The sequence below is a fragment of the Gymnoscopelus braueri genome (genome assembly GCF_963280865.1).
Source record: "Gymnoscopelus braueri genome assembly, chromosome: 19".
Taxonomy (NCBI): domain Eukaryota; kingdom Metazoa; phylum Chordata; class Actinopteri; order Myctophiformes; family Myctophidae; genus Gymnoscopelus; species Gymnoscopelus braueri.
In genome coordinates, this window is record NC_137621.1 from 16,539,538 (window position 1) to 16,683,716 (window position 144,179).

Sequence of the window (144,179 nt, forward strand, 5' to 3'; positions counted from 1 at the left end):
GTGTGAGAAATAAGCAACCTGGTTTATGAAAACAAGCCCAAAAGAAGCGACTACTGTAGGCCAAGAGTACTTTAAACCTAAATACATCGGCTGTTAGAAAATAGCAGATCTGCAAGCTCACAACGCGCCACGTTGTGAGCTTGTAGATGTGCTATTTTATTTTTTTTATGTTGAGGGGAAAAAAAGGAGCAAAATGTGGATTTTTTAAAAAAATACATTTTAACACAAATCTGGTACGGGGGTCCCTGGCACAAATTATAATTTCAGACGGGGTGTCTGTGGACAAATACACATTAATTTATTTGGGGGTCCTTGAAATGAAAATGTTTGAGAATCACTTGAAAAAACAACAATAATCCAGAAAATTGGAAGCAAGCCCAAATAATCAACTACACTTTTAAAAACACTTTTAAAAACAAGCCCAAAAAAACGCAACCCACAACTACCAATATTTAGAAGCAACTTTACAGAAAAACAAGTCCAAACTCGCTTATAATAAGCAGACATGGCGACACTGGTTGTCTTCCTGCAATTGGGACACTACCACAAACTGCTGTGGTGTCCTCTGCCATGATATCAGCTTCCTCCCCCTGTCACTGAGAGTTGCGAATACAGATTTTCACCACGAACGATATAAACATGTTTTAAAAACTCTTAAACTCTTATGTGGATGGCGGCGTTCACACCACAATTACAACGACAGTGGTGGTGAACGATATCATTGGTATCCCTTTGAGAGCGTTTTGGTGACCAATAAAAACACAATGTCAGAAAAATGCATGAAATCTGTCCAAATTTACAAGTGCAACACATCAACAACAACGTCACTCACGTTCAAAATGTTTATGGAATATAAATTAAAGGGATATTTCTCTTTCAAACATGTTTGGGGTGATTTTAACGTCTAATTGGGCTTTTGTGGGCACCCCAGACAGTTTTTAAGTTGATTCAGTATTTAGCCATGGTTCACATGACGCTTGTATACAAGCGTCATGGTGCCGTGTCCCCCTGGTCTAAAGTTGTGTTCGATTTTTTCACATTGCCATCTCTCACATAAACATAAACGTTCAGATTTCAAATATAAAGTGCTTACCACCGAGCCACGGATGTTACAAGGCGATGCGGACCGCGATGAGTACCCGTATCTCCCGTATTGTTCAATAAAAAGCATTTTAATCCCATCGCCGGCCATTTTCTCCAAATTGTCTCCGATACTTTCAACCATGCGACACTAATGGTTGGGAGGTGTATTGCACTCTGATACATTACAAAACAAAAAAAGAAAATGGCCGGCGATGGGATTAAAATGCTTTTTATTGAACAATACGGGAGATACGGGTACTCATCGCGGTCCGCATCGCCTTGTAACATCCGTGGCTCGGTGGTAAGCACTTTATATTTGAAATCTGAACGTTTATGTTTATGTGAGAGATGGCAATGTGAAAAAATCGAACACAACTTTAGACCAGGGGGACTCGGCACCATGACTGTCATGGTATGACAGTCATGTTTCAGGGCTAATTCAGTATTTAGACATTTGATATTCATTTTAACAGACACGCCCCCTTCCTATACAAACCCATTGTAACTTCAAACTCCATTTTAATGTTAGATTTAAAAACACCCGTCCATGGTTCTGGTGACTGATATTGTCTTTCTAATGTGTGAGGAGACCGTGTTTTTTCAATTACTTTTTTCATTTATTTGATTAGATTTTTTTTTAAATCCCCCAAAAATATAAAAATCACACCCAGTGTGAAGTGGGCGGTGTGGTCATCACAGTGATGGAAGAAGTGATGGAAGAAAAGTAATATTGTGGACCAACCATTGTACACCCCTAACTTAAAAAAAACCATCATAGTCCTATTTATAGGGCTATGCACATGTGTCACATGTGTCACATGTGTCACATGTGTCCTGAATAGACTGTGATTGGCCAATCACGGTGCAGGGTTAGGGGGGTACAATGGTGGCCAATCACAGCGCAGGGTTGGGGGGGTGGAATGGGACCCCCTGTCCAAACCTCACATATAGGGGCGGTTTCACCGCCCAAAAAATAAATAAAAAATGTATTGAAAAATTACTCCTCATGCATTAGAAGGACACTATCAGTCACCAGAAGCAAGGATGGGTGTTTTCAATTAATCTAACATGGTTAAAATTGAGTTTTAAGTTACAATGGGTTTGTATACAGTAGGAAGAGTTCAAATGAATATCAAATATCTAAATACTGAATCAAGCAACTTATAAACTGTCTGGGGTGCTAAGAAAAGCCTGAGTAGACGTTAAAAATGACCCCACACATGTTTGAAAGTAAAATATCCCTTAAAGTCTGGGTCAACCCCTCGCTTGTGTTGAGATGCCCATTAACAGTTGCCGATAATGAAAATGTTGTCGAACACAGCTGTGTCCTTGCAAATAATGTATACTAATAAATGTGCCCTCTATAATACACCAAGTCTCTTCGCAGAAAATAACCAATCTACAAGCCCCACAATGTGTTGCAACGCGACACATTGTGAGTTTCTAAATCAGCTATTTTCGCGGAATCTTTGCCCCCCGCCCCCATAACAGGGACGCTATAGGGTTCATGAGGTTTAGGGGACTTTTCTGGTTCTTGTGGGATAGAGACTTGGGGCGCCTCCCTGGCTCACCCGTTCTGCTCTGTAGTGCTTGGCTCCCGGGCCTGAATGACACCATGCCTTATTCGCACATACTGGCGAGACTGACTTTTCCCTCTCATTTAAATTCAGTGACTGGTTTTATTATAGTTTTATACCCTACCTGCTTCGGTGGCGGTGGGCACGGGGGCGAATAAATACGCGAGGAAATGAGTTCAAGGCTCATGAGGAAACTATAGGAAAAGCCTTTCTATAGCATCCTCTGGAGACGGAACCATATATAACCCATGAAAAACCGGGGAGGCATCTCTGTCATTTTTTAATTTAGCGATGGCTATTCAAAAACAGTAGATATACAAGCTCACAGCGCGGCACAAAGTGACGCACTGTGAGCTTGTACATCTGCTATTCCTTTTGAAAAATCTTGAAAGTGTTGAATAATTTTGAATTACGAAAAAGTTTGAAAACTACTGATTTAGAAGGAATTTGTATAATCGGCCTCAGGTCTTAATGGGTTAATGGAAGTTCGGGGAGCGGCCGTTTGCTCTCATTATACTCTGAGGCCATTTCATATCAACCGTGCACGGACCGAGGATTTGTCGTATCCAGGGAATGGACTCACACCCTATTTTATATACTGTGTGCTGAGCTGACAAGGCCCGTGAGATGAGATTAGCGAGGGAAAGAGCCTGACGAAAGCGATGTTGAGGCGGAGCCATGCCTTGCGTCATCTGAATCCATGTCAGTTAGTTTGCGTTGGATCTGGATCCAGATGAACGCATGTGAGACCTCAGAGCGGAGGAGCGAGCCTAAACATCTGCAGCTCTGAAATCATCTTCCCGCCATTTGTGCCGCAATGGGAAACCCCCCCCCATGACAACCTCCCCATCATCTGGTCCTCCCTAACACCCATGCACTGAACCCATGCACCTTTTTGGGTCGGGACCTATACAGTATGTGATATTTCCTCTGAACGTGGCAGTACTTCAACGAGGGACCATCTCACAGGATGGTTGTCTGAATGCAGTGGTGTTAAGTAACGAAGTACATTTACTTAAGTACTGTACTTAAGTACTGTACTTAAGTACGATTTTGAGGTATTTGTACTTTACTTGAGTATTTCCAATTTCCAATACTTTTACTTCTACTCCACTACATCTCAGAGGTAAATATTGTACTTTTACTCCACTACATTTATTTGAAAACTTTAGTTACTAGTTACTCTTCAGATATAAATTATGATATAATGAAACATACATTAACCACTTTAGCCCTATTTTATACATCGGCTATTTGAAAATAGCAGATCTACAAGCTCACAACGTGTCGCATCGCGACGCGTTGTGAGCTTGTAGATCGGCTATTTTCAAATATTTAGTACTTTTACTTTTGGTACTTTAAGTACATTTTGATGCCAATACTTTTGTACTTTTACTCGAGTACATTTTTAATTCTGGACTTTTACTTGTAACAGAGTATTTTTATATTGCAGTATTGCTACTTTTACTTAAGTAAAGAATTGTAGTACTTTTTCTACCACCGGGACCTATACAGTATGTGATATTTCCTCTGAACGTGGCAGTACTTCAACGTGGGACCATCTCACAGGATGGTTGTCTGAATGCCACCTCATGAAAGAGTCGATTTTCTGGACTTCCAAAAAAAAGCAATAATTTGCATTTGTAGATCTGCAGAACTCAGTAGTGTGGCTTGATTGCACAACCACACCATTTAAGAGAATATGCAGTCTAATGGACAATTTGATGGTGCAACGATTATTTTTGATAAACAAATGCAGCCCATTACAAGCAACCGCTAATCACCATTATATCGGGTGGGGATTTTCTTTTGTGTGTATGCGTGCATTTATCATGTCTTAAGAGCATGTCCATTGTCCACACATACCGTTGTGATGTGGACACTCACCAGTATGATCCCACAGCTGATGGCTGGGAGGACTCTTCATGCTGGCCGGGGCTCAGATGGCAATCACAACTCCTTAGAGAAGACAGCAGGAGGGAGAGGAGGACAACATAAGAGAGGAGGCAAGGAAACGAGGTTTGAGTCATGCAGCACAAAGGGGTGAATCACAGGGCTGGGTGACTGACTGACTGCTGTTTGGATCTGTCACAAGCTAACCAAATGGACGGAATTCTAAAGCCCACGGCTTAGTCGTACAACTGTGTTGGGCACCAAAAATAGCAGTCCTACAAGTTTAAGCTGAGCTTATAGGTTTGACTTATTAAGATCTGGGGCCCCCAGGGGTCATTAAGGGAGTTCCAGGTGGTCCCCAGCCAAAAAAAAATGATAGTGAGGAACCAAATGGACCCTTGTGGGTCTGTATCTCCGAGAGTGTTCAAAGTGGAATCAAATTTGGTTAGACGGAGCATAAATTCAGCATACAGTAAGTCACGACCACAGAGCCGCCCACATCATGTGTGTATACTTGACAAGAGTGTGTGCTGATGAGCCCAAAATGATCACCGCATCATGTCATGTATAGTACAAATATGCACATGGTCCATATAGCTTTAGGAGTTCTCAACGACGACCAGAGCTACTTTAACAAGTCCATTCACATCTTCTTGTCATGGTTGCATAATGCTTGAAGTTCACTCGTATTTTCCTTAATCTGAACATATTTATGGGATTCTGGCTTTAATTTGTGGGCTGAATGTTACAAACGCAATATGCAGAGAGGGGATAATTATCCCTAGTGGATACATTTGTTTTGTCTATCCTTGGTTAGGCAATATTTCATTTGATATTTGTGTGATCTTTTGCAGAGAGCAAGTCCCCCCGACAGGCTTTAATTGTCAGCATTAATGGACTAATATAATAATATTGATCAAACTCAGTTCAAGGAAGAGGCATTCATTTTGTCTTCTGGTTATATTCCACTCCACCAGAGTAATGGGTTTTGTGGCCTAATATTTCGGTCCCCCATCTTTTAAAATAGTGCATCCTCTCTCAACCTTTCCCAGGGTACAAGTAGGAGCGTGGTGTTTCCAAAGGGGGGGGGTATAAGATATCGGATAGGGAAAAAATAACAAAAGCCAGTTCAGTCAATGACAGTTTACAGAGTATGTGGACACTTGGATCACAGACAGGAAGCACTAAACCAAACACGACAGAAATTATCTCACTGTCATGCTGAACCCATACAGCTGATCCTGACCCTATAGCTGAAGCAGACAAATCAAAGACTATAGACCACTGAAGGGATTTGAGGGGAACATGTGAAATGAAAAGGCACCACCACGTACTGCACATCAGTGGTGGAAAAAAGTACTCAAATGTTTTACTTAAGTAAAAGTATCAATACTGCAACGTATAAATACTGTTACAAGCAAAAGTACGGAATTCCAAATGTACTTGAGTAAAAGTACAAAAGTATTGGTATCAAAATGTACTTGAAGTACCAAAAATAAAAATACTAAAATGTTTGAAAATAGCAGATCTACAAGCTTGTAGATCGGCTATTTTCAAATAGCCGAGGTTTAAAATAGTTATATAATGTAATAATTTACATCTGCAAGGTAACTAGTTACTAAAGTTTTCAAATAATTGTAGTGGAAGTACTATATTTGCCTCTGAGATGTAGTGGAGTAGAAGTAAAAGTACTGAAAACTGGAAATACTCAAGTAAAGTAAAAAAAAATACCTCAAAATTGTACTTAAGTAGCCTACAGTACTTGAGTATGTACTTAGTTACTTTACACCGCAGAGATCCACAAGGTTGCATCTGTCTGTCCATCTCTGAACAGCTCATCTCAGACACCACTGGACTGATCGGCGTGAAACCTTGCACATGTTTACCCTCCCAGTAGGCTCAGGAACAACCTCTGTCCCAATATATTTTTTTCTTCAATTGGGCCTCATGGTGACGCTATTAACTGGCCTCTTCACCTTTTGGTCGACTCTACACTCACGAAATCCTGGATGTTTTGGATCATGCCAAAAACGAATGTTCGTTCAGATAACTCACAAATAGATTGAATGAACCAATATTATTGACCGAATATATATTGAACAAATATATAGAATGAGAATACAAGTGTGGATGTAATATTTTATCTTGGCGTTCAGGCTCTGCTATATTTTTCTCCCTGCTCAGCACAATTTAGACAACCATCATTAACCATTAAGAGCAGGGAGATAGATATATAATAACAAACCCCCCGTGGGGAACAGAACCAATAGCAGAGCCATTATATATATATAATAGGTGGTGCTGGGGTGGTGGTGGGAGCAAACGCCGCATGACAACAACCATGACACACAAGCGGAATGAACGCAGATTTAGGTGAGCTTAAGTCAGTGTATGACGTAAGAGTCTGCATGACGCTGTATGCAGCCACATAGAAATGAGCATGCACGTAACCTCTCGAGTGTATACTGCCTGAACTAACTTGCAGGCTACGCACATTTTTTAAATTTCCTTCAAAATAAACAATTTTTTTTGCATGCACTGTATGTCATACAAACTATATTTCCACCTGTAGCTTCCTTGTGTCCTGATGGCTGCACTCCACGACTGACACAGCCCTGGGTAGACAACCCGGCCTGGCAGAGATCTGCGCTCCTCAGAGGAGCTCACTTGTCTAGTATCTGGTCCTGTGTTACTTAAAACATTGGAAAACCATTTTCTTCTCATTCACATAATTAGGGCTACTTCATTCACTCACACAAACAAAACAGCACCAGATCTACAAGCTGACAAGGTGTAGTGATGTGAGTATAATTGGGCTTGTTGTAAACAACCCGTTGACCCTTCCATTGTCTTAAGGTTATTTTTTTACCCGTTTTCCAGTTTAAATAGGTAAAAAGTACCCTTTACATTTCTTTATTGGAACAAGGCTATATGATATCCTCAGAAACAGCTATTTTAACGCAACAACATTAATTACCACCATTTTAGTTAATTCTGATGGTCTCTATATAAAAAAGTGACTTCTGTGGTGTTAAGGGTCAAATATGACCCGGCAGAGAAGTGTGGCTCAATTCCCCCCAAATTGTCAATATTCAATGTTTACATAATGTTTGAGAGTGAGAGAAACTTGTCCTCAATTTGCATTTGCTATTAGGAGTGGGTTTTATAAAATATTGAACCAATGAAAAGAATTAAAGAGAGCTTGTGACCAAATAATTACATTGGATCCACATTCTTTGTTTTCCATTTCCTGAAAAGTAACAGTTTTGACATTTCTGACAAGGTTTCCACCGGCACAGCGGCGATAATATGCACCAAATGTAGCCGTCACGTGCGTTTCCACGTGACATCATTTCCTGCCACTAAAAAGGTGGCCGGCCGCGTGTGTCTGCGCTCCACCCACAATACACAGACGTTCAGAACGTCCCAAAAAAAAAACGTGAAGACAAGACGTCATGTTATTGCATTTTTCATAGCTTTTGGAGGACATTGTTATTATCATAGAGGGGCCATGGTATTGCACTCTGCTGGGGCTGAGAGGATGAATGCTGCTAGCTAGCTGTGACCTCTGGGGATAAAGTGAAACAGATTTCGCCACAGTTTCATCATAATAAACTTTTGACTTTTTCACAGCAGGAAGGACAGCCAGCATCCTTTCTTCCAAAAGCATTTAATCTTAACCCTCGTATAGCCTGGGATCTGGAGTAGCCATTGGCTGTGCAGACTGTGGAGTCTGCACAGCCAGTGGTAGGATCTGCAGATCTCTTTTCATACTTAACCCATTGAGACCCTGAGATTCCATTCCATTCTAAATCCTAACTGAAACACTTTATGTTGTTATAATATCAGCGGTGCTCAAGTTTTTGTCATGTCAAGGACCCCCAAAAGGATATGTATTTGACCACGGACCCCCATCTAAAAACATTTTTGTTCCAGGGACCCCCAGAAGCAAAAATTTGAGTAAGAAATATTGCTTTAGAAATTATATATTATTCAAAGATTTGCACACATTTTCGAGATTTTTCAAATATAGCAGATCTACAAGCTCATAGCGTGGCACTCGGTTCCTGTGTTAATTTCCTTCTAATCTCAGATTGCCATTGAAAAGTGTTTTCCTTTCTCTTTGTTTAACCTCATTAGAATTAGACTACTGTATCATTAATGTAACTCTTGACCAAAAAAAGATAACCAATTACTTGTTTCTCATTGTTTATACTATAATCTCAAAAGTCAAAGTTTCATGTTAAGTCATTTTTAACTATTTAAAAGGCACCCACGCTATGAGCTTGTAGATCTGCTATTTTCCTGCGAAAGCTTTCCCCCACAATACGGATGCTCCGTAAAAGCACTGTATTTAAACTTTTGCTTGAGTAAAAGTACAAAAGTATTGGCATCAACATAATACTTAAAGTACCAAAGTGAAAGTGCTAACATCTTTCAAATGTTTTCAAACTTTTTGGAAAATGGCAGATCTACGTCGCAACTGCAACGCGTTGTGATCTTGTAATGTACATCTGCAACATAACGTGCTACAAAAGATTTCAAACAACTGTAGTGGAGTAAAAAGTACAATACAGTATTTGACTGTGAGATGTACTGCAGTAGAAGTATAAAGTGTCAAAAATGGGAATACTCAACTAAAGTAAAAGTACCTTAAAATTGTACTTAAGTGCAGTTCTTCAGTACATGTACTTATTTACTTTCCACCACTGTGAACAGCGATGGCTTTGAAGTACGTTCCTCTTGCGTTAATTCTTCATACTTTTGCATGATTAATCTGTCAAGCATGCGCAGAGCGCATCATCATGTGCAGCGACAGTTTTAGTCACTACCTGCAGCGTCCTCATGTCTGCAGTGATCACTTCAAGATTTGCACTAGCTATTGTTTTTGCAACTGTTTCAAGCTTGGCCTGCAGTTTCCTTTGGAAGTGCTCTGTAAAATTCCAAATTTATAATGGATTCTTCCTATGATCAGTGCCACCGACGCTAAGAGGTGATAAGTCGATTGAAAGCACATTACTACTGTCAGCAGTGGTGGAAGAAGTACTCAGATATTTTACTTAAGAAGAAGTAGCAATACCACAATATAGAAATACTCTGTCACAAGTAAAAGGCCTGTGTTCAAAATGTTACTTGAGTAAAAGTACAAAAGTATTGGTATCAAAATATACTTAAAGTACCAAAAGTAAAAGTGCTAAAATGTTTGAAAATAGCAGATCTACAAGCTCACAGCGCGTCGCGATGTGACACGCTGTGAGCTTGTAGATCGGCTATTGTATAAAATATGGCTTAAGTGGTTAATGTATGTTTTATAATATAATAATTTATATCTGCAAAGTAAAAGTACAATATTTGCCTCTGAGTAAAAGTATTGAACATTTTTGAAAATTGTAAATGTTCCAGTAAAGTAAAAAATACCTCAAAATTGTACTTCAGTACAGTACTTGAGTAAATGTGCTTAGTTACTTTACACCACTGTATATCAGTGCAAAATGAATCCAAACTCCCCATTTCAACATTGGCAAATAATGTAGCCCTTTGTCAGAAGTCTGGTCAGCAGTGCAGTTGGCATTTGACGTTGTGATGGTTTTTGCATAATCACGATGACAGCGGATTGTTCCGACATCACCAGAAAGGCTGAAGTTTGACGTGGAAAGGGAAAGGTTCATTGTGAGATTCAACAGAGGTGGCCCGGGCACAAAATATGTCATCGGCGATGAAGAGATTTATAATCAATTTCGTCGACGACCCCCAAAAGAAACAACCGTTATTTATTGATGGAAAATAGGAAGGCAATAAAGGCCTGAATGGTTTATTAGCTTAGTTTAATGTTCTGCTTTCCAAACATGGAACCAAATCCAGAAGAATGTCCACATAAATCACCAACACAAACAAATGAAATTGTCATTATTTGAAGTATTGCTGTTGCTTATCCCATTAAGACCGGGAATGCATCTGTGTCATTTTTTTGATTTCTTTGGCTATTCAAAAAATAGCAGGTATACAAGCTCATAGCGAGGCACTCGATGCCATGCTATGAGCTTGAAGATCTGCAATTTTTTTGAAAAAATCGTGAAAAAAATTGAATATATATATTTTTCAAAGCGAACTTTTCTAACTAAAATCTTTGCTTCTGGGGGATTCTATAAATGTCTTCTAAATCGTTAACTGTTTTTTTTTTTTTTACGCATGTTGCCTGAATCAGTGGTTCTCAAACATTTTTCATTTCAAGGACCCCCAAAATGATATGTATTTGTCCTTGGACCCCCTCATCTCAAAATATTTTGTTCCAGGGACCCCCAAGAAGCAAAGGTTTGAGTTAAAAATGTATATATATCTTCAAAGATTTGCACAAAGTTTCAAGATTTTTTTCAAAAATAGCAGATCTACAAGCTCATAGCGTGGCACCATGAGCTTGTATATCTGCTATTTTTGAATAGCCAAAGAGATCTTAAAATGACACAGATGCGTTTCCCGGATCGAATGGGTTATTTGAAGACACTTCTGACTTCTGACCGGCGAGCGGCATCTCTGTATGAGGACAAATTTCCATTGTGCTCCAAAAGGGGCACCTTTTTCCTGGTATAGTGTTTCTAACACATCAAGCACGGGGATATTACAGATCTCAAAGGAATAACAGCCAAGTTCTCTTTTATTTCTGTGGAAAGATCTCTGTTATCCATGAAAATATAAGCAAAGGAGTCATTCTATCATACGTTGCCAGGTACATTCTTCTTGCATAAGAAGAATGTTTGGTTTCTGAATGTACAATGAGGTGGAATCATGGCAGCTATAGGGCTGGCCTAGAGTTCAGAGGAAGTCGATTACAGTTTGAAGATTCACAAGGTTTTTCTATTTTTCACTCACACACATAGCCCTACAAGTATGTGCAGTTGTGATTGAGTCATTTTTACTGTAAAACAGTGGTTCTCAACCAGTGGTCCCTGAGGGGGTTTCCAGGTGGTCCCCAGCTATATGATAGAGAGTTGGTAACCAAATGGACCCTTATTAGGTAGATCTTTAACTCTTGAGAGCGTAAAATGAAACCAAATGGACCCGTAAGTGTGTGTGTGTGTGTGTGTGTGTGTGTGTGTGTGTGTGTGTGTGTGTGTTGACCTGGCATCCTAAAGTTTGTACAGTTTCAATGTAGAGATTATTAATTTTTTGATATACTGTATAGACTGATGATAGGTTCTTGGTTTACCTATGATCCTAGATTACTATTTCTATGCGTTTGATGTAATTACCTCGGGTTTACCTTGCTTACTGTAAATCGCTCTGGATTAAGAGCGTCTGCTAACCCATGAAAACAATTTGAGCGAGAGAGTGCGATCACACGAGACCAGATCTCGTGTGATCGCACCGTCCCAGGGAGCAAACCGATACCCACCGTCTCACACAGATGATTCACAGCCTGATATGTGTGGCTTTGCTTCTGGGGGTCCCTGGAACAAAATATTTTGAGATGGGGGTCTGCGGCCAAATACATGTAATTTTTGGGGTCCTTGACATGAAAAAGTTTGAGAACCAATGACATTGAAACATAAGTTTTTCAGATTTTGAAGACATTTGTGGAATCGGCCACAGGTCTTAATGGGTTAAATTGTGTGTGTGCCTCTGGGTGGTGGGGTGGGGTTCAGTCTGGGAGCCAGCATGGAGAAGAGTCTAGGTCGACCGTGGGGCCAGGTTGTCGTATAGGGAAGGGGAGGGAGAGACATCTTTGTGTTGGCTGTGTGTGTGCGGAGGATGTGAAATGCATTTGATATCCGGACCCTCTGCTCTGCCTTGGCCTGGTCCGACTTACGGGGATCAGAACTTTGCACCAGACCCAGTCGTCTCCATCAGATAAAGAGTCCCGAAGGGCATTCCAAGTGGCTCTGATCGCCATGTGGCCTTTCTGAACCCTCTGCAGTATGGAAGCCTGAGGAATGCAGTAGCTCTGTGATTAGTTGTATCCATACACGGGGTCACGGTTGGAAGCACAGGTCATAGCTGGACGGAAATGAGATTATCGAGCTATTTCATGCGTCCCTACCGGATTCCATTCATGTTTTCAGATACTTTGTCTGGAAAATGCATCGTTTCGGTTCCTCCTTGTAATCATTCTTGGCTGGGTTACAGAGAATGCTTGACGGTAAAAAAAAAAAAAAGTTACGTTCTTGATATGATTTGAACAAAATGTCTTGACTCTGCCTCTGTGTAACTGCACTCGGGATCCCACCCCGGCCGCCCGCCGGGCCGATGTTTTTTATCGGCACGTGCTCCGAAATCCTAAACCTCTGCTGGTCAGCACGTGTCACAGCATGTGTAAACAGTTCAAGGGTGGGACGGAAATCAATCAAACTACTAAATTATATTCCACAAGGCATAAGCATGGTGAGACTTAGGACAGATTCCAAACTCAACCGTTCAAATCCAGTGTTCATTTAGCTCATTTAGCTCTGCAGGTGCTGCAGGGAAAAAAATTGTTAAATGTTAAAAAGTTAAAGTTCTATATTCTGATATAGAACTTAAATATATGAATATATTAGCTATAGAGTGTTTGTTCAGTCACAGCGGGTCTCCCTGTCTCTCCAGCTCTTTAGTAAATACATTTTCATCCAATCTGGAGAAAGAACACATTTATCAGCTTCAATTGTATAGTGTTCCAGTTCCAATTCTGTCTGCTCATTTTTTGTTTGTTTTCATCACTTTCAATTGCACTTGTTTATCCCCTATCCTGTATGATTAAAAATCTCTCCCGATTGAATGAAATTCGTATCCCGACATTTAAAAAAATATTTTCTGTTTACCAAAGAGCTGGAGAGACGGGAGACCTAGCCTGTTGCCGAACAAAATGCTTTCGATGATTTCCGTCAGAATATATAGCGCTATTTAACATCGTTTAAACAAAGAAATTATCACTTGCGCGGGACACTGTCGAGCATAAACGAGGCCTTTTACAAAAACACGAGCGCCACTTATAGGTCCAGCTTCGTGCTGAGAACTAATTCACAGACATGCAGGTTTAATTTGCGGTGACATCGGAGCGACTAGCGGCGCAGGTTTGAGGTGGTAAGAAAAACAGCTGGGGGGTTGCAGCCTCAGCACTGTTACAACCCTGTGTGTGTGTGTGTGCCGTGTGGGGTCAAGGTTCTCTCAGAGAACAAACAGTGCCATCGGCTGTTAGACAGGAATACCCCATAGGCATTGCCTTTCCCCTGGAGCTTACATAAGAGGAGGGGGAACACACACACACACAGCCCCCCCCCCCCCCCCCCCCCCCTGTTTTTTCCCTCGGCGCGCTCTCTCTCCCTTCTCGACCACAGCAGCAGCATCAGCCTCAGTAGACTTCACATCTTGTATGCCGGCTGTCAGCGTGGTCATTAAGTCTTTCAGTCTGGGGCTGTTTAAACAAGCTCCTCCAGTGGCGGCCAGTGGCCACACAAAGCCAGCTCCACTATAGCCGCCACGGGGATGATTTGTGCCGATCTGCCCAGATCCACGTCTAGGTTTAATGGCTACAGTCAAACACGCTTATTGTAAAGGTAGAAAAACACAGCCGACCGTGTTTTCGTTAGCTCTCTCTCGCTTATGGCTTTGTGGTGAAATCGGTCCAGAAAACTTGAAACATCTGGAGAAGGGCGGGGGCATAATGACAGTTGTTGGTGGTCTTCGGTTTTGTTGTTGTGTTGTTGTGTATCGTCTTAATTTGTCAAGTGAATTTTCCATCATCATCTCTGGTCGGCGATTGCAATGTTATATTGTAACATATACAGTATATATAAGTAAGCCGAGCCTCTTGTACCGTAGGCCTGCTTTTTCTGATTCAGAAGTGTTATTTTGTGCCATGGTCATGTCTCAACTCACCCGCGGAGAAACGTTCTTACATCTGGAGAGCTTCTGTCCAAGAGGAGAGAGGCGATGAGAAGAATAAAGAGTTTAGTTGAAATTCTAACCAAAATTATCCGATGCGTCCAGATGGCCCGGGCATGTACGGGATGGGAAGTAGCCACTTGGGTCTAGACAGGGGGACATAGCTGTCTGTCTGGGTCCAAGCGCTGCCTGGTGTGTCACAGGGCCAAGGACACCAAGGTGTTTCTAACGACAAAACAGCCCGTTGTTGTTGGACGGAATTCTCCGAATTCATTTGTATTCTAGTGAACTGAGAGACATCTGTGTTTCGGTGGTCAGTCAATGAGTCAGTCAGTCAGTCATTCATTGTCAGACAGGCTGGTTAAGGGGAGGAGGAGGAGGGTTTCAAGGTACACTAGAAGCCCCACGTTTTTGCCCCATTCCTCTGGATCCCCGAGCCTCTCCGTAAACATTCCCCAAACCATCTCGCTGTCAGCGAGAGACCAGATCTCGTGTGATCGCGCCGTCCCAGGGAGCAAGCCGATACCCACCGTCTCACACAGATGATTACCTTCACAGCCTGATATGTGTGGCTTTGAGGACGGAGATGCATTTTAAGCCATTAAGACCGGGAACGCATCTGTGTAACCACTTTAACCATGCATTATTTTATACTTTGGCTATTCAAAAATAGCAGATCTACAAGCTCATAGCGCGGCACCGAGTGCCACGCTACGAGCGTGTAGATCTACTATTTTATTTCTTTAAATCGTGAAAATGTGTTGAAATCTTTGAGTACATATATTTTTTTAAGCGAACATTTTAACTCAAATCTTTGCTGATTCTACAAAATCCTAACAGTTAAAAAAATATATATATATGTTGCTATATATATATATCAGTGGTTCTCACATTTTCATTTCAAGGACCCCCAAAATGATAAACTTAGCCACGGACCCCCATCTCAAAATATTTTGTTCCAGGGACCCCCAGACGCAATGATTTGAGTTAAAAGTATAAATATGTATTCAAAGATTTGCACACATTTTCACGATTCCCCCCCCCAAAAATAGCAGATCTACAAGCTTGTAGATCTGCTATTTTTGAATAGCCCAAAGAAATCAAAAAAATTACAGAGATGCGTTCCCGGTTTGAATGGGTTAATACCGGCCCTCCCTCGCTCTCACTTCCAGACGCTCTCCCTCACAGACACCCAACACCGTTACAGCAAACGTGCACGCACACACACACACACACGCACACGCGCACACACACACACACACACACACGCACACACTCTTTCCTGACCTGCTGGCCAGGACCAGGGCCCGTAGAGTGTACTCTCTTGAATGTTTTGAGTCTGTCTTAGTGCTCATCGTCACTGCCCTCCCACCAGCCGGGCCGAGAGCTCTTCTGTTGACATATGAACTTGTCAGTGGACGTGAGATAGCAGTCTGATGTGCCAAACATTCCACTGGGGATAAAGCGAAAGGCCGCGGTAATATTATAGGAGAGAAGCTTTTATTGACATTTCTTTTCAGAGTGCTGAAAGATCCATCTCAATGGCCATTGCTCTCTCTCTCTGTGTCTCTCTCTCTCTCTCTCGTCTGAACGGTGGATATAGCGGCCATATAGCTGCTGAAGAAGCAGAGCGATCCCGTGTCAATTCCCTACGGGAAATAAGGTGTTGAAATATCGCCTAATGTCTGTAGGTTATGCCCTTGTCATAACAGTCTTAAAGACCTAAATGGTTTCCTTTGGGCACTGCTGGGCTCGCCTATAGCAGTAGGTGAAAGTCCTGTCAAATACAGGCTGAAAGCTGTTTAACCACTTAAGGCCTATATTCATAATTGTAAAAAAAATAATTTGTGGGAAAGTTTCCCAGATCTTTGGATTTATTTTTGAGAGAGAATTTCTGAAAAATTTCCGCTTTACAATAACATGCCCTAAAATAGGGACGCCAGGGTTAAAGTGGTCAGAATGCTCAAAAGGCTTGCGGTTTCCTCCACTCGATTTGTCTCCCAGTATGAGGAGAATGGAGCGTGGTCTCTGCACGTGTCTGGGGCCGCGCGGACGCTCCCAGAGAACTTGCACTAACTTGGCAATATATTAAAGAAGGGACTGTAGCTGGTTTATAGAAGTCAGCCCTAACACAGAACATTATGAGCGTTTATCGCCTCATTCCTATCTAAATGGCTTTAAAATGGGAGACTTTTTTACAAGGCGTCTTGTGTTACCACTCCTGTAGCTCCTCGGGACACGTAAACCACCCACTGACCTTTGCTTTGCCATGGGAGTCAGATACTGTAGACGAGGTGGCTCTGTGACGGACCATTAAGCTCCTCATGTATCTGTACTGTCTGTGTCCCAATGGTGGCTCTGTGGTGGACCATTAAAGGGGAATTTAGCCCGACGGTTTTCTTACCTTTTCTATGATGCTATGATAATCCTAGGACGAGTGGTAGCCTACAAAAAAAATCATAATTCCATAACATCAGAGAAAACAGCCGGACGAAAATCCCCTTTAAGCTCCTCATGTGTCTTGTACTGTGTCCTAACGCGGACCAGGACAACGCACATGGATCAGCAAGTGCATTATGTTGTTTGCAAGGGTTTAAAGTATCCCCCCCCCCCCCCCCCCCCCCTCTCGGCCTACGTGGCGGGAATGGCGCACTTTTCTAGTTCAGGCTGCAGGCAAATCCGTTTTTTTCCTCAAGTGGACTTACTGTGTCCACACAGTAAGATTGTGAGTGATCAGATCAGATTAGTGTATTCAGATTGATTCAAACAATGTAACAATGTAATTGGTAGTCTTAAAAAAAAAGGCTACTTTTGTACTTCCAATTTGGCGGTTTTCCCCCACAAGTAATCTTACCTTTACTCTAGTAATATTTAAGTCAAGCAACAGTACTTATACTTATACTAATTTCCAACCCTGCCTGTTTACTGTAGCAACGGGTCGACCAATGAGAAGTCTCCCCCGTGTTTGGAGACACGTGTGAGAACACATAACAGTAACCATGGTTTGGGAAGGGGCCGAGAGACTGCCTGGCATGATGGGTGACATCGGGGGACAGAGGAGACATATAAAGCCTGGCATTGTTCTGTGGCGTTGCTGCATTCTGTGAAGGGCCTGGGCAACGGTGCCAACCTGTGACGGCTGATTTATACTCTGTTGACAATGGCAGATATGTGGTGCTTGTAGATCGGCTATTTTTCGGCGCAAGACACGATGATGCACGATCATGTATAAAGATCAGACTTGAAGAAGTGGCAGCCCTGCCATGCCATCTCTTTTCATGCTGCTGGCACGACACAATACGCACTGGTGTAAAGTAACTAAGTATATTTACTTAAGTACAATTTTGAGGTATTTATACTTTACTTGAGTATTTCCAATTTCCAATACTTTTACTTCTACTCCACTACATCTCAGAAGCAAATATTGTACTTTTACTCCACTACAATGATTTGAAAACTTTAGTTACTTTGTAGATTTTGATTATTATTACAAAACATACATTAACCACTTCAGCCCTATATACATTTAGGCCAATTGAAAATAGCCGATCTACAAGCTCACAATGCGTCACAATGCGACGCATTGTGAGCTTGTAGATCTGCTATTTTCAAAAGATTTTTATACATTTGGTAATGGGACATTCTGCATAATGAGTACTTTTACTTTTGGTACTTTAAGTAGATTTTGATGCCAATACTTTTGTACCTTTTACTCAAGTACATTTTGAATTCTGTACTTGTAACAAAGTATTTCTATATTGCAGTATTGACACTTTTACTTAAGTTAAAAAAATTGAGTACCTTTTCCACCACAATACGTAGCCAGAATGAATTAATAGGATCTTAATATGTGGTGTGCATTTATTTAGGGATGAGAGTAAAGTAGAGACTAGTAGTGATTGTTGTCTTTGTCTGTGCAGTGTAGCATAATATGCGGCACAATCAGACGTGTAATAACATAATTGTATCAACATGTGGCAACAAGCACTTTACGGCACCACAGGCACCGTGTGTCGTCAAAGAGGCAGACATTTTGCCAAGCAAACCATTGATTTGACCACACGGCAAACACTCTCAGAGTCAAATTAGCCGTGATATTGTCAAATTCAACCCGACGTCCCTGTTTGGGGCATGTCATTAGAGGTGAGCATTTTCAAAGAAATGTTCCAAACGTGCCCACAACGCGTAGATCAGCTATTTTGCACGATGGAGTATAAACTACAGTATGGCTTAAGTGGCTAATTTGGATTTTACTCTGCACATGTGCCTCTACAACAGTGGTTCTCAAAGAGGGGTCCGGGGACCCCCAGGGGTCCTTGGGGGGGGGGGGGGTTCCAGCCTTCCAGAGGGTCCCCAGCCAATTTGGCCGGCGGCCACGTACATATAACTTTGGGGGTCCGTGACATTAAGAGCACCAGGTGATATACTGTAGCAACATATGTTTTTCAGAAAACTGTAAGGATTTAGAAGACATTTGTAGAATCGGCCTCTCAGGTCTTAATGGGTTAATTTGAGAGTGTAATGGAGAGTGCAATGGTTTACAGACCGGTAAGGTTCCATTTGGACCCCCATGGCGGTCCCCGAACTTGACATTGAGAACCAATGACTTAGGTATCTAAGTCACCCTCAAACAACTTTATTAATCCCACTATAGGGGCAATTAGTTTCGAGCGGCTTGTAACAGAGGGACACAGTTAACATACAAACAACACATACAAACAACACATACAAACAAATACACAGAGGAGATAAATATGGAATAGAATTAAATTAAATCTTCCCCACAGTAACAAGGAGAAAAATAAGGTAATAAATACAAAAATATATTTAAAAAAATAGGAATAAATGAATAAAACAACTCAAACTAAAATTGGTATTACTAAGGGGATGAACGATTTATAAAGGCGGTTAGTTTTACAAGCGGGTAAAACGTAACGATGCCCTGATGGCAAAACTCAGTTCAGCCATTCAGTTGCTTGCAGCCTTTCAGAGGATTTGTTGAGTTACAAGAAAGAACTGAAGGCCTCTTTGTTTCCCTCAGATAATCTCAGAACAGATCTCCACAGTGTTGTTCATGTTTGTATGTTTTACTGCGCAGGCAGGCCGTGAAACCAGCCAGATATAGACACACTGGGAATGACAGACAGCTGAGTGAGGTTTGGCTTCTTAATTGGAGGCAGTGATGGAAGAAGTACTTCACTAAAGTAAAAGTATCAATACTGCAATGTACTGTAGAAATGCTCTCTTACAAGTAAAAGTCCGGATTTCAAAATGTACTTGAGTAAAAAGTACAAAAGTATCGGCATCAAAATATACTTGAAGTACCAAAAGTTAAAGTAACTCATTTTGCAGAATGTCCCATTTCACAAGTTCAAAATGTATACCAAATCTTTTGAAAATAGCAGATCTACAAGCACAATCTCACAATGCGTCGCATGCACATTGTGAGCTTGTGGATCAGCTATTTTCAAATGGATATAGGGCTGAAGTGGTTAATGTATGTTTTGTGCTAATAATCTGCAAAGTAACTAGTAACTAAAGCTGTCCAATAATTGTAGTGGAGTGGAAAAGTACAGTATTTGCCTCTAATATGTAGTGGAGTAGAAGTAAAAGTATTGAAAATACTGAAGAAATCTGGCAACACGAGTTGCCAGGTTCTGGAAAGAAACAAGCATCCAGTGTTAAATCGTTCGCCATTAACGGCAGGCTCGCAGGAATTTTCAGCGCATGTTTGACTATCATGAGACTCTACAATGAATCGTAGTAGAGAAAAAAATTACATTGCGTCGGTTATAATAGACGAACTTCACTAACCCACTTGCTCCCATTATAACAACGGAGGGTGTTTAAAAAATGACGACAGGGGAATATATGGAAAAAAAGAACGCCACTTTTTACGTCGCTAGGTGAGTAACGAGACATGAAAGATAACACTTAATTTGTCCGGAATTCTCCTTTAATTAAGTACAGTACTTGAGTAAATGTACCTAGTTACTTTACCCCACTGTTTGGAGGTAACGGACCCAAACATGGACCCCTATTAGCTGCCGATAGAGACAAACACCCCACTGCTGTACGTCTGCTAACGGCCTGACCACATCATCGTTCAGCTCCCGATGCCCCTCAAGTGTGGAGAATCAGCGGTAATGAGTTGAAACTGTGCCCCCCTTGGCACAGCACACCGCTTCCTGCAGACTGTGACTAAGTCTCGTTGTAAATGTTTGACTAACACACTACAGCCACACAGCAAAGTCCAGCCGACACAGTAAAACTCCACCGTGTTCATTTAACTGTGCACCAATGCCGGTCCATTTGGTTACATTTTTATACTCTTGAGTTAACACATTGGGTGCCAGAGGTTTATTAAAATATTATACGTTGAGTGCCTGCATTTCTTCCATCCACTTGCGTTATACGTTTCGTGCTGTGAGAAGCCCCGACGCGGAAGTGCATGTAAACAAAGCGTGCGTGCGAGACGGCGGAGGGTCCCGACTAACGCCTGGAACAATAATATTTCCAACGCGACCCTCCATTGCAGCGTGATCGCCGATCGAAAACGGCTCGTTTCCACCACGTTAAAAAGAAATGGAGATATTAAGCTTTTAGTCAAGGAGATAACATTGAAAACGCCGACCGGAAGGATTTTTGACATGGAGCCAGATCCAGCCTCTTCTTCTCAGAAACTCCTTGGGTGATGTCAAAGTTTCGTTTTAGCGCCCCACGTGGGCCACTCGTATAAAAATAGAATTGGGTCAAAAACGGTCCGGACCGTTTTCGGCACTTCTCGTTTGGACCCTCAAAAACGGTCTGGACCGTTTTTGGCATTCAATGTGTTAAATGAACCCTTAAGATTTTACTGTTTACTTACGGTAGTCACACACCAGTACAGGGCCGGATTAGCACTATGTGGTGCCCCAGGGCGACCTCAAGTTGAAGTGCCCCTCGCGCGAATTTGTGGATTTTGTTAGTTTCTTTTCGGTTTTTGGTTACTTTATTTCGGTTTTAGGGTTATGTTAAGGCTATGTTATTTAATTCTTATTAAAAAAAAATAAGGCCGTTGGGGGGCACTCGCCCCCAACGGCCTATGGGTAATCCGGCCCTGCACCAGTAGCGGTATTTCACTGCCGCGTTCTGAGAAAGCGGCGACGTTCAAATGTATCGTCTATGGTAGGGGGTGATGCAACTTTGATGATGGAGAGGGCCACTATATTTCCACACTCACTCCAGAGGGCCACATTGCATATTGTCGGGCAGACACGTACCTCTTATCTCCGTATTTTGACTTTCTTCGTAAACGAATGCCGTACTTCGTCATTCTATGTCACACAAAAGTAGCAAAAGTAGCCGATCTACAAGCTCAAAAAAATCTACAAAACTAAAAGATTTCCATGACTTCAATGCTCCATGGGGTGTGTAATTGATTGGGTGAACTACTCCTTTAACACTCAAGATGATATTGAGCACATAATTGTCCTCTTCAAGTTAAAACTCTTGACCAAATGTGTCCTACAATGTAGATACATACTGTACATATAGATTGCATACAGTATAAATGAGAGCACAGAAATAGGTGGATACAGAATTAGAGAGGCATATAACGTTAACTGTTAAATTGTGTGGCACAGATGATAATGAGCTCCTGTACTGATGATGTAGTTCCTGTTGTATAGCTAGAGTGTGATTGTCCCACTGATTAACCTACTGTAATGTCTCCTCACTCATTGCTGCATCACTGACCAGGGCACTGATTGCATTAAAACAGAGGTCTTCAACAGGGGATCTACAAGCTCACAACTGTGAGCATTGTAGATCTGCTATTTTCAATTTTAGTACTTTTACTTTTGGTACTTAAAGTACATTTTTTATGCCAATACTTTTGTACTTTTACTCAAGTAACATTTTGAACACAGGCCTTTTACTTGTAACAGAGTGTTTCTACATTGCAGTATTGATACTTTTACTTAAGAAGAACATGCAAGTACTTTTTTTTTGGGGGGTGGTACCAGATCATGGTCGCTATACCTCTATTGCTGTGGCTGCAGGGTGTCACTCACTTTGGAGAAGTATAGTTGGACATGTATGTGTGTGTTGGACCTATACGTACGTTTCCTTGTGCATGCGGTCAGAAGAACCGCATGGAAACTTACAGCACGTGTAAATAATCATACCGTGGTAAAGGTCAGTGTTGGTGTAGGCTCCGTGATGGTAATAACTCTTGTGACAGTGCTACTACACTAGATCTCCATATAGCTGTCTCTGGGTCCATGCTAATGGTTTGCTGGAGGGAATAGTACATCATACAGTATGAGAGGCTTATGTTAATGGTAACGACTTCAATATGTTTTTCAGAACAATATATGACTCCCAAGCTGGTCACCATGTGAATCTGGACATGCTTTCCTTGTTACACTGATATGTGACTGACTTAACCCACTCAAACTGGGAAAGCATCTGTGTCATATTAGATTTGAACTAAAAAAACTAAATTCATTTTATAATTTGGCTATTCAGAAATAGCAGATATGCAAGCTCACAGCGCGGCATGAAGTGATGCGCTATGAGCTGGTAGATCTGCTATTTTAGAAAAAACTTGAAAATTCATGCAAATCTTTGAATATATATATATTTTTAAAGCAGACATTTTTTACTCAAATCTTTGCTTCTGAAGAAACAAAAACAACAAAAATATTTTGAGATGGAGGGGTCGAAGGCCAAATACATATAATTGTGTCCTAGACATGAAAAAGTTTGAGCACCACTGATATAGAAACATGCGTTTTTCAGAGAACTGTTGCGATGTGTGTTGGACACATGCTGGTTGACCCCCCCACCCCCCCAGTCTTTAGACGGCGCGTCCGACTCCCAGCTATGTTATTCTGACCCGGACAGGCCTGCTTTGCCTCCCACATGTCCAGAAATAATATACTGCTTTCATCACACTTCAGTTAAAACATTTTCTTACAGGGATAGAAATGTGTTTTTGAACAGAAAATGCCCACAAGCTTTGATGTACATGGCTTCAGATTGACTGTGGTGCTTTAGCATTAGCATGCTGCATGCTATAAGCTCTGACCAGCTGATGCCACATCCTCACTATCCCCCCCTGAAGCCTGATCTATACTTCGTCGTACGACAGTGTCACTCACCGGAAATAGCCGACCTACAGTCTCACAACGTGTCGCGTCCGCAACACGCTGTGAGCTTGCAGGTCGGGTATTTTTTTACGCGTCCGACACCGTCTTACAACGGAGCATAGATTGGGATTAAGTCCATTTAGTGAAGAATGTGGAGAGAGATCTGTTGGCTGTTGGGTTCTACTGGGCCGCGAGTTTTATTTGGCCGATGAAATCTCCCCGAGGAACAACATGTGAGACCTTGAATTCATTACACGTGTCCCCCCTGTCTGCACGCTTTATACCCCTGTGATCAAGGCAGTACTGCCTCTTGATCTCCTGTTGGGGCTGACATACCACACAGAAGCCCTCTCCTCCTGCCTCCTCCTGAGGGAAGCTTGCCTCTGAGCGCAAGAATTCAAGAGTCTTTCGAAAATACATAAACAAAGTGGGGTAAGCCGCAGTGTATCACTGAAGAGGCTTCTAAGTGGTTTATGTCGACTCGTCTGGGCAGTTTTTGTTTAATAGAGAAAGAGACATCCACTTATGTGGTCTTATGAACATCTGGACCGTCCACTCGGCCTGGGACGAGGAAATGTTTGTCTATAGAAATGTCATTACAAATGATTATGTCCTAACCACGTCCAGGAAGACAATGCGGTCGTGCCAATAAGGTCCAAAGGAAGGTCAGCAGTCAGACAAGACGGCAATAAGCACACCTCTGTGGAAGATCATCGTCCACTTTGAGCCCCAGCTCTTCTAATGATTTCCCGTGCGGTGCCGGATGACGAGAACTAACAAGGCAAATTCCAGTCCGAACATTTGAGACAAGGCAAACAGCGAATCTTCTCCACTTCCTTGGACTGGGACGAGCATTAAGCCTATATCCAACAAGGCACTGGATCTCCTTGAAGCACACACCACACACACACACACACACACACACACACACACACACACACACACACACACAGACCACAGGTCACAGAACACCAAGTGACCCACACTATGAGGTTGAGGCCCGGGAAAGCAGAGGATTTTCAACGAGCCCTTGTGAACCCGTGTTGGTCTTGACTATTTAGCCGCTGTGAAGGTCATTCTTGGATGTAGGTTTAATTGTAAGAAGCAAACACATCTGACCTGTTAGTGAGTGGACACTTTCTGCTCTAGGGAATAGAAAGGGACATTCTAAAAAAGATAAGGCTGGTCTGTTTGAGACGAGGCAATGTACAATTATACATTGGGTTCATTTAACTTTTACAGTATAACAACAAGACACGTGGCTAAAAGCCCCGCTAGCAACCCCTAGAGTTTGTGCTGTTCCTATGCTCCTAAGTGGCAAATTCACATGCATACGACAGTCGGCAGACAACAGTGGGGGTCCTATTCGGCACACATCGTTATAGTGATCCTTTCAAAAAGTTCCAATTCTACGGAGTTGACGGGTCAACTCCTCGTTCACATGAATTTGCAGTCTGCACAGATGTGCATGAGATTAAACATCCAGCCCATGGCCTCAGTGAGGGAAACTGGAATTGCGCTGGATAGGGTGTATACTAAACAAATACAGTTAACTTAACAATAACAGCATTGAATTGACTAAGGTAACAAAACGCTGTGTGTGTGTGTGTGTGTGTGTGTGTGTGTGTGTGTGTGTGTGTGTGTGTGTGTGTGTGTGTGTGTGTGTGTGTGTGTGTGTGTGTGTGTGTGTGTGTGTGTGTGTGTGTGTGTGTGTGTGTGTGTGTGTGTGTGTGTGTGTGTGTGTGCACCTCAGTGACAAGAAGATGGAGTAATGTGAAGTGAATAGAGAAGTTTTTTGTTGAAGGAAATAATTGTAAATGTGCGTTCTGCCATTACAGTAGTGTGTGTGTATAGTCAGTACTTTGGGATAAACAGCAGTGTTTATTTATTTATTTTTACGATTATGCTACTACCTGTGTAGAGTGCATAATACCCGCCATGACAGCTATTGTTTGTTTTGACTTTTTGTATTGTTTTGCTGTAATTCTCATAGTTGAAACTAGGTCTCTGTAATAGTGTGTGAATTGACATTACAGTGCATGCATGAGGAATCAAATTCAAAAATATGACGCTGTAGTATATGATAAAGTAGGGGCGTTAATTTAGGAAAACATACAAAAAATAAGGAGATATTTTCTGCCCGGTTTCTGCCCGACAGTAACGATATGGTATTTGGTCGTCTGAGGCTGAGGAGAAAAAAGTTTTTTCTGGGGGATTTTCTTGCTAGTCTATAGGCAAAAAAATAGCCTGCAGGCCAAACTTAAGGGAAAACCAATGACTACAGAATTTTAAACAGTACATGTTGTATGCAGTCTGTTATAAGCTGTACACCCGCGGACCGGTGCACCAGGGACCACCAGACAGACGGTAATGCAACACTGTGCTGTCAAGAGTCTGCAACTTTCCTACAATATCACTAGAGATTATATACATTTGTCACTGTGGTGGAGCACCCCTCCCATCTCCCTTTTGTTTGCTGTAACGCACTTGAACTCTTAACCCGTTAAGGCCGGGGACGCATCCGTCTCATTTTTAGATTTCTTTGGCTATTAGAAAAGAGCAGATCTACAAGGTCATAGCGCTATGAGCTTGTAGATCTGCTAGATTTTGAAAAATCGTGGAAAATGTGTGCAAATCTTGAATATATATGTATATGTGTATGTGTATGTATGTATGTATGTATATATATATATATATATGTATGTTTTAAAGCGATTTTTTTTAACACTAATCTGCTCCTGGGGGTCCCTGCAACAACATATTTTGAGATGGGGGGGGGGGTCCGCGCCCTCATCTCCGCGACCGTCGGAGCACCACTGATATAGCAACATACTGTTAGGATTTAGAAATTTGTATTCGGCCACGGACCCCCATCTCAAAATGTTTCGTTCCAGGGGACCCCCCCAGAAAAAGATTTGAGTTACAAATGTTGGCTTTAAAAAAATATATATTCAAAGATTTGCACACATTTTCTAGATTTTTCAAAAATAGCAGATCTACAAGCTCGTTGATCTATTTTTTTAATAGCCAAAGTATAAAATAATGGTTATAGCTCAAATCTAAAATGACACAGATGTGTTCCCGGATTGAATGGATTAAGTACAGATTATTCTCCTGGAAAGCTGTAATTCTATACAACAGTGACGTTTTCTTGCACATAGGCCATGTGTTTCCATTTTAATGTAGGCCTACACTATATATATATATATATATACAGTATGTATGCATGGGGTGACCGTATTTTCAACTGTACTTTAATTGTATAGCACATTTGTGCACGTGCACATGCATGAATGCATATACCACAGGCATGTTCATAAAGATGGACAGTTATTTCAGCGCTTAAGCACACCTATACCGAGCCAGCTACCTTTCAATGATTAATAATACTGCAGTAGAGGAAACTAAGGTGATAAAGTGCCTTTTTCACACTTGTATGGTGCATTACATAGGAAAAAAGCATCACATCAAAGTGTCAAAGCTTAGGGAGTCGTGGTGCTAGACATTCTCAGCAGACAAAACGTTTACAATAATAAGCCTGCGTGGGCTTGGCAGTTAAAGCTGCAATCCGTAAGTCCTATGTCCTCTCTCGACAGCAGAGGGGTAGGCCTAATTGCAACTCTAACAAGCCGGCATTCGAACCCGGATCTCCCACCTGAGAGACCAAAATATCTACCGCACCGCACAGCCAAGAGGCAATCGCCACTTGGCCATGTGGGAGATATTGGGTTTATGAGCTTCAGGCAGGCTACTTATCCGACACCAGGGTGTAAATGTCTCAAGAAAGAGTAAGGAGACAACCTCCAACCACTGCAGATGTGCTAGTTAGATTGTATTTTAACATACTGTGCCATACAGATTGGTTAAGATGACATTTTATTCATAAAAACTAGTCATACCTGAGGACGCCGGCATTGCCGGGTCACGACTGGTCGTGATGTCATCCTGACATCCAACCGACAACCAATAAAACCAAGGCGGTATGGGGCTGCGACCTCGACCATAGATCCCATAGCCTGCGGGGGCCGCAACTACACATCCCATACACTGTGGCAAAAACGCAAATAAGCAGCTTTAAATTGGGGGGAAGGGAGAATCGGCTTCCTTATTCCCTGCATTATGCCAATAGTCAATGCCCACGTGCAAGTTATGATTGATTGGTCAACCCACAATGAGAATACAATGGTTCTCAACATGGGGTCCAGGGACCCCCAGGGGTCACTTGGAAGTTAAGGGTCTGTAACTCTGAGAGCGTACAAATGGACCCAAATGGAAATGGACCCAAATTGACCCGTACCTTTTGGTTCCATTTGTACACTATCAGAGTCAAAATAACGCTTGGGATCCCAGAGATAAGAAGTGGTATCAAGCTGGTGGTCCTTGGCATTAATATTAGGAGTACAGCGATAGTAGGATGACTTCCGGATTGCAGCTTTACCAGTAGGAAGGCGAGCCAAAGGCACATGAGTGTGATATGCGTCCATATCCCCTCTCCAGATAACACCACACTACAGAGTAGACATCGGAGTGACTATTCTGATTCCGTACTTTTTTTTTTATTCATCCACTTGGCAGAGGATTCGATGTAGCGACCGCATCGTAATCCCATAAATCTCAGCTGTTTTTCCAGTTGTCTTGTATTGCTCAATGGACAGAGCATGGTGCTAACTCTGCCAGGGTGAATGGCAGTGGTGTAAAGTACATTTACTTGAGTACTGTACAATACTTAAGTACAATTTTGAGGTACTTTTACTTTACGGGAGCATTTCCAATTGTCTATACTTTTACTTCTACTCCACCACATCTCAGAGGCAAATATTGTACTCCACTACAATTATTTGAAAACTTTAGTTACTGCAGATTGCAGATATAAATTATTACATTATAAAACATACATTAACCACTATTAAGCCCTATTTTATACCTAGGCTATTTGAAAATAGCAAATCTACAAGCTTGTAGATTTGCTATTTTCAAACATTTTAGTAATTTTACTTTTGGTACTTTAAGTACATTTTGATACCAATATTTTTTTACTTGTAACAGAGTACGTCTACATTAAGTAAAACATGTGGGTACTTTTCCACCACTGGTGCTAACTCTGCCAGGGTGAGTGGTTCCATTTCCCCCCGGGGCCGCCCGCCCTCACAATGCCTGCACTCATGCTACTTTACACGGCTTTGGATAAAAAAAAAGGTGTAGATCAAGCTGTATATCTTAACTCATGAATGTATTGTTATGAAGTTGCTGATTTTGTATATACTGCACTAAGACAACAGGATTAGGCGCAATGGTGATTAGAGTTTGGCGTTTAGCTGTACAACTGAGAAGGCAGACGCTGCTGCTGTCTGCCAAAATTCATCAGCGCTTCCATGGCCGCTATATACTGCTATTAAGAATTAATATCACCATAGCGGCGTTGAGTCAGAGTCACGGAGTGAGCAACTCTCCCCTGGGAACAGTGCGTTCTTAACCCATTAAGACCTGAGGCCGCTTCTAAACATTTTCTAAATCCTAACAGTTTTTCGGAAAAAAATGTAAAAAAAAAAGTTTAACGATTTTTCAAAAATAGCAGATCTACAAGCTCGTAGCGCGGCACTCGGTGCCGCGCTATGAGCTTGTATATCTGCTATTTTTGAATAGCCTAAAGAAATCTAAAAGTGACACAGATGCGTTCCAGGTATTAATGGGTTAATACCTCAGCATCTGTCCAAGTAAAGCCACAATCCTCTCCCCTGAGTTTCATAAAGCGAGGCCTCAGTCTGTGGGTTTGTCACGCGCCCCATGACAATGGAGATCAGGGGTGGAATAAGTACTCTGATTTAATTTAAGTAGCAATACCACAATGTAGATATACTCTGTTACAAGTAAAAGTCCTGTATTAAAAAAAAGGAAAAGTACAAAAGTGTTGGCATCAAAATATACTCAGTACCAGGCCTAGTCCACACCATTGCAACTAGTCACAACTTGCAACCAGTTGCAAGAAATTGCAGCGACCAGTTACAGACTGGTGCCATTTGGGGATGATGGTTGCAAGGAGTTGCATTGATGTGGACTGGCCTTTAAAAGTACTAATGTCAAACCTTTTCGAAAATATCAGACCTACAAGCTCACAACGCATTGCGATTCGTTGTTGGCTGTGAAGTTGGACAAGTCAACTGAGGTTACAGCGACCCGAAGGGATTTGCCAGGGAAGGGTGTGTCATCTGGATTGAGTGTGATATGAGGGCGACACCTGATGTTTGAGTATTTCCAAGGTTTGGCTTTGGAAATGTGTTTTGGATGATGTTGCCCTCGTGCAGGCGTGTGGACCCACATCTCTGCTCTGAGGTCCCACCTGTAACAACGCTGCTTCTCAAAGAAACCACTCAATAGATGGATTTGTAGAAAAAGCATGATTTATTTACTTTGGTAGCCTGTGCAGTGTTTTCAACAGGATGACAATCAAGAAGTTCTCTGTGTTCATATTTCCATAAGAGAGAATTGAAAGCACAGTGAATAAAGATGTGTTCTGAAGATTAAAAAAAAAAGACGACTTGAATATTTAAGACAAAATGTAAAGCCTCATCGTTGCCAGTTCCCATGTCGACTGTGAGGTCTCTGTGGGTGCCAACCGCCCCACCGTTAGCCTGAGGAGGGTGTAGAGCAGTAGACAACCACGTCTCACATACACATGATGAACTCACCACCAGTGCTTCTTTTCACCTGACATTGAGGAGTTTTACCAGCAGAGCGTAACGCACGTTTGCACACAGAGGTTCACATTATCTCCCCCAGACCCCCTCCCTGCTGAATGACCAACCATGTTAACAAAATGTAAATAATTCATACCCTTAGAACCCACGGGCGTGTAGTAAAATATATCAACTTGATAGTGAGCGATGATAAGTTAACGGTGTCATGTCTAGTGCAGTGGCAGGGACATGATCTCTCGCCAGCGTACCACCTACTTAAGGTAGCTGCATACTCCACCAGAACAGTTTGGTTCGGGAGGGCTTCCCAAACCCAACTGACAGGCGTCTGACAGGCAAATGGCAATTCATACCTCCACAGAACACTTCTGTTTTCTGAAAGCCAGACCCCGGGCCAGCCGCGGCTCGCGCTGTTATGGCTCGAGCCAAGCAGTGTGTACAATACAGCCACTACTGCTGGAATGCATGGTTTTCATTCCTGGATATCGCGACGTCGCGCTATGGGGATTTCTTGACGGTGGTACGGAGGTTTCGCCCCTTTCTAGCGATAGTTGGTGTTTATGAATGGTCAATTAGAGCAGTGGTTCTCAACCAGTGGTCCGGGGACCACCACTTGGTCCTAGAGGGGGTTACAGGTGGTTCCCAGTTAAATGATGGAGAGTTCAAATTATTGTTATTGTATCTGCATTACTTAATTAAAGAATTGTTTTGATCAACGTTTGCCTGTTATCTCTCCTATGGTATCACATCAATACAGCATGGAATTGTGAACAAAATCTTATCCAACGATAACAAAATATTCTAAGTCTTGGGTCTGAGAGGCTAAATCTCATCAAACGGTGGACCGTGGCTCAAACGGTGGTCCATGGCTCAAATGGTCCGTGGCTCAAATGCTGAATAAATAGTGGACCTTTGATATGAAAAGGGTTGAAAACCACTGAATTAGAGAGATATTTCAGAGGTGTTTTTGTACCCCCTGGAAGTTGGCTCGTGTCTCTTTTCCGAACTGTCGCTGCTTTTCACTCGCTTCGCCGCTGACGGACTGAACTTGAAGCTGAGGCTGGGCTGAACACGTTGTAGCAGACACGGTGGCCAAACTGTAGTTCGGGTATAGTCACAACATCTCGCAGGCACCGAACGACTGAAGCCGGTTCTGAGACCACCCAACCGAAGCTCTGAACGATGTCATATTGTAGTTTTGGGACGGTCGAACTGAAACAAAATGTCGCCTGTTCTGGTGTAGCATGCATTTGGGCTTAACCCATTAAGACCGGGAACGCATCTGTGTCATTTTAGATTTCTTTGGCTATTCGAAAATAGCAGATATACAAGCTCATAGCGCGGCACAGAGTGCCGCACTATGAGCTTGTAGATCTGCTTGTAGATCTGCTATTTTTGAACAGCCAAAGCTCTATATGCCACCTCTATATGCCACCTCTACACTATGCCACCTAGGTGCCCCCGGGTAGAAGGAGAACTGTAAATAGAATTCACAGTCTGCTTCCAATTCATGAGGCTGTCATTTCATGAGCCAAATATCCTGGAGGAAATTTAGCAGCATGAATCAGAATAGACAGGCTCTGAACTGTCTGAAATGTGTTGTAAATGTGGGTGGCCTAATCATGTCCATTACTGGAGGAAATTGGTCTCTTATGATTGGTCTGAGTATAGCAGCAAAAACATACAGCAGAATTAGGTTTTAAAGTGCATATTGTACTTGGATTTGTTGAGTGGATCCTATAACTATACTTATCTCGGTTTTACTTGGTAAATTGATTGATCTCAGTTTTACTTGGTAAACTTAGTCATTTAAAATCCAATGTTCCTGAACATCAGTCTTCAGATCCATGCAGAGATGCCATGCTTTTCTTTCACCACCCATATGCTGTCGATCACCTTGCCATGCTGGGTAGGAAAAAAGAGAGAAAATGCGGAACGATGTATCAGTGGTTTTCAAACAAAGAGCTAGTCAAAATCTCAAGGCACACCTGTATTCATATGCATGCAAAATAGCCTCTATATCACTCTTATCACAGTGCACACATTTATTTTTTATTTACTAATCCTAATAAAAAGTTTAACCAATTAAAGCCCTCTTTCATACTTTCACAAATATTTTTTGGGTGGAAAATATTTTAAATTACGAATTTTCACCCACATCACTGATATAGTAAATTCAAAATAATGAATAACTTTTGGTATAGTTGTACAGTACATATTGCAATAATAATGTGTGATTGCCACAATATCCCAAGGCACACCTGGACCGCACAGTCACACCATGTGTCTTGTTGGCACACATTTTGAGAACAGTGGTTCCCATTTTTTTTTAGCTCGAGATGTCGAGGAACGCATCTGTGTCATTTTAAGATTTCTTTGGCTATTCAAAAATAGCAGATATACAAGCTCATAGCGCAGCACCGAGTGCCGCGCTCTGAGCTTGTTTTTGAAAAAATATTGAACATGAAGTGCAAATATTTGAATTTTTTTTTTTTAAAGGGAACATTTGTAACTCAAATCTTTGCTTCATGGGGGTCCCTGGAATAACATATAATTTTGGGGGTCCTTGACATGAAAAGTTTGAGAACCACTGATAATAGCAACATGTAGAAGACATTTGTAGAATCCCCAGAAGCAAAGATTTGAGTCAAAAATGATTGCTTTAAATAATATATACATATTCAAAGATTTGCACAAACTTTCACGACTTTTCAGAAATGGCAGATCTACAAGCTCATAGCTTCTAAAAATGACACAGCTTATTTCCCCGTCTAAATGGGGTGAAAAATTTTGAGTACTTTTCCATGCACCACTGCTGGGGGCTCACCTGGTCATCAGAGACCTGCTCCAGATACAGGTGGGTGGAATTGACCACGTTCATGCGGGTGTAGCCGTAGTCCGTGCTCCGGAAGGCGCTCCAGTCCTTGGGGTTGGGGTTGAACTGGTCAGTCCTCTCTCTGCAGCCCTGGAGCAGAAACCACACCAGTGTTGGACGATAACAGAAGTATATTTACTTGAGTACTAATACTTTTTTTCTTACTTTACTTGAGTATTTTTTTTTTAATTTTTTTTACTTTTGACTCCACTACATTTCTAGGGAGGGCAAAAGTACATTATGAATTAACCACTTAAGCCATATTTTAAATGTAGGGAAAATAGCAGATCTACAAGCTCACGACGTGTCACGATGCGACGCGTTATGAGCTTGTAGATCTACTATTTTCACTAGTTTTCTTTTGTGTGTGTGTAAAATATTTGCATTTTGGGTTAGGGTTACACCAATGGTTTTGATAATGTGAATTGTGGAAGTTAAATGGTGGACTTGTGGATAGGACTCTATATGAACAATAACGCTATATATCAACATAACGCATCGCATTCTGTTTGTGTGACATGCTGCATGCATGATGTAAAGGTTTTGAAAGTGAAACTGGTCAGTCACTGGCCACCTACTGTATGAAATGTATACTTTTGAATACATTGAAAAGCATGTACTTTTGAATACACAAGCATTTAAAAACAAATCAAGTACTCCAGAACTTTAACTCAAGTGCAACATTTTACTGAGAAACTTTCACTTGTAAGTTGAGTAATATTTGGCCAGGAGGAGTATCTACACTTTGACTCAAGTGTACTTTTGTTCCGCCACCACTGGACACAACAACACAGACATTCATTGGCAAGCGTCTCTAGCGGGGTCTGCTGTTAGCTGTTAGCGGTCAGCCACATGCTTCTCATGAGCCCCGTCCGCAGGGCCTCGTGTGACATTTACAGCTGTGTGGCTGTGAGCCTCCGTGTGGGCCCCGGCCGACGAGCGCTTTGATACGCCGACACCGACTAACGCACACATGTGTGCCTGATTGAGGACGCATGCTCCGCATTGTTGACGGTCGCGTCAAGGAAATGCAACGGGGAAGGTGGTGCTCTTTGCTCGTGAGGCAGTTACTTTAAGTGTTTTGATTCTTATTTAACCTTTATTGAATCAGGTTTGTCGCCCCTGGAGAACAAAGATCTCTTTTAAGTCCTGGCCAAGAGCATTGCAGCGACGCAAAAGTTTCAGCGATAAAAGAAAAGCCAACAACTTAAGAAACATAGGTTTGAGTATCATTAAAAGGATCCGATGTAACATTTGCAAACAGGCAACACAGGATTTAATAGATTTCACCATAGTTCATTCAGAGTTACAATCAGAGCTGCCTCTTCACACGCCACACTTGCCATTTCACATGCTTTTTCCCCCTCTCACAGCAAAAAAAAAAAAAAAAAAACAGCACCCGGGTGTAAAACGCAACGCTCGTCCTAAAACACACTGCCCCATTTTTTTCGGGGACCGTGGCCGCCGGATTACACCCGGGGCGAGGGTGTTTTAGGAGGACGGTTCCATTTGGAGAGGTGCGCTGGGCGATGGGATGGACTGGAGAGAAGGACCCGCCGATTTTTCCTTTTTGCTTGATATTGTTTAATGGCAAAACAATCACGACTGATACACATGAAAGAAGACCCTTCACAGCTAATAGAAAAGGGGGGAAAAAAAACGCGAAACAATATATTTTTTGGGTTAACCCTTTAAGACCTGAAGCCGATTCTACATGTCTCCTAAATCCCAACAGTTTTCTGAAAAACGTATGTTTCTATATCAGTGGTGCTCAAACTTTTTCATGTCGAGGACCCCCAAAATTGTATGTATTTGGCCACGGACCCCCATCAAAATATTTTGTTCCAGGGACCCCCCAGAAGCAAAGATTTGAGTTAAAAATATTCGCTTTAAAAATATATATATTCAAAGATTTGCACACATTTTCACGATTTTTCAAAAATAGCAGATCTACAAGCTCGTAGCGCGGCACTCGGTGCCGCGCTACGAGCTTGTATATCTGCTATTTTTGAATAGCCAAAGTGTAAAATAAAGCTTTTTAGCTCAAATCTAAAAATGACACAGTTCCAGGTCTGAGCACGCAGCGCGCGTGCAGGTGATGACACTAAAGTCTCACTCCTAGATTTCCCTGAAACTTGCCAGCCCTGGTTACAATGTTTGAGGATTACGTTCCGTCTGTACTGTGTTCCATGTGGCAGGTGCAGCTTCCTGTCCAGTGTAACTGCTGCAAAGAGGCGGTCCTGGACCGTTCTGCATAACAAGCACTGACTATGCATTCGACGGTGTCAATGTTTGTTACTGCTTCGTTGTGAAAGCCTTGTGGAGACTAATTGATGTGAGAGTACTTACAGCAGAGCCTGTGATGATGTGTACCGGGGCTTTGGGGTTCACATAGGGCTGCTCGGTGCTCCCGTTGTACACCTAGAGAGACAAAAATGGAAAGTCTCCGACTGATCCAACGCTGACAACAGATGAATATAATAAGCAGTCATATCGACAAGAGGAACTGACCTTGTCACCGTAGACGGGCCACAGTCTCTCGTACGTGTGTTCATGTGCCCACAGCTCCACGTCCACCCCTGTGAAAGACAATTTGATCACTAGTTTGGTTCTGTATGGCATTGGTTCTCAAAGTGGGATCCGGGGGACCCCCAGGGGTCCTTGGGGCGTTCCAGGGGGTCGACAGCAAAATGTGTTAATACAGCATCACAATCATTTTAACCACTTTAACCTTTTATACTTTGGCTATTCAAAAATAGCAGGTCTACAAGCTCGACCTACAAGCTTGTAGACCTGCTATTTTTTTTTTAATCGTGAACATTTGTGACTCAAATCTTTGCTTCTGGGGGGTCCCTGGAACAAAACATTTTGAGATGGCTGTATTGAACATATCCACACAGCATCCATTTTTCCATGGCTTCATACTGGGGTGATATGATAATTTTTTTTCTTAAAAAGCCACTTTTTATAACCACTTTGCACGCCAGCATCCATATTCTGGGGGGAACATTAGCTAAAAATTCTAGAAGATCTACGAGCTTGTAGATTGGCTATTTTTTTTGTTGTTGGTGTAGACGGGGGAAAAAGTACAGAGCCAACTCAGGATAAATTTAAATCTTTATTATTGAGAGCGGTTTCTTTATTTTTATTATTGTGATGAACGATAACGATTATCATCTCATCCCGACTCCAACAGCCCTTCGGCAAGCGAGTATGACGTAAGGGCAAAACGTGGCCCACTGTGCGAATACCATCGCCAAGAAAGAATCAAACAAATGACTGACACTGTGGTTAACCCTTCTACAAATGTCTTCTAAATCCTAACAGTTTTCTGAAAAAATAAATGCATGTTGCTATATCAGTGGTGCTCAAACCTTTTCATGTCAAGGACCCCCAAAATTATATGTATTTGGCCGCGGACCCCCATCTCAAAATATGATGTTCCAGGGACACCCCAGAAGCAAAGATTTGAGATGAAAATGTTCGCTTTAAAAAAATATATTTTTTCAAAGTTCTGCACAAATGTTCACGATTTTTCTAAAATAGCAGATCTGCAAGTTCATAGCGCGTCACTTCATGCCGTGCTATGAACTTGCAGATCTGATATTTTTGAATAGCCAAAGAAATCTAAAATTACACGGATGCTTTGAGTCAACAATGCTTTTTATATCTTCTAACCCGCTTGCATTAGATTTTTCCAGCAATCAATGAGTGCATGCTTTTAGGTGAGAGATCCCCCCCCCCCCCCACACCAAAAAAAAAACATGACACCAACTGGCAAAACTATTCAGAGCAACAAACAAAGGTCTGGAGAAATGTAATACAGGAAAAACATTTGGATAAGGGCTGTTGGGACGACGGCCAGACCGAGGGCCTGCTTTTGTAATAAATGATGTGTGTTTGGATTGCTCCTTCTTCGCTCTGCGAGTCGCTGGAACCCTCGTCTGTCTGAGCATGCAAATTTACACCTATTAGGAGCTCACAGCTGGACGGGGGTGTGAGTTCACCGTGCAGCAGAGAGGTGGACAAAGTGTATGCGGTCGCTATGTCGGGCAGAAACCAGTGTTCATTTCGTCGGCTAAAACTATGACGAAAAATGTTCGTCGACTACCTTTTTTCAGTGACGAAAATGAAGAAAAAATAAAAGAAATAAAAGCTAAGGTATGATGACAAAAACTATGACTAAATATATTGACAATTTCGTCAACAAATAAAAACTGGACTAAGATGTTAGGGAGGGACTAGTTGGAGAAGAGATCCAGTAGAACGAACTAAAACACATGTCATTTTATCCTTGGCTGCGTGCAGGTGTCGAGCTCCGAAAATAGCCGATCTACAAACTCACAGGTTTGTGAGTTTGTAGATCTGCAATTTTTGTGGACTAAATCAACTGTAGATTTAGTTGACTAAAATCTTATATTTAGTCGACTAAAACTAAAACATTCCAGATGGCTAGAATATAACTAAAACTAATGGGATTTTATTCAAAAGACAATGACTAAAACTTAATAAATATTTGCTGTCAAAATCATCAATGGCAGAAACCTCCTATCTCCATATTCTAACTTTTTGTGTTTTTTCGTAAATCAACGTCCTACTTGATCACACTACAGACATCACACACACAAAACCATCAAAAGTAGCAGATCCGCAAGCTCGAAATGTTGGCGCGAAGAGACAATTCTGCTATTTCCACTATATTTGAAATCAGCCTCATTCATAATGTAAGTTTGGGTCGCAAGAGTCCCCTTCCTAGAAATGTAGTTACACTACTACAAGTATTTCTATTTGAAATGTAGCGTAGTGAAAGTCACAAGCTTGCAAAAAAAATAATTAAAAAGGACCACTTCACCCATTTTCAATCTATCTTCATGTAATTTGTTCTCACTTATGTTCATTATAAGATTTCTCTCTATTTGGTCTATTTGTGTCTCAGAGGAGGGCAGTTCAGAAACCTGCCTACCAGTGATATCATTGGTAGGCAGGTTTGGTAATGGCAACCAAGATTACAAGCTTTTTTTTATTTGCTTGCATTATATTAGATTCGATTTCTTTGGCTATTCAGATCTAGCTTGTAGATCTGCTATTTTTTTTTTAAATCTTGAAAATGGGTGCAAATCTTATATATATAAGTTTTAAAGCAAACATTTTTAACTCTGATCTGTGCTTCTGGGGGGGGGGGGTCCCTGGAACAACATATTATGAGATGGGGGTCCACAGCCAAATACATTTGGCTGTGGTCATCATTTTGGGGGTCCTTGACATAAAAAACTGTTTATAGAATATATATTCAAAGATTTTGAATAGACAAAGAAATCTAAAAATGTCACAGATGCGTTCCCGGTCTTAATGGGTTAATAAACAGATACAATAAAATGCCAAATGACCAAACCTGCCGATGTTATTGCTATAGGCAGGTTTCTGAACTGTCCCCAGGGCTGTGGACAGTTCAGAAACCTTTGAGACACAGACCAAATGAGACAGAAATGGTGTCGTCTTACAATGAACATCAGTGAGGACCAATTACATGAAGGTATAGGTTGAAAACGGAGTGAAGCGGTCCTTTTTACGTACAGTACTCAAGTAAATGTACTTAGTTAACTGTCCACCAGCGTCAAGCATGCAGGGACCATCATTATTACCGTGTGTGTAGAATAGATCCTCCAGACCTGGAGCTGCCGGTTTGGTGTCGTTCCGACCCAGTCGAACCTGTGACACAGAACAGAGAGAGAGAGAGAGCGAGACAGTGTTGAGCTGGCGTTAACCCATTTAGACCAGGGAAAGAATCCGTGTCATCAGAGCTTGTAGATCTGTTATTTTTTGAAAAAAATGTGATAATAATAATTATGTGCAAATCTTTGAATATATGTATATATTTTTAAAGCAAACATTTGTTACTCTAAATCTTTGCTTCTGGGGGATTCTACAAATGTCTTCTAAATCCAAACAGTTTTCTGAAACACTTTATGTTGCCATGATGTCAGTGGTTGTCAAACTTTTTCATGTCAAGGTGCCCCAGAATATGTTGTTCCAGGGACCCCCAGAAGCAAAGATTTTAGTAAAGATTTGCACAAATGTTCACAAATAGCAGATGTACCGCGCTATGAGCTTGTATCTCTGCTATTTTTGAATAGCCAAAGTATAAAATAATTGGTTCAGATAAAAAAATGACACAGACGCGTTCCCCGGTCTTAACGGGTTAATATAGGAAACCCTCTCTTTGGTGAAGCTCCATGCTGCCCATATGTTATGCCAGCCTCACCCAGGCCGCGGTGCCAAGCTAAGCGCTTAGAGCAATAGGGTCCCGACTGGAAACTATTTGCTTCCAAATTGCAGTGATTACAGCAGCATGGCCCCGGGTCGACGTGACTTACTTAAGGGTTGTTGCAGCGCAGGACTGACTGGGCTGCGGGCCTGACGAGACCGTCTACCAAAAGTGCAATTAATGTGTCCCGCACCGCGTCCCAAAAACAAATCCCCACTAATGCCTTTATGTAACACAGTTAATACTTTGCCCAGGACAAAAAAAGAAAAAAACGGTTTTCTTCACTTTGTTCAAACAAAAAGGAACTTTGTCTTCGCCTTTGGGGAGTTACTTATGATTTACAATTAGGCCAGACGACGTGCCAATATAAAGCTAAACGTAGTGCATTCGGGCACAGTTTGGTGAAGGCGAATTGTAACATTAACTTAAGTACGACAGTAGGATAAAGACGAGAGTTATTCGATATCATTAAATATCTCTATCTCACGAGTTTGTTTCACACGGAATTTATGTTGAATTTGTACTATTTTTTTTTATCCCACGATTTTGCAACCCTTTTTCACCCAATGCCAATTGTCTAAGTGATCCTACACTCCCCCCGCCAACCTAGGGAGCCCAGAGCCGAGCTCATGCCTCCTTCAATGCATGAGAGCCAACTGAGCTTCTTATCACCTGACAGGGGGGAGTTTAACCCGGTAGGACGTAGCGCGTGGAAGGAACACGTTATTCCAACCAGTTCACTTCCCCTCCATCAGGCGCCCCGGCTGTCATGGGGGAGGCGGTATAGCGACCAGGATTACTACATGTTTTTGTGAGGGTATTAACTACCCTAAGGACACACGGGGAGAACATGCCAACTCCACACAGAAAAGCCCTTTCGCCAACCCCACCTAGGGTATGGGCACTGATAACGAATGATGAATTTGTACTACTTACTGTAGGTGTAAATCTGATCTACAAGCTCACAACGCGCCGCAATGTGACATGTTGTGAGATGGCTATTTTTGGTGCGTATAAATCAGCCGTATAAATCAGGCTTTACACTCTTCAGTTGTGTGAGTGGCGTCAGTTTCACTTGGACTTTGAGCCTCTCTCTGCCTCCTGGGTTGTTTCCATAGCTGTCAGATGCTGGTAACATACAGTAGTGTCACCGGTTCATGCTGTATTATTATGCCGTGTCTGGTGGACTTGAACATGCCACACACGTGGTTGCTATGCTAGAGCATATTTAAATTGATTATTATACACTGCACATAAAACAGCACGGCGCTTTGCAATAATAATAACACACCTCCTACAGTAGATGTTGTAACTAGTACACAGTGCTGGCCTGGAACCGACCCCATCTGCGGTCTATTATTGCTGTTAATTATCTCTGGTGAGAGCGATCTGAAAGTGAAGAAGCGTGGCAAAAATTATAGGGCAAATTTGGGGCTTAACTCTTTGACTGCCTGAAATAAAACATTGTTTGCTAAGCCGCTTCCAGCAATTTTCTAGTGTTTTCACTAGCCTTCAAAATCATAGAATATTTATCTCCAGTATCCCCCGATCACTTTAAAAGACTGTATCCGAGTCTCGTAGAATCGGGGGGGGAAAAGCGTGCCGTCACGATCATCCATTCCATAGTTATTGGCAGTTGAATGTAGGTTGTTTTCGCCAAAAAGCAACAGAAAGCGGAGAAAAGGCAATTTTTCCAAATCCATGTGAAGTGAATGTGACTAGCGCCATCTAGCGCAAAACCACTGAAAACAAAAAAATGTCATTCTCGTCATTGGCAGAATATGATGAATATGAGAAATCTCGTCATTGGCAAGCAGTCAAAGACTTAATGTTTCAAAGTGCAAGAGGTCCTTGGAGGGGTTCCAGGGGGTCCCCAGCTAAATTGGCTACCGTGGCTATTCAAAAATAGCACCCTATATACTTAGTTGAGCCCCCCAGGGCCCTATAATACCCCCCCCCCCTCCTGTTTGTGAGTTTGTTAATCAGCTATTTTAACCAATTATTTTGTCCCAGAATAGGCATGCTATCTAGGGTTCAAGTAGTTACAAAAAAAGACTAACTTAAGACTAATTTACTGGTGTCAACAGCTAAATAAAAACAAGCCATTCAGAATATTGTGATGTCCTGGGGTTTGCATTGGACAGGGGAGGGAGTTCCCAGCATGCTTTGGGCGTACATGCCGTGCACACACACACACACACTTTTTGTATCATTATTTTTATTGTGGGGTTTATTTAGCTGTTATTTGTTTATTGTGAAGAATGTTATTGGGTTATGTTCAGTTTATCGTGTATTTTATGTGTTGTGTTTCGGGAAGCCGACTGATGACTGATGGAGCACTTCTGTGCCCAGTAGTAACTTTGGAGACACAGTTGGCTTATTGCATTCCATATTGTCCTGACTTCTGCTTTGGATCGGGCTACCAGGATAGGTCAAACTGGTTATTGATTGAAAACATTTTTCCAGCAATTTCGTTTTTGCCAGTGTATCACCATCCTTAGATCAGTAGTTCTCAAACGTTTTCCAAAGACCCCCAAATTGATATGTATTTGGGGACCGTGGAGCCCCTGTCTGACAAGGTTTTGTGCCAAGGACCCCCAGAAGAGAAGAGTTATGTTAAAAGAAATATAAATGTTATTAAAAAATTTCCAAACACTTTCAAGGTTTTTCAAACATGTAAAAAAAATAGCAGATGTACAAGCTCGCAGCGCGGCACTGTGAGCTTGTATATCTGCTATTTTTTAATAGCCAACATACAAAATATGGATAAAGGGGTTAAAATGATTGTGATGCTGTATTAACTCATTTTAATGGGGACCCCCTGGAACCCCCTCAACTTTGAGAACCACTGCGCTTTATATCATTAATTCTGTCTGAGGAAGCACTATGACAAATGTGTATGTTTAGCTATTGTGTGTTGTGTGAAAGAAGAAATACAGTATATAAAACATACGTGAAAGAAAATGTGTGGAGGCACTATTGTACGTTGGCCTACTGGCAGTGCGCACAAGAAATGCGGTGCTGATCGTTTTGCAAGATTGCTCAGCGGTTTGCAAGATTGCGTTGCATCGCGACACATTGTGAGCTTGTACCGGTAGATAAGCTATTTTCAAACGGCAGAAATGTACAGTATATGGGGCTGAAGTGGTCAATGTATGCGTTTTGTAATAATCCAAATCCTCAAAGTAACTAGTAACTAATGTTTTCAAATAATTGTAGTGGAGTAAAAGTATGATATTTGCCTCTGAGATGTAGTGGAGTAGAAGTAAAAGTACTGAAAGTGTACTTAGTTACTTTACACTACTGACTGTGACACACAGAGGGGTTTGAGAAGCACTGTGACAGACAGAGGACATACGTAGGAGTCAAACTTGGTGCAGTCGTCCTGGTCGTCATCAGAGCAGTACATGGGTCTGTGTCCCATGGTGATGATCCATGGACGCTCTGCACGCTGCTCTGGCCTGTTGGCTTCCTGGGGGAGAAGAGAAGCGGAAGGACAGACAGCAGTCAACAACAACGTTATCAGCTTCTCAGTAAAATGCTCTATTGACACTTTAGGAATTTAGGAGGGGGAAAAAGAAAGACAGGGGTAAGAAGAGGTAAGATGGAGGGAGCGCACTGAGAGAAAGAATGCGATGAGCGTCTTGTTGCTTTGAGGAACAATAATACACTGGTTAATTACAATACAGGAAAATAGAAAGTATAAAGTGTGTGTATGAGTTTTAACAGAGCACTGAAGTCTGACGTAAATTACTCATCCTACCTGGGTCACGTTTTTTTCCCCCTCCATTCTGAATTCCCATAGACGTGTTTAATATCACGTCAAATAAGAACTGTGTTCCAAAAATGAACAAATGATCCATATGGATATGAAGCATCAACTGACGGCGAGAAAACGCTAATGTTACCGTCGCCGAAATTAATTACATTTTCGACAGAAACAGACTGTATCAAATATGAGTGACTGACTATCGTAAACGATACAGAGCCGCCTCCCCGACAATATCGCCGGGACAGTTTGTTTACTTATTGCAGTGGTTCTCAACCAGTGGTCCGGGGACCACCAATGGTCCTTGGGGGGGGTACCAGGGGGTCCCCAGCTAAATAAAATAGCGTCACGATAATTTTAACCACTTAGCTTTGGCTATTCAAAAATAGCAGATATACAAGCTCATAGCGTGGCACCGAGGGCCGCGCTATGAGCTTGTAGATCTGCTATTTTTGAAAAATCTTGAAAATGTGTGCATATCTTTGAATATTTATATTTTCATTTTTTTACTAAAATCTTTGCTTGTGGGTGTCCCTGGCACAAAACATTTTCAAATGGGGTTCCGGGCCAAATGTATATCAATTTAGGAGTCCTTGGCATGAAAAAGGTTGATTTATTGGACCACAGTTCTTTTACGAGACGATTCTAAGACGACTCAATGTTGTTTTCCATAGAGAAAATACTTCTGTGACCCCAGGTGGACCAGCGAGTGACGTCAGGACTTCGGTACTCTATTGGCTGTGGTGGGCATCGAACCTCCAGGTCTTTCTTCAGCCATTCGTACTGCCTGAAGAGGAGCTCCTGGCCGTACTCCAGGTAGAAGTAGACCTCGGTGGAGAGGGAGACGATGTGGGCAGGCCCGAGGTTCCAGCTGTGTGCAGGACACACATCATTAAAAAATAACACACAGACAGCAATGACCCGCGCGGAGCCTAACATACCCATAAGAACAGGCTGCATTTTCCCTTTCCTTGACACTGTGAAAAATACCCTCGTAAAAACCACTGCCTGTACGGCATCCAAACAACTTTACCAGCGTGCTTAATTAGATTTTGATTCGAGGCCAGATCAAGTGATTCACCGTGCTTTGTGTGTAACTCACAGTTGTGCCTGTAAATCATTGGTCGGTCAAGGTTTTCTGCATAATGTTGTGAGTTGCAGTGTTAATTTTGATTTAGTTTAGCCATATAGTCTTTTGAATAAAATTGTATTTAGTTTTAGTCGACTAAATATGAGATTTTAGTCGACTAATGTGTAGTTGATTTTGTCGACAAAAATGTATTTTTGGCGGGCCATGATGGCGTCGTAATGACTGATATTACACTTGGTTTCATACTGAAAATAGCCGATCTACAAGCTCACAACGCGTCGCACACTGCTATTTTCAGAGCGCAGAGCGGTGATTCAGAGGGCCCAGAGTTGGACAGGGTTTCCTGGATCACGCCAGAGATATCCGGCTAAAATACTCACATTATCTTTAATCCAGTTAATTAAAAAGACATTTCCGGGCTAGAAGTAGGAGCTTATCAAATAACTTATAATGTGATAATGGGGGAGTGTGAGCTCTCGAATGAAAGTTCCCGGATCCTTTGGCTGTTTGGTTGGTTGTTAACCACTTAAAGGCTATATACTTCGCTGTACGCCAAATAGGGAAAATAGCCAATCTGTTATTTTTGCCGAATGTTTGCCTATTTTTGACGACACTTTGACGAATGCTTGTCTATGGTGACATGCCTCGAATAGCAATGCCAAGTTTCACGTGGTTAAACTGCTAGATGATTGAGTAATGTAATGTTTTCGATTTATGCTATTTCAAGGGGGCAATTCTTGCTTATTATACATTTAAGATAAAATGCTAAACAATGTAGCAATTGCTGCGTTTTATGCTATAATAGAAAACACTCATACTCGTACTTGCTTGTTCATGGACATCAAACAGTGGTAGGCTGTACTCAAATGTTTTACTTAAGTAAAAGTATCAATACTGCAATGTAGAAGTACTCTGTTACAAGTAAAAGTCCAGAATAAAAATGTTGCTTGAGTAAACTAAAATGTTTGAAAATGGCAGATCTATAGCCTAGGTATAAAATAGGGCTAAAGTGGTTAGTGTATGTTTTGTAATTTAATAATGTATACCTGCAAAGTAACTAGTAACTAAAGTTTTCAAATAATTGCAGTGGAGTAAAAGTACAATATTTGTCTCTGAGATGTAGTGGAGTAAAAAATTAAAGTATAGACAATTGGAAATACTCCAGTAAAGTAAAAGTACCTCAAAATCATCTTAAGTACAGTACTTGAGTAAATGTGCTTAGTCACTTTACACCACTGCATGGGAGAGGAGAGGAGAGGAGAGGAGAGGAGAGGAGAGGAGAGGAGAGGAGAGGAGAGGAGGCCCTCAGCCAACAACAGGCCTGTCTGGGACTGGGCCCGTGGATTGAAGAGTGGGCAGCTGGCCTGTGGTCTAACCATGATATTATCTTACTCCCTGAGAGAGAACGGGAGGCCTGTAGTGAAGCTATGAGTCAACCTGGTTGGATGTATAGCTCCTTTGTACACCGTCTGCATCCCTGAGATAGAGGGACTAATGGAGAGGGGGGGGGGGGGCTACACTTATTCCTTGCTGCCAGTTCTCCTGGGCAGCCTCTTTCTTCCAGTTCAATAACCCATTAAGACCGGGAACGTGTCTGTGTCAAAATAGCAGATCTACAAGCTCATAGCGCGGCACCGAGTGCCGCGCTATGAGCTTGTAGATCTGCATTTTTTCAAAAATCGTGAACATTTGTGCAAATCTTTGAATATAATGTATTTTTTAAAGCGAACATTTATAACTCAAATCTTTACTTCTGGGGGATTCGACAAATGTCTTCTAAATCCGAACTGTTTTAAAACCTTTTTTCATGTCAAGGACCCCCAAAATGATATGTATTTGGCCGCGGACCCCATCTGAAAATATTGTGTTTCAGGGACCCCCCAGAAGCAAAGATTTGAGTTAAAGATGTTCGCTTGAAAAAATATATATATTCAAAGATTTGCCCAAAATTTTTTAAATAGCAGATCTACAAGCTCAGAGCGAGTCACTCGGTGCCGCGCTATGAGCTTGTAGATCTGCTATTTTTAATAGCCAAAGTATAAAATATGGATAAAGTGGTTACACAAGATGCGTTCCTGGTTTGAATGGGTTAATTGCTACTTAAATGCAGTGGGAGGTATGGTAAACTTTCACATGATACTGAAGAGGGGGGGGTGTGCGGATGGGTGAAATAACCGAGCTTTTACCTACAGTAGCTCGGTTTGAAGCTCACACAGTGACCGATGCCAGATCCCAGGTCCCGATTTTGGAGAGTCCTAGAAGACCACAGACTATACCGATGTTTTGACCCATATTTTGTCCAAAAATGCGAAACCAATCAATTTGAAAAACTAAGATTTGATTAAAGTTTTTCAAAAATAGAAACCTTATATTAAAATTGGCTTAAGGGAGGGCCGGCCGGCCGGCCACGCCGTCACACTCATGTCACGTGGCCCGAACCTCTAGCATTCAAAAATAGCCAATCTACAAGTTCACAATGGGTGGCAAGCGTAGATCTGCTATTTTTGAAACTTTTTGAATATTTTCCCCTATAATAACTTGCCCTGGCCTAAAAAAAAGGATGGCAGGTTTAAAATGGTTACAACATCGGTACACATCGGCTTTGGTTCATTGGCTCTACTTTTGATGCAGGGTATTCTTCCAATAACCACCTGATATCAGCTCAAATATCATTATCCTTGGAGAGGAGTAGTGTTTTTCTCTCCTTTCCTACCTGCAGTGGTGGAAAAAGTACTCAAATGTTTTACTTAAGTAAAAGTATCAATACTGCATTGTAGAACTACTCTGGTTACAAGTACAGGTCCGGAATTCAAAATGTACTTGAGTAAAAGTACAAAAGTATTGGTATCAAAATATAATCAAAGTACCAAAAGTAAAAGTACTAAAATCTGAAAATAGCAGATCTACAAGCTCACAATGCGTCGCAACGCAACGCATTGTGAGCCGATATACACGCATTGTGTAGATCGGCTATTTTCAAATGGTCGAAATGGTTAATGTATGTTTTGTAATATTAAATATTAAAACTACACTAAAGTTTTTAAGTAATTGTAGTGGAGTAAAATATTTGCCTGAGATTTTGCCTGAGACGTAGTGGAGTAGAAGTAAAAGTAGTGAAAATTGGAAAATACCTCAAAATTGTACTTAAAGTACAGTACTTGAGTAAATGTACTTAGTTACTTTACACCACTTGTACCACCTACCTGTACCATAGGCTCTCAGTCTGGCCTGGCATGCTGAACCGGCTTCTGTAGTTGGAGAAGTTGCTGTGGGGCAAACAAGATAAGCGAGAGACAGAGAGAGAGAGAGAGCTAATTAGATGCAGTGGCCATACAATCTGCGTGCCTTTGGATATCGAAACAACACCAATTAGCGCCACAAACCTCGGCTCTCACTATCATTTTGTGGTGCCTACGCCAGAGTTCATAAACAAGGCAGACTGTTCACACTATTCAAAAATACAGTCGACAGTCCTTCAACAAACCGGCTATTCTTAAAATTGCTGTCTAATTTGGGTGCCATTCTTTTGGTAAAGCTATCCCTCTTGGGTTTACGTTCAAGCTGCTGTGGAGTGAGTCCCCTGCTCTGGTGTTAAATACATCACTGGATAGTGAAGGCTATGGTGGCATCTGCTTCAAAACGGCATTAGATACAGGTGGGATTAGACCTGTAGAGAAGCCATACACTGGTGCCATGCAATTTGGCAGGCTATATTATGCGGTTGCTGTCCCCAGGTAGAACAGGAAGATTGTGGTGATCATTCCAATCTACTAGGGGTGCAAGAGATAATAAATTTAATTGATTATAAAGAATTAGCAATAATCGATTTAACACTTCTATATTAAAATATTCTTGACATTTTCACGTTGATTTGTTGATATATATACATATTTAAAAAAGACTAATTATCAAAGAAAACACGCTTCTCAACTATTCTATTAATCGGAAAAAGAAAATGATCCATAGTTGCAACCTTACAATCTAGCACTGCCCCCACCATCACTTCCTAATGAGTCAAACCAAACACATTGTACCAAGCTCATCAGATCAGGGCGGCAGTGGCTCAGGGGTAGAGAGTGGCCGCAAGGTTCCCAGTTCGATCCCGGGCTGCAGGCGCTCCCCCAGAGTTAGTGTCGAAGTGTCCTTGAGCAAGACACTGAACCCCTAATTGCTCCCGATGAGCAGGTTGGTGCCTTGCATGGTTTCCTCCGCCATCGGTGTATGAATGTGTGTGTGTGAATGGGTGAATGGCACAATCAATGTAAAGCGCTTTGGATAAAAGTGCTATATAAAAGCACCATTTACCATTTTACCATCAGGGATACACAGGCTCTATCTGGCCGTCGTAGGGGCAGAGCCGTATAGCTGCTGTGTAGAATTGCCCCTGAGCAAGGCACTATAAACCCCCATATGGTTGACAGGAGTCTCTCAGGGCTCTATACTAGTCCTTTCTGTTTTCTGTCGCAGCGTGGGGCGCGTTGTGAGCTTGTCGATCTGCTATGTTCTGCCAAAAGCTTTCCCCACACTACTGGGTGCTGGTATTTAAATGGTTAATCCCTGGGCGCGCCGTACTAGTGGCACTTCACCCACTGCTCCTAATAGTTAGCAGTGGTGTAAAGTGACTAAGTACATTTACTCAAGTACTGTACTTAAGTAACATTTTTTAGGTACTTTTACTTTACCGGAGTATTTCCAATCCAATATTTTTTTCAAATGAGGCAAATGTTGTACTTTTACTCCACTACAATTATTTGAAAACTTTAGTTACTAGTTACTTTGCGGGAACAAATTATTACATTATAAAACATACATTTACCACTTTAGCCCTATTTTATACCCGGACTATTTTAGTACTTTTACTTTTGGTACTTTGGTACTTTAAGTACATTTTGACACCAATACTTTTGTACTTTTACTCAAGTACATTTTTAATTCCGGACTTTTACTTCTAACAGAGTACCTCTACATTGCAGAATTGATACTTTTACTTAAGTAAAACATTTGAGTACTTTTTCCACCACTGCTAAATGCAGACGACAAATATCACGCATGTGCAAATGTACAGGAACAAATACCCCGAAAAACAATCAACAAACAAGTCAAGGAGATAATTCCTAACACAAATACCCCCCAGGCTATAGCTGCAGCTAAAAGTAAAGGGCATGACTATCCCCATCCACCCCCAACCAGTGGTGGAAAGTAACTAAGTACATTTACTTAAGTACAATTTTTTGGTATTTGTACTTTACTTGAGTATTTCCAATTTCCAATACTTTTACTTCTACTCCACTACATCTCAGAGGGAAAGATTGTACTTTTACTCCACTACAATTATTTGAAAATGTTAGTTACTAGTTACTTTCCAGATATAAATTATCATATCATGAAACATACATTAACCACTTTAGCCCTATTTTATACCTATTTTATACCTAGGCCGATCTACAAGCTCGCGTCGCGATGCGACGCGTTGTGAGCTTGTAGATCTGCTATTTTCAAATATTTTAGGACTTTTACTTTTGGTACTTTAAGTATATTTTGATGCCAATACTTTTGTACTTTTACTCAAGTAATTTTTTTATTCTGGACTTGTAACAGAGTATTTCTATTTTGCAGTATTGGTACTTTTACTTAAAGTAAAACATTTGAGTCATTTTTCCACCACTGCCCCCCAACCATGCGCCGATATCCAAATATTGCAATTGGCCAAACTCGTTGACATCCAGCTCAAAAAAGGGAAGTCTTTCTAGGAAAGCTCTCCCCACGGTGCCCGTCTATACTTAGTTATTTATTGTGTTTAATGTTCCCATTAAAGTAGGAGCCAGCTTTCTGTCTGGCCCATTAAAGTGATATTTCACTTTCAAACACGTTTGGGGTCATTCTAACGTCTACTCAGGCTTTTGTGAACACCCCCCCAGACAGTTTTTAAGTTGCTTGATTCAGTATTTAGATATTTGATATTGATTTTCACCCATTAAGACCTGGAACGCATCTGTGTCACTTTTTGATTTGAGCTAAAAAAAAACATTATTTTACACTTTGGCTATTCAAAAATAGCAGATCTACAAGCTCGTAGCGCGGCACGGAGTGCCGCGCTACGAGCTTGCAGATCTGCTATTTTTGAAAAATCGTGAAAATGTGTGCAAATCTTTGAATATATATTGTTTTAAAGCGAACATTTTTAACTCAAATCTTTGCTTCTGGGGGGTCCCTGGAACAACATATTTTGAGATGGGGGTCCGCGGCCAAATACATATAATTTTGGGGGTCCTTGAACATGAAAAAGTTTGAGAACCACTGATACAGAAACATAAGTTTTTTTTTTCAGAATACTGTTGGGATTTAGAAGACATTTTGTAGAATCGGCTTCAGGTCTTAATGGGTTAATAGACACGCCCCCTTCCTATACAAACCCATTGTACTGTGAAAGCGTCAAACTCCATTTTAACCATGTTATATTAATAACTGTGACAGGCCTATCAGAGACAGGGTTATCACTAGGCCCCCGCACCGGTAGTGGTAGTGGGAGGGGGGGGGGGGGGGGCGTAGAGGGTGGTGTATAGTAACTAAGTACATTTACTCAAGTACTGCACTTAAGTACACTTTTGAGTTTTTTTTTTACTTTACTGGAGTATTTCCCATTTTTAAGTATACTTTAAGTATATTTTGATGCCAATACTTTTGTACTTTTTACTCAAGTAACATTTTGAACACAAGCCTTGTACTTACTTCTACATTGAAGTATCGATACTTTTACTTAAGTAAAACATTGGAGTACCTTTTCCACCCCCTTGAGGGGGGGAGGAGGGGGGGGGGGTACAGGCTCTAAAGGTCAGGGTTAATGTAGTATTAGGGGTAACCCGAGAACCAAGGGGTCAGAGGTGAAAGGATCATATAGAGAGACCTTTTGGTAATGCTGAATAAGTGTAGCGCTAATGAGAGTGCTGATCTCTGTGCAGCGCGAGGTCAGTCATAAACGGCCAAGAAGACCACAGTGTTAATTACCTCAGCAGAGACTTGAGCTGACCTCATGCAAAGTTAAAGGGAACGGCGTTGAGCTCAGCATCTTTTATTATAACCTCTGATATCTTTACTATGCAATGTAGGCGTGTTTTCTATCTGTCAATATTGGCGGCTCTTCTTCTAACTCATTGGTTCTCAAAGTGGGGTCCGGGGACCCCCAGGGGTCCTTGAGGGAGTTCCAGGGGGTCCCCAGCTAAATGATAGATAGTTAGGAACCAAATTGACCCTTATGGGTCTGTAACTCAGAGAGTGTACAAATGGAACCAAATGGACCCTAACGGGTCCATTTGGTTCCATTTGTACACTCTCAGAGTTAAATTAACATTGATTTTACAATATAAATTGGGGTCCCAGAGATAGAAATGCCATTAAATGGGGGTCCGTAGCCTAATGCATGTCAAACTGGGGGTCCTTGAAATTAAAATGATTGAGAATCACTGCTAGAGCCGTAAAAAAATATTATCTTATGGGGGGGGTCCCTGGAATATCTTTTCAAATGGGGGTCCGCAGGCTAATAAGTGTCAATTTGGGGTTCCTTGACATGAAAAAGTTTGAGAACCACTGTTCTAACTTACTTTCGACTTCAAAAACATGGCAGTTCTCAACAGGATAAATAATCACAGACACATTTCCTAGCATGCACATATGGGTCTCTTGTTGTGGTTTTCTCATTATTTAGTGATTCACAAAAATGCATCACTTGGGAGTGCAATCATTGGTAATATACCACAAAAAAAAATATAATACAAAAATCTGCCTTTGTGTGATGTCCAGAATGGAAACAAGCTAGGTTCCTCTCAGACGTCAACCGCAGAGTCACTGAGCCCAGGAACGACTGTAACGTGTTCCTGGGTCCACACCCCCACCTTGTGGTTAGACATGAGACCAGTGTTGCCAGATTCTGTGAGAGAAACAAGCAACCAGGTCTAGGAAAACCAGCCCAAAAGAAGCGACTACTATGGGCCACATGAGCACTTTAACATATACATCAGCTATTTGAAAATAGCAGATCCACAAGTCGCGATGCGACGCGTTGTGAGCTTGTAGATCGGCTATATTCAAATACAATCTTGCGGGGAAATTGTAATAAGCAGATCTGGCAACACCTGCATGAGACCCAAGAGACTCCTGTCACTGGCCACATCAACCCATTAAGACCAGAGAGGACCATTCTACAAATGTCTTCTAAATCCTAACAGTTTTTTTTTTTAAACTTATGTTGCTATAATAATAGTGGTTCTCAAACTTTTTCATGTCAAGGACCCCCAAAATTATATTTATTTGGCCGCGGACCCCCATCTCAAACTATTTTGTTCCAGGGACCCCCAGAAGCAAAGATTTGAGTTAAAATCTTCGCTTGAATTTTTTTCATATATTCAAATATTTGCAAACATTTTCACGATTAAAAACAAAATTGCAGATCTACAAGCTCATAGCGCAGCACGATGAGTTTGTATATCTGCTATTTTTGAATAGCCAAAGTATAAAATATGGCTAAAATCTCAACTCTCACCCTGGCGTAACAGTGTAATCAAAAATGTTTTTGAAAACAGCTTTTCTGCAAGCTCCCAACATACGCACGGCACGACACGTTGAGAGCTTGTAGATCGGCTATTTTCGAAACAGGCAAAGTATTAAATAGGGCTCGATTAGCTAGACAGGCACACATATCACTCACATGCAATATCCATTTATAAGCCCCTGAGTAGGAGAAATAGACGTTTATGTTTTGATTTGGTACAATAATACGCAGGCTTTCTAGGTATTGAAACACTGTGATATAATCAGGCAGGCCCTTGGCACGATCATTAAAGTGTTGGGGGGGAAGAAATCACCAGCCGTCTATAAACACTTTTTTTCTTTTCTTCGCTCAGCGGTGGAAAATCTGATTAGCTGCAAATATGTTACGTTTTTTTTTTTTATCTGTTTCAATAATCTGCATTATGGAAGCATATCATCATGATTTGAGTCAGTCTCTGTAACCCCAAACATGCTTGTTTCCTGGCATATTGGCCTTTCTGTGAAAATGACCTTACATTACAACGCTGGCAGTGGTGTAACTAAGCATATTTACTCAAGTGCTGTACTTGAGTGCAGTTTTGAGGTACTTTTACTGTACTTGAATATTTCAAATTTTCAATACTTTACTTTATACGTTTTACTCCACTATAATTATATTATCAATTGGTATAATTATTTTATGTTAGTTACAAATTACTTTGTAGATTCTGATTATTATTATTACAAAACATACATTAACCAATTAAGCCATATTGTGTACTTAAACAGTTCCGATTGTGAGGTTGTAGATTGGCTATTTTCAAAAGATTTTGTCAAATTCTTTAAATTTTGGAAAAAACTTCTGAAATGGGATATTCTGCATAATGAGTCCTTTTAACTTTTGGTGCTTTAAGTATAATTTTGAGGCCAATACTTTTGTAATTTCACTCTAAGTAAAATTTTACATGTAGTAGACTACCGTAACTGAGTATTTCTACACTGTGGTATTGCTACTTAGACGTTTTAAAGTAAGAAATCGGAGTACTTGTTCTACCGCTGAACGCCGGTGTTACAATGCTCCGTGCTATGGGTACCGTATGTCAAATGCAATGTGGGCCCGACCTGACGGCTAAACCAACCCAACAGGACCGTTCCTCCCTCACCAGATCTGCCCTTTCATGTGACTGATGAGTCTGGAAGTCCACAAGATGGCCACTTAATCCACGCAGTTTGAGAAAATTAAAGGGAACCCACTGTATAGCCTCGCAGGGAAGCATGACAACCGCCAACTCACATCGCCGCAGCCCGATTGTTTCTAAATGTCAACGGTCACTTCCCATCGCCTCCGAGGGCCAGATGAGCTATATGTTTGTTGTCCCCTCGGGAACAAAAGATGGCTTTGATTGGGTGGCCTTAGCGTCCCGAGCCGGTCTCATCTCATCCTGCTGGTATGCTGACTGACTACTCTTGCGGTCGGGCCTGTTTCAGTTCCCTTTTTTACCCGTTAGGGTTTTTGAGGTTGGAAAGAAAGCAAGGGAGAAAGTGAGAGAGATAGAGAGAGCTAGAAAGAGAGACAGAGAGAGAGAGAGAGAGAAGCAAAAGCCAGCTGCAGGGTGATTTTAATTCTTAAGAGTACCCACAGAACAACAACACATAACATACTGTACATAGCGTTTACGTATAGAAGCCGTAGAGGAGAGCAGCTCTGGTTATGTAATGCAGCTAAAGCCAGGGTCTCCATATCAAGTTCTTGATGTCAGGTGACGGTGCCAAGAAAAACAGGCTACTGTTAGCGGAGCCTTAATTGAGGCCAGGCGGAGGCAGGCGGTGGGCAACATTACACAACGCGACGACGAACCGCCTCGGGCTGTACAAATACCACGTGGGTGTTGGGGATCAGTCGGTTTTATATCCTCCGTAATGTGCAGTGCACACAAACACACTTAAACCGACTCTAACTAATGGGGAGAGGGGAGTCTTCGATAACCCCCTGACGCTGATCCACAGGATATTACACGTCTGAGGGCCCTCCCGAGCGCGTTAAGAAAAAAGCTTTGTTTTCACTGGATTTGGAAACACCGACCGAGATTATCAGGGACCAAAGGCAGAGAATTGACTCTGGAACGGGTTCAAATATTATCTCACTAAAACGGGGGTGGGCAACTTTCATGATGGAGAGGGCCACTACTATTTCCACACTCACTCCAGTACATCGCATATACTGTCGGGCCATTCTATGTCACACACAAAAGTAGCAAAAATAGCCAATCTACAAGCTCAAAACGTGTCGCAGTGCTATTTTTGCTATTTTTTTATTGGAATCCTGATTTGAATTAATTGGAATCGTGAAAAGTAACATTTTTTATTTAATTTCAAATGCATTTAGTTATACTTATGTTAAATTTATGAACTTAAATACAAATACATTGGACATAAAAAAGACAATAGAATTTTAATACTAGTCATCACTAATATAGACTGAAGTAATTAAAGCGGGCCATGTTTGCAATTGTAACAGCTGAAATCAATATTATATCAGTATTCCGATATTAACCTGCGGGCCGCATTAAGTGAAGGTGGGGGCCGCATGTGGCACCCGAGCCGCCAGTTGCCCATGTATGCACTAAAAGAAGACAACGCATAACGCAACGGTATAACCCAGAGTTTGTTTCAAATGAAGGAGGAATGTAAGGCTATAGAGGCTGCAGGAGGCAGAGCGGCCTTCTGGGAATCAGCAGGTTCACTAGTTCGATGCCGTCCTCGAGCAAACGGACTGAACCTGCTCCCGATGAGCGGGCTGGTCAGGGTTGCCAGATCTGCTTATTATAATTTCCCCGCAAGATTTTATTTGAAAATAGCCGATCTACAAGCTCACAACGCGTCGCGATGCAAGCTTGTAGATCTGCTATTTTCAAATAGCTGATGTATATGTTACAGTGCTCATGTGGCCCATAGTCGCTTCTTTTGGGCTGGTTTTCCTAGACCTGGTTGCTTGTTTCTCTCACAGAATCTGGCAACACTGGGGCTGGTACCCCGCGTGACTGGTACCCCGCGTGACTGGTACCCCGCGTGACTGGTACCCCGCGTGACTGGTACCCCGCGTGACTGGTACCCCGCGTGACTGGTACCCCGCGTGACTGGTACCCCGCGTGACTGGTACCCTGCGTGGCTGGTACCCTGCGTGACTGGTACCCCGCGTGACTGGTACCCCGCGTGACTGGTACCCCGCGTGACTGGTACCCTGCGTGGCTGGTACCCTGCGTGGCTGCCTCCGCCCTCGGTGTGTGAATGGGTGAATGTGAGGCGTACACGTGTCAACCCATTAAAAACACATCAGTGTAATTTTTTGCTATTCAAAATTCAAAAATAGCATATATACTGTACAATAGCTTGTATATCTGCAATTTAAAAACAACATTTTAAAATGTGTGCAAAACTGTGAATATATTCTTTTAAAGCGAACATTTTTAACTCAAATCTTTGCTTCTGGGGGGTCCCTGGAACAAAATATTTTGAGATGGGGGGTCCACGACCAAATACATATCATTTTGGGGGGCCTTGACAATTATGAAAAAGTTTGAGAACCACTGATATAGCAACGTACGTTTTTTAGAATACTGTTCGTATAGAGTACAGAAGTCCTGACGTCACTCGTTCATCCACTGGTTCGTAAAGTAATTTCTCTATGGAGAATAACATTGGGTCATCTTAGAATCGTCTCATATAAGAATTGTGGTCCAAAAATAAACAAACTGTCTCGGCGATATTGTCAGGGAGGAGGTTCTGTATCGTTTATGATAGTCAGTCACTCATATTTGATACAGCCTGTTTCTGGCGAAAATTTTACTAATTCGGTGGAAGTAACATTATCGTTTTCTCACCGTCAGTTGATGCTTCTTAATGGGTTAAAAGGGCATGAAACTTTGAGAACCAGTGGTTCTCAAAGTGGGGTCCCTCAGGGTTCCTTGAGGGGTTCTCAATGGACCCTCACACAGGTCTGTAACTCTGTGAGTCTCTTGTTGAGTTATGGGGTTCCTTGAAATTAAAACATTTGAGAACCACTGCTGTACGGGTTAAAAACTGCATAAAATGGTCAAAACATGGCTGGCTGACCTCATAGGTTTGTAAACAAAACACAGCAGATTTCCAGGTGGATATGCAGCATCTGGTGAGCCTACTGTACCTGCAGGCCCACCTGCGGTGGTAAACAGGAAGTCATTTGAACAAAACATCGGAAATGATGCTGACGTCGGGTTGTTTTGGGGGCTGTAAAGCCAAATGCTCTGTACGGTACGTAATGAATTAGTGGCTAGGCTTTGTTTTCCCCGTTTTCATGCTTTGAAGTCTAAACACACATGCGCACACTAGGCATCCCACATACTACAGAAAGCATCGCCCATACCCTGGGTGGGGTTTGGCGAAAGGGCCTACTCTGTGTGGAGTCAGCACGTTCTCCCCGTGTCCTCTTAGGGTAGTTAATACCCTCACAAAAACATATAGTAATCCTGGTTGCTATACCGCCTCCCCCATGACAGCCGGGGCACCTGATGGAGGGGAAGGGAACTGGTTGGAATAACGTGTTCCTTCCACGCGCTACAGTCCTACCGGGGAAACTCCCCCCCCTGTCAGGTGACAAGAAGGTCAGTTGGCTCTCATGCATTGAAGGAGGCATGAGCTCGGGCCCTGGGCTCCCTAGGCTGTGGGGGGGAGTGTAGCGCCCAGGATCACTTAGATAATCGGCACCGGGTGAAAAAGGGTTACAAAATCGTGGGATTAAAAAAACAGAAAGCATAGCGCCGCTCTGTAAATGCATTCCATGTCATATGACGTGGGTTATATAACTATAAACATGGACCGTGTACTATAAGGTGAACCTGCCATGTTTTTAATCCTTTTGTAGTTTATAACCTGGACAGAAAAACAAACTACAAAATAGGCCTAGGGCTTCATGCGCCTTTAACCGCATTTTTTGATTTGAGCTAAAAAGCATTATTTTACACATTGGCTATTAAAAAATAGCAAATATACAAGCTCATAGCGCGGCACCGAGTGCCGCGCTATGAGCTTGTAGATCTGCTATTTTTTGGAAAAGTCGTGAAAATGTGTGCAAATCTTTGAATATATATATTTTTAAAGCGAACATTTTTAACTCAAATCTTTGCTTCTGAGGGGTCCCTGGAACAAAATATTTTCAGATGGGGGTCCACGGCCAAATACGTATAATTTTGGGGGTCCTTGACATGAAAAGGTTTGAGCACCACTGATATAGAAACATACGTTTTTCAGAAAACTGTTGGGATTTAGGAGACATTTGTAGAATCGACTTCAGGTCTTAATGGATTACGTGCTTTGAATGGCGGGGAGATTAGAAAAGTCCACTTACCCGAATCTTAACCACTTGACCCTATATACTGTACTTAGTTAACCGGTGTCCCCCAGGGGCCTATACTTGGTCTGCTACTTTCCCCCCCCTACACTCTACTACCTCGCGGCTTGCTACACCCAAGCCGCGGCGTGGTACTCATATGCTGAGATGGCGGTGCCCGGGATCGAACCCATGACCGTGTGGTCCAAAGGCGAGAGCTCTACCGACTGAGTTATTAGGGAGGATAGGATTATCATGGTTAATTCCAGTACAGTAGGAGGCCCACTTGTGGTTCAACCAGTGGGATGCATAGAACCGTGTCTACTGGCCATGCTACTGTTTATACAGTATATCCCTCCTCTCTTTACTTTCACACATTTTGTAACCATTGGTTCTCAAAGTGGGAACCTTGGGGAGGTTGGAGAGGTTCCATGGGGTCCCCAGCTAAATTATTGATAGTTTGAGACGTGCAAGTTTTCTACACTCTAGAAGTTATGGTGGTCCGCGGCATTAATGCGTACCAACGGTCCCTGTTTTATATGGCGGGAACGATCAAACAAAGTGCACACAACCAGCTACTGTCTGGAGCGGCGAGAGGCTGCATGGAGGATGACCTGACCGTTATTATATAGCGAGTCACTTTTATAAGTGTTTGTTTTTGGTTTGTTTTGGAGAGCGTGGCCTTGTTTAGATGTTGGCGGTCCCTGAGGCTGATCCAGCCCTTCTTCAGAGACCAAAAATAGCTCCCATCTGTTCCAACAGTACAGTGGATAGTGTGCGACAGACCAAAGTGTTTTCTACAGTGGAAAACGTTGTGGTTGACCCCAGGAGGGGTTGTTTTTCTGAGCTTTAAACCACCCCCACCCCCCCCGACACACACACACACTCTCTTCAGAGTTACAGTAGCTGGTTATGGAGGGGGGGGGGGGGGGGTTGTGTCTGGCCAAGTCTTTCACTAATATGAAATACTGTACTGGTGACTTTCACACAAAACATTGTTGTTGATCATATACGCAGTGGTGGAAGGTAACTAAGTACATTTACTTAAGTACTGTACTTAAGTACAATTTTGAGGTGTTTGTACTTCACTGTAGTATTTCCAATTGTCTATACTTTTACTTCAACTCCAATACATCTCAGAGGCAAATATTGTACTTTTACTCCACTACAATCTTTGGAAAACTTTAGTAACTAGTTACTTTTATACATTTCGGCCATTTGAAAATAGATCTACAAGCTCACAACGCGTCCCGATGCGACGCGTCGTGAGCTTGTAGATCTTTAGAGGTGGAAGAAGTTACTTAAGTAAAAGTAGCGATATCACAAATGTAGAAATACTAAAGTAAACTCATGTATTCAAAATACATGAGTAAAAGAACAAATGTATATTGGTATCAATAAAAATACAAACATCAAGTTTTCAAATGTTGTCAACATTTTTTTAAATACAAGTACAATACAATACTATTTTAGAATAGCCAAAACAAGTAATTGGTTGATGTGTGTTTTGTAATAATAATGTAAATCTGCAAAGTAACTGTTAACTAAAGCCTGTCAAATAATTGACAGGCTTTAGTAGTGGAGTACAAGTAATAAGTAATGATAATAATAATCAAATAAAGTAAAAGTACCTCAAAATTTTGCTTAAGTATAGTACTTGACAACTGGCATGTGGCGATGAATGTAGAGCAAAACGTTAGCTGACGGGGAGCAGAGGGGAGTCAGGAAGGCTTCCCTGTATAAACACTTTATCACAACGTTACCTTTAAGGCTTAAACATCCTAGCCCTGCATGTGTGCTCCATGTGTGTGTTGTTGATGCGTGTTTACCTTCACACATGCACGTCAATGTCAGCTCATTTTATACACACAAGATGGAAAACAGGATAAAAGTTAGAAACATACACAGAGAGAGAGAGAGAGATCAATGTGCCAAGCTCTGTTTATTTAGGTATATTTCAATTGAATATAAATGCCTTACTTTTGATTGTTTTTATTTTACTAAGCAATGGCAATTTTTTACGTATGTTTCCCCTGCAATTAAAGCACTTTCTAATTTAAATAATTGAATTGAGGAGAGAGAGACAGAGACACACAGAGAGAGACACAGAGAGAGAGAGAGAGAGAGAGACAGACAGACAGATACAGAGAGACCTACTATGTAGATTCGTGGTTCCCAGGACAGGTCATGTAGGGCACATATGCAGCTATGGACTGGATCTGCCTCATGAACTCATCTCCGATCCTGGCGTTGTCCTGGAACACATTCATCAGGCCATTCATCACCTTTTGTTTCTTTCATTTTTAATGCAAAAATGACATATATACAATAAATACATACATAAATACAAAGGACATGACATAGATGGCATAGTCAGAGATAAGCCTAGCGCTATTCAAACGGACTCAGATTTATCGCTGACTGGGATGAAAAGTACGTTTTTTTTTTTTTCTTCTTCTCTCTAGCCACTGATGTTCTGCCAAGTTTGTTGTAGGAATCCAGTAAGTCATTTTTCCAGAAGGCTTCAGGAATGTCCCATGTTGCATACCAAGCAAACCTCAATGAAACCAGAGGCCATTATTTCTCCCCCCAGATCCTAATGGTGGCTTCTGAGTTTTAAAAACACGGTGCGGTTCCATGGCCGTCCTGTCGGGTTTCACTGCCATGGCCATTAATGAGCTTTCAGACAGAATTCCTTTTTCTGTTTTTCTATTTATAATATCAATGAGGCCGAAGGACAGACTTAGACATTCCAGCTGAGAGCAAAGCATGAATTATGGTGATTAAATGTTGGACCCGGCTTCTCACTGTGTCATGTAATTCTTCTCTATATAAAAAAAAACATTAAAACAAATATGAATGGTGCAGCCACACAGCGATTTAAAACCTTGATTTCTGGGAAATAAAATATTTGTCATTTATGACTGGAATATGTTATTATGCATGTAATGTCACAGATGGCAGCTAATATGCCTTCAAAATGAGGAAATGCATGATTGGAACTTAAGACTTTATGTTTGAAATTTTCCTTTTTTTAATTTGTCAGCTACTTGGGTGACTTGCCCCTAAATCCCTGTCTTTCACCAAAAGGATTAGTGCCATTTTTCACTGTAATTTTAATCATAACCGGTGTGTTAAACCACAGCTGCGGGCCTTCATATGTTCTACTGATAAATAATGGGGAGCCTGGAGAAAGACTGTGGAGAGGTGAAGAGGCTTAATCTCATCTGTCATTGTGGAATTAGGTGAATGTCTCACTAGCTTTTAAAAGAATAAGCCCTTGGTGACAGAGTTCCCTTCCTGCTCCCATTCAGCAGTCAATTCAGCTGTTCAACAGTAGCTCATGATATTGGTTTAAAAAATAATTGAAAGTGAAATACCTCATGCATGTCATAGGCAAAGTCCCCTAAAAACACAAAATCATGTGGATTAGAACAGTGGTTCTCAACATGGGGTCGTTGTGTAACCACAAAGAGGTCAGAGAAGGGGTTCCACAGTTAAATGACTGATAGTTAACCTTCACCATTATTCCATGTACAAGTAAACACAACTACAGAACATACAAGAATGTCTACTTTGATCAGAGTTTCACTGTTATCTCTATATACCGTACAACACATGGATAGGCAGTAAAGGAATTCAGGACCAAATCATGTCAAATGATTTGGTCGTGTCGCTCCGGATAAGATAGCGTCTTCTAAACGCCTAAACATTATTAATTGTAAGTTCTTAGAATAGGGCCTCAAAAAGAAGAGAAAAAAGATTGAGAATAAGTGGATGAGAAAATTATTGGAACATTTAAAATAAAATTGTAATCATACATTAATGTTCTTAAAGGGATAGTACACCCAAAAAAATACTTTTTTTTCTATCGATTAGTCACCCCATGGAGACATGAATTCATGGATATTTTCTTTGTTTTTGTCGCATTCCTACTGTATGCCAATAATTTGATGACCAGCGGACCGGTAGGCAGTGGTTCCGGTAGGAGACACAAAGGAGACTCTGTGTCTCTTACACTACAGGAAGTGCTGCTAGTCATCAAGTTATTGGCTTAGGAATGCGACAAAAACTAAAAATATCCATGAATTCAAGTCTCCATGGGGTGACTAATCGATAGGAAAAAAAGTCATTTTGGGCGTGAACTATCCCTTTAAATGCTATCAAATCCTTGAAAATAAAACAATTGAGGATAACTGGATTAGAATATAAAAAAATGCAATAAACTGCATGCAACACACATACAGAAATGTGCTACCAGTGTGTCTCCATGCAGTACCTATGTGTAGGATGGCGTCGTACAGGCCCAGCTGGGTCTCTTTCTGCAGTCGGGCCAGAGACTGAGGGTTCTCGTTGCCCAGGTCGCCGTAGAGGGCGAACTTGGGGCTGAAGCTCGTGCTCTCATTCAGCGCGCTGAAGGCGAACACGTCACTCCAGCCAAGGTCACTGCCACAGTGGTACACTGCAAATCACACAGACAATACAAAGGAAGTTAGCTAGTTAGCAGTGGTGGAAAAAGTACTCGCATTTTTTACTTAAGTAAAAGTATCAATACTTCTCTGTCACAAGCAAAAGTCCGGATTTAAACATTTACTATAAGTACCAAAAGTACAAAGTACTCATTATGCAGAATGTCCCATTTCACAAGTTTTCTGATCTTTTGAAAATAGCAGATCTACAAGCTCACAACGTGTCGCATCGCGACACGTTGTGAGCTTGTAGATCTGCTATTTTCAAACATTTTTGTACTTTTACTTTTGGTACTTTAAGTATATTTTGCTGCCAATACTTTTGTACTTTTACTCAAGTAACATTTTGAACACAGGCCTTTTACTTGTATCAGAGTACTTCTACATTGTGGTATTGATACTTTTACTTAAGTAAAAAATATATATACTTTTTCCACCACTGGCATTAACCCTATATTCATCACTGCATTTGAAAACGTTATTTTTTTCTTCAATGTTCTAATATTTTTTTGAAACATTTGAACAACGCAAATCTTGCATGGGGGTTCCCTGGCACAAAATATTTTCAGATGGTGGTCTGACATGAAAATGTTTGAGAACCACTGATATATAACCCAACCGTACTGTAGGCGGCGCCAGGTTTGAGGCCAGTGAGCGTCACCCTGTGGATGTACATGGTCCTCTTTTCCGATCCCGAGTCGACAAACAGAGTAGCGTTGCCCTTGGCGGTCACGTCGAACAGACCACCTCCCCACAAACCAAACTCCACCGTGCTCTCTGCCTTATCGAAGGTAGTCCAGGTGACCTCCATAGCAGCTGGTATCCCTGGGGTGGGGTAAAACAAATACCCAATTATTCAGTGCGTGAGACAGACTGATCAAACGGCTCCACTGGATCCTCTTACGAATGCACTTATGTAAGCCGAGAGAAAGTTCACCAAAAAAGCAGCTGATGTTGCCTAAGAGAGGTGCCTTTGATCTGGCCTTTGGCAGGATGCAGCAATCCTTAGTTAAGCCGAGTATTGGCGAGATGCTCATTCTATCTAGATGCCAAGAGACAGTGTATTATTACCATATGTTTAACCTTTGTAAAGACAGAGAATCCACTTACTGTAGGTACTGTAACTTCTAATGTCTGATGGTGTAATAGCTGTGTGTGAGCAAATCTCGCCTCAGTAAGTTGCAGAGCCAGAGTCAGATTATTGCACTTTCTGAAACCATTAATTCACTCAGATAACTGACTGTATAATAACTTGTTTAAACTTTTAATTGTAACACAAGTGGCTGAAGAGCTCAGATCAACGTAGCTACAACTATCGATTATTTTCTTAGCGATTATTCTATTGTTTACTTTTTGAATACTTTTTTTCAATCGAATAATCAAGAAACATGATTAACATGTATTTTTTACACGTTTTATAAATCAACAAATCGATTAACGACTTAAGCATTATTTTTAATTTCATCACACAATGGTGTCATGCAAAAATAGTGAAAATAGCACATCTACAAGCTCACAACGTGTCACAATGCATGGTGTTGTGAGCTTGTAGATTGTACATCTACAATAATGTTGGCGTCGTAATGGCTGATTTTACACTTGGTTGCATGCTGAAGATAGCAGATCTACAATTTTCAAAGCGTAACACCCAAGCGCAACCAAACATAAAATGACTTGTCTTTTAGTTCTACTGGATCTCTTCTCCACTCGTCCCTCACTAACATTTTAGTCTAGTTTTTATTTGTTGATGACATTGTCAATATATTTAGTCTTAGTTTTAGTCATCATAGCTTAGTTTTTATTTTGTTTTTATTTAGTTTTCGTCAGTGAAAAAAGGTAGTCGACGAACATTTTTCGTCATAGTTTTAGTCGACGAAATTAACCCATTAAGACCGGGAATGCATCTGTGTCATTTTTAGATTTATTTGGCTATTCAAAAATAGCAGATATACAAGCTCATAGCTCGGCACAGAGTGCCGCGCTATGAGCTCGTAGATCTACAATCTTTTTTTAAATCTTTGAATATATATATATTTTTTTAAAGCGTTTTTTTTTTAAACTCAAATCTTTGATTCTGGGGATTCTACAAATGTCCTCTAAATCCAAAACGTATGTTGCTATATCAGTGGTTCTCAATTTCTTATCATGTCAAGGACCACCAAAATGATATGCATTTGGCCGCAGACCCCCATCTCAAAATATGATGTTCCAGGGACCCCCAGAAGCAAAGATTTGAGTAAAAAATGTATCGCTTAAAAGAAATATCTAAATACATATTCAAAGATTCTAACATTAAAAAAAAAAAAAAAAAAAATAGCAGATCTACAAGCTCATAGCGCGGCACTCGGTGCCGCGCTATGAGCTTGTAGATCTGCTATTTTTGAATAGCCAAAGCAATCTTAAAATGACACAGACGCGTTCTCGGTCTTAATGGATTAACACTGGATCAAAGACCTACCTGGATAGGACAGGTGGACCTGCTCTGGTTGTGTCCAGATGGGGGAGGCAGGGGTAGGGGCACCCAGTACAAACAGGGGTGCAAACAGGCTCAAAGCCACAGCATAAAGAGGCAGCATCTTAACACTGTGGACAACACAAGAACACAGTCCTGTGAAGAAGAAGCGTACGGTAGAACAACACACTCACATACACACAACAAACAACTCACTTCTGTTTTTAAGTCACATGATTTTTTAAAGCAATCTCATCTACTATCACATGATATCGACTTCATAAAAAGTGGATGAGTGAACTCTGTCCCTGTTTAGATGTTAAGCTTTCCCTGGGCAGGTGTATATCAATAAAACAGTCAGGACGACACTATATACAAGATACACTCAAACATAAAATTATATATTGCAATAGAGTTAGATGACATTACAATAGTAAAACACAGAGGACTTTATCCTCTCATGTAGACAGAAGATATAGTCTCTCAAGACAGAATAATTGTTGGCTCACACATTGTTTTTCACGCTTTTGCCTAACAGTCTGTAAATGGGAAGCATTTGAAAAGCAGCAGCAAATAAAGCAGATGTCCCACTCACTCCCCTTTGGGAAACACAAGTATCCCCACATCACATGGGAGCCACGCTGTTATTGGACCCCATCTTGTTAATGTCCAATAGAATGGAATTCCACAGAGAAATGGCTTTTACATGAAAAAGAAGATTGTCTGACTTTAGTCAGAATTTAGTCAGAATTTAGTCAGAGGATTGCCCCTTGAGATGCAGCATCTCATTTTAGAGGGGGTCCTATTCACATACGTACAACATTACATACAGTACAAGTACACAATACACAATACACAATACACACATGTACAGATACAGTTAGCTTGCTCACCCTGTACCACCCACGCAACCCATTCACCAACTCACTTTAAACAAAGAAGTCGAGAATACAGTACTATGACCTATATCAAAGTCAGAAATAAACTTATGTACAAGCAGTGTTAGAAGCATGAACAGGTAGTTTGGAGATGTGAATACAAGGAAGTCCTGAAGCGGCCAAGAGAGGTAACTGATCTGAGAGAAAGAGGAAGGTTGTTCCAGTCAGATGGGGCTTTGTAATGGAATGACCTGCGTCCAGTTACAGAGAATATTCTATTGGGAACAGTAAAATAGGGATGTTGTGAATGTCTAAGCGGGTATGGTGATGTATACGGTTCCAGAGACTGTTTCAAGTAAGAGGGACAGTTAAAGTGAATACATTTAAAAAGAAATAGGTACCAGTGAAGTTGCCTTCTTGCCTTAGGCTGTAGCCAATCAAGCGAACTATACAGAGAACAGTGGTGTGTTCTGTATGGACACCTCAACACAAATCTACATAGGGAGTTGTATAATATATTGAGAGGCTTGAGATTAGTATCTGTGGTGTTCTGATATACAATATCAGCATAATCTACAATGGGAAGTAGTACTTGGGAGATTATTATTTTCCTCACTTCAAATGAGAAACAGTTGATAGAGGGATAAAGTGAGCACAAGCTGCCATGTGTTTTTTTAATAGTAAGTTCAATGTGAGGTTTAAAGGAGAGTTCTGGATCGATCGTGATACCGAGATATTTAAAATAATCCACTTTTTCCAGGTAGGAACCGTCTTCAAAATTAATCAGTAGGTCAGAAGAACTTGCACTACTACGTGAGTGGCCAAGCAGCATGCTACAGGACTTCCTCTTATTCAATAAGAGTTTATTATTTTTAGACCAGATTGAAGTCAGACTGTAGAAAATGTTGAATTTGGTTAGTGTGTTTATCAGAAACATAAATAACGGTATAATAGAATGGAATTCCACAGAGAAATGGCTTTTACATGAAAAAGAAGATTGTCTGAATTTAGTGTGACGCCTATAGTGGCAACGACGCCATCACCTCTAGCTGAGAATCCAGTGACACTGGTGTCATGTTCTGCACAAAGCATGATGACATCTTATAAGTCACGTACAGTGGTGTAGAGTAACTAAGTACATTTACTCAAGTACTGTACTTTACCGGAGTATTTCCAATTGTCTATAGTTTTACTTCTACTCCACTACATCTCAGAGGCAAATATTGTACTTCTACTATTATTTGAAAACTTTAGTTACTTTGCAGATATACATATATAACATTATAAAACATACATTAACCACTTTAGCCCTATTTTATACCGAGGCTATTTGAAAATAGCCAATCTACAAGCTCACAACACATCGCGATGCGACGCGTTTTGAGCTTGTAGATCTGCTATTTTCAGACATTTTGAGTACATTTCACGTATGATTTTATACACAAGACAGACAAAGTTGTCCAGGTTATATTTATAGAGGACAGGGCAATGATGGTTAAGCGATGGCCTTTTGTCACACACACACACGCACACGCACACACGCACACACACACACGCACGTCTGTGTTTGTTCTCTGACTCAGGTCGGAGAAACCAAATCAGTCAGCCAGAATGATGAAACAGCAGAGACTAAACCAAACAGCACACTCAGCACAGGGCAGCATGCTGCAACCATGGGCTGTCAAAGTGTCAATACAAGCTGTTGATGTTTTCACTGCACAGGAAAGCACCGCTCTCTGATGGAGGTGTATGTTTAAAGTCAGTGAAGCTGACAAACGTTTTCATGACAAGAACCTCTAAATTGATATACATTTGGCCGCCCGCGGACCCCCCATCTCAAAATGTCTTGTGCCAGGGACCCCCCCCCTCCCCCCAGAAGCAAAGATTTTAGTTAAAAATGCTCACGTTAAAAAATATATTATGTTCAAAGATATGCACACATATTCAAGATTTTTAAATCTACAAGCTCATAGCGCGGCACCTATGAGCGTGTATACAGTATCTGCTATTTTTTAATAGCCGAAACTAAGTGGTTAAAAGTATTGTGACGCTATGTTAACTCATTTCTACATTGTGGTATTGATACTTTTTACTCAAGTTTTTAAAAAATGGAGTACTTCTTCTTTCTACCACTGAGCATGGGTTAACCAAACAGCTGATGATGGTAAAAAAGCACAGGAGAACACACACACACACACACACACACACACACACACACACACACACACACACACACACACACACACACACACACACACACACACACACACACACACACACACACACACACACACACACACACACACACACACACACACACACACAGGTCCATTAAACCACTGCCTTTGCCTTGATGATGAGGCTGTTGTGATTTGAATTTTGCACCAGCAGCATCTTTGGTCGCTAGAGGGCGCATGATGCACACAGGACAATAATAATAACTGTATTATTAACGTCATGAATGAATGAATAGCTGGCTTTATTATTATCATGGGTGTGTGGTGTGGGTGTGATCATCAGTAAATGGGTCGTTTCATCATCAGATCACCACAAGAAGTAGCCTAAGCAAGAGGGAAAACGGACAACTGTCACTGTACAACTGCACACCAGGACAGAACAGAAAAGGTCAGGATCATACCTCTCTTTAACTAAACATACATTACACTTGTCTTCGGCTATTTGAAAATAGCAGATCTACAAGCTCACAAACGCGCCACATCGCGAAGCGTTGTGAGCTTGTAGATCTGCTATTTTCACAAGATTTGTATACATGATTAGATGCTTAAACATTCGACAATTAAGGTCTAATATGTCTACAATTACAAAACCTGTACATCCAGTCATTGGGGCATAAACAATAAGTTGAAGGATAAAGTATATGTCTGATATCGATGTTCACATTTTTCAAATATTTTATCTTTTAACATTTTGGGCAAAATAGCCAATTTTACATCGAGGTGCCCAGATGTCCCTATAAGTGCCCACCTATCCATCTCTAAAGTTGTTTAATAATAATGCAACATTATATATATCATATATGCAAATCGTAATTCGCTAAACGCTAATTTATGCGCCACGTAGTAGGCGTGGCTTAGTGGCTTTGTTGTAGATCTGTTAGACAAGGGACTGGATGGAGTACATTTGTTTTGACAGCTGATTGAATTAGATTAGATCTCACAACCTTATGATCTTAAACAGCTCGCTGTTCGACGATCCGTGACAGAACGGCTCTGAGAACAACACGGGCGAGAGCTTTCTAACAACACGACCTGACAACAATGAGTAAAGTAGTGAAAATAGTAATAAAACCAACAAACCATAACAAACCGAGCTGGGTAAAGTACACTTCCTGATCTACGTCACCAGTGTTGCCATGTCCGCTTATTGTAAGCGACTTTGGGCTTGTGTTTCTGTTAAAGTTACTTATATATATATGCAGTTGTTTGGGATTGTTTCTAAAGAATAGTTGCTTATTTGGGCTTGTTTCCTAATGTTGTTTAAACAAGTGGTTCTCAAACATTTTCATGTCAAGGACCCCCAAATTAATATGTATTTGTCTGTGGAACAGTGGAAGACAAGTGGACCCCCATTTGAAAATATTTTCAAGCAGGGACAAGGGACAAGATTTGTGTTGTTCATAAAGATTTGTGTTGTTTCAAAAAATATATCACGTTTTTCAAATTTGTTCAAGATTTGTTTTGCTTGTAGATTGGCTATTTTCAAATAGCCAATGCCAGGTTTACTTTACATAGTCGCTTATTTTGGGCTTGTTTTCATAGACCTGGTTGCTTATTTATCTCTCAAGATCTGGCAACACTGTACGTGACTGTTAAAGCAAAAAACAAAACAATGCGCTCTGAATTGTGGGTAATGGAGTTTTTGCTCACTTTAGGCTCACTTGTGTTTTATTTCTCCTGCTAATGTCTGTCTGAGGACCAGTGTCTGTCTGAGGACCAGTGGTGGAAAAAGTCATTTTTTTTTTACTTAAGTAAAAGTATCAAGACTGCAATGTAGAAATACTCTTTTAAAACTCCGGAATGAAACATTTACTTGAGTAAAAGAACAAAACTATTGGTATCAAAATAAGTACCAAAAGTAGAAAGTACTCATTATGCAGAATGTCCCATTTACAACTTTACAAAGTTATAACATGTATAAAAATAGATGCAACGCATTGTGAACTTGTAGATCGGCTATTTTCAAATGGCCGAAATTTAAATAGGGCTGAAGTGGTTCTACAATCTACAAAGTAACTAGTAACTAAAGTTTTCAAATAATTGTAGTGGAGTAAAAGTACAATATTTGCCTCTGAGATGTAGTGGAGTAGAAGTAAAAGTATTGACAATTGGAAATACTCCAGTAAAGTAAAAGTACCTCCAAATTATACTTAAGTACAGTAAGTACATTTTACTTAGTTACTTTCCACTGATTATGTGTTGCATACATGGCTGCCGCTGAGTCGTATAAGACACATTTCAGTGTGCGCTGATTATAAAGTAATATCGTATACTATAAGTTGCGATGAATTCATTGGAAACACATGTCACCCTTTTCATCCAGGTCTATTATGGACTCAAACAATGGAGCAGAGTATCAGAACTTTGAAGATGCGTTGCTGCAGGAGAGAGGCCTCTACAAAGTGAGCTACTCTCATGTGAGGAACACAAAGGAGGTGAGCAGGTTAGGTCACCGCTGTGGGCTAATACAATGCCCTAACCTACATCCATACAATAACAGACAATGCCTGTGTGATGTATGTCATCTATCTATCTAGTCCATCTGATCCTTCTCTGCAAATAGTCACATGTTTGCTTTATGTTGGTGTGTTGTTGTCTTTTTTTTAGCGCTTTGGGTCATTCACGTCTTCCCCGGCGGATTATCCCGTCATGGAGCCCAGCCAGAAAAGGTAGATCTGGTTTTATTTTTTTTGGTGTCAATGTCATCAAAACAAGTACCGTAAATTTCGGACTATAAGCCGCGACTTTTTTCCCATTTTTCGACCCTGCGGCTTATATAACGGTGCGGCTTATCTATGGATTTTTACAGCTAACGGCCACTAGGGGACCTCCTAAATCTATGGATTTTACACCCGCGGCTTATAGTCCAGTGCGGCTTATATATGTTCCAAACATTCAATTTAGCTGCTGCGGCTTATAGTCAGGTGCGGCTTATAGTGCGAAAATTACGGTATACTCTACTGCAATGGTTCTCAATAGGGGGTCTGGGGATCCCCTGGAGTCCTTGAGGGGGGGTTCCAGGAGGTCCCCAGCTAAATGATTGATAGTTATAGGAACCAAATGGACTAGCCTGGAACCCAGACTGAGACGCTCATTCAGCGTTTTTTTTTTTTTTTTTTCAAGAAAAAAAGACGGGTTTGTAACTCTGAGAGTGTACACATGGAACCGAATGGAACTTTATGAGTCCATTTGGTTCCATTTGTACACTCCCAGAGAGTTAGACCTCCGTCTAAAACCGGGTTATAACTGGTCTAAAAGTGAAAACTTTCACTTCACTTTAGCTGTCATATAGCTGTTTTTTAAGCGTCTATATATAGAAGTCTATATTATAGAGGTCATTTCAACGACTGTAATTTAGACGGTCTATATATAGACTGCTGGACAGCATGTCTGATTTGCTTGAACATTTTTCTCTCTATACTACCTAGAAACCCTGTGGGTCGGACTGGCAACAACCCTGGCAGAGTGAAGCGGGTGGTGTCGTGCAAGAGGAAGACCCATTACTTAACGGTGGCTTGGAAGAAGCAGCCTGCTACTGCGCCCGCTACGTGGAGCTACGACCTGGCCAACAAGGAGAACGACATGTCCTCCTGCATGCAGGGCGGGATGTTCCCCATGGAACTCTGGGACTTCCCGCCGGACGTCCACGATAAACACGCCAAGGCCAGCGGAGCCAGTTCCAAACCCACCGACTACCTCACCTCCTTCCCAGAGGTCAGAAATCAGTGGCGGACAAAGTACCGTAATTTTCGCACTATAAGCCGCACCTGAATATAAGCCGCACCTGAATATAAGCTGCAGCAGCTAAATTGAATGATTTGTACATGCCGCACTGGACTATAAGCCGCGGGTGTAAAATCCATAGATTTAGGAGGTCCCCTAGTGGCCGTTAGCTGTAAAAATCCATAGATAAGCCGCACCGTTATATAAGCCGCAGGGTCGAAAAATGGGGAAAAAGTCGCGGCTTATAGTCCGAAATTTACGGTACTCATCCCCCAGTACTTGAGTCAGAGTGTAGATACTCCTGGTCAAATGTCACGTGAAAGTGAAAGTGTCTCTTGTCATATTTGTACTTGAGTTAATGTTCTTACTCGCTTTTAAAAATAATTAAGAGTACACATTACAAAGTACATTTTCTTTTTAGCCCACAAAGGTTGTGGGCTTGTATATCTGCTATTTTCCCTATATTTGAAATAGGGCTTAAAGTGGCTAATTCATAATGTGCTTTTCCCCTTCCTAGAAATGTAGTGGAGTCAAATGTACAACATGTGTCTTTGAGACGTAGTGGAGTGAAAGTCATGAGTACCCTAAAATACAAAATACCCAAGTAAAGTACAGATACTCGGAAAATGTACTTTAAGGTAGGGTAAGTGATCTTCTTTGGTCAAAATAAGTGTTAAATAGCTCTATATTCTGATAGTACTCTGATAGTTGCTATTGAGTGTGTGTTCAGTAACAGGAGTCTCCATGTCTCTCCAGCTCTTTATTAAACAGAAAATGCATTTTCAGGTCAGGATACCAATTTTATCCAATCAGGATAGAGAACTCAGTAAGGGTCCAGATTAAACAAGTGAAATTTGAAGTGATGACACAAAGAAATGAGCAGACACAATTGGAACTGGAACACTATAAAAAACGAAGCTGATAAATGGGTACTTTCTCCTGATTGGCTGAAATGTTAATGTTGTCACCTACCTGAAAATGTGTTTTCTTTTTATTAAAGAGCTGGAGAGACTGTTACTGAACAAACACTCTATGATTACTATCAGAATATAGTGCTTTAACCTTTTTTTTTTGGGAAACACCATATTATTTAATATTTGTATTTTGGGAATGATGACATGTCTACCCTTGCTGTTAGCCTATATTAGGTGTGGGAGAGGAAAGCTCTTGCGTTGTTTATGGCTTATGGCCAATCAGGGACCTGCTTGTGTGCAGTCGGGGGGGGGGGGGGGTCATCTAAGCCCAGGCATGGGTTACCAGATGTATTTCCAAATCGGCGTAATTAGAGGCCAGTCTATGTCACGTGGAACTCCATATTTGGGCAAGACTGACGCCATGACCTCGGCTTACAAGCAGAGACCTCATTCGAGTGTGAAGAGCAGTGTTGAGACATACCCAGGCAAGCTTCACCGCCTACAGGAGATCTGTTAGAGCAGAGATCGAAAGAGACCTACCTGACCTTATTCATAGTCAAACGATAACTATTCTCCTGGATATTAAGCCCGGACATCACTGAATAAGTCCTTAATAGTTAGTTCCCTGTTCACAGGTTTTAAGTCATTTTAACAGTGATTGGGAGGGAAGCTTTTCAAGACCCTTGAACATCTTCTAGTCATCATGGCGTGTGCAGCCACCCTGAAGAGGACCATGGATTTCGATCCACTGACGATGAGTCCGATTTCCCCCAAAAGACGAAGAAAGGACGCTCCTTCGCATTACAAAAGACGAAGGTGCATATCCCCATCATCATCTTCATCAGCCCCTAGGAAGTACCTTTGCACGGAACCATCTCCATTTGGGAAATCGCCGTCTTCGGGTCTTAATGCAGAACAACTCCTGAACAACATCAAGCAGGAATGTAGACGCTTCCAGAAAGTTAAACATCTAGATGGAGGCCACCAGCAGTCAGAGGGCCGCTATTCTCCCCCCGTGTCACCATCTCAGTTGTCTATTATGAGTGGTTTCAACAACATGCCGGGAACGTCTTGTGGAGGAGCCGTTTCTCCGACAAAGAGAGAGCAACCTTTGTTCACCCTCAGACAAGTTAGAATGATCTGTGAACGCCTCTTGAAGGAAAGGGAAGAGAAAGTGCGAGAGGAGTATGAAGAGACTTTGTCATCGAAATTGGCTGAACAATACGATACCTTTGTGAAGTTTACACAGGATCAGTGGATGCGGCAGTTTGGGGAGAGACATATAAGTTATATCAATTAAATGAGTGTGGTACAAAATCCTTACCAGGCAGGGCAACCTTTTAACAAAAAACGTTTTGTTCTAACCAAAAAATATCACTTACCCTACCTTCAAGTACAGTATACTCTAGTAAATGTACTTCATTACTGTCCACCACTGTCAGAAATATAATATCAGAAAAAGGACGCTGTTTCTGTTATTTGTGCAGGTGTTATCGTGTCATCATGGCTTACCATGTAGCTATTATTTAGTCATGAAAAGGTATCCCAAACGCACAATGCATGTCTTTCAGCTGGCGTCGGATCACAGCACAATGATTGACGTGCTCTCTGCGAGGAGCCTGAGGTTGAAGGTGGCGACGACATTGTGGAAGAGAAACGCTGGAGAACTGCTGACGTACTTCCTGAGGTAAGTAAAGTCATAAGCTGATCCTTGTTGTTCGGCTGTCACTTGACATTGGGTCTGTGCCGCTCACATTTCAACATCTCGTGACACAGTGTTGATTTCGTCGACTAAAACTATGACGAAAGATGTTCGTCGTCTACCTTTTTTCACTGGCGAAAACTAAATAAAAACTAGATAAAAACTAAGCTATGATGACTAAAACTGAGACCAAATATATTTACAATTTCGTCATTTCACAATTTCGTTACAAATAAAAACTAGACTAAAATGTTAGGGAAGGACTAATGGAGAAGAGATTCAGTAGAACTAAAAGACAAATAAGGTTGCGCTCTGAAAATAGCAGATCTACAAGCTCACAACGCGTCGCAGCACGTCGGCTATTTTCAGCATGCAACCAAGTGTAAAATCAGGCATTATGACACCATCAAGGTCCGCCAAAATACATTTCAGTCGACTAAATCAACTGTAGATTTAGTCGACTATAATCTTATGATATTTAGTCGACTAAAACTAGAATAAAAGTAAGACATTTCAAATGACAAAAATATGACTAAAACTAGATCAACATTTGCTGTCAAAGTCAACCCTGTTGTGACATCACTCTGTGCTTCCACACAGAATCCAAGACACGGCTGTGTTTGTTGACTTTCTGCCCGTGATAACCAAAAGGTAAGATGTTCTCTGCATCTTTGTGGAGTTTGTCAGCTAAAGCAGTGGGTTCTCAAAGTAGGGTTCCGGGGACCCCCAGGGATCCTTGAGGGGGGTCCCAGGGGTGTCCCAGGTAAATTAGTTAATATAGCATCTAAATCATCAGCTATTTGAAAATGGACGATCTGCGAGCTTGTAGATACGCTATTTTCAAATCTTGAGGAAATGTAGAATACTTTTGAAACGTTTTAACGACGCAAATCTAGTATGGGGGTCCCTGGCACAAAATATTTCCAGATGGGCATCCGCTCGCCAAATGCATACTGTATTAATTTGGGGGTCCTTGTTATGAAAAGGTTTGAGAAACTAAAGATGGAGCTAAAGATGGAGTAAAAAGTGACTTTTATTACTATTTCACTACAGCCTCAATGAGGACTTCCCTGACCTCACCATTGGCTACTGTGTTGACCTCTTTCCATTGGTTAAGGACGTGCTCTCCCATCCGTATGAAGAGTGAGTATGTCCTGTACTGAGTAATCTAATGAACAGCAGATATAGCATAAATACATGGAATAACAATTAAACATTTCAGAAGAGAGAAGTTGCAGGAGCGCTACTGGTGTCCCTCAAGCCACCGGTGCTCATGGAAGGGCACAATATTCAGGAGAGAGGAAAAAGTATGACCAAAAGGCATAGAAAAAGCCAGATCCAGACACTCAAGTGCGTTTGAAAAGTAAAAAAAAAAAAAGTAAAAGAAAAAAAAAAAGTAAAAGGCCTAGATTTGGTTAGAGATATTAAAATACACCAACTTTTATGCCTTTTTGGTCATGATTCTTCCTCTCGCCTGAATAAAATGTTTTGTTTGATTCAAATTGATTAGTTAAAGCTACAATCCGGGATTCATTTGAATGAATGAAGTGTAATTGTAGATCGGCTATTTTCAAATAGCCAAAGTTGAAATACTTTGGCTATTTGAAATTGGTTAATGTTTGTTTTGTAATAATAATCAAAATCTACAAAGTAACTAGTAACTAAAGTTTTCATATAATTGTACAGTGGGGTAAAAGTTTCATCGGAGATGGAGTGGGGTAGAAGTAAAATGATTGAAATTTGTAAATATTGAAGAAAGTAAAAATACCTCAAAATTGTTCTTGAGTAAAATACTTGAGTACATGTACTTAGTTACTTTACACCACTGAATATTACACTTACTTTGCCAATTTCTTTCTTGTGGTTTAGACATTGTTGCAATTACCACTCTCCATCAGGAGAGGGAGACAAAGGATAATAGATTTAAACTTCAATCAGATGTATTTTCTTGCAGGTATCATACAGCCGGCTTAGTATGGATTAAGTCTGTTTTGAAAAACTGGTGGGAGGAACTTCGAGCAAGCGGTCATTCCGGGCTTCCTGATCATTCACTGGATAAGTACGTGTCACGATCAGCATATTTACTGTACATTACATTGTGAACTTTACAGAAGAGAAGTGAATTCCCCCTCCTCTATTATGACATCCTTCTATTAGAGGATCCATTGAGAGCATTCTGACGTACTGCATCACTGTCTGGTATGGGAACTGTACGGATGCCGACCGTTAGTCTCTGCAGAGGATAGTGAGAGCAGCAGAGAAGATCACAGGTGTCCCTCTCCCCCCCATATCTGACTTATACACAGATCGATGTATCGGGAAGGCCATGAGAATAATGTGTGACTCCTCCCACCCTTCCCACCACCTCTTTGAACTCTTTGAACTCCCCCTAAGCAGTTCAAGAGCTTAGGGGGAAGCACCAGCAGGTCATCCAACAGCTTCTTCCCCCAAACCATCAGAAGCCTGAACGCTCGCCACATATTGCCCCCAAAACTAACATATTGAGGGATGAATAGCACTTTATCTATATTGCACTTTGAATGCATCAGCACTTATTGTTTTACCAATGTTGTCTGCTTGCTCTACTTTTTAATCTTTTTAATGTGTCTATTGTTTTTAAATGTGAAGCACCATGAGTTGTGGAGAACGGTATTTTGCTCCCCTGTATGCCTAGTGTGTATTGTGTGAGTGAGTGACAATAAAACTGATTCTGATTCTGATGTAGGCCTACATTTTCCTCATTTATCAGCCCTTGTGTCGCTTTTTTTGCAGAAACTTCCATATCTTCAATCAGCTACTGTTGGAGTTGTGGCAACTGGAGCCTTCATTGAAATCCGTTCCAGGCATTGCAGGGGACATGGCACAGGTGAATATTACATGCACAGTATGGCAGTGGTTCTCAAACTTTTTCATGTCAAGGACCCCCAAAATGATATGTATCTGGCCGCGGACCCCCATCTCAAAATATGTTGTTCCAGGGACCCCCCCAGAAGCACAGATTTGAATTACAAATGTTCGCTTTAAAAATATATATATTCAAAGATTTGCACACATTTTCAAGAATTTTCTAAAATAGCAGATCTGCAAGCTCATAGCGCGGCACTCGGTGCCGCGCTATGAGCTTGTAGATCTGCTATTTTTGAATAGCCAAAGTATAAAATATGGATAAAGGGGTTCAAATGATTAACAAAATTAACACATTTTGCGGGGAACCCCGGACCCCACTTTGAGAGCCAATGCAGTATGGAGTAGCAGTTTGCATTGACAATGCAAAATGTTCTCATGGAAACATGCTCATGTCTATATGTTCCCAATCCCTTTCCCCATACAGGTCATTGATTCTTTCCTGTCGCAACTTACCTGACGAGAGGGAAGATAGTGGATCTTTTCAACTTGTAACAGCCTCCAAATGGTTGAAGTACATCATAGGACGCTTAACCACTTTCAACCTGGTTTTGGACATGTCATTATAAGCAAAAATAAATATAAAGAAAAATGATTTTCAAAAAAGTAAAAAAAAAAAAAAAACACCATTTACAAATTGTAAAATGTTTCCAAAATAGCAGAGCTACAAGCTCACAACCATGTTGCAGTGGTGGAAAGTAACTAAGTACATTTACTTAAGTATAAGTTTGAGGTATTTGTACTTTACTTTAGTATTTTCAATTTCCAATACTTTTACTTACACTACATCTCGGATCCAAATATTGTACTTTTACTCCACTACATTTATTGAAAACTTTAGTTACTAGTTACTTTGTAGATTTTGATTAATATTACAAGACATACATTAACCATTTCAGCCCTATATACATTTTGGCTATTTGAAAATAGCCGATCTACAAGCCCACAATGCGTCAGCTTGTAGATCTGTTATTTTCAAAAGATTTGTATTAATTTGAAAACTTGAAATGGGACATTGTGCATAATGAGTACTTTTACTTTTGGTACTTTAAGTCCATTTTGATGCCAATACTTTTGTACTTTTACTCAAGTACATTTTGAATTCCAGACTTTTACGTAACAGAGTATTTCTATATTGCAGTATTGATACTTTTACTTAAGTAAAACATCTTAGTACTTTTCCCACTCACTGCGATGTTGTGACGTGTTGTGAGCTTGTAAAACGGCTAATTTGCTTGGTTAAACTGGAAATGCTGTTACCTCACAGAAAATAATGCCTTTTAAGATGTGTACCTGCCTTAAGGTCTTTGGTACTGACCGTTTTCACTGCCGAGTGAACCAGTACATTGCATGTAGCATTTGAAGTTTACATTAGACTTTAGTCTTTAGAATTACGAAGTACTGTAAACGTGCAATACAATTTTTAAGTGTGATGCGATATTTGATTGTAAGGACTCTTCTTCAGCATACTGTATGTTCTCTTGTCGGCTGTGTTGTAATGATCATAGATACCGTACATTGATAATGTGATCATCATGCACCTTTGTGGATGTCTCAGAAAGTCAGAGGTATTTGTGAAAGTCAACATGATGCAGACACTGTCCTTGGTTTGGGCCGTATTCAATATTTGTTTTCCCTCTCAAACAAACAAAGTAGAGTTAATTGCAACACCAAAACTAAGGTAGTATACTATCTACTCTTCTCTATCAAGAGGCAATGTTGATTTACACATATTTTTGCAATGCAAATTATACTGTATACATGTCAACCTTCTGTATAGCCAACTGTACTGCACTATATGGTTATTATAAAGAAATGTCTTAAATACCCACATTTTCTTTTGTACACGGACACTGCACTTCACTTGGCTTAATGATGCAATATAGAAAGCAAGGTTGGTAACCTTGTTGCAATGTCTGTAGAATGAATTTCACTTGAGGTCCACTCAGAGAGTGGGCGGGGTCTATGGTTTGGAGCCAGGCTAGTGCAGTCATGTATACAGAGCTGTGCAGTGGCCATTGGGCCACGTGGCCACGGATTAGTAACTTGTAGCCACGGATTATAATTGTTTTCCGCCAATGGCCAATGGCCACTGCAGGGCTCCGTACATGTAGTCCCCTGCAGCTCAAACACAACTGGACTTCAGCCTCATCCGCTCCCAAAGTGCATTCAGGAAAAACAAGAGATAATGAGTTTACAATCTCAGTTGACATAGATAAGTAGAGGATTGGTGTGTCTCCAGTGAATTGTGACATGAAATCAGAGGTTGAAGTCCAACCGTGACAAGGTTACAGAGTCCTGTGTGTGGTGGTATAGGGGCAGCATCTCTGTCTCTGACGCTTCAGTTCAACGTCGGCGGTCTAGTATAGGAACCTAGTTTGCCCTCTGGTAAGCACGCTTCCCAGCACAGTGTGTGTGTGTGTGTGTATGTGTGCGTGGGAGAAGATTCCGGTACAGAGCATTGCAGAGTTTTGACACGGTTGTGCCACCTCGTACTGGTGGCGCCACGAAAGGTGAGCCTTGGGCACTTCTGAATGCATTCTTTCTTTGTAAATGTAAAATGTTCCTTATGTTCAGCACAATTTTTGTCATTGAAAGTTCAATCACTCTTGAAAAATGGACAAATAAATGATTCTGATACATTTGTAGTATAGCGGTCTGCTGTATACTGTGTTACTTAAATGATGTTGGTTTGACTTTGACTGTAAAACAAGGACAAGGATGAGGAGTCTGAAGTGTTGGCTGCGAGCGGCAGTCTGGTTGGTCATTACTGGGCTGCATGCTGAGCATCTCCAAGCCGAGAACCTCCATCTCCTGCCGGCGGAGGACAGCAAGTTTGTCCTCAATCAGGGAATGAAAGGTACAGTCTTGTCTTTGTTTCTGTCACTTTCACTTGTTTTACTGCCTACGTTTGTGTGTCATTTCAGGGAAATTAAATGTGTATGTCATGACATGTCGGGGTTTAAATTTAACATGTCATTGTTACATGGTAATTAGGTACTGTGTGTTAGTTAAAGGACACATTGACAACATACAGACAGAGGCAGTGCATGAAAGCAAGTACTTATTTAGAAATGGCCAGGCAGTGTTTCCCAACCTGGGAGAGGTTGGGAAACAGTGCTCTGGATAATGGTGTAGTAAGGTCAAGTTTTTGCCTTGAAAGAGAGATTCAGTAGTTGCTCTGAAGTGCTGCATACTTCCTTTTTATGACAGATGACATCACTGTCTGTCTGGATTCTTCTCAACGCTTGGGTCAAATTCCATGGTGTGGCCTCAAAACACTTACTGATAGGAAATATGATACGTGTTGTTATTCCATCTGAGGGAGTCTGATTATCACAGCTGTAGAGTCTCCTCTGCTTTGAGGCTGGACAGCTTTGACACTCAATTTGACTCGAGAGTTGAAAGCAGATTTGACCTACAGTATAATAGCCTGGCATGGCCAGACTATTCCAAAAACGATGACACTTTAAATGTTATTAATTTCAACCATTAAGATCTACAAGCTCATAGCGCGGCACCGAGTGCCGCGCTGCGAGCTTGTAGATCTGCTATTTTTGAAAAATCGTGAAAATGTGTGCAAATCTTTGAATATTTATATATATTTTTTTAAAGCGAACATTTGTAACTCAAATTTTTGCTTCTGGGGGTCCCTGGAACAAAATATTTTGAGATGGGGGTCCGCGGCCAAATACATATCATTTTGGGGTCCTTGACATGAAAAGGTTTGAAAACCTCTGACATAGCAACATAAGTTTAAAAAAAAAAAGTTTTTAGAAGACATTTGTAGAATCGGAACCTTCAGGCCTTAATGGGTTAACGTAGTAAATGCTTTGCACACAGTTGACAGTCTGACATAAAGTTGTTTCATTTGGAGAAACCTTGATAACTGGCTGGTCACTGCCAAGCTGATTATGCAGATGAGGGCAAAAATCTGGACTTGTCACTTGACTTGTACTTGCGCTGAGACTATCGCTGACTTTTGACAGTGGTATTCCCATCAAGGACAAAAGATGCAAAAGTTTAAAAAAAGAAACTTGTCACTAGTTCAACATTGTTCTGTTCTATTCCATAACCACTTCCTGGTGTCCCTATTTGGGGCATTTCATTATTGTAGAAAATAATATAAAATATATATTTTTTAACGTAAAAAGTTTAGAAAATAGCAGATCTACAAGCTCTCATTGTGAGCTTGTCTTACTAATACAGTCTCATTGGTTTTGTTGAATTTGTCCAAACAGTGCTGCCCAGGGACTGTCACGAAATGCTGATGGTGTCTTCTGGCCAGGCCAGAGACGGCATATACCTCATCCGGCCGGGCGCTTCCGCCATCTTAGCCTACTGTGCCATGGAGGAGGGCGGCTGGACGGTCGTGCAGCACATCACCATGAACAGCAGCGTCAACTTCGACTGCTCCTGGGCCGAATACAAGCAGGGCTTCGGGGCTCTCGCCGGGGACCACTGGCTGGGCAACGAGCACCTCCACCAGCTCACCCGGGGTCCCGGCCTCTACAAGCTGGGAGTCAAGCTGGTGGACAAAGACGCCGTCACCAAGATGGGGGAGTACGACCCGTTCCTGGTGGAAGACGAGGCGTCCGCGTACAGGCTGAGACTGGGGCTGTTCCAGGGCACGGCGGTCGACGCCCTCACGGAGGACACCGAGAACTACCTGCACGACAACCAGAGGTTCACCACCAAGGACCGAGACAACGACAACTACTTCCAGAACTGCGCCAAGCTGGAGTTCCAAGGGGTGCCGGGCGGGGGATGGTGGTACGACGCCTGCGCCGGCGCCAACCTCAACCGCAGGAACGTCATCTATTGGCAGAAGGACTGCAACAAGGAGCACCTGTGCAAGTACGCCTGGATGATGGTGAGACCCTCGGACACGGTGAAGCTGATTCCCACCGGGCAGTGCGCCAAAGACGAGCTCTGAGGACAGCATCGACACTCACAGCTATCAGTGAAGACTAGATAAACTGTGTGATAAAACTTTGTAAATTGAGGACGTTGTTATCTTTGCTGAGATACGTCTGATAAGAGACAATGAACTTCGTGACGTTCCGTCCGGAAATGCATGGATCTGATCACAAGATACTGTGAAGAAAGCAAGAATCGGTTGATTACATCAACCCATTGAGACCTGAGAAGATTCTAGAAATGTCTTCTAAATCCTAACAGTTTTTTGAAAAAAATCTAAAAAAAAAAATTTTTTCGTAGCGCGGCACTCGGTGCCGCGCTATGAGCTTGTATATCTGCTATTTTTGAATAGCCTAAAGAAATCTAAAAGTGACACAGATGCGTTCCAGGTATCAATGGGTTAAAACTTTACAATTTTTAATGCAGGACTGTAGTTTGTTTTGAAGCTCTTCTTCCGTCATCTGTCATATTGACATACTGTAGTACTGTATAGGTCGAACGCAGACATTATTTATGATGTTATTTATCACAGATAAATTGTTGCATGATATCAGCTTCTTACACGCTTAAAACATACACAGTATTTTACAGATCGGTAAGAAATGCATGCGAATATGACAAGATTGATTACGGCAAGCCTAGGGAAATAATGTAACTGTAATGTACGTACATTGTAACAAATACAGTATAGGTGTTCAGAAAAACTCCCACCCGGCTTACATTGAATTTAAACACATGTTGTTCTACATGTTTGTTAAATCCTCAGGGTCCACTCATTGTTTCTCTTCGCCGAAAATAGCTGTGTCGTGCTGTGACATGTGTGAGCTTGTAAATTTGCTATTTTCACCTGAATTCGCCCCCAGAATGGTGGCGCAAGAGTTCATGTGGGTTCAAGATGAAAATGACACCAGATCATAAAAGGCTTTAATCAGTTTAGATCAGTAGATTTCATGGTGATAAATTCATGCTTAGATTTTATTCTATTGAATATTTCCTCACCTGATTAATTTTGCCAGTATGTTTGACATATAAATTGCAAAACGTTTTATGAAATGGTAATGTGGAACAAACAGAAGAATCAGGGAAATACTGTATACTGTATATAAATTTACTTAACGCATTAAAACCGGGAAAGCATCTGTGTCATTTTAGAATTTAGCGTTGGCTATTCAAAAATAGCAGATATAATATAAAAGCTTGTAGATCTGCTGTTTTTGAAAATTGTGTACATTTGTTTAAATATTTGAATATATATATTTTTGAAAGCAAACAAATCTTCGCTTCTGACCCCAGACCCCCATTTTGAGATGGGGTTCGGCGGCATAATACATATAATTTTGGGGGTCCTTGACATGAAAACGTTTGAGAACCACTGATATATAGCAACATACGTTTTTCAGAAAAGGTCTACAGTAAATGGGTTAAATGTGTCACCCTGGGATTTGCCATTGCATAGGTTTATCCAGGGCTGGTGCCGCTGTGCCAATAAGGTTGGAGGGCAACGATGAATGCTGGTCGGTAATTGGTTTGGCCTTATTTATTCACAAAGACGATGAGAAAAACAACATTCGATATTATCGTCAATGAGGAACTGTTCCAGCGAATAAAATAGTATAGTCCCATTGGTGTTTTCCAACTGTGGTGTGAAAGAGAACAGATAAATGGAAGGTGTTGCTGGATAGGACAACAATATACTGAACATCAGAGGGATTGGACTGTGAGGACAGCATTTTCACAGCTAGCACTGAAGAGACTGTTTTGTTTTGATATTTCTGGGGGCTTTTTTGAGTCTTTATTTGACACAGGAACAGTGGAGAGACAGGAAAACGCATAGGGTAGGACTAGGGGAGCGACATGCAGCAAATGGTCCAGCCGGCTGGGGATTGCACCTCATGGGGGCTCGCTGTCAGGCATTAGAGCCCATGTGGCAGTGGTGTAAAGTAACTAAGTACATTTACTCAGGTACTGTACTTAAGTACACTTTTGAGGATTTTTTTTTACTTTACTGGAGTATTTCCAATTTGCAGTACTTTTACTTCTATTCCACTACATCTCAGAGGCAAATATTATACTTTTACTCCACTACAATTATTTGAGCATTTGAGTTACTAGTTATTTTGTAGGTTTTGATTATTATTACAAAACATATTAACCACTTCAACCCTATATACATTTCGGGCCATTTGAAAATAGCCGATCTACAAGCTCACAATGCGTCGCATTGCTTGTAGATCTTCTATTTTTAATACTTTTATACATTTGAAAACTTGTGAAATGGGACATTCTACATAATGAGTACTCTCTACTTTTATACTTTAAGTACATTTTGATACCAATACATTTGTACTTTTACTCAAGTAAATTCTGAATTTCGGACTTTTACTTGTAACAGAGTATTTCTACGTTGCAGCATTGATAGTTTTACTTAAGTAAAAAAAGAGTACTTTTTCCACCACTGCCATGTGGTAAACGTCCCAACAAGTGCCCCCCCCCCCAGTTAAGTGATATTGTGTAAATGACATCTTTGAGACATCGTATGAGACAATAAACATCATTACATTTAATTCAGAAATACACAGACATGATCACAAAATACTGTAAAGAAGACAAGAATCAATTGATTTCATCACAAACAAAAGATAAAAATGCTGGACTGCAGTTGGTTTTGAAGCTCACTTTGTTTTCTCTGTCAAACCTTTTCTTCCATTTCCCAAATTACAGTGTGCAGATTTCAGTTTTTTATCACACATGACATCATAGCTTATTATTACACAAGTGAAACAACGCAGATAAGTACTTTACAGATCATTAAGAAGATTGATTAAGGTACACCAGGGAAAATAAATAATGTATTTGATTGTTCAAAGGAAAGAGGGAATTGTCCTGAGGATGGAGAATAACAAACAAATACAGAAGAATGCTGTCAAATCCTCCCACCCACCTTATTTTGGAAGTAAACACTGAAGATGTTTAGCAAGTTTGTGATCTAGTTCATCACATTAACCCTGGCATCCCTATTTTGGGCAAATTGTCTTTTCTTTTTTTCTAACATTTCCAAAACAGCAGATTTACAAGCTCACAACACACGTTGTGAGCTTGCAGATCGGCTATTTTCGGTATTTGTCAAACGGTACATACTGAGTGGTTAAGACGGAAATTGTGCCGGGATGTCAAGTTTAAACCAGTAGATCTCATGGTGATTAATTCATGCTTCAAGAGGGATCTATGAATTATTATTAATCTTAATCTTTATTATATTTGCCAATGGCTAAATGTTTGCCATAATTAAATATGTGGGGAAGAATCAAAGGAAAATCAAATGTGCTGTACTGTATACATACAGTCATACCCAATCAGAAATGGCACATGTGGAAAAGGCGTTGCTTATCATCAGAGCTACAATCTTTACTTAGCAAGCACACTCTGACATGAAGACACAACACTTTATAGCCCTTTGTACTGTAACAAAACACCATAGTACTATACCAACATGTGCATTGTCAATACAAACACAACACTTACACAATGAAACAATCAGCATGTACTGTATTGTTTTGACATTTTGTGCATACGACCACTAGTTTGGTTGAAGTACTTCTGTATAAATGAGTATGTCATACTCATTTGAAATAGTAGTGTCAGTGGTGACATTGGGATCATTTCTCCCATTGTATAATCGCATACAGTAGCTTATTGATTAAAGAACAATGTTGTAAAGCCATCTCAATAGTACTTTTTATATCATCTGACGGCAATACTTCAAGTACAGAGATCCAAGAGGATCGTTGTAGCATACTGTATACTGATCTATAGCCATCATCATACCTCGTCCAGGGTCTCTCAGGGTTCCTTAAGGGGATTCCAAATGGACCCTTACAGGTCCGTAACTCTGACACTCCCCATTTGAGAGTGCACAGGGGTCCTTGAAATTAAAACGTTTGAGAACCACACTGCGTGAGGTCAACAGAGCTTCACGTCAGCTTGGCACTGACCACAGGGTTTTGTCCGCACCAGTAGAGCTTCTCCTCCACCCGCTTCTTCTTCCACTGGCAGAGCAGCAGCATGCGAAATGTCTTCTGGAAGGTCTTGTTGCAGAGGGCGTAGCACATGGGGTTGACCGTGCTGTTGACGTAGCACAGCCAGTAGCCCAGGTGCCACAGGGACAGAGGGATGCAGTCGGAGCAGAAGGTGGAGATCAGCACCATGATGTTGTACGGCGTCCACGTCAGGATGAAGGCCAGCAGGATGGCGCTGAGAGTCTGCGCCGCCTTCCTCTCCTTGATCAGCACCATCCTCTTCCTCTTGGTGATCTGGTTCTTCAGCGTGGTGTCCATGGGCTTGGACGCCGAGGAGGTGGACGGGACGCTCATGGACTCGGCGGAGGAGAACGTCGACGGCGCCATCTTGGTGTCACCGTTTTTGCTGCTCTGCTGCTGGCCATCGGTGTCTTTGGCGACCGGTTTGAACTTGTAGGACACGCACTTCTTGCTCTTTTGGGAGTTGCTTTTGCGGGGGCTGTGGAAGAAGCCGTCGTCTTCGTAGTTGCTGAGCTGCTCGCTCTCGCTGCCCACCGCGCTCTTGGTGGTCCCGGAGGCCTGGTTCCGGTAGGGGGGCTGGAAGGCCCCCGGAGACACGGGACGCTCCTCGTCCTCCGAGGAGGCGTAGCTGTTGAAGGTGGTCAGCTGATCGGCTTTGGACCACTCGTCGTTGGTGGCGACCGCCGACTTGACCGCGTTGCTGCGACTGGACGAAGACCAGGAGGCCTGGTTCCTGTCACGGGCAGCCGTGCTCAGTTTGAAGCTGAAACAGGATCTGATGATGGTTTTCTGGGGCTGGGCGACTCCAGTGTCTGTGGAATAGTTGACCCCCTGAAGCTCCGCCAGATCTTTGGTCCTCTTCTCTGTCTCCTTGTAGATCCGACAGTACAGGATCGTCATGACCGACACGGGGATGTAAAAGGCGGCGATCGCCGTCCCAAACGTTATCACGGGCTCCGAGAAAAACTGAATCTGGCACTGCCTCTCCGGGACGGTTCTTTTCCCCACAAAGTACTGCCAGCACAGGATAGGCGGCGCCCACAGGACGAGCGACACGAGCCAGGCCAGTCCGATCATGACCCCGGCCCGCTTGGGCGTCCGCTTGGCCCTGTAGGTCAGCGGCCGGGTGATGGAGAAGTATCTGTCGAAGCTGATCACCAGCAGGTTCATGACCGAGGCGTTGCTGGCCACGTAGTCCAGGGCCAGCCATAGGTCACAGGCCAGGTTCCCCAGCGCCCAGTAGCCCATCAGGATGTACGAGGTGTACAGGTTCATGGAGAACACGCCGATGATGAGGTCCGCCGCCGCCAGGCTCAGCAGGTAGTAATTGTTGACCGTCTTCAATTGGCTGTTGACCTTGAAGGAGAGCATCACCAGCACATTTCCCACGATGGTGATGAGGCTCACGATGGCCGACACGGTGGCGATGGTGATGACCTCCCACAGACTGTGTGTGGCCAGCTGGATGTCCGCCTCGCTGGCGTTTACGGTGGCGTTCTGGATGGTCACTCCTTCCATGGTCTCAATATCGTTATTGTGATATTATAGGAGATGATTCATTTGATTGGTCATTTTTAGCACGGTTTCCTGGAAAGAGAAGAAAGGGGGGAAAAAAGTCATACTCCTTCTCCTCATATAACCTCATATAATGCATTGAGGTATAGTAGCCACTGGGTGGCAGTGTTTGAGCAAAGATATGTGACTGGCTACATAATGGTATAGCAGCCTATCCACATTCCCTGGATTTGTTTGTAGTGTAATAATGCAGACTAGATGTAATATTTTGTGCTTACTGATTAATCCTTTGAATCTCCTTTATAAAGGAATCGGCTGACATAGGTTTAAAGCACTGATATGCCTATTCATCATTATACGATGCAATACAAAACTGAAACTGTTGGAATTCTTAGTTGTACATGACCACATAGTTTACTCTGATTTCTCAGTAAAAAGAAAAAAAGTTAAATGTTTCTGAAATAATTCACCTCTGAAGCATTTGCTGGTCTCAGGCAGGAATAAGAAGTAGGCTACTTCTTTTTTTCCAAAACGAATTTGTCTTTCTTTTTTTCTATGTTTGTCATTCTTTGGCTATTCAAAAATAGCAGATCTACAAGCTCATAGCGCGGCACCTATGATCTTGTAGATCTGCTATATATTTTTTTAATTGTGAAAATGTGTGCAAATCTTTGAATATATACATTTTTGAAAGCGAACATTTTTTATCTCAAATCTTTGCCTCTGGGGGGTCCCTGGAACAACATATTTTGAGAAAAAATTTTTTGTACATTTGTAGAATCCCCAGAAGCAAAGATTTGAGTTACTGTACAAATGTAATTATTTATATAAAAAAGAAATATTCAAAGATTTGCACCAAAAAAAATCATGATTAAAAAAAAAAATAGCAGATCTACAAGCTCATAGCGCGGCACTCGGTGCCGCGCTATGAGCTTGTAGATCTGCAATTTTTGAGTAGCCAAAGAAATCAAAAAATGACAAAGATATGTTCCCGGATTGAATGGGGTAAAAAAATAATAATAATAATCTCAGTGGTGTATTAAACAGCACATGTCTGTCAAACATAAGATGATTATTTCAGTATAGCCGCCCGGTGACATTCAAAATAGCTCGGCTTGCAATTTGAGCGAGTGCACATCTGCAAACAGACAAGATGGGGACGGCCGTGTTATCTTTGGTTCTGAAGCTTGTTTGAATTGTCTGCTGCTTCCTAACCGCGTGTTTGAACAGCTACTATGGATGAGAAACAAGAAGGACGGTATAATGTTAATGTTTAGTGCTTGAAAGCCACAGCTCACATGGTTGACTTGACTTGAAATTATACTGTGTTGACTGAAGAAAAAATAAAGTGTTTTTTTTGGGGGGCAATGGTTTGCTGTTACAGTGGCCTTAAATCTCAATCCTGTGTCAGACTGACTGTTGACGTTGCATCAGTTTTACAGCTTGATTTAGTTGGTGTAATATCCTATTTCAGGGTTCTTCAATGTTTTTCAGCCCAAGGACCCCTTAGCTGAGAGAGAGAGAGAGAGAGAGAGAGAGAGAGAGAGAGAGAGAGAGAGAGAGAGAGAGAGAGAGAGAGAGAGAGATGAAGCAGGGACCCATATTGTATAACATTGTGTTGCAGATTAAACGTTTTCATAGGCTTGTTTGACAGCACTATAATCAGTGTTGTGTAATGTATGTTTTTGAATATGTTGGATTCATGTTCATGTGTATTTTCAGACATTTAACTTAAACCGTCAATAAATAGCCGAGCTTTGTTGTGAGCGTGTAGATCGGCTATTTTTGGCAAAAGTTCTCCTCAGAATAGGGATGCTAGGGTTCAATTGGTTAATGTAAAAAAAAAACATATATATATATATATCCTATCACACAAAGGCAGCCCCACTGTAGTAACTCTTAGGACCTCCTGGGTCCCGGACCCCCTGTTGAAGACCCCTGTCCTATATCAAAATTGCCTAATGTGTCGACGGTGGACAGTGGGTGGACCTCACAAACGTAATGCGAGGGATCATGATCAATGGGTCACACCAGGGGCCACATGTGGCCCCCAGCTGATAACCGGCGGTCTCTCCGGTAGGAGACACAAAGAGTCTCCTTTGTGTCTCCTACCGGATACATTAGCATCTTTATTATTATCATCAAATTATTGTCTTAGGAATGTGACAAAAACAAAAATAATCGCCATGAATTCAATGCTTCATGGGGTGTGTAATTGATTGAAAATAAGTCATTTGTTGGGTGAACTACTCCTTTAAAACTAACTTCTGAAAGTGAAACAGTATGCTAGTAGTGACCACTAATTATGTCAGTCACAGCACATTTTAAAGAGACTACAGTATGTTGGATATTCCTCTAGCTCCTGTCAGGTTTAGCTGAGACGTGTTATAACAGTAACCATAACGAACAAGACTTCTGTCATTTCCCTTAAATCTCTCTATCAAGTTTTTATGGCGCTTAATTCTGACATGTTATTTTGACATGTTAACTTTAAAGCAGATGAAAGTCACTCTTTACTCATACTAACAAGTGCAATCTAAAGCAGTGGTTTTCAAACTTTGCGTGGGCAAGGCAACTGTATCCATGCAAAAATAGCCTCATCCTTATCCCTACTGTAATGTACACATTTATTTTATTTACAAAATAAATGTTCTATTCTAGGATTTAGTGTCTGTATTGGGAAATGAGTGTGCAGAATTTACTGATATGCTGCAGTACATTTAAAAATAGTTCATAACTTTTGTATAATTGTACATCATAAATATAGTGTGAGGTTGTCACAAAATCCCAAGGCACTCCTGGACTTCACTTTGTCTTGCGGCACACCAGGTGCCTTTGGCACACCGTTTGGAAACGACTGCAAAAGTAGCACTGTGCATTCAGCTAGGCAGTGTGGCAGGTACTAGCCTACTGTATAGTAGTTCTCAAACCTTTTCATTTCAAGGACCCCCATCTCAAAAATAGTTTGCGAGGGATGTCCAGAAGCAAAGATTTTTGTAAAAATGTTCGCTTGAGAGCCAATGCTATACAGCACATCAGATGAGATTCAGTGCAGAGTGCAGAAATAGCTTCAGACATTACGCATAACATGCTTACTTGAGCCTAGAACTCAAGACTCCCCAAAAATGTAATTTATCTTTCACGGGACTTTACTCCTCTGGGTATGTGCAGAGAAGTGCTACTGCAGTAATCCACTTTCTCGCCAAGTACTTTGGGGTCAGAGTTTAAATGATGACCAATTATCATTAAGCACAGACACCTGTGTGGTTATTCCAGTCCTTCAATCATAACATCTGGCCATGGAGTGGATGATGAGTCCAGAGGGAGCTCCATGGGACCAGATGAAATTAAATAACAGTTCATTTCCAGACACCAGGTGCAATGTCCTACTTGTATTACCTATCCATGCATTGTCTGTGCTCTGTTGTCCAGAGAGTAAATGAAGCCATTTGGGTCACACTGTCGCAGTGGTGTAAAGTAACTAAGTAGGCTACATTTACTCAAGTACTGTACTTAAGTACACTTTTTTTTAAATTATTTTTTACTTTACTGGAGTATTTCCCATCTTCTGTACATTAACTTCTACTCCACTGCATCTCTGAGGCAAATATTGTACTTTTACTCCACTACAATTAATTGAAAACTTTAGTTACTAGTTACTTTGCAGATATAAATTATTACATTATAAAACATACATTAACCACTTTAGCCTTATTGTATACCTAGGCTATTTGAAAATAGCCGATCTACAAGCTCACAACGCATCGCATTGTGAGCTTGTAGATCTGCTATTTTGAAACATTTTAGTAGGCCTACTTTTACTTTTGGTACTTTAAGTACATTTTTATACCAATACTTTTGTACTTTTACTCAAGTACATTTTGAATTCTGGACTTTTACTTGTAACAGAGTACTTCTACATTGCAGTATTGATACTTTTACTTATGTAAAACATTTGAGTACTTTTTACACCACTGCACTGTTGCACTCACCCAGTCACTTCTGGTGACACCAAAACAACTCATCAACCTTTAATATGTTATATTGTATAGACAGCTTGTTGATCGGCTATTTTTGCAAAACTTAAATCAAATAGACTATAGAAGTTGTTCAAATTGATTACAATAGATTTTGCATTTCTTATGTAAAATATCTGTCAAGATAAGGTAAGGTAAGGTAGTCAGTATAAGACTCTCCAAAATTGGAATCAACATCTATTAAACCCAAAATTTGGCATAGATCGGGCTCTATATTTTGTTGTTAATCATTTGCATTCTGCTGGCAGGGGCTGGCTGGGTTGGTGGGACTGCCAATAGCAGCCGGAGGGCGAACAAATAACATTCCAATCACCACAGGTGGTCCTCTTCCAACTCTGAGATTGCGCCTTCGGCTTTATTACAGTGACATTTCATATCACGTCACTCAAAATAAAAGGCCGCTGTCTCTCCACCGGTAAAGCCAGATGGTACCTCACATCTGTCTCTCATCTGTTCTCTCTTCTCGCAACTTTAAATGCCTACTTTAGCAGCACAAATCCATTACTGATTTGATGATGGCGTGGTGAAATGGCACCTTGCTTTCCGGCACTAAGTCACTCCGATACTAGCCTCGGAAACCCATGCCTTTTTTGAGTGGTGCCAGCCACTCCTACACTTGACCGTGTGTGTGGGTCCGTCCGTCCGTCCGTTTGAGCACGGCCTCAACAGCTGCAGCTGATTGCAACACAAGGATGCAACCAGTTACACTAATTCAAAGGCACCACTCTCTTCACACTGGGTGTGATTTATTTTTACTCCGATATCCTCCTGTTCTTCCTGTATAATGGAGCCCCATTAAGCCATCAAAACTGGGAAAGCATCCGCGTCATTTTAGATTGGGCTAAAAAGCATTATTTTATACATTGCCTATTCAAAAATAGCAGATAAACAAGCTCATAGCTTGTCACTTCATGCCGCGTTACGAGCTTGTAGATCTGCTATTTTTGAAAGATGATGACAATTTGTGCAAATGTTATATATAATTATTTTAAAGCGAACATTTTAACTCCAATCTTTGCTACTAGGGGTCCCTGGAACAAAATATTCTGAGATGGGGGGGTCGGTGGCCAAATACATATAATCTCAGGGGTCCTTGACATGAAAAAGTTTGAGAACCACTGATATAGCAAAACTGTTCAATATGAAACAGCCTCCCAACCAATCAGAAGGTTCCATCCCTTCAGGCTATGGCATGGTAGAACCTCACTCACATGGTGCAGTGTTATTGTTTGTAGCCTGCAGGAGCAGCCTGGCCAAGGGAGACAGAGAGATGGCCCCTGTGCAGAATGTTTGTTACCGAGTTGCTTATTCCTAACCTAAAATGTTTTCAGATACATATTTTAGTGTGCTGATTAAGTTTACAATGAGTAATACACCGTCTGGACATCATCTTGAATGAGATTCAAAACAGAGTAGTTCTGTGATTAAAATCAACTGTGTTTGGATGAAGGTGCAGCTACAGTATGGGAATGACACAGGTGAACGAAATGAAGACTCATTTATATTCATGAAAGTGTATATGTCATCATGTTGTTGTTCACAGGAAGTCATTAAGATTGGCTTTTTAGGGACTCTTGATATAAAAAATACACACAAATAGGTTTTTGTTAAATTCTTTTGGCATCTATTGTTATTGCTATATGCTCTAAAATTGTGAAAAAAGTATTTGTCATTGTACTAGTCCTTTAAACATAGAGCAAAATGTACCAGATTTGGCTCTGTGTTTATAGTAGGTTCTGTGTCTACAGTATGTCTGCTCATCCCCAGGTGTTTCTTGTGTATCTTGTTTTGTAGTATTGTTCCTATGCTTCCTGTTTGGCCTTGTAGCCTTACCTGTCTTGTCTAAACCACCCTGATTGTTGTTATCCCAAGTGTGTCCTGTTTGTGTTCTATAGGCTAGCCAATTTTTTGTGTCGAATGTCAGCGGATCCACTGTGTCTATTTAAACGCCCCTGTGTAGACAGTCCTTTGTCAGTTTATCATTCAAATGTTAGTACTCTCATGTGTTTGAGCATTCAGTCTTATGACCATAGTTCCTGGTTATGTTTGACCTGTCCTGAACCCTTTGGTCAACCCTTTGTTATTAAAACCCTTGAGTTGGATCTGTTTCGGCCTCAGTCGTCTTGCATTTGGGTCCAACTCCTCACTCCCCATGACAGTAAACCTGTGTTATGACAATAAAGATTATGATTATTCTATTTTGCTTCGCGTCTTTACTAGGCCTGTCACAATTATTACATAAGTGTCTAATCGCAATTATTTTATATAATCGTAATAATTTTTGCATAATCGTCATAATCGTCATAATCAATTCCATGTAAAGAAATGTCATATTTTCAAAAAATGTCAAAAATAGTGGAAATAGCAGATCTATAAGCTCAAAACGCGCCGCGATGTGACGCGTTTTGAGCTTATAGATCGGCTATTTCCACTATTAATGTTTATTTTTAAGTATAAAGTAATTAAATATGTGTTATTTGTCATATCTGCCCTGTGCAACTTTTATTTACGAAGGCAGAAATTTAATTTTTATTCATAATGTTCCATAAATTTTCAACGACAGAAACACAATTAAATCGTCAATCGCAATTATTTGAGTGATAATTAATCGTCAATTTAAATTTGTAATCGTGACAGCCCTAGTCTTTACACATTTTAAAGTTTTTTGCCGTAGGTTTGTGCCAAGTTTTGTGTGTATAATAACAGGAACGTGGCTCAGCCCAGCCTAGCCTGTGTTTTCTGTGGTGTAACAAGTGTGTTTTCTCTTCCAGTACAGAGAAAGAAGGCGGGGCTGTGACGCCATGGGCGGAGCGTGCTCAGTGCCAGGTAAGCAATGAATTAGTTATGACAGACAGCTCCGCACCAATGCTTGAGTTGTTGAATTTGGCTCCTGACTCAGTGATGACGGTGCTGATGCTCTCTCACACACACACACACACACACTGTCACGCACACGCACACGCACACACACACACACAGAGAGTAATGGACCGTCAGTGCAGACAAGCATTTTAATAGCCTGTGTAAACTGTAGCTAGTATAATGGTACACTCAGATATTGTGTGCTAAACAACCGCTGCATCACTATGAATAGCACCTTCTGTTATAGTTTGGAGTGTATAGTATCAAAAATAACATGGGGGGGGGGGAATAATAGCCCACATGAGGCTGTCTGTTCCAGGAGTACAAAAAGCTATTAAAAAACAGAGATAAAGTTACTTGCTTTAGTCTAGCCTCCTTCCCGAGTTCAAGCTCAGATATTTTGAGCGCGATTTGATCTGTCTGTCTGTGTATTGGGGCCACGCTCCCAGGTGCATGCCACATTAGACCAAGGCATTTGTGTGATTCATTGCTATAGAGCTTTGCCTCAAAGTGGTGAAGAGATTAGCTTCTCGCCCTCAACGAGCAAATTGAGTTTCGCCCCCCAAAGAATGTGATGTGTGGATCCTCAGAATCAGAATCTACATGGTGTTCTGTTACACACAAGCATCGCCCTCTAACAGGGCTCTATGGATGGACTTACAACCTGGTGTCCCTCTTTTGGGCATGGTCATTACAGGTCATTTTTTGATTTGAGCTAAAAAGCATTATTTTACACGTTGGCTATTCAAAAATAGCCTTGTACTTAAGCCTAAACTTAAATGAGCTTGTAGATCTGCATTTTTTTTTAAATCGTGACAAATTATGTGCAAATCTTTGAATATATTCTTTTAAAGCAAACATTTTGAACTAAAATCTTTGCTTCTGGGGGGTCCCTGGAACAAAATATTTTGAGATGGGGGTCCACGGCCACATACGTATCATTTTGGGGGTCCTTGACATTAAAAAGTTTGAGAACCACTGATATACTGGAGCAACATACGTTTTTTCAGAAAACTGTTAGGATTTAGAAGACATTCTGTAGAATCGGTTCCTCAGGCCTCAATGGGTTAAAATGTTAAAAAAAAGTATATATATATATATACACACACACACACACACACACACACACACACACACACACACACACACACACACACACTAGAGCCTGCTACACAGCCCTCACATCTAGAGCTCCACCTACACAGTACGTCACACCGCCGCTCCGACCAATATGTCTGAGTCATCGGGAGCTCTGTCATACACGTATGTATGTCTGTGTCCCTTTTATGCCCATATATGGATGGAGATCTCTGTACCTGTCTCCCTTTGATGCCCATATATGAAGTTCTCTGTATCTGCCAGTCCTTGTCCATTTTAATTCCCATATATGGAGACCCCTGATGTCATATTACCATACCCTGTATATTGGCATGCCCATCTATTTGTTTGATCGGCGGTTCTGGACAACCGGATCTCCCATATCGGGTTTGTTTGTAGTTATGTCAGTCTGAGTCATAGTGACATGCCTATATGTGGACGTATCGGCTTTGTTTATGGGTATGTCTGAGTCAGAGTGACATGCTACAGTATACAGTATATGGGCGTATCGGGTTTGTTTATGGTTATGAATCAGAGTGACGTGGTCGTGTGTGTGTGTGTGTATATATTTTTTTTCTCAAAATGTTCTAGAATAGAGGGCTCACAACCTGTCACAATGCCATGTCAGTTTGTAGATCGGCTATTTTCGCTATTTGTCGTACAATGAAGTATATAGGGCTTAAATGGTTAACGTGCATGACAGAGCCAGGGCCGGACTTACCGTTGGGCTAGGGTGGGCTGTAGCCCAGGGGCCCCCAGCTGGGGGGGGGGGGCAAAAAAAATAATATATATATATATTATTTTTTTTATGATCAAATTGTAAAGTAACCCTATAGAATTAACCGAATTAAAGTAACAACACCCCGAAATAAAAGGAAAAAAGTCTACAAAAAAAATCCAGGGGGGCCTCAAAATATACTCTAGCCCATGGGCCTCTACTCCTATAAATCCGGCCCTGGACAGAGCCCCACATTTGGAACACAACATCGGCTGTATGATTGCCGTTACAGATATATATCGGCCAGACCAATGTATCCGTCGGCCTCTAATTGACAGACAGTGCCCAGTAGTCAGTCAGCAGCTGATTGGGAGGCAGGGGGTCTGTCTTATAATTCTCTCTATTGAGCAGAGAGCGAGACGAACAGGTTTTTGAGGTTGGCTTCCTGCAGGTCCCCTGGCATCCTGTCTGCTATGGCTCCTCGGTCTCTCTGCATTGCGCCTGGCCCCCCGTCGGGCCTCCAGACCGCACTTAACCTTTTTCTACTCTCTACTTTGGCCGCACGACAACCAGTGGTGTAAAGTAACTAAGTACATTTACTCAAGTACTGTACTTAAGTACAATTTTGAGGTACTGTTAGTTTACCGGAGTATTTCCAATTGTCTATACTTTTACTTCTACTCCACTATACATCTCGGAGGCAAATATTGTACTTCTACTCCACTACAATTATTTTAGAACTTTGGTTAACTAGTTGCTTTGCAGATATAAATATATTACATTATAAAACATTAACCACTTTAGTCCTATTTTATACATAGGCTACTTGAAAATAGCCGATCTACAAGCTCACAACGATCTGCTTTTTTCAGACATTTTAGTACTTTTACTTTTTTACTTTACCGGACTTTTACCTGTAACAGAGAACTTCTACATTGCAGATACTTTTACTTAAAGTAAAACATTTTGAGCACTTTTTCAACCGCTGACGACAACTGCTCTGCATGGTAACACGGCAGCGTTGATACTGTTAGAGAGGGAGTATTCAAAAATAGTAGATAGACAAGTGCCGCGCTATGAGCTTGTAGATCTGCTATTTTTGAAAAATTGTGAACATATGTGCATATCTTTGAATACATTTTTTAAAGCGAACATTTGTAACTCAAATCTTTGCTTCTGGGGATTCTACAAATGTCTTCTAAATCCTAATAGTTTTTTTGATAAAAAACGTATGTTTTTATAACAGTGGTTCAATTTTAAAAATGTTCGCTTTAAAAAATAAACTGAAAAAAGATATGCACACATTTTCAAGATTTTTCAAAAAATCGGATCAGATCTTCAAGCTCATAGCGCGGCACTCGGTGCCGCGCTATGAGCTTGTATATCTGCTATTTTTGAATAGCCAAAGAAAGATGACACACAGATGCGTTTGCCTTAATGGGTTAAATTAGATTTGAAAGCTGTCTAGAGGCCTGGAAATGTGTGTGTTTTATAAAAGTTTCCGAAATATTTTATATATATAGGCTTCAGCTCCACATTATGGGCTAGAAATATTCCATAAATGGAGTCACATTCTGCCCACATGAGATCTGACATCCAAGTGGCCGACAGAAAGCTTGATATAGTTACTATAGCCCAGTAACTAAAGTGGTGGACCCATAGAGCAGTGGTGTAAAGTAACTAAGTGCATTTACTCAGGTACCGTGCTTAAGTACAATTCTGAGGTACTTTTACCTTACTGGAGTATCTCCAATTTTCAGTACTTTTACTTCTACTCCACTACATCTCAGAGTCAAATATTGTACAAATATTGAATTTTTTTATCTCAACTCTCTTAACTTTTCTCAACTTCTCTCAACTCTTAATCTTTGCTTCTCGGGGTCCCTGGAACAAAAGATTTTGAGATGGGGGGTCCGCGGCCAAATACATATCATATCATTTTTTTTGTAATCAGCCTTTTCTTAATGGGTTAGGAAAGTCAATGCTCTACTAGGCAAAGCAATTTCTGAATTTGAAGCGACTACATCAGCCTTGGCTGTAGTTGAATGAACTCTCTACAGCAGAATATTGAGTTTTTTCTCCCCCCCCCATATTGTGTTTGTACAGCAGCATATTTAACTTTTGGTTCCCCCATATTGTGTTTTTTTTTTCACATATTATTTACCATTATGATGGAAGTTAATGAATGGGGTTTGGTCAGATCACGAAACCTTGTCCAAATTTGGAGTCATTATGTCTGTCACGACCACGCCCACGCACTCATTCCAGAGGTCCTCATCTCCAGCCTATTAACTTTACACACCTGTTCCTCCTTAGTGCACTCCTATATATACCCCCCTCGTTCACTCTGCCAGCAGGCAGTATTGTTTGACTCTAGACTAGACTAGCAGCTCCACACGGTCCCGTCCGTGTTTGCCTTTGTGTCTAGTTTCCTTGAACTGTGCTTTGCACTTTTACCTTTGTTGGACTTTAATAAACACCCTTGAAACCTGCGCCTGCATTCAAGAATGTCATTACAGAATACTGCCTCCCAAGAGGATGCAGCAGGTTTGCAGCGTGCTGTTGGTGAACAGGGGCGACTCCTGGGCGAACACAACAGCAAGCTGAATCTACTAGCCACTGCCATGGATGAAGTTCTTAAGGAACTCCATACGCTGAACACCACCATGACGGTTTCTCAACAATCCGGCCAACCCACACCAGCTCCAGTCGTCAATCTACCAGCTGGTCAGCCTCCTCCAACTGCTAATGCCAAGTGGGCGCTTCCTGATAAGTATGATGGCACTGCTTCAAAATGCAAGGGGTTCCTCCTCCAATGCTCCTTATACTTTGCCCACCAGTCTGGAGCACCCACGTCCGAAGCCGCCAAAGTGGCTACGGTCATCTCTCTCCTGACTGGAAGGGCTTTGGAATGGGCCACTGCTGTCTGGGATAATGGAGGACCTGAGGTCGGGTCCTACGACTTGTTCCTGAATCTGTTTCGAGCTGTTTTTGATCATCCACCAGAGGGCCAGGAGGGAGGTGAGCGGCTTCTTCAATTACGTCAGGGTTCCCGTACTGCTGCTGAATATGCTCTCTCCTTCCGCACCGTGGCCGCATCCAGTGGTTGGAATGAACCAGCTCTGCGCACCTTGTTCCGAAGAGGGTTACGGAGGGAGGTCCAGACAGAGCTGGCATGCAGAGATGAGAACCTTTCCTTGGATGCTATCATCTCCATGGCCATCCGCCTGGATAACCTCATCAGAGAGCGCCAGAGACCCTCTCACTTCCCTTCGACAGCCACCACTAGCTCTGAGCCTGTTCCAGAGCCCATGGAGGTGGATTTCACCCGTATCTCAGCGGCTGAGCGACGTCGCAGAATCCAACTGCGTCTTTGTAGATACTGTGGAGCAGAGAATCACCAGCTTGCAGACTGTCCTGTGAAACCTGCGTCGTTCACTAACCGCGGAGATCGGAGAGACAGCCCTCTGAGTCGTACTGCTGAAGTGAGTACTCCACCCTCAGCTATTAGTGCTCAACCTTTTCTGGTCCCAATTACTGTTGATGGCTGTTCTCCATGTGATGTCTCTACAGCATTAGTGGACTCCGGGGCTGCAGGGAACTTCATTGATAAGGACCTTGTCAAGTCCCTGCACCTTCCGCTTCACCGTCTCACCACTCCCATTCCCATCGAAGGCCTGGATGGCAGACCTGTGGGAGACGGCACTATTACCCACATCACCCATCCCCTCATCATTACTGTTGGTGCTATGCATCGTGAGAGTATCCAGCTTCTTGTGATAAGAGCACCGGTCCACCAGATCACTCTCGGTCTCCCCTGGCTCCAACTTCATAACCCCACCATTTCCTGGACAGAGAGGGAGATTACAGCCTGGTCAGACTATTGTCGTGCAACATGTCTTCCCTTATCTTGTGGGTTCACAACAGTAGAGAGTCCAGAGTCCACTTCTCAGCCCACTATCCCAGAGGCCTACCAGGATCTGAGAGAGGTTTTCTCCAAGGAGAGGGCCACCTGTCTTCCTCCTCATCGCCCCTGGGATTGCGCCATCGACCTACTTGCTGGCTCTGCTCCTCCTCGTGGCCACATCTACCCCTTGTCCATCGCGGAGACCGAGGCCATGGAGGAGTATATCCAGGAGGCATTGAAGCAGGGCTATATCCGCCCTTCCACCTCTTCTGCTTCTGCGAGCTTCTTCTTCGTGGCCAAGAAGGATGGTGGTTTGCGTCCGTGCATCGATTACCGGGGCGTGAACGCTGTCACCGTTAAGTACCGGTATCCCCTTCCTCTGGTGCCCGCAGCTCTGGAACAGCTCCGGGGGGCCTGTGTCTTCACCAAGCTGGACCTTCGTAGTGCCTACAACCTGATCCGCATCAAGGAGGGAGATGAGTGGAAGACAGCCTTCAGCACCACTACAGGCCACTACGAGTACCTGGTAACTTGATAACTTGTCTGGCCTTCTGTTGCTCTCTTTTTTTGATCTCCTTCCCACCTGCCCCCCACCCTCTTCTTCTCCCCCCCCCCTCTTCTTTCTATGGAAACTAACGTTGCGATGGGAACGATGTACAAAAAAGAATTTCACCCACTTTTTTACCTTGTAAACCTGTGATGTGACAATAAAACTGATTCTGATTCTGATTCTGATTCTGATTCTAATGCCTTTCGGACTGTCAAATGCCCCCTCCGTCTTCCAGGCATTTGTCAACGAGATCTTCAGGGATATGCTCGGTCGCCAGGTGGTCGTGTACATCGATGATATCCTGATCTACTCAGCCACTATGGAGGAGCACATCAAACATGTCCATGAGGTTCTCAGGCGTCTTCTAGACAACCACCTCTATGCCAAAGCCGAGAAGTGTTTGTTCCATCAATCCACCATCTCTTTCCTCGGTTATGTGATCAGTCCAGGGGGGGTGAAGATGGAGAAACCAAAGGTTGATGCTGTTTTGAATTGGCCAAGACCTACCACGGTGAAGGAGTTGCAGCGTTTCTTAGGTTTTGCAAACTTTTATCGCCGGTTTATACAGGGTTACAGTTCCATAGCGGCGCCCCTCACATCTCTCCTCAAGGGGGGTCCTCGCAGATTGCCATGGAACGAAGCTGCAACGGCCACCTTCAATCGTCTTAAGAACTGCTTCACAACTGCCCCCCTACTGAAGCACCCGGATCCCGACTTGCCATTTGTGGTGGAGGTGGATGCCTCAGAGGTGGGTGTGGGAGCAGTCCTCTCTCAGAGACAAGGTAATCCACCAAAATTATACCCTTGTGCTTTCTATTCTAAAAAACTTAGTTCTGCTCAGAGGAACTATGATGTAGGTGACAGAGAGCTGCTGGCGGTGAAGAAGGCGTTGAAGGAGTGGCGTCATTGGTTGGAGGGTGCTAAGGAGCCATTCTTGGTGTTGACAGACCACCGCAACCTAGAGTACATCCAAAAGGCGAAGCGCTTGAACTCCCGACAAGCGAGGTGGGCTCTTTTCTTTTCAAGCTTTGACTTCATCCTTTCTTATAGACCGGGTTCCAAAAACATCAAGGCCGATGCTCTTTCCCGGATGTATGATGCTGCTGAGTTCCAAGCTGTAATTAGCCCCATTATCCCTCCATCTCGCATTGTGGCTCCCGTGCTCTGGAATGTCGAGGAGGAGATTCGTCAGGCCCAGGTTGGAGACCCTATTCCGGCCAAGTGTCTTCCAGGCCGCACCTATGTTCCCGCAAGGGTGAGGGATCAGTTACTGACTTGGGCGCATACTTCGGTGGCAACTGGACATCCAGGTATTACTCGCACAACACAGGCACTCTCTGAAAAATACTGGTGGTCCACTTTAGTCCGAGATGTCAGTAAATATGTAAAATCCTGTTCAATCTGTGCCCAGTCGAAATCCCCGCGACACGCTCCGGCGGGAAAACTCCATCCGCTTCCTGTGCCTCAGCGACCTTGGTCGCATCTGTCCATTGACTTTGTTACTGATCTTCCCTCTTCCAAGGGTTACACCACCGTGTTGGTAGTAGTTGACAGATTCTCCAAGGCCTGTCGTTTTATCCCCCTCACTCGTCTCCCAACTGCCTTCCAGGTAGCAGAGGTGCTGTTTGAGCAGGTGTTCCGGCACTATGGCCTTCCGGAGGACATTGTTTCAGATCGTGGTCCCCAGTTCACGTCACGTGTATGGAAGGCCTTCATGGGGAGACTGGGGGTTGCAGTGAGTCTCACCTCCGGCTACAGTCCACAGTCAAATGGACAAGTGGAGAGGACCAACCAGGAACTCGGGAGGTTCCTCCGCAGCCACTGTATGGACCGGCAGGCTGAGTGGGCTCAGTTCCTTCCCTGGGCTGAATATGCCCAGAATTCCCTTCGCCACTCTTCTACAGGTCTGACTCCCTTCCAGTGTGTCTTCGGCTACCAGCCTTCTTTGTGCCCTTGGGACCCAAGCACGACAGAGGTCCCTGCAGTGGATGAGTGGTTCCGTCGATCTGAGGAGGTATGGAATTCAGCTCATGTCCGACTCCAGCGTGCCATTCGCCGACAAAAGGAGCAGGCTGACCGTCATCGCAGTGAGGCTCCGGTGTACCAGCCTGGAGATCGAGTCTGGCTCTCCACCAAGAACCTCAACCTTCGCATGCCCTGCCGAAAGCTGAGTCCACGCTTTGTGGGTCCCTTCAAAGTCCTGCGGAGCATCAACGAGGTATCATACAGGTTGCAACTTCCTAGTCATTACCGCATTTCACCCACTTTTCATGTCTCCCTCCTCAGGCCTGTGACTCCCGGTCCCCTGGCTGATGCTGTCCCCCTCGATGCCCCACCGCCTCCCCTGGACATAGAGGGTGCCCCTGCCTATGCTGTTAGGACCCTCTTGGACTCCAGGCGTCGTGGGGGTCGGCTTCAGTATTTGGTGGACTGGGAGGGGTTCGGCCCTGAGGAGCGTTGCTGGGTTCCAGCTGCTGATGTCCTGGATCCAAACCTCATCCGGGACTTCCATCAGCGTCGTCCTGATCGACCCGCTCCACGCCCTCGGGGTCGGCCTCCAGGTCATGCTCGTCCTGCGGCCAGTGCCGCGCGTCAGGGGGGGGGTACTGTCACGACCACGCCCACGCACTCATTCCAGAGGTCCTCATCTCCAGCCTATTAACTTTACACACCTGTTCCTCCTTAGTGCACTCCTATATATACCCCCCTCGTTCACTCTGCCAGCAGGCAGTATTGTTTGACTCTAGACTAGACTAGCAGCTCCACACGGTCCCGTCCGTGTTTGCCTTTGTGTCTAGTTTCCTTGAACTGTGCTTTGCACTTTTACCTTTGTTGGACTTTAATAAACACCCTTGAAACCTGCACCTGCATTCAAGAATGTCATTACAATGTCATACTGAAGATATGTCATATATGATGACTGATATATCACATACTGGCCTACACCAAGTCCGAGAACCGTTTTTAGACCCTGTTTTTTTGCCAGACCCAGGGGGTCGGGCCTACATGAGGCTTTGTCTGTCCCCCTTTCGTCCATACATGGGCATAAAAGATGTCCTCTTTTTGATTGGCCAAGCTTAGCGTGACGTAGCGCTCTGATCTTTCAACCATTAGGGGTCTGGCAGTACCAGGTCTCCTGGTTCCCTTGTTGTATGGACCCCCATCAAAATGTTTTGTTCCAGGGACCCCCCCCAAAGATTTGAGTTAAAAAATGCTTTAAAATGATATATATTCAAAGATTTGCGCACATTTTCACGATTTTTCAAAAATAGCAGATCTACAAGCTCATAGCGCGGCACTCGGTGCCGCACTAAGAGCTTGTATATCTGCTATTTCTGAATAGCCAAAGTGTAAAATAATGCTTTTTAGCTCAAATCAAAAAGTGACACTCACAGATGCGTTCCAGGTCTTAATGGGTTAAAATGTATTTTTTGTTTGTCTTTACTGACTGGTTGTCTTAAAGCATTTAATTCCCCAGAATATGTGACATTCCCTGTCCCCTTGGTCGCCCACACTTGGTAACCGGAACAGTGGGCACCTGATATTTCCAGGGACCTTTTTCTTTCCTTTCTCAGAACACTGGGCTTTTTTATTTTTTTTCTACTTTTTGCTGAAACTTACCCTACATAACATTTAACACGCAACTTAGGGACAAGGATGGTTCAGTTCGCTTTGAACAAAACTCAACTCTCCCCATACCCTCCCTCATGGGTCTTTAGTCCCCGTTCACTTCAGCACATGGACAAAAATAAAAAATAGTAAGATGGAGGTATAGGTAGGAGACACAAAGAGTCTCCTTTGTGTCTCCTACCGGAACTCATTGGATGGAAGTCGGTATGGACCTCCTGAAGAAAAAAAAATGGGAAAAAAAGAGATGGAGAGGGACACGCAGCACGGGACTCGAACCTGCGATGTGCTAATCCAGGCTACATTAGAGCCTTAGTGCCCGGACTGCCCCTGATTTCATTCATTTAACCACAATCTATCCTACACAAAGGCCGCTCTACAGGGGTAGGTGTCACCCTCACCCCTGTTGGGTCTACACAGGAGAGCCTTTTACACCAACTTGCAGTCTGTCTTAGAGGCGATCTGCTGGACCTGCGGGTCCGTCGCCGCCTTCCAGAGGTCATACATGTCCTGGCCGTGATGACCGTGCGAGTTCATCATCTGCCTGTAATTGCACGGGTGGTAGGGCACCTTGCCACTCCCTGCAAAGAAGACGTGATGCTGTGGTGTGACGCCCACTCTGTTCGCACAGATCCCCATGAACACGTCGTCTATGTGCATGGAGGCGTCAAGGCTCAGAGTGGCTTGGTAGATCTTCTCCACCACGTCCCTGGAAACCACGTACCCAGACCCTGCCGTGTAGTCGGGGAAGGTCGACCACGGGTACATTTCGTAGGGCAAGTAGTACTTGCTGTTCCTGTCTCGGTCGGGCGCCGCCCCGCGAAACACATAGCCGAGCCACAGGTCGTGACCTTCCTCTGGGCCGCCGCGTCCTGCAGGTGGTCCACCAGGTTAGGAGTGTGGACGAAAGTGTCGTCGTCGGCCGTCATGACGAAGTTCGCATGGGCGCACCGTTGGCGTGCCCAGCGGAATTGCATGATCACTTTCAGGGTCAGGTTTCGGAACGAGTCCGTGAAATCCTGCTGGATCAGGTCACCGTGGAGGCGGTCCTCGTGCTCCAGATACTCCTGGACGCTGTCGGCTCTTGGCGCTCCCAAGGCGAACAGAACCTTGACCGTTAGTCCCTTGGAGTGCCGAATGTACGCCTCGTTCCCCCATGTGGACCTGATGGCGCCGGTCTGCGTTTGCTGGAGCACTTTTGATGAAGAGGAGAAGATGGACATCTTCTCCGGAACACTTGTCTGGGTGGTCCAGCAGGTACTTGAAGTTAGTGAACCGCTCAGCCTCCTGGCGTGTGACGGTGAAGGCCTTTTCGAGGAAGGAGAAGGCGTCCGGATCGTCAGCCACAGCCAACCCAATCAAACCCAACAGCATCGCCGTGGCGATCAGCAGCGCAGAGCTGCTGATTGCACAGCGCTTGATTTTAAAAATCCCGAACATAATCTCACCTCTGGTCTTCTCAGTGGAGATACTGTGCGTCTGACTGTCTGTGCGTTAGGCAGCTGAAAGAGTGGTTCTCTCACCTTTTATAGGCCAAGCGTGTGATGTCACTCATCTGTGATGTCAGTAGACAACATATGACTCCAAATGTGGTGTGTGTGTGTGTGTGTGTGTGTGTGTGTGTGTGTGTGTGTGTGTGTGTGTGTGCGTGCTGCAAGTTTGGGAGAAAGAGAGAGTGGTAGAGAGAGGAGTGGCAAGAGGGAGAAGAGAGAGAACACGGTGTATGTGTTGTCTCCACGGTGCTCTATACTGTGTTTGGACCCCCATGGCTCTTTGGCACAATGACTCCTGCGTGTTCGCGGTCAGCCCAGTGACCCATGGTTAAAGATGGCTGCATAACTGGCATTCTGGAGGAGGACCTACTGTATACGAGGGGCCACAACGATGAGCTCTCCTCTGGTCACGGTGGAAAAGAGCCGGCTTAGAATTGTTCCAAGACTCGTCATATAGGTCTTGATCTATGTCAGTGGTTTTCAACCTTTTTTCATATCGAGGTCCATTATTTATTCGGCATTTGAGCCACGGACCACCATTTGATGAGATTTAGACTGTCAGGCCCAAAACTTTGAATATTTTGTAATCGTTGGATACGATCTTGTCCACAATTCCATGCTGTATTGATGTTGGTTCCATAGGAGAGATAACAGGCAAACTTTGATCAAAATAACAATCCTTTAATTAAAGTAATACTAGGTAACGTTTTCAACAAAACTAAAGTTAAATTGTATATCTTTTGCGAGTGGCAAAAGTTTCACAACACCCACTCCGTGAATTTCACCCCCGGAAGCCTTTTATTTATATATTTTCTATTGAAAGTGGACTGGGGGGACTTTCCCGGGGAAATGACGTTCCTGGCCAACGTCATGACGTCGTGGCCGACGTCCCCAGGAACTACCGCAACGGTTTCCTGTTTGGCCAGGAACTACCGCGCTATAACAAAAAGGAACCTCACGCTGATGTTAAGATAATGTAGGATTGGAAGATCGAAAAAGAACAGAAAAAGAAAGCACAGCTCATGGTAACTAATGCTCCACTGGCTAAGAGAAACGATCCGTAGATAGTATAAAACAATTAAAAGATCGCTTTTTGAAACGCTTCCGGCTTCCGGTGAAAACGAATGGAATTCTGGGTAATCGAGGATTACGGAAATTGTATGCAGTGACGGTAGTGACCAGCAGAGGTTGCTAAAAATCGTTATTTGGGATTCTGCATTGTATAACTTTAAGTAATGCCGATGTTTAACAATAATTGCACTCTTGCCAAATGGACCCTTACGGGTCCATTTGGTTACATTTTACGCTCTCAAGAGTTTAAAGATCTATAAGGGTCCATTTGGTTAACGACTCTTCGTCATTTAGCTGGGGACCACCTCAAGGACCACTGGTGGTGGTCCCCGGACCACTGGTTGAGAACCACTGATCAATGTGAAGTTGAGGATGTCTAGCCCAAGTCTCTTGGTATCCATGTCGGCCAAGATTCATCGCCATCATACCCATTAAGACCTGAGGCCCACTCTACAAATGCCTTCTAAAACGGTAGTTCTCACACTTTCAGGAGTTTTCAAAAAATCGTAAAAAATAGCAGATGCACAAGCTCGCATCTGTGAGCTTGTGCATCTGCTATTTTTGTAATAGCCAACGCAAAACATCTAAAATGACACGATGCTTTCTCGGTTTCCCCGGTTTTAATGGGTTAAGATCTTGGCGATGAAAGGAGTAGTTCACCCCAAAAATGACTTATTTTCTATCAATTACGCACCCCGTGAAGCCTTGAATTTATGGAGATGTCTTTGTTTTTGTCGTATTCCTGAGCCAATCATTTGATGACCGGCTCAAGAGTCTCCTACTGACCAGCCACCCGTCATCAAATTATTGTCTCAAACAAAAAGATCTCTATTAATTCAAGGCTTTATATGGGTGTGCAATTGATAGAACTTAAGTCATTTTTTGGGGTGAACTACCTCTTTACGGTAGCTATAGAGGTGTTACATTTACTGACCAAAATAGATAGGACTGTACCTAAAGTACAACCTCCCATACACACCTCTCTTAATACTGTATCAGTTCAGTGGCCAACTTTGTTAACATCACAACTATTTGATGCAGTACAGTGATGTAGAGTACAGTGATGCATATAAGTGCTAATTGCCAACTACATACACAAACATGGAATTTGTCCTCTGCATTGATCCCATGCATCCTGTCATTATAGGATGATCATTAGGATCATTGGGCAGTCATTATCCGCATTACGCAACGCGTTGTTAGCGGGAAAATCTGTTCTTTTTTGGCAAGTGACACCGTTTATGCAATGGACTGATGAGCTTTATTATTCTATATTATTCTTTACGATTATGATGTGTGCCTGCACACAACAGCACTCAGGATAATTACTAATGTAATTATAATGGAGGGGGAGAAAAAAAAGAAGAACATCTTTGCCTCTGTGAGCTGTTATTTTGTTCTGCTTGGAGAGGAACTTGGCATATTACTGTTCTACCATTAGCATAACATTATTTGAACTGACCTGGATCAACGCTGTTCTTAAACACTGCGTCTGCGCGTCTGTCTTTGTGCCCTCAGGTCGTCTACTTGTTGTTCCACAACCTATATAGCCAAATTTATACTTCATTGCACGCCGGTGTCACACTGAAAATAGCAGATTGACAGGCTCACAGCAGTGTCGTGCTGCCATGCATTGTGAGCTTGTAGTTTGGCTATGTTTTGGTGCGCGACACGAGGTGCAGCCACGCATAAATCAGTGTTATTATGTCCCTGATCTGTCCCTATACTAACTAAGGGGAGAGATTTGTCTCAAAATGATTTGTACATTCAAGTACCATATGATGCACACATTATTCCACGATTTACAAATGTGCTTTGAAATCTACAAACTCAAATGACTTACTGTTGTGACTTGTAAGTTAGCATTTAAATAAATGCTGTTCTATGATTTGTACAATCAGTACTTGTGCAAGTCTGTGTGCAAGGAGAAGGCACTGATCGTCTGCATATAGACGGCATATGGGTTGTTTTTGAGGCTGTATGTAAATGTGGGCATTGGCCTTCTTTCTCACATGGAAGAGACACACGCACACGCACACACACCTCCCTCCCTTTCTTCATCTCAGGCTGGTTTCTCAATTTGTCAATGTTCTCACATGAAACATGGCTGAAATAAACTGAGATCTTATGACAGAGAAAAGCTCGACACAAAGCAATATAGCGCATATTAATGTACATAATACAGTATATACTGTATGCACACAGAGCCAGGGGCAATGTTGTGCATCTCGACCGTGACAGACGCCACTGTTTGATATATTCAGTGTTCTTACAAAGGAAGCCCCCCTGTGTTAACCCTTTAAGACCGGGAACGCATCTGTGTAACCACTTCAACCATTATCTTATACTATTCTGCTATTCAAAAATAGCAGATCTACAAGCTCATATGAGCTTGTAGATCTGCTATTTTTGGTGAAAAATGTGAACATTTGTGCAAATCTTTGAATGTATATACTGTATATATATATATATATATATTTTTTTTTTTTTAAAGCGTTTTTAACATTTTCAACTCAAATCTTTGCTTCTGGGGGTCCCTGGAACAACAATGGGGGTCCGCGGCCAAATACATAGGATTTTGGGGGGTCTTTGACATGAAAGTTTGAGAACCACTGATTATAGCAAGCGACATCATTTTGTTTCAAAATGTAGATGACATTTGTAGAATCCCCAGAAGCAAAGATTTGAGTTACAAATGTTCGCTTAAAATTTGATGAAAATAGATTTTTCAAGAAATAGCAGATCTACGAGCTCATAGTGCCGCGCTATGAGCTTGTATATCTGCTATTTTTTAATAGCCAAAGCATAAGATAATGGTTAAAGTGGGTATCAAATCTAAAATGACACATGCTTTCCTGGTCTTAAAGGGCTAACGGCAGACAGGAGGTTGTTAGTATAGCTAAAGCTTAACAGGCGTTTACTGCATTGTGGAAACCTCTTCAGAATATTTGAGAACCCGGTAGGTAGGTATACTCTCTCACATTCCTTCAAACACCCCAACATGGGATGATGGAGTCGTTAAAATCACGCTTCAGTGCCTAATCCGTCTCTCTCTCTCTTTTCTTTTTATTATCATTTACTACCAATGGGAAAGGGAATAACAAGGGCTTAGACGGGCAGCTGATAGTATATAGCCCTTGATCTTTTCGGGTTGTATTTTGAAGTTTATAAGACTTTTAAGTTTATTGATTTTAAAAATCCCGAACATAATCTCACCTCTGGTCTTCTCAGTGGAGATACTATGCGTCTGACTGTCTGTGCGTTAGGCAGCTGAAAGAGTGGTTCTCTCACCTTTTATAGGCCAAGCGTGTGATGTCACTCATCTGTGATGTCAGTAGACAACATATGACTCCAAATTTGGTGTGTGTGTGTGTGTGTGCGTGTGCGAGAGAGTGTGAGTGCTGCAAGTTTGGGAGAAAGAGAGAGGAGTGGCAAGAGGGAGAAGAGAGAGAACACGGTGTATGTGTTGTCTCCACGGTGCTCTATACTGTGTTTGGACCCCATGGACCCCATTTGAAATGCTGCTTCAAACGAAACAAAAGATGCTTGAAATTTCTGCAATTGACTTAAAAAGAAAATGAAAGGAATGTTCATTATATGTATATGTACAGTGTGTGTATATATATATATATATATATATATATATATATATATATATATATATATATATATATATATATATATATATATAATAAAAGAAGTGTGGCTTAGAAAACAACACGATTAACAAATTAGACAATTGTGGAATGTATGCAAAACAAATGAATGAATCTTAAATAGATCATTTCATGTCAGGATTTGAGACAAATGACAGGGCTGAAGAGGTGACACATAGGGCATTAACAGGGTTAGTTAATGTTATCAAGGTGAACTGTGTTTGTCGCATACGTGTATGAGCACTGGAATGGTGCCAAACTATACAAAATGTAATGCAAGTAAGGTAATAAAAGATAAACAGTTAGAATACAGGTGAAGTTACTTACTAGTGGTAGCACTATACAGTAGTAAGTAATAAAGTGTAAAAAAAAGTGTGGTGAACCATACAGTATACAGTTCAGAATTGCACCATCCCTGGGACTGAGGATGAACAGAATACTTAATAGTTTAGAATTGCACCCCGACTATGCATTATTTACATTCATGCAGCGGAGGAATTAAAAAGTTATCCAACTGCAGAATGTGATCAATCTGTAGGCTATATAGGGAATAAACTAGAGGAAGACAGGGGGAAAGAAAAGCAAAATAGACAGAAATAATATAATTAAACTATACAAAACAAGTCAAATTAAAGCCTGGCCTGTAAAGTTTCAGTCATGAAAGATCTTTGAAGTAGCTTTCTGCTACTGCTGAGTCCCATCAATGATGCTATGAGTTTGTAGATCTGCTATTTTTGAAAAATCGTGAACATTTTAGCAAATCTTTGAATATGTAGGCTACAGTATATATTTTTGAGGCGAACATTTTTAACTCAAATCTTTGCTTCAGGGGGTCCCTCCCTGGAACAAAATATTTTGAGATGGGGTCGGCAGCCAAAATACATGCAATTTTGGGGGTCCTTGACATGAAATAGTTTGAGAACCACTGATATATAGCAACATACGTTTTTCAGAAAACTATTAGGATTTAGAAAACATTTGTTGTATCGGGTCTTAAAGGGTTAACATCACATTACTTTGATCCTTCCCATATGTGTTCTGAAGGAATACAGAGACACACACGTCCCTCTTTCTGGATCACATCCCCGCTGATGCCCTCGTTAGCGTAAAAAGGGCCACATTAAAAATGGATGCACAGACTTCTCAGAGAAACGCACTTGTGCACGCATGTTACTGTTTACGCCCCCCACCCCTTCCATCCAGGTCATGTTCTATGTGCATTAATAAAACAACAGCCCTGCCTATTGAATCAATTTTGACTGTACAGTATGAAGGTCTTCGGTGACTTCAGCCAGGGAAGAACAAAAGAGACACTTTTACTCACCGTTGGACTTTGATATCAAATCCCACGCTCTTCCCCCCATGGGAGCATGAGGCAGCACACAGAGTTCATAATTAATCCCTTTTGTTTCGCCCTCCGTAAAAGCCCTCAGGGGTCAAGTGTGGCGCCGAGCATCGCGGCGCGGTGGTCGGAGGAACGACGTGCCGAGGTGGATGACAAACCCCGCTGCCTTGACCCCGGCATGCCGGAGGCGTCCGGGGAAACGTGTGAGCAGAGAGAGGAAGAGGAAGAGGAGGAGGAGGAGGAGGAGGAGGAGGGCAGTGCGAGGGAAGAAGAGGAGGAAGAGGATGGAGGACGCCAAAGGGCGGGAGTCATCCCTGCCTCAGAGGCGCCGCATCAGGACCGCTGTCTCACGTGTTTAAAAGAACCCCCCCAAAAAAAAAAAAAAGTGGAAAAAGTATCCACAAAGTCGCGAGGCATCGATCCCCCCAGCCTCCCTCTAGAAACCTCAGTGAGTTGGAACCTGTATGTTCACACGGTCCTCCTCCTGGAAGAGAGGGAGTTATAAGTGGGATGACGCCGCGGAGCCCCAGTTGAAGAAGATGTGAGAAGATACTTGTTTCCCCCCGAAGTTGATCCACTACAACTGCTACTGCTGTTCTCCTGCCTGGCGCTGCTGCCCCCTGCCTCTCACTGTGTAGCTGACGGACACAGAAGTACTGTAGTAGCTGAGTCTAGCTGGCTGCAGAGGAGCAGACACACTTCCCATGGGGCTCAACGGCTCATCGTGTTTCGGGACAGTGAGCATGCATGCAGCTCCGACCGTAGAGTGAGAGAGAGAGAGAGAGAGAGTGCAGCGTAGGAGCGGGGGGGGAGGAGGAAGGATGGAGGGAGGGATGGGGGGGGAGGAGGGACAAGGAGGTGGTGGAGGGGTGGCTCCGAGGGGGGGGGGGGGAGGTGGGGTGGGATAGGTGTGGATATGAGGGACGACAGGGACGAGGGTGGAGGGGGGGGGGGGGTCTGAGAGGAGCATGCACGTTGATAGTCAAGCTGACAGTCTAGCGCCTCTTAACTTCTGCTTTTACGCGCGCGCGTGTGTGTGTGCCATGGCAGTAACGAGCAGGGCAGTGTCACGCAGTACAGGGCTGTTAATTACCTCCCGTATAGCATGGCTTTTGTCTGTTAAGGAAAGAGGTCTGTGGTCGTGGGCTATCACCCCGTCACCCTCACTCTCTAGTTATTTGAACAGGCTCTGGTTGCGGTGGTTGCGGTGGTGGTGGGGGTAGGGGTAGGGGTGGGGGCAGTGTCAGTATCTGCAGCCACATCTGTAGAGAACAAAACATCACTGTTGCCCCTGTGTGTGTGTGTGTGTCACATGGAAGCACTGACCTGGCATAGCCAGATAAGCAGACTGCTGAAGCGACAGACACTGTCCACCGGGACCTTTGTGGTGTGTGTGTGTGTCGGTGTGTGTGTGTGTGAGAGAGAGAGTTTGTGCACTGACGGGGGAATTATTTTGTCTGACATTAGGAGATTGGGCGGCCCTGGTCTGAAGCCAGGGCTTTATCAACGTAAACCCACGATGAGTCTTGAACCACAATGATCTGCCCCCAATCATCAAAGAGACACACTGCTAGGGTTCCGCCACATGCCAATATATAATACATCACTTTTGAATGGTGGGATATGAGCGATGCTTTTTCTCTCTCTCTCCACCCCCCCCCCCCACCCCACCTCATCTAGTAAATGGCATTATTGGCTCACGCCCAAGGGGCAAAACGCTGTGTAGATTATGAAGCTCGTTAATTTGAAAGGATTACCGTATTACCTCATGTACCGTGACTGAAGTCGGTTAATCCATTAAAGGCCGGGAACGCATCTGTGTGTCATTTTTAGAGTGCCGCGCTATGAGCTTGTAGATCTGCTGTTTTTGAAATATCGTGAAAATATGTGCACATCTTTTAATATATATATATATATATTTTTTTTAAAGCAAACATTTGTAACTCAAATCTTTGCTTCTGGGGATTCAACAAATGCACTCGGTGCCGCGCTATGAGCTTGTATATCTGCTATTTTTTTAATAGCCAAAGTATAAAACAATGGTGGTTACTGTACACAGATGTGTTCCCGGTCTTAATGGGTTAAATTCCATTCAGACCGTCAATATTTAGAATCCCTCTAAGTAGGCCGCGTCTCTAAGTACGTAGTATATGTCATCGTGAGTGACCTCCATGTGGGAATTGTTGCTTGATTCAATGCAAGCCCCCCAGGGATGGTTGATTTGCACCTTCCTCCTCCCCACATATGGGATCAGCATGGCCCGGAGACGTGCTCGGCCATATCCCTCCATCATCGTATGTTTCCATCTCCAGACATTAGGCGTAATGACATAATGTACGGGCCTCGGACGGTCATTCTCAAGTAGGTCAGAGCTGTTTTGGCAATGATATGTGACTGATGGTTTTCATCATGAAAAACATACCATCTGTCCAGTGGTGTGAGGTAACTAAGTACATTTACTCAAGTACCGTACTTAAGTACAATTTTGAGGTATTTATTTTTACTTTACTGGATTATTTCCAATTTTCACTACTTTTACTTCTACTCCAATGCTATCTCGGAGGCGAATATTGTACTTTTACTCCACTGCAATTATTTGAAAACTTTAGTTACTAGTTACTTTGTAGATTTCTACAAAACATATACTGTACATGAACCACTTCAGCCCTATATACATTTCGGCCATTTGAAAATAGCCGATCCACAAGCTCACAATGCGTCGCATCGCGACGCATTGTGAGCTTGTAGATCTGCTATTTTCAAAATATTTTTATATACATTTCATACATTTGAAATCTTGAAAAAAATAGTGAGTACTTTTGGTACTTTATGTACATTTTGATACCAACACTTTTGTACTTTTACTCAAGTAAGAATTCCGGACTTTTACTTCTAACAGAGTATTTCTACATTGCAGTATTGATACTTTTACTTAAAAAGTAAAACATGCGAGTACTTTTTGATGTGACTGATGGTTTTCATGAAAACCCTGCAGCCACATCTGATCTGTCCCAATCCAGTGCTGTATGACTCCACACTGATCTGTGTAATCTAATGCTTTTTTTCGCCCAGGCAACCTGCCAAGGGAAAAAGACACCTGGGCTCATCATATCATTGGCGATGAATCGCTGACCGGCACAAAGTTTACAGCATGGTCATATCGTTTTATAAGAGTATACGCGCACAAAGATAAACACGCACATGTACCCCAGCACAGGTGCGCGCAATCACATCCCCCCCCCCAGCAATGCAAGCGCTTTCATAGTGATGAATTTCCACCTCCCACTTTTGCTGTGTCAGTTATTGATTATGTTACAAAAGTCAATTTGAGATATTGACCAGGGGATGCGTTATTAACTTTTGCCAATGGGGAGTTGCAATTGCAAAACAGATCAGTGGTTTACAAAAAAATGAGTAATATCCATGGAAGAATGGAAGTTAAAATGGATCAAATGACCTTTTGGCATTTAAACGTATACCAATGATGGATTTCCAATAATCCAGTGCAATCTGTTATAAAGGCAGAAGAAATGACTCTCATCCCAGCCATGGTCCTCACTTCTTATCTCCATATCCCAGTAACAGAGTGACATGGAAAGATGGTGAGAGAGACGCAGTCAGACATTGGGTTCCCAATGCCTTTCCATGCCAAGGACCCCCAAATAGCCTCTGACCATGGACCCCCCATTGCGAAATGGCTTAAAAAAAAAAAAAAGTATACACAAACATATGTAGGTATAAAATTTATTAAAAGCTAAGAAACGCGCCACATCACCACGTGAGCTTGTAGCTCTGCTTTCCTTTTTTTCCCCTCCTTTCCAATTGGCCCCTGGGGACCACCACGGTCCCCGCCCAGTGCAGTCAGAGAGAGTGAGAGACATCAACACAGTCACACATTGCATGTGTCCGTCCATCGTCCACAGGGGCTCGCTGGCCTTGCCATCTCCTCCTGACCCAATTATGCTTTCACACGCTGGTGAAAGATCAGCCCCTGTGAGCATTGTTTAAGCAGTAACACATGAGAGGGAGTTACATTCAGTGTTGCCAAGTCTTTTTATTATAAGCGACTTTGGGCTTCTTGTTCTGTAAAGTCGCTTGTAAATATTGGTGGTTGTGGTTATTTGGGCTTGTTTCCTAATGTTGTTTAAACCAGAGGTTCTCAAACATTTTCATGTCTAGGACCGTATAGGACCGTATTTGTCCACGGACCCCCCATCTAAAAGTATTTTGTGACGCCTGTACCAGATTGTTGGTGTTAAAATGTTTTTAAAAATATTCTAAATGTTCCAAGATAAAACATTTTAAATAGCAGATAAGCTCACAACGTGTCGTAGAGCTTGTAGATCAGCTATTTTCAAATATCCGATGCTCATGTGGCCCAGTCGCCTCTTTTGGGCTTCTTTTCATAGACCAAGTTGCTTATTTACCTCGGAAAACCCAGCAGCACTGGTTACATGGCACGCGGTTTGCAACACAGCCGTGCCAATAACCACGACAAAGCACCACCTCAACTGATTTATTGCTTTTATAAAAAATGGTTACCTAAATATGTCCAACACGGAAATCATACATATTCCTATTGTTAACTGACAGTTTCATTTCAAGAATAATTTCAGTAAGAAAGCGTAATAATTTCACAACTAAACAAGGCAGTTGCTATATCCCCTGTAACTACACGAAAGCTCATGAATATTAACAACATTAAACAATAACATTAACCCTGTGACATTTCCTCTAGCACCACCCCCTCGGGCTAAACTGTCAGCTTTGTACACAAGCTATCTCATAATCTAAGATTGCAGGATGAACCCCATGGACTTTCCTTCAGAGACACCCTTCGGCCCAACATTTGCATCGGGTGTGTAAAGGAACATCACAGCCTCTTGGGGCCGCTAGCGGGGCTTTTAGAGTCTCTTGGTCTCGTTAATCTAATGCATTATGATAATGACGATGCATTTATTTGTATAGCGCTTTTCTAAACAAAGTTACAAAGCGCTTTACAGAACAGCAAACACAATCTGAATACGACATTGCTAGTCAAACGGAGAACATTAACCAATCACAGCTGGCTTATTGCACGTGCCCAGTAACATTACCGGGGGTGATTCTCTGGCAGGATACCCTATAGGGGGTAAGTCATGCATACTTAAAATGTACACTACTGGTGTTTGTGGGCCAGTAAATGTGAACTTTCAGGCTATGTATTTCTCGTGTAAACACACAAAATTTGACTGAATCTACATCTTGTTTGCATCTTGAATACATAACCGTGATCCTTGTTTTTTTTGCTCTGTGCAATTTATATAACTGTAGCTGTAGGCAAATAGCTTTAAGAAAAACACTTAACATAGAGGTGTGTTTTTTCCAGAAGTGATTTCAAAGATGACACTGATTTTGCAGGCCTTTGGGCAGCAAAAGACCGATCACCCCGGGTAACAAGGCAAGTCTGAGGAGCAACCAGGAGGGTATTAGTATTATTTAGCAGTCTAGCAGAGTTCTGAACCAATTGGAGACGGCATAGCTTTCTTGCTCAGGCCGAGTAAAGGGAATTACAGTAAACATGATACATTTTGTCTATATTCCTCAATATTCGATATTCCTAAACTAATCTAGTTGATCCACAGCATGTCTCTCTATTCCAACTCCCAGTTGTCCTCTGTTGTTCAGGCCTTTGATCTGCTACATCAGTGGTTTCCAAACAATGGGTCGGGACCCAATTTTTTAGGTCGCGAACCCATTTTTATGTTAAATTGCCAATATGCCCTTTTTTCATTTGAGTTTTTTTTTTTACATTTTAGAGAATTTCCAAAAGTAAATCAAACATTTTTCAAAAGACTTTTAGAAAGAAAAAAACTTAAGCAATGGTGAAAACAGCCGCCGTTACGCGTCGTGAGCTTGTATTAAATAGGGCTTAAAGGTAGGGTAAGTGATATTTTTGGGTAAAAACAAAAAGTATTTTGTTAAAAGGTTAAAGCACTATATTCTGATAGTAATCATTGCAATAGAGTGTTTGTTCAGTAACAGGAGTCTCCCCGTCTCTCCAGCTCTTTAATAAACAGAAAATGCATTTTCTGGTAGGTGTCAAAATCTCAGCCAATCAGGAGAAAGTACCCATTTTTAAGCTTCATTTTTATAGTGTTCCAGTTCCAATTTTGCCTGCTAATTTCTTAGTGTCATCACTTCCAATTTCACTTGTTTAATCTATATCCTGATTGAGCTCTCTATCCTGATTGGATAAAATTGGAAATGAAACTGAAACTGAAACGAAAATGCATTTTCTATTTTATAAAGAGCTGGAGAGACATGGAGACTCTTTATATGGACAGGACACTCTATAGTAACGAGCACTATCAGAACATAGACCCATTTTGCAATTATTTGAATAATTGCAAATCACTTACCCTACCTTAAAGGGATACTTCACTTTCACATAAAATAAACATTTAAAAAATATATTAAAAATAAATGAAAAAAGTAATGGAAAAATCACGGCCCCCTCACGCATTAGAGTGTCCTACTAATGTGTGAGGGGGCCTTTATTTTGCCATAACTTCTTTCATTTTTTTTTAATATTTTTTTTTAATGTTTATTTTATGTGAAAGTGAAGTATCCCTTTAAGTGGTTAATTCATAATGTATTTTGGTACAGCACGTGTGGTTCCCGGCCATACACATAATTTACATTTTGGGACTCGGTTGAAAAAGGTTTGGGAATCCCTGTGCTACACTATAAAATGATACAGTGTCTAAATATCTATCTGCTGATGCTTCAACACCCCGCCTCTCTCTCTCTCTCGCCCCAAGCAACAGCTTCCTATTTGACATATTGATTCTCTGAAACCTGGGCCTGCTTCAGTGGATTTTACAGTCCCCCCCTGAGGTACCGTTCCCTTTCATCCCCCAGGCTGAAAGGAGGTTTTATAGTCTGTTTGGCATCTCCTGCCCTGCCTTCTAGCTGCCTCTGCCAATTTGTTGCACAGCGAAGAAGAAAACAAAACAAAACTTTTGAGAATTGTGTGCTTTATTTAAACGGTAAAGGGTCTGCATTTCTATCGCTGCCTTCATCCAAAACATTTTATATCCACACATTGACCGTGAAGGCAACCATGCAAGGTACAAACCTGCTCACCAACAGGAGCAGTTAGGACCGGGGTTCGGTGGTTCAGTTCGGGGATCGAACCTTGAACCTACTGGTTCCCAAGCGGCCACGCTACCTCCCCATTGCCGCCCCATATTGCCAAAGAAGAAAAGAAAAACAGGCTCTAGAATTGAATCCAGGAAACCCATGTTTAGCCTCATGATGAATACATACAGTAAGTGTCTGCCCAACATTAAACCTAATTTATGCTTCATCATAGCTGATCTACAAGCTTGCATCATGGTGCAATGTGCTGTGAGCTTGTAGGTCGGCTATTTCCGACATATTACACGGTCGTACCACCGAGTATAAATTAAGCATAAGCCTTCAGAAAGTCAAAACGGCGTCTACCGTATACCGCGTACGTCACTGAGGCACTAGAATGGCCAATGAGGTAATTAAGCATTTTGCACACATGACAGAGTACATTGGGCTTTTGTGGTACAAGTCCCATGTCCCTCTGTGATGCAACTTTAATGTCAGGTTGACAGGAGGGATTGTGATTGAGCTGCCGTTCTGTTGTGGTTCTACAGCTGACATCCAACACCCTTACTCCTCCCCAGACTCTCCTACGTCAATGACGATGACCTCGTGTGTCTGGACAGGGCCCTGGCTCATGTGCGTGCGTGCTTGTATACGCTGCGTCGTACGTTTGCCCTCATTCATTGTGTGTGTGAGTGAGTGTTGTGACAGAGATAAGTGCCACCTGCGGTAATGTCTGAGGGAGCCAATCAAAGATGACAAAAGATACGTTTCATACGCTACTTGTCAGAACGCGACATCAAAATATCATTGGCCAGAACTGAAAGAGGATCCATATAATCACTGTCTAATGAGCGGTGTTAAATGTCTCGTCTATACCCTTGAGCGGCCGTTGCCAATGTCCTTGTTTAGGCAGGTGTTGACATAGGCCTGTGTGTGTGTGTGTGTGTGTGTGTGTGTGTGTGTGTCGGTGTGTGTGTTGGTGTGCATACTAAGGCAGGCAGATTGGACATTGTGGACGAGATGTGCAGACTCCCTATCAGGTTGTCCAGTCGTGGTCCCTCTGATTTATTGGTCACAAAGAAGGGTGTCAAGGCTCCATGATGAGCTACGGCAGTGTGGCAGGAAATCTTATCAGCTCACAGCTGATAGGACAACTTCCATTACCGTATGTTAAGGAAAAAAATCACACCCTGTGTGAAGTGGGCGGTGTCTTGCTAGCTAATCACAATACTGAATGGAGTCAACCAATCATGTACAAAAGATAAATACATTTATTGAAACACTCTTTATGATGGACGAAACCATAACTCGAAAAAAACAAAGTTTTGGTTTTTTTCGAGTTATGGTTGCTTATATAGGGCTATGCACATGTGTCATGTGACACTGGCCAATCACAGTCCTGAATAGACTGTGATTGGCCAATCACAGCGCAGGATAATTCTACAAATTTCCTGGGCCCAGATCTCAGCGCAGGAAAATGTACATTTTTCCAAATCTCACTTATAGGGGCGGTTTCACCGCCCAAAAAATGAACACCTTTTCAGAGGGGCTCATCCGAGAAGGGAATTCAATGAGGGCCTGCATGGATACAAGAAATTATTGATAATGGCTGTTCAATATTAATCTCTCGATCTCGTTCTCTCGCTCCGTCTCCCTCCCGCTGTCTGTCTGTCTGTCTGTCTGAGCGCCTGCCTGCCGTCCTGCGGTGGTGATGGACTCGTTGACACGGAGCTTCCTGCGTCCGTTTAATTACTCGTATTCAGCCCGCCTGCTGTATCCTCCCATCTGCCTCTCTCTGAGGTGAGACAATAAGAAAAGCCTCAAGGAGAAACGGCTCAAAGCCTTGAAATCTGCATTGATCCTACACAACCAAAGAAGGGCTTATGAATCATTCTCTGTGGACCTTTTTTCTCTGTGAACATCAGATGACTGCCAATATGAGGGACCCAAAGCAGGAATCCATTTATTCCCGAGGATAGATTCTCTTGTATTAAAGTGACCGCCGGGTCCAAAGTTCTCAAACGTTCTAACACTGTGATTATCCTTGGTGAGATTAGTTCCTGTGTCTGTCCCCGGGACATTTTTTTTCCTATTCCATTTCAACTGTGTCATGTTCAACCTTGATGGAAAAGGCCCCTTTTTAACCCATTAAGGCCAAGAACGCATCTGTGTCATGTTAAGACTATTAAAAAATAGCAGATCTACAAGCTCATAGCGCGGCACCGAGTGCCATGCTATTTTCATGTCAAGGACCCCCAAAATTATATGTATTTGTCCCAGACCCCCCACAGACCCCCCCCCCACACACACACACACACACCTCCCCCCATCAAAGATTTGAGATAAAAATGTATATATTCAAAGATTTGCACAAATCTTCCACGATTTTTCAAAAAATAGCAGATGTACAAGCTCGTAGATCTGCAATTTTTTTGAATAGAAGTAGTCTTAACATGACACAGAGATGTGTTCCCGGTCTTGATGGGTTAAAAAGGAGCCTTTTCCATCAAGGTTGAACATGACACGGTTGAAATGGAATAGGGAAAAAAATTTTGAATAGCCCAAAGAAATCTGAAAATGAAAATGACAACAGCTGCGTTCCCGGTCTTAAAGGGTTAACTTGTGAAATCCCATGGTGCTGTGTGTTTCAATGACTCAAGACGCTGCCGGTGAGTCACAGCACATCTTATTGTGACTGTCTACAGCAGTGGTTCTCAACCAGTGGCCCGGGACCACCAGTGGTCCTTGAGGGGGTTCCAGGGTGTCCCCAGACAAAATGAATAGTTAGGAACCAAATTGACCCTTGTGTGTCTGTAACTCTGAGAGTGTACAAATGGAACCAAATGGACCCGTTCCATTTGTACACTCTCAGAGTTAAATGAACACTAATGATGATGATACAGTGTAGATTGGGACCCCCAAGAAATTATAATGGTTGAGTCCCTGGCATTATCTTTTCAAATGGGGGTCCGTGGGCTATTATGTGTCAATTTGGGGGTCCTTTGGTGTGAAAAAGGTTGAAAACCTCTGGTCTACAGTATAAGCCATGGTCTCCTTTCACATTGCTTGTGAATGTCCTGCAGGGGTATGTTTTGCAATCATGCGTTCCTTTACTCTATAGGTCTCCGGCGGTGATGAGCTGGGATGTCCATTTTGCAGTGGTGGAAAATAACTAAAGTACAATTCTGAGGTATCTTTAATTGAGTAATTTTCTATAATTTTACTTCTACTCCTCTACATCTCAAAGGCAAATATTGTATTTTTTTTTACTCCACTATAATTATTTGAGAACTTTAGATACATATTTTGGCAATTTAAAATAGCCGATCTACAAGCTCACAACGCGTCGCAAATGGGCCGCGTTGTGAGCTTGTAGATCAGCTATCTTCAAATAGTCAGAGTTTAAATAGGGCTGAAGTGCTTAATTCATGTTTTGTAATGATAATTCAAGTTTACAATGTAACTAGTAAAACTAAAGTTTTCAAATAATTGTAGTGGAGTAAAAGTACAATATTTGCCTCTGAGAGTGGAGAAGTAAAACTCTCAGATGTGTACTACTGTACCAATCTGGGAACCCAGCGCCAAATGAAAAGGAAAAACAGCGCCCTCTGCTGTTTTTGACTATCTCAGTTGGCTCTGGGAGGAAGAAAACGTAGCACCCGTGCGCAAGGAAACCGGGGTTTTGGTCTGCCTTCAGCGCATCACTTCCGGTGGTGCGACTATGTTTTCATTCCCACTAACAATATTTCTACACGGAACACTAACACCACTTCTCCCAGAGAACATGGATCGTTTTGGTTTTAAGCCCACTTGTTTCTATGATGAAAGAGCAAGTTAAAATGTGAATATCTTTCCGTGGTTTTGCCTGCTCCGCGGACGCTATTGTTAAATGAGTGTCGGTTTGTTTCGAGTGGGGAAGGATCGACGGACACGTGAATCCCGCCCACTACATTTGATTGGGTAAAGCGCGGCCTGCTTCCTGATCTGAAGGCACGCCCACTTGAAACCAATTAATGCGCACGGGTTGTCAACACGGCTACCGACAGATTCAAACGCAGAGCAGAATCTGTTCTTGAGAGATTAGTGCTGTACAGACACATGGTATGGGCATACTGTAATATGTTTTCTCCTGCCACAACTCTGTTCTTATATTCGAATGCCTATAGGAGAATGGAAAACACATTTTTTACTTACTTTATTTTTTTTATATTTTTTTACCATTTTATACTTTTACATCAAATATAGCATGAAAACTAGCTAAATTGTTATGCTTATAAGTTCCTGCATTGTTCAAAACAAAGCACTCACAATTCCTGTTTGGTTTAATGAGTTAATGAGCTGAAATTGGTCCTCTGAGTGATGTTAGTGAGAACACATTTGCATGCTGTTTTAAACAAGAGGTCCAACAGAATGACCCAATTTTCATTAGGATTTTATTATTCGTAATGGTGGATAGAGGTCCTGTAGCGATTATTTTGCCAACCGAAAAAAATCATTTACAAGCACAGTGTGTGAGTAAAGATTATATCCTACCGTGATCACTCCTAAGAAACCAGAGTTAAGTAATTTGAACTTTTTGTACGTTTTTTTTTGCAAGGCCCCAATGGCCCTTTTCACAATCACAAGCAATCCCAAAACGGTTATTGTCACCAGTTTGGATAATTAATTCTGTAGAGCATGGGTCTTCAACAGGGGGTCCGGGACCCCTAGGGGATCCTCAGAGTTACGCTAGGGGGTCCGCCAAATCTTTCTGTGATAGGACCTTTTCTATAGCAATCTATAGCAGAGTTTCTCAAACTTCATAACTTTTACTTTTCAGGATTCAAATTCAAAAAGTAGCAGATCGATAACCTGTAGTAGGACAGTTGCCCCCCCGCGGGCAGCAAATGGCCCGCCGGCCGCCTATTAGGTAACCAACCATGTGTTATACTGTAGGTCATGGTGGATTAGTAGAGAATTTGCTGTAAGATGTGTATATACTGAGAGAAGGGGTGAAGGGGAACTGTTTGCCTTCACAGTATCTGACATACAGTATAAGAGTTGTGAAGGAAGGCAGCCAGCAGTATGTGGACAACACGTCTCTGTACCGGATCAATTCACGTCGGTGTGTCTTATCAAACTCTAGCGTGTTGGCATTAAAGTTTCAAAGTCAAAAGGATACTGTTTGCACTGACATCTCAAGGCTGGAGAACGATGCCTAATTTATATACCCCGTAGTGCAGGCGGCGTTGTTAAATCAGTTCTTGTCAGCAAGTGACACTGTCATGCCATGGAGTATTAATTAAGCTCTACTACACACTACCTGAGCCAGTGAGTTGAGTTTGTAGAGCAGCTACAGTCGGATTTAAGAATAAATTGTATTGAAATTAAATCATTTTCTAAATATAGCACATTGAAGGATTATTCAAACAAATGTTGAATAATCATTTGTTTGAATAATATGACGTCCATTATACTGCAGCAGTCTGTATTTACCACGTTCAGCCTGGCGTCCCATCCAGAGGCTAGGTGGATATTTTCAAAGATACCACACACACACACAATACCACACACACACACACACACACACACACACACACACACACACACACACACACACACACACACACACACACACACACACACACACACACACACACACACACACACACACACACACACACACACTTACCCTAACCCTTTTTATTCCCAAAAAGAGGAGTGCCTTCCCCTTTTGGATGTGCCTCCCCAGAACGAAACCCTCCTGTGCTGTGGTGCTAACCCCCCCCCCCCCCCAAAAAAAAAAACAACCTCCAAGGACTTATGGTAGCATTCACCAAGGTCAGTGCCTCAATTCCTCCAATTTATTTTGGTCAGACAAGTTGGCCTAGTTGGCCAAGTTGGCCTTCATCAGAGCATGTTTATGCTATGATGAAGGTGAGGTCAACTAGGCCAAAACATTCTTTGTGTGTGGCCAAAATATAATTGGTGAAATTGAGCCACTGTCCTTGTCATTTTTGTTTTCTTTCTCTTGTAGAACGGCTATTGGCACACACCGGCAACATTGTATCCAGCCCATCGGTATGTTTCCATATAAGCACGCAGGCATTCATCAGAACCAGAGTTCAGAACATTATCAATTATTTACAGTTATTTATTGAAAATATAAACGTAAGAGGAAAAAAAAAAGCTAGAAACGATGCAATATATAATGTAGACTGTAGAAAGCTGGTACAACAGCATAGATGAATGTTGCACATGCTGAAAGTGCACAGAGTGCCGTTGCATATGCTGTACATTCCACGATGCACTTGATGCGTGCTTTGTGCATATGAATAAATGAATAAATTACCGCTCTTGTTTTGAGTACTCATCAAGTGTTCTCACACAGAGGGTAGCAGTATACAGCGTCCGGCTGTATGCGGCCTCAGTTAAGCCCGATTCACTCTGAGAAAACCCAGTTCGTGTTCACAACGCCTCGTAGATGCAATGGAGCATTGGTTCTCAAAGTGGGGTCCGGGGACCCCCAGGGGTCCTTGGGGGGTTCCAGGGCAGGGGGTCCCCAGCAAATATAGCAATATAGCATCACAGTAATTTTAACCACTTTAACATTTTATACTTTGGCTATTCAAAAATAGCAGATATACAAGCTCATAGCGCGGCACCGAGTGCTGCGCTATGAGCTTGTACATGTATCTGCTATTTTTGAAAAATCGTGAACATTTTTGCAAACCTTTTGAATATATATATATTTTTAACATTTGTAACTCAATTCTTTGCTTCTGGGGGTCCCTGGAACGAAATATTTTCAGATGGGGGTCCGCGGCCAAATACATAAAATTTTGGGGGTCCTTGACATGAAAAAGTTTGAGAACCACTGCAATGGAGCATCCTGGATTCGCTGCCCTCCACTCCCTCCTGTCTAGCATCAGGTTCTTGAGCTCTGCGGTGTTGTTATAGCTCTGCAGTCACGCCGCCGTGTGTCTACATAGGTGGTGCGCCTCTTTCCCTTCCTTATAGATGTGCCTTGGGTTAGCTCCCAGCCTCCCACAGTGTCAGTTTGCTCGCCATCAATTCCGGATGCCTGACACATCCTTGCCAGCCTCATCCTTTTCTCTTTGACCTTGCCTGTGACACACGGGATGCCTCCATAGAGCATTGGTCCTCAAAGTGGGGTCTGGGGACCCCTAGGGGTCCTTGAGGGAGTTCCAGGGGGTCCTCAGCTAAATGATAGATTTGGCCCAAATGGACCCTTATGGGTCTGTAACTCTGAGAGTGTACAAATGGAACCAAATGGACCCATTAACGGGTCCATTTGGTTCCATTTGTACACTCTCAGAGTTAAATTAACATATCCTATATTGGAGAGATGAAAGCCATCATTTTCCCATGTCATTGTTTCGCACTAAACACAACAACAACATATCACATGTCACTAACAACACAAGCCACAACGCGCGCAATTAATTTACGGGTGGCGTAGGTTACTTTTCATTGCTCACCACACATCTGCCCCCTCGGAGCATAATTAATTGCGGCCAGCACAAACTCACAACATTACGGGTCGACCATGTTGTTCCTTAGCGTCAGCACCGACCACCGCCGAGCGCAACCGAAACACCGCGAGCCGGACAACATTACGGGTACACCATTTTGTTCCCTTTAGCGTGAGCACCGCCACCGACCACCGCCGAGCGAAACCGAAAGCAACACCACGCAGTCGCTATTGAAATCTCCCCACAACAACAATACACGCGACGCGACCACTTTGCTTCAACCCCCGCCGTTGCTTTCACTTTGCTCATGTCTCTTTATCACACCACACTCACGCTAATATGTCATGCACATCCCACACAAAACATTAAAACACGCCAGTGTCTCAACGCAGCCACTCGGCAGTCTGGGTTGCCACGTTGGGTGCAGACAAGCAGACAGGTCAGTGTTGCCAGATCTGCGCCAGAAACCACCTTTATGAAGAAAAAAAAACAGCCGAAGGAGTCCGCGATGTTTTGCGCGGGTCCCAAGACTCCCAGGGGGTCCGCGGACCCCCAGGGGGTCCCCCATGTATTTAAAAAAAAATTGGGGGCGGAGAAAGTTTTATCCCACGATGGTACCCCAAAATAAGCGAGCCCTCGCTAGAGCCACGGGCGCCCGGACCTCTAGTATTTTACAATATAAATTGGGGTCCAAGAGATAGAAATGCCATTAAATGGGGGTCCGTGGCCCTAATGCATGTCAAACTGGGGGTCATTGAAATTTAAATGGTTGAGAATCACTGCTAAAGCCGTAAAAAATCTTCTCTTATGGGGGTCCCTGGCATATCTTTTCAAATGGGAGTCCGCGGGCTAAAAAGTCTCAATTTGGGGGTCCTTGACATGAAAAAGTTTGAGAGCCACTGCCATAGAGGTCCATGTTTCTGATGTGGTCCACCCATGTGACATCAAGTGCCGTTCATAGCATTCTTGTGTAGATGCCAGGGCCTTTTCCGGCTGTACTGCGACGGTCCATGTTTCACAATACGGGACTCCCTCTGTCTTTGGTGTTTCGATCGGTTACGTCCTTGCACTGCTGCGTCCTGTACAACCACGCCCACCTGGTCGAAACACCCAAAAAAGAGGGAGTCCCGTCACAATTCAGCAGTACTAACTCTGCAGCCTCTTGAGGTCATCTCCCAAGTATGTCAGAATTCCACTCTTCTCCTCATCCTGTACAAGGTAAGGCATTCCAGGGAAGTGGCCTCTGGACCTTCAGATCCTAGCTGTTCCATCGAGGCAGTCCAGGCAGTGAGATAATTTAAGTCCTCGACTACCTCTGACGGTAGCAATGGTTTTGTCCTCCATGTTAAATGCCAGTACTTTGTCTTCTTGGCATCGAGCTTGAGGCCAATCTCCCTGCACTCTGCTCTGTCTGAGATCAGGGCAATGTCATCTGCATAGTCACGGTCAGCAATTGTGATGGGATGTGCTTGCTTAGTCTGCCTTGGGACCAACGTGAACCCCAGTATGTCATCCCTGCTACTGATGGCGAGTCTCAGAGTGTGGTCGATCGGTACAATAAACAGGAAGGGGGCCAGTGTATCACCCTGTTGGACGCCCTTGAGAACCTCAAACTCTTTAGTCTCACCATAGTGAGTCGGAACCTTGGCTCGAGTCCAGCTATAGCTTGCCTAGCTCTATCATCTGCACCATCTTCTCAGGAACACCATAGGCCTGGAGAATGAACCTCTCTCTCTCTCTCTCTCTCTCTCTCTCTCTCTCTCTCTCTCTCTCTCTCTCTCTCTCTCTCTCTCTCTCTCTCTCTCTCTCTCTCTCACAAACACACACACACACACCACAATTCCTGAGCAGAAGCGGATTTAATTATGTTTCAACTGGTTCAAATGAAGCCACCAGGCATTTGATTTTTTTATTTGATTAATTATTCATTATTGTTATGGTACTGTTTTTGCACTCTTTCTGGTGACATGGAATGCCATTAAATATGTCTCAACAGACTGCTTCCAGCGAGACTACGGCACAGGCGCTTCACCTGGCAAAGCAAAGCGCAAAACAACATGCTGGTGAGTTTTGTTTAATTTGTGTACAGTATCTGTGTTAATTATGTTGACTAAAACTATGACGAAAAATGTTCGTCGACTACCTTTTTTCACTGACGAAAACTAAATAAAAACAAAGCTATGATGACTAAAACTAAGACTAATTTTCAATTTTGTCAACAAATAAAAACTAGACAAAAATGTTAGGGAGGGACTAGTAGAAGAGATCAGAACTAAAAGACAAGTCAAGTTTATGTGTGGTTGCAAAATTAACACTGATCTGTAACTGTGCATGACATACAAACTGCCTTCTTACCATAATAGTACTGTCCTAAACTCAGACAGGAGCGTTTACAACACAAGTACTCACAAGCTCACAGGAGAAATGCATGACACATGAACATGACATTATGTTTTTTATCTGTGTGTGATGTGGGTGGGGGCACAACAGCAGTTTGAAAATCTTAAATCCACCTCTGTCCCCGAGTGCTCTTTTCATTTATTAACACTTATCCTCTCCTGTCTCTCAACGCCGATACTGAGTGGTTTTCTTAAGACCTGAGGCCAATTCTAGAAATGTCTTCTAAATGCCAACAGTTTTCTGAAAACCTTATGTTGCTAAGATATCAGTGGTGCTCAAACTTTTTCATGTCAAGGACCACCCAAAACTACATGTATTTGGCCGCGGACCCCCATCTGAAAATATTTTATTCCAGGGACCCCCAGAAGCAAAGATTTTACTTAAAAATGTTAGCTTTAAAAACAATATATATATACACTGTATATATATATATATATATATATATATATATATATATATATATATATATATATACTGTATATATATATTATATTAGTCGTATATATATATATATATATATATATATATATATATATATATACATATATACATATATATATATATATATATATATATATATATATATATATATATATATATATATATATATATATATATATATACGACTAATATAATATATATATACAGTATATATATATATATATATATATATATATATATATATATATATATATATATATATATATATATATATATATATATATATATATATATATATATATAGGCCTATTCAAAGATTTGCAAAGATATTCAAGATTTTTCAAAAATAGGTTCCCTGGCACAAAACATTTTCAGATGGGGGGTCCGTGGCCAAATACATATCAATTTGGGGGTCCTTGGCACAAAAGAGTTTGAGAACCACTGATTTAGAAGGCATTTGTAGAATCGGCCTCAAGTCTTAATGGGTTAACCCATTAAAACCGGGTAAAACCGGCAATTTTAGACTTTAGCGTTGGCTATAAAAAAATAGCTGATCTACAAGCTCACAGCGAGGCACGAAGTGACGCGCTGTGAGCTTGTAGATCTGCTATTTTTGAACATTTTAGAAAAGATTTGTGTTTTTTTTTTTCTTCACACAAATCTTCTCTTCTGGGGGTCCCTGGCACAGATGGGGGTCCGCAGCCAAATATATATCATTTTGGGGGGGGGGGGTCCTTGGCACGAAAAAGTTTGAGAACTACTGGTGGTGTACAGGTATATGTTCACGCAGAGCCCCCCAAAAACTCCTTCCTTTGCCGCTCGGCTCCTGACATTTGCTGTCCAGGCCCGGTGGAGCAGAGCTGTCAGAACTAATCATCGTCTGTCGTCTGTGGCACTCCCATTGTGCCAAGTGGCTCCATGCAGTTCATGACTGGAAAGGGGGCAGACGTCTTCAGAGACTTGATGAGTCAATGCCTGAGGGAGCAGCTTTACTTTCATTTTATTAAAGACATTTTTTTTTTGGGGCATTTCTGCTTTATTTCGAATAGGTCAGTGTAGACCATGTGGTTCAACAAACTTTTTATCTCGAGACCCAAAAGAGAAATTAGATGTTTCCCCGAGGTCCCAAACTAGTGAAAATAGCTGATCTTGTATATCGGCTATTTTCATTATTATAATTTTTGGGCGGTGCAACCGCCCCTATATGTGAGGTTTGGACCCCCACCCATTGCACCCCCCCAACCCTGCGCTGTGATTGGCCACCATTGTACCCCCCTAACCCTGCACCGTGATTGGCCACCATTGTACACTGGTTGACTCTATTCAGGACTGTGATTGGCTGGTGAAACACATGACACATGTGCAGTCCTATAAATAGGACTGTGCACTTAAAAAAAACAAATTTATGTTTTTTTTTAAAGGACTTAAAAAAAACACATTTATGGGTTTTTTTAAGTGAATCACCCACTGTGATGACCACTGTGACCACACCGCCCACTTCACACTGGGTGTGATTTTTTTAATATTTCTGAAATTCTCTGGAAATTCTTTTTAACTTTTTATTTAATTTCTGAACATGTTAGATGTTTTTCATACATCTTTATAACAATTGAAAAAAATTGTTGTAAATTGAAAAAAAATTCAAAAATACTCGTGACCCAAAACATTTTGGCCGTGCCCCAAACATGGGTTCCGACCCATTATTTGGGAAACGGTGGTGTAGAGAGACATGAAAGGTTGGAGAGAGAGTAGTGACATGAAGCAAATGATCCGGCTGGTCCGGGAATCAAACGATAACTCACTCAACTCAGCCAGAGAGCTAGAACTTATGTGGTACACATGCCTTGGCTATCAGGTCACCCAGCTTCACTGTCTTTACCACCAACTGGTCAAAGTTAGAAGTAGACAGTGAAGAAATTCAGCAATAGGATGATGATACTGAATGAGACAAGTAGTGTTGATTTTGACAGCAAATTTTGAATATTTTTAATACAATTCTGTTTATTTTAGTCAACTGAAATCTTTTGCCTTTAGTCTAGTTTAGACTAAATATCCTAAGATTTTAGTCGACTAAATCTACAGTTGATTTAGTCGACTAAAATGTATTTTTGGTGGCCGTGATGCCATCGAAATGGCAGATTTTCACTTGGCTGCATGCCGAAAATAGCAGATCTACAAGCTTTTTGTCCAGTTTTTATTTGTTGACGAAATTGTCACTAGCCTATATTAGTCGTAGTTTTAGTCATCATAGCTTAGTTTGTATTTTGTTTATATTTGGTTTTCGTAAGTGAAAAAAAGGTAGACGACAGACATTTTTCGTCATAGTTTTAGTCGACGAAATCAACACTGCATGGAGACAAGTAGTCGGAGGTAAAAGTTTTCTGGTAATTGCAAAGACCATCGCCGCACGCAAACATCAAGGCATTTCATGTCTTCAAATGGCCATGATGTAAAGTGGCTCCTGATGTCGTGCATGCAGAGCAACTTAATGTACCATAATAATGTACCCAGCAAGTGTAGGAATGTCACCCACGTCGCCCATCCATCCCCGAAGGACATTCATCTGCAATGCACTGAGTGCATGGTGAACCTCATTATGTCAACCCCACAGACCTGAGTCTCACTTTGAGCTTTTCTTTCTTGTATCCTTGTTTATCCTCTCTCCTTGTTTTGAGAAACATCAGAGCATGATTAATCCATTCAAACCGGGAACGCATCTGTGTCATTTTTAGATTTCTTTAAAAAATGGCAGATCTACAAGCACTGAGTGCCGTGCTACGAGCTTGTAGACTTTTAATTTTTTTAGTTTTTTTTTGCAAATCTTTGAATATATACATTTTTAAAGCGAACATTTGTAACTCAAATCTTTGCTTCTGGGGAGTCTCTGGAACAACATATTTTGTGATGGGGGTCCATGGCTAAATACATATCATTTTGGGGGTCCGTGACATGAAATAGTTTGAGAACCACTGACATTATAGCAACATACGTTTAAAAAAATAATAATTAGGATTTAGAAGACTTTGTAGAATCCCCCAGAAACAAAAATACATATATTCAGATATATTTGCAAAAAAATATTTGCACAAAATCTAAAAAAACTCTGTGCCGGACTATGTAGATCAGCAAAAGCAAAAGCTTGTATATCTGCTATTTTTAATAGCCCAAAGAAATCCTAAAATGACCCGGATGCCTTCCCGGGCTAAATGGATTAATGATTCCCAGAGGTGAAGACTCATTTTCGATGCGGGAGGCGAGGGTGAGAGACCAACCGAAACCCCTGTTAGCATGACATTCCCTGTCAGCTAGAGTCTGGCTGAGAGGAGGGGGGGCCTTTGTGTGACTTTTAGCATGGTGACACCGGTATTGTGGTCAGAAGAATGTGTGTGGAGCCGTCGTGCTGCAGAGGCGTGGAATCTTTTGATGTCAGACTTCTTTTGTGTGGAAGGTCTTTTAATGAGCCAACCTGACTCATTATCGTGGAGCTGTGTGGAGGAACCTGACATGACCACACCACGGGACCGCCTCTCCTCGCCGCTCTGAAGCCACAAATTACAGCAGCTTAGCCCCTCGCTGAGCTTCTGGGGGCCCAACCCAACCCTCATCGCCCTCCCTAATGGTTCCCGAGGGACTTTAACCCTTTTAGACCGGGAACGCATCTGTGTCATTTTTTTATTTCAATGTTTTGCTATAACAATTATTTAATACTTTGGGCTATTCAAAAATAGCAGATATACAAGCTCATAGCGCGGCACCGAGTGCCGCGCTACGAGCTTGTAGATCTGCTATTTTTGAAAAATCTTGAAAATCTGTGCAAATCTTTGAATATATATATTTTAAAGCAAACATTTGTAACTGTCAAATGTCTCAACAAATTTTTCTGCGAAACTTATGTTGCTATATCAGTGTTTCTCAGACATTTTCATGTCAAGGACCCCCAAAATGATATGTATTTGGCCACGGACCCCCATCTCAAAATATGTTGTTCCAGGGACCACCTGAAGCAAAGATTTGAGTTATAAATGTTCGCTTTAAAAATATATATTCAAAGATTTGCACAAATGTTCACGATTTTTCAAAAATAGCAGATCTACAAGCTCATAAAATGACACAGTCCCGTTCTTAATGGGTTAACAGTTGTAAACACATCTACCCGGGGTCGGGCGGGCCACAGTTAACCTAATGGGAGATGGTTCTGTCAGCCCCATTAGAGGAACACTTCAAAGGAGCAAAGTGTTGTGAATTCAGGATACTGTTTTTTTTTATCGACCGAGCTTAAATATTCAGTACGCTGAACACAGTCTGAGGCAGCGGTCTGTGCCATATAGCGCTGTAATCTGCTGTGGCTCTTATTGCCCGAGTGTGTTTGCAGGTAATCTTCAGACCCTGTAAGGTGGAAATAAGAAGCTCCCGCACGCGGTCACGGTCAGATGTTGACGACATTTTTAATTAGAGCCTGTGTGACGGCTCACAGAAAGCACCGGAATACATCAGCAGATTCACATTAGTTCATTTCACCCTTTCATAAATGCACATTCAAACGATGCCATTACCTAGCGAGGCCTTCGGTTACTCCGACTGACCTTTCTAAAAAGTTTGATGAACTATAATGTCTCTGTCGTCTCTTCAACATTATTATTATTATTTTATTTCTTGTAGTGAGTGCAGTCACTGAGTGCAGTCAGTGACCTTTTAATTAACCCCTCCGATGTTTGGCTGAATTGAGGATAACTCAACTTTACAAGTTATAAATTAAGTTCTAATGGGAAAACAGTTTTAATCCCCCCCTCTCTCGCCCGCTTTCTCTCTCTCTCTCTCTCTCTCTCTCTCTCTCTCTCCCCCCCACTGTGTGTCTGTCTGTCTCTCTCTCTCTCTCTTGCTTTCTCTCTCGCTCTCTCTCCCCCACTTTCTCTCGCTTTCTCTCTCGATCTCTCTCTCTCCCGCTTTCTCTCTTTCTCTCTCTCCCCCAATGTCTGTCTCTCTCCCTCTCTTTCTTTCTCTTTCTCTCTCTCTCCCGCTTTCTCTCTTTCTCTCTCTCCCCCAATGTCTGTCTCTCTCCCTCTCTTTCTCTCTCTTTCTCTCTCTTTCTCTCTCTCTCCCACTTTCTCTCTCTTTCTCTCTCTCTCTTTCTCTCTCTCCCGCTTTCTCTCTCTCTCGCTTTCTCTCTCTCCCCCACTGTCTCTCTCTCTCTCTCTCTCTCTCTCTGTGTTTTATAACTTCTCTCACCTTGCTCTCTTGTCCATACACATTATATTTTATGCTAAATGATTAAATGAACTGTAATTGGTAAGTAAAAAAAACAAACAAACAGAATATTCACTGTCCTCCAATGACAATGGCACGCACCAAATATATGTACATGCATGAGTCACACACGGTGTCATCACATCGCATTTCATCCTCCCTCCCAAATCCCGCTCCGTTTTAAAGGTTGTCTGTTAATTATAAAATCGTGACACAGTTGAATGTTTACACAAATGAAATGCGGCCGCACTATCAGATCGTAATGTCATTGCTGGCGAAATATGTCCTCTCTGTGTGAGTGAGATTAAATAGCGGTTCTCAAAGTGGGGTCCCGGAACCCCCCCCGGGGTCCTTGAGGGGGTTCCAGGGGGTCCCCAGTGAAATTTGTTAACATGGCATCAAAATCAGTTGAACCATTTTAAACTTTGGCTTTTGGAAAATGTTGAATGCTTTTGAAAACATTTAACAACACCTTAATGGGGGTCCCTTGGACAAAATCTTTTCAGGTGTGTGTGTGTGTGTGTGTGGGGGGGGGGGGGGGTCCGCAGCCAAATGCATATCGATTTTGGGGGTCCTTCACAGAGGTGTTTGAGAACCAATGGTTTGCACACATGAAACGCAGCACACTGTCAGATAGTAATGTCATTACCGGCACAGTGATGTTAGAGTCCTCCCTGCATGTGTGTGTGTGTGTGTGTGAGATAAACTAATCCAGCTGACGTCCTGAGAACTGTCGAACGTGTGGACTTGTCTGGGGGGTGGGGGGGTGTAGTGTTGCCATGTCCGCTTATTGTAAGCGACTTTGGGCTTGTTTTTCTGTAAGGTTGCTTGTAAATATTGGTAGTTGCGGGTTGATTTTTTTTTTGGGCTTGTTTCTAAAGTGTAGATGCTTACTTGGGGCTGGCTTCTTAAATGTTGTTTAAACCAGTGGTTCTCAAACATTTTCATGTCAAGGACCCCCAAAATAATGTGTATTTGGCTGCAGAAAATACTTTGTGTCAGGGACCCCCCATACAAGATTTGTGTTTAAAAAATATTCCAATCTACAAGCTCACAAGTTGTGAGCTTGTAGATCTGCTATTTTAAAATTAGTATATAGGGTTAGGAGGACCCCCACGGGACCCCCTGTCTGTGTGATCATGTGACCTAGTCGCTTCTTTTAGGCTTGTGTTCATAGATCCGGTAGCTTGTTTAATTCTCTTTGCTAAATCTGGCCACACCGGTGAGAAGCTGTGAGAACGGGGGGCCTGGCGCCAGGTGCCATGGTGAGACATGTCCTTGTGCCAGGGCCGCAGAGGGCACAGATGGACCGGCGCTGTTAAAACTGCACTCCACCCGCACCGGTGGATGTGACAAGTTGACAGCATGTCACATCCATCATGATGCCACAGACGCCGCTTCCTTGAAGGTGGCACCGTCGAACGTGACTTTACACCCTTTTTTATATCGGTTGGTTCTCAAAGTGGGGGTCCAGGGACCCCCCCCAGAGGGTGTCCAGCTTGAATTAAAGCCAGTCGCACTACTTTGGCTCAAAATGTGATTCTTTGCATCCGTGAACATAGTAGGCCTACTGCTCTGACAACAGATATTGAAGTTGACTTTAATTTATCTAATGACGAACAGTTTAGCCATATTTTATGTGTAGGCTATTCAAAAGTAGCCTACAGATATTGTTTGAAAAATGTTTCCAAATCTTGACAAAATGTTTACAAATCCTCTCTTATGGTGGTCCCATTCCCTGGCACAACATCATTGCAAATGGCGGTCCACGGCCAACTACTGTACATTGGGGGTCTTTGTCATGAAAAGGTTTGAGAACCTCTGATCTAACTAACCTATATAAATGGTAAATGGTGCATTTATATAGCGCTTTTACCCAAAGCGCTTTACATAGATTGTGCATTACATTCACCCATTCACACACACATTCACACACCGATGGCGGAGGAAACCATGTAAGGCACCAACCTGCTCATCAGGAGCAATTAGGGGTTCAGCGTCTTGCTCAAGGACACTTCGACAGTAACTCTTCTGGAGGAGCCCGGGATCGAACTGGAAACCTCCCGGCTTCCATCCGGCCGCTCTACTGGCCACTCTGCCCCTGAGCCACTGCCGCCCCCGGCAGTATATAGCATGCATGGGGGGGGGGGGGAGCCTTCCTCATTTGTCAGCCTCATTTGTACCCTTGCTCGTTTTGACCGATGGTGCCAGATTAAAATAGTGTCGGTTGTTCATAGCATGCAGGGTGTCAAATGGTAATTGGCCGGGATGTTTGTCAGGAGTCCTCTGTGGACTGATGATTAACCAGCATCACCCTGACAGGGGTGTTTATTTTACCATTTACCAGCATCACCCTGACAGGAGTGTTTATTTTACCATTTACCAGCATCACCCTGACAGGGGTGTTTATTTTACCATTTACCAGCATCACCCTAACAGGAGTGTTTATTTTACCATTTACCAGCATCACCCTGACAGGGGTGTTTATTTTACCATTTACCAGCATCACCCTGACAGGAGTGTTTATTTGACCATTTACCAGCATCACCCTGACAGGGGTGTTTATTTTACCATTTACCAGCATCACCCTGACAGGAGTGTTTATTTGACCATTTACCAGCATCACCCTAACAGGGGTGTTTATTTGACCATTTACCAGCATCACCCTAACAGGAGTGTTTATTTGACCATTTACCAGCATCACCCTGACAGGAGTGTTTATTTGACCATTTACCAGCATCACCCTGACAGGAGTGTTTATTTTACCATTTACCAGCATCACCCTGACAGGAGTGTTTATTTTACCATTTACCAGCATTAGCAAATATTTTGTGTCAGGGACCCCCATACAAGATTTGTGTTTCAAAAATATTCCAATATTTTTGAAAATAGCAGATCTACAAGCTCACAAGTTGTGGCGTTCTCGCCTTCCAGAGATAACATGTTATCTCTGGAAGGCGGGAACGCGCATGATAAAACACATGAGGGGCGTTGGGCCAACACACCCAGATATAAACACCCCCATCAGGTTGATGCAGGTAAATTGTAAAATATTTGTAATAATTGTAAAAGTGACGATATTATCGTCACTTTTACTTTTCCAAAAATAAGCTGTTCCTATAGATCCAATGTAGTTATTTAGTCAGCTCCTAATACGTTTATAAAAGCCACAGACGATATTAAAAAAAATAGCGAAAATAGCCGATCTACAAAATAGACACTGTAGTATGACGAAGTAGGGCATTCATTTGCAAAAAACAAACAAACATAAAAAGTCGAAATATGGAGTTACGAGCTTTCTGCCAGACAGCAACGATACAGCTTTGTGCTATACACCAGGAAATGACCGGGCTCCTCTAGAAAGCCTCTCTGACATTTATTTTGTGTCAACTCCCATGAGTCCCCTTGTTTCCTCCATTTTCACAAATTGTACGCTCTGTATTGTCTCAAACCAGCCTTGCCATATGGCTTTGTTTTCACAGATGTGCATGCAAATTGTCGGTTGTTTACACATGTATGATTATTCCGCTGGTATTATGGTGAGCGCTGGCTTTTGGAGGCGGTGAGCAACCTGTGAATGTGGAACCAGGGTGTTGTGTAAGGCATGTTGTTCCCGTAAATTCTTTATGAGGGATATAGGCCCTTGAAGATGTTAGCGTTTCGTTTTCAAGTGGGTCCTGGAAATGTTTCTTCAGTGCCTGTCTCTGCATTAGGGGTGTGGGGGAAAAATCGATTCGAATACGAATCGCGATTCTCATGTTGGACGATTCAGAATCGATAAAAAAAAAAAAACATTTATTTTTTATTTTTTAATTTTAGTATTTTTGTATAGTGACATTTTTGGGAAGTGGCAAGTTCTGGGCTGAATCGGGGGAAAATTTATTTTGAATCGGAAAAAAATGATTTTTAATCGAGAATTGTTTTGAATCAAAAAAATAATAATTTTGAAACAGGAAAAACGTTTTTTGAATCGAGAATCGTTTGTTTTGAAAAATTCGGAAAAAATCGGAATCGTGACCCCAATAATCGGAATCAAATCGAATTGTGAGATAGCAGAAGAGTCACAGCCCTACTCGGCATCCTTCGAATCCTCAACGACCCGAAGCATAACATCGTCTCTGTCGGGGTCGAAACCTCAAAGGTCCAAAACTGTCACTTTTCAGGATTCAAATAAAAGAATTGCAAAGGTAGCAGATCTACAAGCTCGAAACGCGTCGCTTCGCGCCACGTTTCGAGCTTGTGGATCTGCTACTTTTGATGCTTGTGTGTGACTCTGTAGTATGAACAAGAAGGGGCGTTAATTTACGAAAAAACACAAAAAGTAAAAACGTGCTGATGAGAGGTTTCTGCCCGACAGCAACGACACGAGAGAGATAGAGATAGAGAGACACAGAGAAAGAGAGAGGGATCATCAGAGACACTCGCCACCCCAGCCACAGTCTGTTCTCAGTGCTATACCACCAGGCAGGCGATACAGCAGTATCGGTATCAAATGCAGAATGAAAAAACAGACTAAAAAGGGACAGTTTCCACAGCCAGGTCATCCGAATGCTGAACAGACACCATGAGCCCTGTCGCCGTGTCAGTCGTACCGTACATGCTCCCATTACACTGGCACCGTACTGTATCGTTGCTGGCGCGGGCAGAAACCTCCTTTCTCCATTATTCTAACTTTTGGTGTTTTGTTTTTGTAAATTAATGCCGTACTTGATCATACCACAGCGTCACTCAAAAGTAGCCGATAAGCAAGCTCGAAACACGGCGCGAAGCAACGCACGTCGCACGTCTTTGGCTTGTAGATCTGCTGCTTTTGCTATTTGTGAATTTGAATCCTGAAAAGCTTTTGGACGTATGAGGTTTCCACCCAATATGACTGTGTAGATGTCGGTACACTCCCATTTCCATAGTGCATAGTGCATTATGCATATTTGATATCTGCTGCTATTTGATACGATGTCTTTGTGGTGACATGGGAAGCTTGCACTACAGAATGTCATCATCCACCTGTAAACTTCTGATGTGACAATAAAATGAAGTTGAAGGCGAGAGAGGGGGGGGGGTACTAATGTAATCAAATGGACCCCCATTTGGTTACATTTTTTGAGCGAGAGAGGGAGAGAGAGAGAGAGCGAGAGAGCGAGACTCTAATGTAACCAAATGGACCCCCATTTGGTTACATTTTTACACTCAGAGAGAGAGAGAGAAGTTGTATTGATTGATGGTAAATAATATACCCAGATGGTTTCCCTTGCAGCTGAGACCTCCTGATATCAGCTGTCAGAAGCATGACGTTGTTGTAAATATTAAAACTGACACATTCAATGATATTTCTGGAGGTTGACTCGAGGCTAATGTTCACGACGTGCACTGGACTTGGGTGGAGTCTAGAGCAGTGGTTCCCAAACGTTTTAGCCCAAGACCCAAAAGACAAATCAGTGTGTTTGCCCGGGACGGACGGATGGACAGATAGACAGACAGACACGGTCACTCTTAGAAGCGTCTGGTACCGCTTAAATATATATATATATTTGAATAAGCACTTTGAATCTGGGATCCCTATTTTGGGTATGTCAGGTAAAATAATGAGCTTGTGGATTGGCTATTTTCAACTTGCTTTATTGGTATACCTTGGGTAGAAAAAGTTTGGAAAGCACTGCTCTAGAGTATCAATCTTTAATTAGCATCTGAAATAACTCAGCATGGTTTATTGATGAGGTTCTGTTTCCTCTGGTGCCGTGGGCTAATTGGGGTGCATGGGTCCTGAGCGCTGGGAGGATGGATACTTTGGATTCGTTTTTGGATATTTATATTTTCTGTGTCACTCACACACACACACACACACACACACACACACACACACACACACACACACACACACACACACACACACACACACACACGCCTGTAGTTAGTAAAATAATGCTTGTCACTAATGTTGATAAAGAAATCCAAGGCCCTTGAAGTAGGACAACGCCTTGTTTTAAAGATTGATTTAAAAAAAAAAGATAAAAAATTGTTCTTTGAATGAACATAATATGTCGTTGTCTTGAGGTATAATAATGATACCCAATTCCTAAAAAGAGCTCATGCTAAATCAGTGCAAAGAAAGAAAGAAAGGTTGCATATTTGAAGTCTGACGACGCAACTTCGATCGTAGCACTAGAACAGCTGTGATATTCCATACATTTTATGTAGTCCATATACAGTACACAGCATTAAAACACTTGCATGCTTTTCAGAGAAGGGAGTCATTTTAATGTGTAGCGCTCCATGTGTATTCACCCAATAATTAACTGCTGAGATTTGGGGTCAGCTGTGACTTAACAAACACCTGGATACCCAGGCAAGCTGTGACGTGATCGTCATCTAGTTTCAAGTTGGGGCAGAAGTATTTAGTAATTAGATGTAATTAGTCAAATATCTCCAATTGGAAATACTCCAGTAAAGTAAAAGTACCTCAAAATTGTACTTGAGTAAATGTACCCATACTGTATGTTTTAGAGAATTTTAGAGCAACATAGCAACACATCTCAGGTGAGGTAACTAACTACAATACATACTGGTGTGGTGGAACATGTGGTTTTCCACTGAAAACCACAGGCACAATTGTTTATATGTTCAATAACCCACCACTGTCTAAAGCCCTAGCTAAGTGCATCAAGCGCCTGTGCACAGAATTCAATAAGCTAGAGTAGGATGCAACAGTAAATTGCCTTTATATGTTATTGAAACTATGCTGGAGGATTTAGTCCTTTCACTTCCTTAGTGGTGTATTAAGGGGAATTACGTGATTATAGGACCATCCATCAACCTTAAGGCAGCCTGGAGACATGCAGGCACAGTGCCATATGGTGTAGCTGCTCTGCATCTCTCAGTTATCACCCGTTATGCAGGTGGTGGAACGACCCGAGTCCCTTTTCACATTAGAATCTCAAAAATTTGCCCATAAAACAGAGTAAAACAAAATGAGATGTGATCATCCGTTAACCCATTAAGACCGGGAACACATCTGTCATTTTAGATTTTAACCACTTTAACCATTATCTTATACTTTGGCTATTCAACTTTTTTTTTAACTCAAATCTTTGCTTCTGGGGATTCTACAAATGTCTTCTAAATCCTAACAGTTTAAAAAAAAATCTTATGTTGCTATAATATCAGTGGTTCTCAAACTTTTTCATGTCAAGGACATGGCCGTGGACCCCCATCGCAAAATATGTTGTTCCAGGGACCCCCAGAAGCAGAGATTTTAGCTAAAATGAAAATATTGAAATATTCAAAGATTTGCACAAAACGATTTTAAAGAAAATAGCAGATCTACAAGCTCATAGCGCGGCACTCGGTGCCGCGCTATGAGCTTGTATATCTGCCATTTTTGAATAGCCAAATAAATCTTAAAATGACACAGATGATGCTTTCCTGGTCTTAATGGTTTAAGCACTCAGATGAGTTTGAACAGATGCTCTGATCTCTATCTGTATCGTCTTGTGAGACACAATACTTATCTTCATATAATTGGTCCTCACTAATGCTCATTATAATATGGTACCATTCTTTTCTACTCGCTCTGTGTCTCAGAGGAAGGCTGTGGACGGTTCAGAAACCCGCCTTACCTGTGACTTCATCGATGGGGAATCCAAGCTAACGGCAGGCTTTCTATTCTCGAAAAGTAATTTTTGCTATAATGGAAGCCATTGTTATCGCATTAATAAAAAATTAAATATTTATATATTTTTTAATAAACTTGTTTGAAAAAAAAAATCACACCCTGTGTGAAGTGGGCGGTGTCTTGCTAGCTAATCACAATACTGAATGGAGTCAACCAATCATGTACAAAAAATAAATACATTTATTGAAACACTCTTTATGATGGACGAAACCATAACTTAAAAAAAACAAAATTCTATGTTTTTTTTAAAGTTATGGTTTCTTATATAGGGCTATGCACATGTGTAATGTGACAGTGGCCAATCACAGTCCTGAATAGACTGTGATTGGCCAATCACGGTGCAGGGTTAGGCGGGGTACTTTTTGGCCAATCACAGCGCAGGATAATTGTACAAATATCCAAACCTCACTTATAGAGGCGGTTTCACCGCCCAAAAAACACGCCTAACGATGACGTCACTGGTAGGCGGGTTCACAGCCCTCTGATACAGACCAAGTAGAAAAAAAAATTTGGGCGGTGTAGCCGCCCCTATAAGTGGGGTTGGGACACCTCATTAGTATTAGTTTCCTGCACTGTGATTGGCCCACTTGGCCCACTTTCCTGTACTGTGATTGGCTGACTCTATTGGCTGACTCTATTCAGCACTGTGATTGGCTAGCGAGACACATGATGACATTAATAACCTATAAATAGGATTATGCACTTCCAAAACTGGGTGTGATTTTTGGTCGGTGAAACCGCCCCTATAAGTGAGGTTTGGATATTTGCACAACAAATCCTACGCTGTGATTGGCCAAAAATGTACCCCGCCTAACCCTGCACCGTGATTGGCCAATCACAGTCTATTCAGGACTGTGATTGGCCAGTGTCACATGACACATGTGCATAGCCCTATATAAGAAACCATAACTTAAAAAAAACATAGACTTGTTTTTTTTAAGTTATGGTTTCTTCCATCATAAAGAGTGTTTCAATAAATGTATTTATTTTTTGTACATGATTGGTTGACTCCATTCAGTATTGTGATTAGCTAGCAAGACACCGCCCACTTCACACAGGGTGTGATTTTTACCATATTACTAGCATTTATGAGAACCATTTATATGAAGATTGAAAATGGGTGAAGTCGTCCTTGAAACCCTATTATATCAGATCAGATGACTGAAGCGTACAGTATGACGTTTGGTCACATTTTGTCCCCAAGAAAGTCACTATATACAGGCCGTTTGGGGAGTGAGAGAGTGTGTTCGGCCAAAATAGACGTCCATGGCTTGAATGTGCTTAAACTGCGGACGGCACAACGAGTCGACCGTAACGTCTGCTGCTCTTTGGGTGACCTCTGTGTCAGCATCATGAGAGCTTCATGGGAGACCAGACCAGAGCAGAGACCAGCAGTGTGTGTTTGCCCCCTGCTGCCATGTACAGCCCATAGAACACAGTTTAATGCCCCCTGCTGCCATGTACAGCCCATATAACAGAGTTTAATGAGGCACATGCACACGTTTTGCACATCTCCGATATACACTGCAGGCCCACATCCCCTTAAGATGACATATAAGGCTGATGCTGGCCGGGGTCCAAAGACGAGTAAA

The 144,179-nt window shown here is 42.1% G+C and overlaps 5 protein-coding genes and 1 pseudogene across 8 annotated transcripts; 3 read left to right on the top strand and 3 right to left on the bottom strand.

Annotated features, from left to right (window-relative positions):
- Positions 1–29,959: 29,959 nt before the first annotated feature.
- acp7 (acid phosphatase 7, tartrate resistant (putative)) lies at positions 29,960–69,273 on the bottom strand. The gene is made up of 14 exons (XM_080413980.1): positions 69,238–69,273; positions 65,049–65,173; positions 63,215–63,415; positions 62,401–62,583; positions 61,502–61,527; positions 60,279–60,376; positions 47,437–47,499; positions 43,900–44,014; positions 42,733–42,846; positions 38,752–38,818; positions 35,621–35,688; positions 35,459–35,530; positions 33,062–33,199; positions 29,960–32,139 (listed from the first exon to the last, which is right to left on the bottom strand). The coding sequence occupies exons 2-14, from the start codon at positions 65,164–65,166 to the stop codon at positions 32,074–32,076; spliced, it is 1,329 nt and encodes a 442-aa protein (XP_080270106.1). The 5' UTR covers positions 65,167–65,173; positions 69,238–69,273; the 3' UTR covers positions 29,960–32,073.
- On the top strand, positions 68,479–78,292 carry LOC308074515 (KATNB1-like protein 1). 3 transcript variants are annotated; one of them, XM_080413983.1, is made up of 10 exons: positions 68,479–68,545; positions 70,481–70,592; positions 70,765–70,826; positions 71,586–71,871; positions 74,366–74,481; positions 75,097–75,147; positions 75,550–75,639; positions 76,451–76,555; positions 77,269–77,362; positions 77,828–78,292. In XM_080413983.1, exons 2-10 carry the CDS (start codon positions 70,488–70,490, stop codon positions 77,858–77,860), a joined length of 942 nt encoding a protein of 313 aa, XP_080270109.1. In that variant the 5' UTR covers positions 68,479–68,545; positions 70,481–70,487; the 3' UTR covers positions 77,861–78,292. The 3 variants fall into 3 exon arrangements, with proteins under 3 accessions (XP_080270109.1, XP_080270108.1, XP_080270107.1); XM_080413982.1 differs by lacking the exon at positions 68,479–68,545 and adding an exon at positions 69,059–69,306; XM_080413981.1 differs by lacking the exon at positions 68,479–68,545 and adding an exon at positions 69,059–69,255.
- On the top strand, positions 73,498–74,184 carry LOC308074519 (akirin-2-like; the record flags this gene model as incomplete). The annotated part of the gene is made up of 1 exon (XM_080413987.1): positions 73,498–74,184. The coding sequence occupies one exon, from the start codon at positions 73,498–73,500 to the stop codon at positions 74,092–74,094; it is 597 nt and encodes a 198-aa protein (XP_080270113.1). The 3' UTR covers positions 74,095–74,184.
- Positions 78,293–80,121: 1,829 nt separating the features above from the next.
- Positions 80,122–82,336, top strand: LOC308074682 (fibrinogen-like protein 1-like protein; the record flags this gene model as incomplete). Its single annotated transcript, XM_080414189.1, has 2 exons — positions 80,122–80,260; positions 81,642–82,336. 2 exons carry the CDS (start codon positions 80,122–80,124, stop codon positions 82,334–82,336), a joined length of 834 nt encoding a protein of 277 aa, XP_080270315.1.
- A 3,955-nt stretch (positions 82,337–86,291) lies between these two features.
- chrm5a (cholinergic receptor, muscarinic 5a) lies at positions 86,292–87,875 on the bottom strand (the record flags this gene model as incomplete). The annotated part of the gene is made up of 1 exon (XM_080413811.1): positions 86,292–87,875. The coding sequence occupies one exon, from the start codon at positions 87,873–87,875 to the stop codon at positions 86,292–86,294; it is 1,584 nt and encodes a 527-aa protein (XP_080269937.1).
- A 17,225-nt stretch (positions 87,876–105,100) lies between these two features.
- On the bottom strand, positions 105,101–106,111 carry LOC308074683 (lactosylceramide 1,3-N-acetyl-beta-D-glucosaminyltransferase A-like; annotated as a pseudogene). The gene has a single exon. The product of its transcript is annotated as a lactosylceramide 1,3-N-acetyl-beta-D-glucosaminyltransferase A-like (transcript).
- Between the last annotated feature and the right edge of the window lie 38,068 nt (positions 106,112–144,179).

Bases quoted from the DNA above. Each gene is read 5' to 3' on its own strand.
- acp7 (XM_080413980.1), bottom strand. From the start codon at position 65,166: ATGCTGCCTCTTTATGCTGTGGCTTTGAGCCTGTTTGCACCCCTGTTT. The intron at 44,015-47,436 runs GTAGGTGGTACA...TCCTGCACACAG, and splicing joins ACTGAGAGCCTATGGTACAG to CTGGAACCTCGGGCCTGCCC. The intron at 33,200-35,458 runs GTAAGTACTCTC...TTTCTGCTCCAG, and splicing joins ACATCATCACAGGCTCTGCT to GGCTGCAGAGAGAGGACTGA.
- LOC308074515 (XM_080413983.1), top strand. From the start codon at position 70,488: ATGGACTCAAACAATGGAGCAGAGTATCAGAACTTTGAAGATGCGTTG. The intron at 71,872-74,365 runs GTCAGAAATCAG...CATGTCTTTCAG, and splicing joins ACCTCACCTCCTTCCCAGAG to CTGGCGTCGGATCACAGCAC. The intron at 74,482-75,096 runs GTAAGTAAAGTC...GCTTCCACACAG, and splicing joins CTGCTGACGTACTTCCTGAG to AATCCAAGACACGGCTGTGT.